Here is a 109,209-nt window from a genome sequence, read left to right as displayed (position 1 = left end):
CAGATACAGGCTGAGGGATGAGTGGATTGAGAGCAGCCCTGAGGAGAGGGACTTGGGAATACTGGTGGATGGAAAACTGATTATGAGCCAGCCATGTGCACTCAGCCCAGAAAGCCAAATGTGCCCTGGGCTGCATCAAGAAGCGTGGCCAGCAGGTCAAGGGAGGGGATTCTCCCCCTCTACTCTGCCCTCATGAGACTCCACCTGCAGTGCTGTGTCCAGCTCTGGGGGTCTCAGTGTAAGAAAGACATGGATGTGCTTGAGCAGGTCCAGAGGAGGCCACGAAAATGATCAGGGGGCTGGAGCACCTTCCCTACCCAGAGACCTTATAGCGGCCTTCCAGTGCTTGAAGGGGCCTACAGGAAAGATGGGGAGGGACTCTATATCAGGGAGTGTAGGGATAGGACGAGGGGTAATGGTTTTAAACTGAAAGAGGGTAGATTTAGATTAGATATAAGGAAAAAATTATTCACTGTGAGGGTGGTGAGACACTGGCACAGGTTGCCCAGAGAAGCTGTGGCTGCCCCCTCCCTGTAAGGGTTCAAGGCCAGGTTGGACGGGCCTTTGGGCAACCTGGTCTAGTGGAAGGTGTCTCTGCCTGTGGCAGAGGGGTTGGAACTGGATGACCTTTAAGGTCCCTTCCAACCCAAAACATTCCATGATTCTGTGTGCACAGGAATATAATCCAAATAGAAGTGAACACATTTTCTGAACAGTTTATTTACACAGAGACTATTAACCATTAGGGCTCTCAGCTTGATTTCTTTCTTTTGCTTCAAACCACAGGAAGAAGCAAGTAAACCTTGAGCTTATGCCTCCCATCATGGCAACTCAAGCTTAGTAATCAACCTTCAGACTTCCTGTGACACCTTCCAGTCCTGTGCTCCAGCACAGCAACAAGCTGGCTGGCGCACGGGCAGCTCACGCCAAGACCCATCTCTGTGCGTGCATGGGGCCTCCCTCAGGGCAGTGGGGGATGCCTACACGAGGGTGCCTTTGGGGGCCTCTGGGGTTGCCGCTCGCTGCATGTCCTCCCGGTAGCCCTTCAGGAGCTGGTTGAGCAGTGTCTTCTCGGTGTTGCGCTGTGGGCGGATGAGCGGCGGGTAGGGGTTCCCCTTGAGCTCGATGACTGCCATCTTGGCGCGGTCAAGGCTATCCCGGTTGGGTATCTGCAGCAGGCGGGTGTAGCTGCCGGGGTGGGGCTGGAACCGGGGTGCCAGTACCTTGAACAGCTTGTGGATGAGGTCCTTCTCCTGCGGGGCGGCACGCTCAGCTCCAGCACCACGGTTGTGGCGGGCAAGGAGGGATTTGGCGGGGGCAGTACTTACTTACCGTCAGCCAGAAATTCGCCATGCGCATGGCGCGCTCGTTGGTGTCCCCCAGCTTGGCGTACTCAATGAGCTGCGGGGAGGAAGGAGGCAGAGCCGTTAGGGTGCCTCCGCCGCCCCTCGCCCCCCTCCCTCCGTCCCCCCGCCCGGTCAGGCCCGGTCAGGCCCGGCCGCTCACCCGCTCGGCGTAGCCCCGCATCTCGTCGGCCCGCGCCCAGGGCGCCTCGATGCGCTCATGCCGCACCAGCGCCGTCACTAGGTTACGCAGCAGGTCGAGGCGCGAGCGCGGGCCCAACCCTAACGGCCGGTACATGCGCCCATGAGAAATAGCGGCCACCACCGACAACCGCATCTTGCCTCCCTCTCGCCCTCTTCCCAGCTGCCGCCGCCGCCGCCGCCGCCGCGGGGCACCTTGGGAGGCACTTCCCGGCAGCCCCCGCGCGCCGCGCAGCACGCCGGGAATTGTAGTTCGCCCCTACCCGCCGGCACGACTTGCAACGGCGGCATAGAGCGGGTCAGAGGGCCGCCGTTGGGCTCGGCGGGACATGAAGCCCGGAGCCGCGTACCGAGAGGTCTGAGCGGGGCTGGGAATCCGGGCGGGGCCCCGGTCTCCCGGGAAGCGGTCGGGGGGGGAGGGGGCTGTTCGTCTCACGTCGGTGACGTTGCAGTGCGCAGGCGCACCGGAGCGCGCCCCCTCTGGGCGAGGACGGGCCGCGCGGCATGCCGGGAGCTGCAGTTCCATGCCCCGCCGTGTCGGCCGTCATCTCCCGCCGCAGCCAGCTGGGCGGTGTAACAGCCCTGCTGATGTCTCTGCGGCATCGGGGCGCCTCTGGGTTGAGGCCGTGGCGGCGCAGGGTGGGCTCTGAAGGGAGGAAGGAGAACAGCCGGCCTCCCTGCTGCCCCTCACCGCAGCTAGGGGGGGTGGGACAGCGCCCTCACAGGATCCCCCTGCGGCTGTGGGGAGGGGCTCAGCCTGCCGGGGCCTGCTAGAGCCCTTCTCTTACTCTCCCTTGTTCCCCAGTACCGGTGGTGGGATGCCAGAAGACCTGTGGGCCCCCGTACCGCATCCTGAGGCAGTGTAGAAGCTGCATGCGCCAGCAGCATGGGGTAAGGCTGGTGGATCCAGCCTCATGTAGCCCTCACGGGGCGCAGGAGCAGCCGTCCTCATAGTGGAGGTGGGTGCACGCCTTATTTCCACAGACAGAAACCCACCCTGTTCTGCAAGACCTCACACCCCCATAGTCCTGGCAGTGCCTACGGTTCAGCTCCCAAGAAAAATGCTAAAAGGTTTCCTTCTACTTGTTTCTTCCAGCCAACATTTCTGTAATTTCAGAGAAAGAATGTGTAACAAAAGCAGCTACCAACTGTGTAAGAAAAAATATCTTTGTTATTATGAATACATCATAAAATCACAATAATTTTATACACATTTTAGTATTTCATATATAAATAAAGTGAACAGTATAGCTATTGGAATGTGTAATAGGTACAGACATACGGATTTTAATGTGAAACGAACAAATGCTTGGACTTCACCCCCAACCTTTTTGCTCCTCTGGGGTTTAGCGTATTAACTCTGAAATACTTCTAGGAAGAAGGTTATTCAAGCTGATGCCAACAATAACTCCAGGCATTACCTTAATTCCATTTACAGTCAATTTTCCTCTTCTTTTCCTGGCTTAGCCTGACTATACAGGAATTCTCCTGTGTCAGTATTCCAGCTTCACAAGTAAGACTATAATCCTGTATGTACTTGGCACAGTGTTGAAAGAAAACTTTTTCCAAGCTTTACGATCTTGTTAAACCCATTAACAATCAGCATTTTCCCATCACTACACACTCTTGCAAATGTTTCCATTAAATATATTTCTAATATTAATAAAATAACAAACTCTTTATTATCCTTCTGCTTATAACTTGATGTCTTAACATCAAAATAATAATTCTTTCTAATAAAATTATACATAGTATTTCTATGAAACAAAGTTGTCATGTGCATGAGCCTGGTAATGAAACTAGGCACGAATGTAGATGTTTCTACATTCTTAATTTGGGTTCTTGGGGGAGTTTGTTATTTTTGGAGCCACAGAGTAATAAATAATTTACAAGGTAATGACTTCCCTGGCTATCCAGTAATGAAGCTTAAGATTGGAAATGATGCTTCTTCTGTGGCTTTATAAAACTTTGGGTATGTTGAAGAAAATGTCACTTTTCTATCCGAGTGTCTTTATGTGTTTATCCCCAAATCTTAATGAAATGTTTCTGATACAGTGTGTTATGAAAGTTATTATACAATTAATCAGAAATAAAATGAGAAAAGTCTATGCAAATATCTTAGCTGGATGCAGACAGAAAGCTGAACCTTCCCAGCCAGCTGTGCTCAGAGGGGCTCTCCCTGCTGGAAGAATTCCTGTCAAGTGGACTTATCTTTACTGTAGTATCCCCTCCTTGCTGCTTGCAGCCAACAGCTTTGGGGCAGGGAGTCTGGAAAGAGGAGGGTGAAGCACAAGGACCAAGAAGCACTTTCCTTCACCGTCTTTTTTTATGGAGGAGGCATGTCAGTTGGAAACCCAGCTCTAGGCTGTGAAAACCAATGGTGCAGACTCCAGAAAGGGAAGTTATTGAGGTTTCCATTCAGAAAGGCATGTAAACACATGCCATATTTTATGTTCATGAGTCTGTAGGACAGCTTTCTGTACTTACAGTGAAGCATGTATTTTATTTTTCTGGTCCAGTCTCAGAATTTCCCTTCTTTGGATACTTATGCACAGCTGGGCAATTGTCACCCGCCCCTGAATTTGATGGTCAAACTGTAAGAACTTTTCATTTGGTATTTGTCTATATTTGCAAAAGCAGAGCTTAGAACTAAAATAAGTGCCTTTTTTAGAACACATCTTCTTGTGGGCAGGGGGCAATAGAATTTAGTTGGTATGTCGGAAGTGATTCATCTAACTCATTATTCACTATCCAATGGTCAAAAAACCCTGCAGCTACTACTTCTCTAGTGGGAATCAACCTGATCCAGCAGGTGATGGGGTGTGTGGTAAACATATGCAAGAGTTACATAATTGGCAAGAGTTACAAATATAACATTTGACATTTAACAAATTTACTTAAAATTGCATATTCACGAATGTGTTATTTATACCTAGTTGTCTGCTTGAAATTAAGAAAATAAGACATAAATGCCCCAGTTCATTCTGTCTTAGAGGTTTCTTTCAGCCTGCTGTGTATAAGACCATCACTCTTTTGGCCACAAGTTCCTTTCCCAAGCCTCACTGATTTCCTTACTACCTGGTTCTCAAGACTACTTGGATCTGCAGCTGCTGGCAGAGCTCCTTCCAGAAGAGAAGCCCAAAGACCACAGGGTGAGAGTGCTATAATTTTTTCCAAGCTATCCCAGTGGTGTAGTCATTGCTTTGTAAATATTGATATACGTATAACATGAAAAGGAATACAGAACGTTAAGGTTCTTAGAGCTAATGCCCTTGCTTGTGGCATAGTGATAGCGAGGAATTGGGAAACAGTTACAGGAATGAACACATCCTCTTAAGATAATACACAAAAGATATGAAAGGTCTAGACAGCCAGCTGTTTGTACAACATGACCTGTACTGGTGGTGTAGGGATTACACCAACTATCTTTTGGCCCAGAGAATATGGAAGGGAATCCAAACCTTTATGGGTTATCTGAAAAGGGCCTGCTTATATTTTTACCTGTATTTATTCTATTAGAACATGCAAGCCCTGATAAACATGGCAGAATAAGAAGTTTTTCTTTGCATTTGTAACAGGGACATGACCCAGCACTAAACATACTGTAGAAGTAGCAGCTACACAAATACAACATTGAAGTTTTGTGCTTAATATACTCCTTTATCTTCTAAGCATGGCAAAGTCCTCAGCAGCTGTGGTAATCCAAAACAAATGGTAATACACATCATCCATGAGGTATGGTCTAACTTGTGCATCCAATTTTCCAGTGTAAAAGAAGGGCACTCCCTTTCATCCCTCTTCACAAATACAGGATCCCATGTACAGTACCTCACCTTAGCCATCCTCGTACTGGTTGAAGTGTTTTGTCGTGTGCACTCGTGCACCTGCTGATACTCCTTGTATACCCAGTCAAACACACTGCAGCTCTGTGTTCCAGTTCCGTGAATGCCATTTAGGTTGCTCTCATGCAGCAGAGGAACAAAACAGATGGGAGCTCTTTGCAAACATGAGGCCTCTCACTGGTCTTGATTTCACTTGGACTTCAGCATTTCACCAAGGAAGACATGAACCTGCAGGAAGTCAGAATCCAACTCATTCTGCAAGGCTGGGATTGATTTTGTGCTCGCCAGTAAGCCTACTTGATTCACTTATGCTTGGTTTTCCTGTTTTATATATCCCCTTTTCTCTTGCTCATCTTTGAGTAATGTATCCAGCATGAATCTGTCGAGGAAGGGAACTGGCCTTCACACTGAACAGTGGGAGAACGGTAAGGGAAAAGTAGTGTTAGTTTAGGACAAACACATCTTTTCAACTGTCTCTGAACGATACTCTAGCCACACAAAGCCAAATAATTTCCAGATCAAGAAGCAGCTCCCTTGTATCACAGCTTCACCATATGTTTTTTGCCTTTTCCTGCCACGGTGGGGCATAATAGATGAAGACATTTCACTTACAGATGACCTCTGCTATGAAACAGGGATCCACTTTTCATGTTCTCCTAAGCCTGGGGACAGGAGCTGGAGACTTGAGTTCAGTGGTATAATACATTTATATGTATAAACTGTGGATTAAGGTTTGCATTATTGATGTCATTCAGGGATGATGTTCAGCTACCACTCTACCCCTGGCAAAATTTGGGTACTGGGTCGTTTGGACATAGAATGCAAGGTAGGCAGATGAAATGCTGTGGTCTGTGCTGTTAGCTAGAGCATGCCTTAATTGTATTATATATTAAGAAGGTTTTCTTGATAGTCTAGGTACAACGCACAGTGCAGGCTTGATGGTATGGAGTTACTGCAAGGAGGCTACCATGAACCAGGAAAGCTACAGTACAGGCAGCATGGTTGGGTAAAAGCAAAGAGAAAACTGGGAAATTATATATATATATTTTACATTGTCAGTGCATTTTTATATTGAAGAACTGTAAAGGGGCTCTATTTTTCAGTAGGTGTAGCTAAGGATGAGCTGCCTTCTGTATCCTGGAGTCTCTGGGTGCTGTCCGTGGTTTGTAGTCTTCTCCAGATCCAAAATCTACTGTGTCATGATAGTTTGTAAATTCCTGAGGTAATGGAAACTCCTCTGTTGATGAATGAGTCCTGTGGCCAAACACTCTCTCTTGCAGCTCAGCAATGTCATTTCTGATGTCTGCCATCATCAGCAATAGGAAATCAAATGAACCTGGTGGGCCCTGCAGTCACAAGGCACAGTCATTAATAATAATCCACTTTCGCTCCTCCAGTTTTCAAACAGGTTGATATAATTACTCTTTCAGGGGTAACTCAGTAAAATACTGCTTCATATCAATTGCCAGAAGTTAACAGTCTGGTTTTGAATCAACTTGCTCAGGAAACAATTTTCAAAAGAAGGCAAATGTTTTTGCAGAGCCTACATTTACAAGGTGCTCAGCCCTTTTGTTACTTAACAATTCCTTTGCTATATCTGCCTCCTAAGAGTATCTTGACATCTCATGGGAACAGAGGAGATAAATCTTGGTTCCCTGTGTGCCTTCTTATTAAACTGGTAGAAATTACATTCTTAGAATGACTAACAAATCAGTAATTATTATTTATTTTAAAAATTTTCTCAAGAATGTTGGTATTTGGAAGGTATCTCTTCAATACGGTAACCTTGCTGCTGTCCATCACTTACTAAATATATTGATAATTACAATGCAGAGAGTATCCATGTGGTTTTACCTAATTTTAGAAAATAATTTCTTTTTAGCTGATTTCACATAGTAAAGTACACTGTTTAATACCGAGGACACCCTGGTGGTCACACTCTTAAAAATCCATTCCACCAATGAGAAAACACCGTAAGAAACAAATCTTTAAACAATTTCACCTGAAAACAGATTGTAAATACTCATCCTTCTCCTGATGACTCGCTCAAAGCCTATAGCTTCCCAAATCCCAGAGAGACGAAGGGCAGGATTTTAAAATGTTCCAGGGGTCAAACTTCCATTAGGAGCGGTGGCTGAACTGTACTAACTAGCACTCTGCACGGGATCTCATGCTACTGCCTTCTGACGATGTCCCACTGCTGTTGTAGGGCAGAGGGGCACTTACTGCCTTCAGTGTCCCACCCAGCAAGGGAAGAGGTGTGTAGGAAAAAACACTTGTATGAAAACAGGTAATCACTTCCTTTCCATTAACATTTTCTGTGCATGTAAAGTATCCTTCACTGTTCTCTTGACTTTTGGCCAACCTGTTGTTAGTAGTCAGCATCACTTTGTTGTGGAAATTCCTTCTGTGAGCAATACTTACAGGTATCCCCTTTGGTCCTGGTGCGCCTCGCTCCCCCTGTAATCAATACCACCTCAGTTAGTTTACTGTGACTAGAGGAAACAAAAGAAAATATAACAGTTTGCCTCTGCAGACTCCCTTACTTACTGTCCCCAGATCAAGAATCATCAGCTTACGCTTGCTCGGAAAAAGAAAAGAAAGTGAAAGAGGAACTCAAGGAAATTGCCGCTGATTCTAGTGGGATCAGAGTTGGGCACTTCTGATATTTCTAGATCGTAGCAAGCAAACTAGTTAACGGGAGAAATTCACAAAAGAGCAGTCTAATGAAATGGGCTAAGGCATCAATGTTTCTTCATGGAAAAGCCAAAATTGCTGCAGAGAAAGGAAAGGACCTTGCCTGACAGATAGCCTGGCAGGGCTATTTGCAAGACTTAAGGAATGGTAAGCATGAAATAGCAGAAGGAAGACATGAAGGAATGGGACAACAGGATGTTTTCAGCTTAGTGAAGGAAGTGAGATGGTAAAAGGGTGTGACTACAAGTGTGTAGAGGGTCTCTCTATCAAGCCTGCACTTCACATGTGCCTGTGCCCACGTTATGGAAAGCAGTACCTCTCCTCACCTTGCTACCGTCTCTCCCTGGGGCTCCCGGTGGGCCCTGCAAGAGAAAAGAAAGTGTTCACAGGGACATGAGAAGTTGTGGAGCTAAGGCCAACTGTGCAATGCATGACGGGAGATGAGAATACTGACCACGGGGCCTCGTCTGCCCTGCTTAATGTGTGATATGTCTGGAGATGGGCCCATAGGTCCCATTGATCCACGAGGGCCTGGCTGTCCGGGAGGTCCAGGTGACCCAGGAACTCCTTGACTCCCTTTTGGTCCTGGAGCCCCTGCAATCAACAGCAATGGTTACCTGCCAGGGAAAGTCTTCAGGACACTTCATCAATGCAAGCAGTGGGGACTGACCAATTTTTGAACCACCCAATGGACTGGTTGCCTTAACACACCCAAATCCACAACAACACAACTAACACATCAGTCATCTGACACAACATTACTCCTTGTCACAGGAGCTACAAGAGATGTTCACAAAACAATTAAACCTTGTGTATACAAAGAAGCCAAGACTGCCACTACCAGGTGGTTAGGGACACAGGCTGGGAATGAAAAGAAAAGCAGAAATGCCTCATTTTCACACAAAGAAGAAAAGAACAAGTCACATTTGAGGAACATCTCATAAAAAGAAAGCCTCAGAAAACTCATGGGAATGTTGGGTCAAAGGCATCTACCTGACTGGCATAGAAGCAAGCCCTTTTCAGTGGTGGGTCGCACCTCTCTTTTGCCCAGTATAGTAGCCAATGTTTTAGGGGAAAAAAGGCTCTGTTCTTGCATTTTGCTTTATAGCCTTTTCAGCTTCTGCTGGTTCAGCAGAGAATGTTAGTTTTTAGGAATTACCCAGGCAACAAAGCATATGTTTAGCTCAAGAGAAACACTATGAAAAGAAAGACAGAAAATCAGGCACCTGAAACAACATTTGCACAAAATAAAGACCAAAGCTGAACTGCTTTATAATTAGAGGGGAAAGTTCTTTTCTTCATACAGAAAGCATGTGAAAGACATGGAAAAGGAAAGGCAGAGAGTAAAAAGGGTTCAGCAGGACAGAATATGTTCAGTTAGGGTTTTCAAAAGGAGTAAAATCAAGTTCAGTGATGAAACTCTGCGACTCCTCCTGAAGACCCAGCTGCACTGTTGCTAATGGCGGGCAGAGGAGGAGGTGGGCAGGGATGGTTTCCAAGCGAACAGATAATTCTACAGTACCTTGGACAGCTCAGTCAAGGGGGGAACCAGATGGAAGACCTGCAGTCAGGCCTACGTTAGAGAGATTGCAAGGCGATGCACTGTACAGTTCAGACTCTGACGCAGAGTCTCTAACCATATTGTCCTTGCACTTATGATATACTGAAGTCTGAAGATACTCGTCGTCCAAGAAAATGAGATAAAGTCTCGAAAACCAAAGTAAGACTGCAAAAGTCGGGATAAGTGAGGGGGCAGCTCAGTAGGGAGTAAATCAAACCTTATAAGGAATATCTGCTAGTTCTCTGTAAGAATCCTCCTGAAATCCAGCACAATGCTGAATTTCTTTGGATTTATTACCAATCCAAAATTAGATCTACATCAGAGTTTGCAAAATTTTTAGCATGACTGGCTGCCAGTTGCAAGGTGTCTGGCTTAAGTTAGAGCTTTAGGAACTCTCTGCTTTTCTCATTGTTGGAAGCTATACCTTAGCAAAGAAGGTGTGAGTAGAGTTTTACTTTTCTTTTCAGATTCCTTTGAATCTGGAACACAACATAAAACCAACAAATGAATCCTTGCAAAACCAGACGAAGACAACTAAAACAGTTGGCACAAACCCCTGCAAACTGAAAGCACATTTTCTGCTCTACTAATGACAGTGAGCTAAAGCAACAGGTATTCTTGAAATGAAATGGAAAGTGTTTTAAGACAGAGTTAAAATACAGGAAATGACAACTGAAGCAGGTGAGATATCCCAGGGAGAGGGAGAAATTTAACACATACAGGACAAACACAGCTTGCATGCCAAGAAACACATGGAGATTAAAACACAATGGATGATGTTAGACAGTTGGCAGAGGCTGATCATAATGACCAGAAAGTTTTCTTTTTAAATTTAGCACAAATGCAAATATTATAATAACAATCAAAATATGAAACACATGAAATCCTATCACACTGAAAGATTGAATCTTACTATTTTTATTCATAGCACTACTGCACATTCACATCCCTCTGGTCTGTATCTTACCTGGAGGGCCCTGTTGGCCAGGCTGGCCTGGGGGGCCAGGAATATATGCATTAGATGCAAGCACTTTTTCACCCGTGATTTGCTTGCTAAGATCAGCAGCATTATTTGGTAGCAAAGCAACCTGCCAAAACCAAAAATCACTGTAAGCCCGTCATCATTCATCTGGATAAATTACAGTCTTGGTTAAGATTTCATGTGGACAAACAGCATATTTAAATCCTTCAGGAAAATATAAATTGTTTATTCATATCCTTCACTGAAATAATAATTAAAAAAATGTTACTGTGTGAGGTTGTTCACTTTTCAAGTCACTGTGGAAATACTGCAAGCCAATCCAAATGGAGGGCAGGAGAAATGCAAAAGAGATACAGCAACAAGTTGTCAAAAACTTAAGTCTCATAACTGCTTGGATCTTCTCAGGAAACCTCTTTTTCCTTATTTGAAGTTTTCTCTATTAATTTACTGCCCTTTCTGAGGGCAACATTTGCTCAGATACTTAAGTTCTCAATTGCTGCACAAGCCGCTAACTTTTCACTGGTTTCAATGAAAGCCCCAAACCCTTTGTGGATCTGGCCCTATAACCGTACTATTTAACCCAACAGAAGTCTGGATCCGCTCTGCATAAAGACACAAAGCTAAAGGAAGTGAGAATGTAAGCAGAATTGCACACTATAGCTTAAAATGTCATTATCCATTATGTCAGATATTTAATTATCCATGAAACATTAATCTGCCCAGATTGAATATATTTAATAATTAAATGTATTTAGAAATATTCTGTAAATGTTTAGTCTCTCCAGAAGCAGCTGAAGGGAGATGACAAGCCAGGAGGCTGGTCTGCAGAGAGGAAAGACGTTTATTAGTGGTGAGTGGCTGCTTATAGAGTTGCGAATTTTGCTCTGCCAAACGGAACTGAAGAGCTATTTCAGCAGTACCAGCGCAGATCTATCCCTGGGTCAGCTTTGTTGCTCCCTAAATGAATTTGGCTCACTGTACAATTTGATGCTGGATTCTGCAACATTTGCGTGGGAGAGATGCATTAAATAAAATACATGATGACTCCTGCTATCTGACAATGCGTTTAATCAGCTATTTGGAATTCCCTGCACTGGCCTGTTCTCAAGACTCATACTTGTTTCTGTAATTATTTGATGTACACCCTCCTGCCCTTAGTGCAAACCTAATGTTTGCAACGCACAGAAAAAAATAATGCTATGCACTTGCAGTACATACTATAACTCGGCAGATTTCTTTTGGCAAACAAGTTATTACTTAAGGAATACACTTCAAGGGCAGCCAGTGCTGTTTGCAGTTTGTGGTTGGATGCATCGAACAGTTCCGAAGGAAGCAAAAGTGAGAAAAAAAAGGTTAGAAATGCTGAGTGGTGTTTCTGAAACACTGGTTTGATTTTTCAGACTGTAATTCAAAATACTATGACAGGAATAAAGGATTAATCAGCCATTTGTGACTCAGGTTTTGGAGAGCACTGCTGTTCCAAAGAAAAGATGACTGCACTAAAGGCACATTAAGCGACATGATGTAAGTCTTACAAGAATTTGATAGATTCACTCCACCCCCACAGAAATCAGTGGCTGGATGAGGTCAGCACTTCACAGAAGCCCCACAGGATGTTTCTTATGTGCTTACTACAATGTATCTGCTCTCATAGAAAATGGGGATCCAGCACACCTACTGCTCTGGGATGGGCATTTGGTTCAGTTTCCAAAGAAAAATTGTTTGTTTACCAATGACCTTGCATCTTTCTCACCCAGCATCCCAGCCATTGCAGCACAGACCAAAGCATGGGACTGCTGAAGATAAAGGGCTACGCCATGGGTCACAGCACCTTACACCTGGGGCTGAAGAGGAAATTCAGTAGCTGTGGACTCTCATCGCCACATTGGTCAGGGACCAGCATGGGGAGGTCTACTGGCTGGCTCTGATCAGCACACTGCAGAGTTCTGTTTCCTGGAGGTGCATCCACCCTGTCCAGAGCGCGGTTCTGGGTGGATAAGAATGGAAGGCTGCAAGGACCATCATGCTGCAAAACTTCTGCTATGTGAAACAAATCAACCAAGGGCTCTGCAGTGCCAATGCTGCCATGCTAAAACTGAGACACAGAGTTAAATCCTGTGACTACCTGAGACCATTATATTTTTTGGGCAGTTTTGGGGGGAATATTTTCAGTGTCATCAGTGAGTGTTTCTCCTTAGGGGTGGCCACAGTTGAGTGACAGATTAATTGATGTCCTCTGTAAAGCTTGTACTTAAATTTCTGACCAGATCCTATTTTGGGGATCTATTGCTATCCCAGCTGATAAATAAACGTCACTTAGTATATAGTCCCTGCCACGAATACTCTTCAGGTTATATTGCAAATGGCCAGGCTGGAGTAAAAAGGTACATTTAGTGGTGAAGACTCATCATGAAGATGATTTGGAAGTGTATTCTTTTCTGTTGCTTAAATATTGACTTGTTCCTGCCAGCAAGGCTGTTGTAACAACTTAGTAAGTTTAAAAAAAAATCACATAGCTGCTGTGAAAGCATCTACACATGCTTCCCCACTGAGTCAGCTGGATTTAAGGCATATACTAGGAGTGCCAAAATACCCAGGCTCTGGTCTAGCTCACTGCTCTTTGATATCTTCTGGCCAGAAAATGGTTGTTATATAAACTGGGGCCAAACCATGTGTTTTTGATGTTGACTCACATCCTCTTAGGGATTGGCTCTACTCACTAGCCTAATTACTATTTCACCTTTTAACTGAATCAGGATCCTGGTCCAGGGTGACCTTGGCTTTCTCCATCCACAGCTCCAAATCTTAATGGCCCTTGGAAAATATTTTTTTTCCATGTGCGTGCAAATATTAGCGAGGGTAAACTTTAAAGAAAGACAGTACTAGAAATAAGACTCCCATATGCTGTGTTGTAAGCTGCATCCGGAGTTTGGGGTAGTTTCTAGGAGATCTGTGGTTTAAATGACTTTGACAGTGCTTGACAGGAGTGATGTGGAACACAGCTTTCTAATTAACTTGTTTAAACACATCTGTGCAATAGGATCCAGCTGACTTGATTTCCTTTAAATTGTTGGTTGTGTGTCAGCATGTCAGATATCTTTCCCCCAGGTTTTCAGCTTTGCACTCTTCTTCCGGCAAGGTCTGAGATCATCCTAGGACTGCCCACAGCCCCCCAGTATATCAGCAGAGTGCATCCCTCTGGATGAGCATGCAAGGTGACTTTCCACTCCTGGTCCTAGAACGACTCGTGTCCTGGATCTGGAATGGATGTTGCAATCCTCCAAAAAGGTATTGGTGCCATCACCAGAGGGAGCAGGACTTGAGTTCACCCCTGTCCTTTCGTAAGGAGACACAAAACCACACCTCCCACTTCCAGAAGCATACCCCAATTCCCAGTTGTAGGGTTTGCTGGATTGGATCCATCACAGACTCCTCTGCTAAACATAATTTTGCATAAAGTTCATAAAATCTGAAAGCCTTAACCACAAGACTGAAGATTCATTCCCATAAACTGTCGCTCTGGCAGACAGAAATGAATTTTTCTGTGCAAAACAGAACTGCTTCAACCACAGATATTAAGAGATGTCTTCCACAGAAAAACCTGGTCATGGGGAGCAGCTGGTGAAACATGAGCGTTCATGTCTCCCTGGGCAGAGAAGCAGCATGAGGCCAGATGTCATCTCAGCATGGACAAAAGCTCTCCTCTCTGTGGTGTAAAAAGTGCTGAGGGTACCAGGGGACCATCTCTTCCAGCTCTGTCAGTGTGAGGCACAACCCAGTGGGCACCCTCTGAGGATGCCAAATGGATCAAGCCCCACCAGGAAGATACTTGGGGAAAATTTATGCTATGGACCATGACAAGACTTAGCTATGAGGCAAGAGTGAGCTGCTTAGTTTGGCCACAGCTACTGTACAAGTACCCACAGTGACAGGTATGAATGGCCTTATTTTTCCAGGAGTGGGTTTTGAACACAGGCACCTAACAGTGGAAGTTAAACACAGAAAATTTCCATTAATTCAGGCCATTGGTTTCCATCAATTCTTGCAGAAAACAACTTGGCCAACAGTGTGACCCCGGATCCCTCCCTGGAGGTCACTGTGAGCCTGCTCAGCATCACTGACTGCAGCTGGACAAATGGCCACTCAAAAGCACAGATCCTTTTTTTAACCTGTCTTCTACCGTTTGTTTGAAAAAAGAATTTCCACCACACATGAAATTCTGTCACTTCCACATTTGTCTTTGTGCTGATTCAGAAGGAACACATGACATTTTGAGATTTTTGAAATAAGAAGAATCTCTAACCTCAGTGTATTTCATTTTAGTGAAGCAGATTTCTTCCTAAGATAAATGACATTGTATGAATAACATTAAATGCAACAAGTGAGTACACCAAATTGTGTTTTGACACAATGATATTAAATGAGCACCCTGGGTGAAATAATTACAGCCTGTCAACATGAATTGCTGAGAATATTCCTGCAGAACATTTCAATTTGAGAGAATCTGAATGTTCAAAGATGTCACCAGAAAAGGCATTACACCTTCATCCCTGCACTTGGACCTCCAAATTCTAGGCTGGATCTCTGGATTATTTTAATCCTACTCAGGTGCAAAGGGAGGCCACATATAGCAATTAAAGTTAAAGGCCAGGGGAAGTTTTTAAGTCCACTTGTGTGGACACAGGTGAAAACAAAAAAGGTTGCGGCTGAGGCTTTTTCTTCTTAAAAAAACCAAAGCTACTGATGTTTTTGTTTACCCATACACCTCTTATTTGACAAGATTCCTGTATCAGCACCCTATTAATGCAAAATCATATTCTCCCATGTTCCCACATCTGCAGAATGTCTCGCACTTGCTTATACTAAAGGTGGATCAAGTCCAAAATCCTGTGCATTCAGAATGAATGAAAAGCTGAGGCCAGCAGAGATTGCCAAGAAACCTGGGCTCAGACCGGGATGGGTGTTTGCCAGATGCTGTTACCATAAGCTTGGTTAGCAATCTGCTTACAAGCAATACAGAAGCATAAGGAAGAGATGCCATTCCTACATGATTTTAAAATATGTTGCCATCATCTTCATGGGCACAAGAGCCACAGGGCAGTGACAGCACCCCTTAAATTTAATCTCAGTTGTCATAAAACATGCAGGTCTGGTAAAGACATGGCTGGTCAGTGTTCATACCTTTTGCTTCAGTTGTAAAACCGTCTGCTTTATTTGATGAAATTCCTTACAAGAGGCACAGCATGTCCCCGGTTTTGCCACACTTTCAGATTTCTCAGGAAGCCCAGCTGAAAGAAAGCAGTTTCCAATACAAATATAAAGATCCAAAGGAAAGAAATTCATAAAGTGATTGCAAAAGCAACTTGAAGGTTGTTACATTTTCCCAGACTGTGAAAAGAGGACAGAATCTTGCCATTATTAATTCTTTGAATGTGAATTGCTATGTAAGGCTGAGAAACTTTGCAGGGACAGCTCTGAGCTCATTTTTAAAGCAGCTGTTTCCAGTTAACAGTCCCCAAAGAATTTATTTTTTTTAATACCTGGAAAAGTTTACACGCCTTCTTTTATCTTTGTGTTTAGGGTAGACTAACCCTATAGATCTGAACTGATTTACAGTCCCCCAAAAGGCAAATTTTCATATGCTATAAATTACAGTAAAATCCCTCACAATATGGTCATTTCATTCACTTTGCACAAAATGCTCTTTATCATCGTTGGTTATTCCTCCATGTGATGAAATCGGCCTGAGCAGAGATGGGGGTTGAGATTAATGACAGGGATTTAAATCCACACAAGAGAAAGGGTCACACCTGCTGATACTATGCATGAGTGGGATCTTTTCAAGAATCCATTAAATTATTCAAACTGTAAGATATATCGCAATCTTATTTTTGTAATTTTTCCAGTCTCATACACAGTGAAACACTTCTGCATCACAAACAAACAAACATCGTTTTAACAGATGTCAGCTTAAAGAGAAATGTGGTTTCCAAAACACAGGGTTACACATACTGGTGAACTCTAGGTGAGCTTTTTTCCTTCCACATGTAGTTGTTGAGAAGCATAAAGTGTATTGAGGCTCTGCATATGATGTGTGGCCTTGGACGATGTTAACTGGAAGGTTTATTGGACACAACTGAACACTGACCTTTCAGACCATGTCCTGTAATGGAAAAAGTCTGCAGGTGCTTCTGGTTAAAGTCAGCAAATCTTCAAAATCTTCAAAAAGGATCAGCTACAATATGCTTAGCTATTGTGTTATACTTCTCACTTGGACACACACTTTTATGTCCTTCATCTTTCAGAAATATATATTGATTTTGAAAACATCTGCATAATTTTAAATAAAAACAGAAGTTTCTAATACTAAAGATATTATGTGGTACTTGACTCCAAATGTTTGCAGGGTCCAGTAAGGAATATTGCATCCATCAGATGGTCACCTATGGACCACCAGTGCACAAATTTCGGAAAAACTGATTTCTAGTACGTTTAGTCCATTGGATATAATGGTACATCAGATATGTTTGCTTTTAGAAGACAAAGATTTATTTCTCTTATCTCCTACTTGGGTAGGAAAGGGCAGTAAGGGCAACATGCTGGAATGGCCAGCAGCATTGAGACTGGTATTAGCACTGAACTGATAAGAAGATTAGGGGGCAAAGGCTTGTGGGTTTTCCCCACTCATCAGCTGCCTGCTCCCACAGCTGCAGTCAAATGGCATTACAATAATACACAATTTATTATAATTATATAATATTATATGTAATAATCTGGTCTTGTGGAAGGTGTCCCTGCCCATGGCAGGGGTGTTGGAACTAGATGATCTTTAAAGTCCCTTCCAAACCCAACCATTCTGTGATTCTATGATTTATTTAATGTTTTTATGGCAGTAAGCACACTGCTGTTTGAGCTTCCCAGCCCTTCCTGATAGCACACGGCTTGGTAATACCTGAACAGCTTTCTGTTCTGTGTTCAGATGGCTCAAAGATTTAAGGCCAAAAGATACTACTTAGGGTTTTCCAATGAACTCTATGTAACTTATAGCAGAATTTCACCAGATTGCAGCTATGCTGGCTCCAAGACTATTTGGTCACAATATCTCCCAGAGGGACTCCAGCCTTTCCGTGAAGATACCTGAATACACACCATCCACTGGTTACCTTCACAGAATCACAGAATCGTCTAGGTTGGAAAAGACCTTGAAGATCATCCAGTCCAACTATTAACCTAGCACTGATAGTTCCCAACTCCACCATATCCCTCAGCGCTATGTCGACCCAACTCTTAAACACCTCCAGGGATGGGGACTCCACCACCTCCCTGGGCAGCCCATTCCAACGCCTAACAACCCGTTCTGTAAAGAAATGCTTCCTAATACCCAGTCTAAACCTTCCCTGGCACAACTTGAGGCCATTCCCTCTTGTCCTATCGCTTGTTACTTGGTTAAAGAGGCTCATCCCCAGCCCTCTGCAACCTCCTTTCAGGTAGTTGTAGAAGTTGATGAGGTCTCCCCTCAGCTTCCTCTTCTCCAGACTAAACAACCCCAGTTCCCTCAGCCGCTCCTCGTACGACCTGTGCTCCAGACCCTTCACCAGCTTCGTTGTCCTTCTTTGGACACGCTCGAGTAATTCAATGTCCTTTTTGTAGTGAGGGGCCCAAAACTGAACACAGGAATCGAGGTGTGGCCTCACCAGTGCTGAGTATAGGGGTAAGATCCCTTCCCTGTCCCTGCTGGCCATGCTATTTCTGATACAAGCCAGGATGCCATTGGCCTTCTTGGCCACCTGGGCACACTGCTGGCTCCTGTTCAGCCGGCTGTCAATCAACACCCCCAGGTCCCTCTCTGACTGGCAGCTCTCCAGCTACTCCTCCCCAAGCCTGTAGCACTGCTGGGGGTTGTTGTATTTATATATATATATATATATATATATATATATATATATATAAAAATAAAAAACACATTCTCATTGATGTATTTCTAATGCTGATCATTTTGCTTTTGACTCCTTCTAAACCCTCTTTGCCCATAAGCCTTTTTCTGACAGATTAAAGAATCTGCACCATGCAGGGTTTTTTCCCCTTAACGAGGAACTGATATGCTATAATCAAGACACCTCTTGATATTTCTATAGGTAAGTTTGCTCTTTACCAGAAGTCAGTACTGTGGCTCCCTCATGGAGTTCTTCCTCCCTCTCCAATTTTTCATCTTTCTTTAAAAAAAATCAGTGTTTTGACATGTCCATTTTTGGACCTGTGTATGATTTATGGCTGCACATATATAGAGCCATTAGAAAAACCACCTTTTTTCTTTCAAACTCAAATAAAGTTTGCATTTTGTACTAGTCTTAACCAAAATTTCTTTTAGTAGCTATCTTACCAAATGAGTTCCCTCATATTGTGTTAAGAAATGTTGCTGAAAGCAACATACAGTCATAGAGAGAAACTGCCAGAGCCTCTGCTATGTGAAACCTAATGCAATCCCACTAGAATCAGTGGAATTATGTGCAGATTAAGAAGCAGTGAATTTGGCCTCGTGTTTCATTATAAAATCCTATTTATCTTCCAGAAGGATGTGGCACAGGGGGCTGACAAATATAGATAAAACAGGGCTGTAACAATCCATGGAGATGAATGCTAGGGGGGTCAGCTAATGTTTGGGAAATATCATACCAGTGAGATTTCTAAAAATCCAGTTGGATTGACTTGTCGGAGGAACAAGTCCAACAGTGTCACATAAGTAAGCGTGAGCTGTGTCCCAGAAGAGAGGTGGAATCCCCCTAACTCATACCAGAGAGAGGTGATGATTTGCCCAGGGAAGGAGTCATCCATCAAACATTCACTCTACCCCCATCCGATCCTGTATCAGGACCAAACTATGAATAAAGCCAGAATAAAGCACGGATGAATCCAGAAGCCACCTAGGACAGGGCAGAGGGGGCAGGAAGCAATTAGATAGAGCCACCCACGTGTGGTGCAGAAACAGAGGTCACCTACCAGGGTCAGCATGGCCAGCACTGAGCAAGGACTTATATAGCCTGTTTCCATTTCGCAGACCTACACCAGGAAACTAAAATTATTTTGGAGAAGGCTTAAACCAGCCCCATTTTATCAAGGCTTTCCAAAGCACAAAGTCTAGCTCATGCATGACGTTGCTGTCCTGACGGGGGTCCTTTCATCTTGGCCAGACACCGGTGAGCCCCGTGGCGCCTATAGATAAGAGATCTGCTTGGGGAAGTGATGTGTTTTCTTTGCATGTGCTCGAAGATTCTGACTTGCTGTTGCTGGAAGAAAAGGAGATGCTGGCGGGGGAGAGCTCTGCGGGGAGCTGTGCCGCAGGCGGTCTTCACATGGAGACTGTTGAGTTGATCATCTGTGTTGTATTATCTAGGCTCAGCCTGCTGAGATGGTTTCATTTGCCTACTTCTGCGCGGGTAGCTATTGTCTCCGTCAAATGCAACACGACTGTGGATGCGGGAAAAACGCTCCCTATTCTTGTGCCCACTAACAAACCCAAAGCTCTTGGTCAAGCCCACTTACAGACCCAAAAAAGTGCTTGGACCGCAGCCTTCAGGCATGGCATGATGAAAACGTGAATAGTATCCCCTGGGAAACCTGCAACACGGTTAGAGCTGGAGAGGGATACATGTGTTTTCATGTCTCTCACACCAAATTTTAAAATAAAATTTAAGTGTTCCAGCTACCATGAAAAGCAAACAATCTGTTTATTCGGAAGTCATTCCAGCACAGATGCGGTGCTCTCCGGGGCGGTGCAGGGCTGCGGCTGACCACGGGGTGGTGCGTCGCTACAGCCGGTTCCTCATGGCTGCCGAAAAACTTGATTTTCTTTAGGATGAGTTACAGACACAAGTCCTGTGAAACAGCGATGGCCAACTGCTCTTTCATTTGCACCAGAGGTCTGGCAATTAGTGACATTAAGTCAGAGTACAGCAGGGTAACAGAAAAGAAGTTGTCCTTCTCTGCTTTGCACAGCTGATTTGGGAGACGTCTTGAGAGATGGTGGGTATTTCATTCCAGATTAACTATTGGAACTGACATTTTTATGTGCTACGTACATTCACTGTAAAATCGGTGTTTTTCAAATATTAGAATTGTTTCCAGATTCTTGAATATTTTGAATGGTTGGTTATCCTGAATACTTTGGACATTGCTCTGTCAGGAAATCTGAACTAGCCAGAGGAAATTTAACTTAAAAAATCTATTTGCAAGGGGATTACATAGGTTATATCTTCTTCCTTTATCACACACACAAACACACACACACGCCCCACTTATTAAGGAAAAAAAAAATCTGAAAACTACTGGAAACAATTAAAAGTTAGTGGAGTGGCTCCAGTTACACATTTTCAGAGGAAAATCAAAATTATAAATTGCTCTGGTCATCCAGTGGGATTTGGAGCACCCAATGATACATGTGTTCAAGCATTAATTGATGAACCTATGGTAAGTCACCATTCATCAAAAGAGGTTGATTTTTTTCACCACAGCACAGGTTGTTCTCTTCCTCCTTTCTTTTTAAATTATCATATCAGTATTTAATCTGCAGTACTCTAAATGCTGTAATTTAATAACTGGGATGAGGTCAAAAACTTTAAAATAATTTATACACAGAACACATATATACTTTGAAACCAACAGTGAAAAGCAAGAACAAGCCCTCACTTTTACCCCTTTCTCATCACATATTATTTTCATAAAAAAAAGAAAAAAAGTCTGACCGCAGTCACGAGACACACAAACTAATTGCAGGTCAGCGGAATTCAGTGTTACTCAATGTAATTTAGCAATTGATTTAAGCAATGCTTGAAAAGTGTGTGAAATTCCCAGGCACACCTTTTCTGAGCCTCTGAGTGCCTAGAGGCACTAACCACCCAACCCAGGACCATTTGCTAATCTCAGATGTAGGCATGTAAATACAAATGAAAGTTACTGAAATTAATTTAATTAACAAATGAAATTAATGAAGGCTTATATGGGTCAGCATCTGGTAATTTTTTTTGCCTATGTCTCCTGAGCTCTGGACCACAAACTAGGTATAATCCAGGTTGGTATGGGGGTAAAATATGGCTTTTAGCAGGAGGATCCAGTAGAAATGATCTAACCGAAGCTGTAACGGCAAGTTTCACCATTCAGCCACTCTGCCTCTCCAGGGGAAGATGCTTCCTACATCCTTCAATGTACTTGTGCTCTTTCTTTATAGATGTGACTACTGATTTACTGCTCTGTGTGTGCAGCTCATAAACCGGGGAGGAGGAGAGTGTGCGCAGGACTGCTCCACAGGCACTCGGGGGCCCAGTGAACAACGCGGCCTCTCCAGGAGCATCAGCTACATCCCAGCTTTGGACACCCATCTCCCAGTTTAGCACAGGGAGCAGTTTCTCTTTATGACAGATCAGCCTTTTAGATGGCCCTTTGGGCCAGGACCTTTAACCTCCACTAGCATATACCTTTATCTCCTTTGGTGCACGTCTTGCCATCCTCCTCACGGGTATAGCCTTCATGACACTCGCACCTGTAGCTTCCCATGGTGTTGACACAGATCTGAGAGCAAAGCGTCCCATTGCTCGTGGCACACTCGTCGATATCTGGAGAGAAGGAAGAGTTCAAAATGTCCTAAAGCTGGAGGTTTCAGACCTCAGTTACAATAAAAGATTTCTTTTAAAGGTATCAGGAGATTTTGTGGTTAAATAAATGAGTAATTGAAGCACGATTGGTGCTCTGGGCTGAAGCTCTGTGCAAACTGCACTATTTTATCACTGAACATCTCTTGACCATTTTTTTTGCATTGAAAAACTCACAAGCAAAGCTTGATCCTGCAAACCTTGTCTCCCTGGCACAGCAAATCACGCAGGGCAGGGCAGGACTAGCCACACAAGGACCACATGTAAATGATCAGTCCTGAATTAGACCTTGGCCATCTGAATCAAACCCCAAGGATTTATTTTCATAATTAGGTCTGACTATAGTGCTTTGAGGGTTACTGTTAGAGTCATGTCCCTCGTCTCAGGCCAAAACCTCCAATATGGCTCAAAACCTGCAGGAGGAATTAATAAAGGGAAAATTACATCAGCTCAACACTTCAAAGTGTTTGGGTGCATATGTCTCATTTTAGGTACTACCTCCTAATAATTTCAGGGGGATTTAGATCTCTTAGTTCTGGGAACCAATCCTTAACATAGTTAAAAAACACATTTCTTCTGTAATAGTAAAGAGAATAAGAAAGGTTTCAGATCTAAACTGACTCCTAAAAGACCTGAGGGAGCAGTTCAACACTTCTACCCACCCAGGCAGTAAGGCTTCTCTCTGTTCCTGTGCCTCTCCCGATCATAGCGGTACCCTGGGTAGCAAGTGCATAGGACGCGCCCGAAGTTATCTGTGCACTGCTGTTCGCAGGGGGCTTCAGCACAGACATCATAGTCTAGAGACAGAAAAATGTGGTTAGGAAAAATACCAATGGCAGTAGCTGGATGATATTTTGACAGCAAGTATTTCACCTCTCTGATAACTAACAAAATTGAGTTACATTGTTTTTAAGGACTGAAGGAACCTAGAAATAAAACATTCACGAGACTTAAGCAAAGAATTCTAGTAAGACTGTGACTGCTAATCACAGCTTTACTAGTTAGACTATTTCTTAAAGTCGGATTTTAAGCAAGGGCCACTTTTCCAGTTTACAAAAATTCAGAATTCTTTTCACAGAAATGTTAAATTACCTAAAAGTTTTTTTCTCTTTTCTTCCACAAATTTTTAAGTGCTGATAGCAACATTTCCTATGCAGAATACTGTGAAACACTGTGAGGCTAACTGCCAAACACAGACAGAAAGTCCATCACAAGGAAAAGTTATTTAAAATCACACAGTAATTGTTCAAAGCCAGATATAACCCTTCTAGCAAAGAACACATTGTTACAAAAGCACCTGTACTCCTAATAATAGCAATGTGCAGATTAGCGCATGGTAAGTCACTGGCCAGGCTTGTCACTGAAATCCAAAAAGACTGAAGTCCATGTTTGAAAGATGAAGGAGGGCAAACCTGTTTCTGGTTTCACTATGCAGAGGCACAGCTGAAGGCCGGGGAATGGACACGAGAGCAAAACAGGGTCTGATCCACATCCCTGCCCTGCCAGGGGCTGGATTTGGCCCTGTCATCAGGCTGGTGTCAGGACTTGGGGGGAGATGGGCAGCCCCCAGCCATGGGTGCAAGGGCTTTGCAGCACCATGGGGAACATTTGTCAGGAGAAGACAGGAGCTGAAGCAGCATCTAGTCTCAAAATCAGCTCAGGCAAATCCTGCCGAAGGTCAGGTTTTATGCCAAAGCAAGTGGGAATTTCTGTGATCATTTCAGAGGAACATCATCCTGCACATGGCATCCAGTGACTGGGTACTTGCGGGCCACAGCAGAAATGTCCTGTCCCTGCTCCAGAACAAATACATCTAAACAAAACCTAAATGTTTCAACTGAGTTCCCAGCAATGCACTGTGTTTCCATATATTCATATGGAAATATAGAAAATAATTAGTTTCTAAATAATTAGAAAGTATAAAATAATTAAAACCCAAACTCAATACTGACTCACACTAAGGACTAGCAGGCATCTCTGGGTACGATGATTTTTCCAAATGATTAAAATGAACTAATAGACAGTAAAACAAGTGAAACCACATTTTCTGTATAAAGTATATAAAGCACACATGTAGCACTGGGGGTAAAAGTGACAGTGTGCCAAGGTACAGAAAAACACCAAATGAGACTTAACAAGCTGCTGTATGTCACACCAGAGCCCCTTAGACCAAAAAATACTATTGTAATGGTGCCAAGCATTTCCTCCCTTGTGCTTGTCACCTTTTGAATTGCAAGCATCCTTTCTTTCTTCTTTCTTCACAACTGTGTTGACTTTAACACTTAAAGTCTGCCCACAGTGCTCTGGCAGTGAATGGCAGTGCCAGGACCCCCAGCAGTAACCAGGGTTGAACAGTGCAGAGCCTTGCACAAGTGTGGAAGAAAAACATGGCCCTTGCCTTCAAACGGTCAGCCTGGGGGTTAGTTTGGGCTTTTTAGGTGATGATGGAGCTGTAAACTCCTGTTACATTTGGCACTACTAAATAGTCCCAAGTATAAAGCACTAGTGGTGTTTTTCCTGGGCATGGTTGCAATTTTCATTTTCCACTGAAATAAAATCAGATGGAGAACAGGCTAGTATGCCCAGCACTGAGGTGAACATGCCTGCTCCTTGGCCAGCATGCCCATGCAGATGCTGGATTTGGCCTGTGCCATGTTCAGCCTATTCAGAGAGGAGGCAAAACGAGCTCTGTCCTCCCTCTGCTTCCATGAATAAAATCATAAAAAACAGCACTGGAATGGATCATCTCCCATCACAAGCAGGATTAGCTATGCAAAACCTTTCTTAATAGACATTCATCTAACCTGTACCGAGAAATCCCTGGGGGATGGATATGCCCCACCATGCAGTCTATTCCCAAGATTAAATATCCTTGTGGATAGAAAGCTTTTTACTCATATCTAATCCAAACTCCCATTATAGCCATTTAAGCCCATTATTTTTGTCCTCTTCTTCTTGGCCATGAAGAACAGTTTACTTTCCCCCTTGCAGCCACATACCTAAAAACTGTTACCATGTCTCCCCTCAGCCTCCTTTTCTCTAGACTAAACAACACCTTTAAGTTCCTTTTAATCATCTCTCTTTTGCCATATTTCATGTCTTTCAATATAGCTTTCACATCCACTTTAGGAGAGCTCTATCAAGACCATTGCTTCATTTACTTTCATACAAAGCTAGGGAAGGGTTCAGGAAGTGGAAATCTCTGTGCTGGTGGTTCCCACACAGTCCACCCAAATCACACAATGGCTGTGGGCAGGTCCCACATCACAGAGCTGTGCATCCCCAGGGCTTTGGTCCCAGGTAGCATGACTCCCTCAGGGGAGTCCTCATAACTGGGGTGAAACTGGGCAAAAGCTGGTGCACCAGCTCCATGTGCTCTGCAGAACTGAGGATGCACATGCCCTCCACATTCAAGCCCCTTGTCTGTTAGCCCAGCATAAGAGATGTCATTTGAGGATTAATCAAAGCCACACAGTAAGGATCAGGCTGCTCCAGGCTTTAGGAAAATACAAAAAACTGAAGCAGCATAACAAATGTGTCTCTACGTATATTTCAATGAACTCAGGAATGTCAACGCAGCATGGAGAGTTGTGCCAAAGAAATTTCTGAAATAGCATTAGTGAGGAAAGAGCAGATCTGATCAGTGGTTGCCTGTCATAGAGTATTTTGCTTTGAATTAATCCACAGCCAAGAAACTCAAGTAACAAACCAGTGGTAAGGAGGGTGCTCTCCAAAATAAGCTGTTTCAGCCTACATCTGTCCCTGCTTTACTATTGGTGACAGGACCTAGCTGGAGCTGTGAGTCTCCAAAACAAAGAAGAAGAAGATCACTCAGGAGAAAAGGGTGACGAGCTCTTTTTTGACCTGCTTCACTGGTCAGGTGAAGCGGGAAGAGACACTACAATGGGAATCAGACACACAAAGCAAACTCCTCTAGATGTTTCCTGAGGATCATTGCTCCCTGCTTCTGTAGCTGACACCCAGAGTGTGAAGGTGAGTCCAAAGCAAATGAAATGCAGAACCCGGGGGCATGGATTCATACTGGACTGCACTGATTTCTGTTACTTTTCCAGGGCAGAGAAGAAATAACAGGACAGAAGCCAAAGATGGACATGGACAAAGACACAACCCTTTGGGAAAGAATCTGTTTAAATAACAGCTGTCCAAGAAGGAGATCGGTGTCTTTCCGAGGCAGTCATAAAAGAGTGGACAAGGGAGGGTCTATCCCTCTCCCAAACCTCCTGCCTGCAGCCACTGCTAAACCAAGGAGAAGACAGGGCTGGAACTACTTCTCATGGCTTTCACTTGCCAGTACTGGATTAAAAGGTGCAGATGTGCTCTAATACTCACATCTGTAATGTATTTATGTGCCTGTGTCAAGATACGCATTTCATACAGCTACTCTGTCAAGATCATGCCAAAACAATGTGTGAAGAGCCAAGTGATGTCTTGTAACAGAGTAAGTGAAATGAATGCTTCACTGAATCATGTTTCTCCTCCCTATACCAACGGCCCAAGATTGTCTCAGATGTTACAGCAATTCCTGTGGCCTCTAAAGTTGAAGACAAAATATAGAGCGAGCTGAAAAAGAGGGAATGGAGATACAAAGGGAGAGAAGCCACAGCCAGCAGAGAAATGAAATTGGTGGCAGAAACTCTCAGGTTACTGAGATGCAGTTAATAGACAGGATTAAGCAAAGTCAGTGGGTACATAATAAAAGTTGCTTTCATAATCACCTAAAACCTCAAGAGATTAAAATTAAAAGCCTAAAATAACATGTTGCTGTAGCTCTCATTTTATTTTTGCTCCTATTACTTCTCCTACTGTATCCATTATATTTAGTGAATAACCAGTGTATAAAATTGTTACAATCCATAGGAAAGCTGGAGGCCAGACTGTAGAGTCCTGGCTTCTTTCCACCACAAAAGGATTCAGGGCTTCTGCCTCCTACACACACAACCACCTTGTACAACACAGCACAACCACTCCTCTAAGTGTCCATCTTGCACGGGAGCTGTCATCTCATGCCACACACACCAAGACAGAACTACAAAACTATGGGACGAGGAACTCCCTGTGAGCATCAATTTCACCCAAATCCTGCTGTGGCTTCCCCCCCCCCCCCCCCTCCCCCCCCAGCAGTCTTCTTGTGTTTCCAGCCAGCAGCAAAGAAGATACATATTTTAAAAAAAAAAAGCAGCAGGATCAGTGTTTGGGTTATAATCCCTGTTGACTGGACACTGTAACTCAAAAACCAGCTCTCTCCAGTATTAATTTGCTACTTTTCTTTTCAAAACATCACCATCCCAAACTGGGAAAACTCCCAGGTCAACTCGAGGCTTTCCATATGTCATCAGATAGAAGGATGTGTTACCATAAACCAACTTTTCAACCTGATTTTTGGAGCAAACAAGGTTATTGGCTTGCAGTCTCTGGCCATTTGCTTCTGCCTGACAGTTCCTATGTTTCTGTAACTTCAGAGCCAATTTCATCCAGATTGGGCAAAGTGGTGGGAGTGATTGAAGAAGTCACATTGCTACTGCTCATGTGAATCCATCAGCTGGGTAGACCCAACAGAGGCCTACCCCAAAGTTAAGGCAGGCAGAGTTCAGTCTTTTCCTAAATGAGGTCTTGCTGCAGCAGCCTCTGAGCATTGGGACCCCTCTACTGTCTTTGCAAGTGTACGGGCAGCTCCCCTCTGCCAGGAGGGGATCATTCCCTTTTCACTACCCCAAGTAATTCTCCCTCTGCCCCTGGTAACAAGGAAGCCATGCCCACGACCAGGAGAGGTGGTGGAAGACAGACACTGTTTGTCAATGCTCTCCCCTTAATGATGTCTTCGGGAAATAGGTAACTAAAGGCAGGACTAACTCTCCTAGTCACCCACTCCCTGTGCACTTACAAGCCAAATTGGCTGTGCCAGATCCAAGCGGTACAAAGGGGAAGCCATCAGCCAGGAAAGGTGTGCTCCTGGGTGCAGAGAGTGCTCCCAGGTACCTAGCCAAGAGCAGAATGCTGAGTTTGCAGCAGGTCACGGTACAAGATCTGTGCAGCCACGTGTACTTCGGGGAGGATCAAGACCTGGCATGCTAAGCAAAACTTGGAAGATGTTGCTCTTTTTATTTTCTCAACAATTTCTTGGGAACAGTTCCCCCACTGACACATTAGATATGGCTGAGCCTGTGGTTATATAAGGATGCTCTTCCAAACTGGCAGTGTGGAGAACAGGGCAAGTGAGGAAAGACAAATGCACAGGGACATTAGGGGTAAGAACAGTGAAATCACATACCTTCAGGGATGCATTGTCCAAGAACAAACTTATAACCCTTACAGCATTTTTTCCTGAAAAACAATAAAATACATAAATGAATAAATAAATATATTCTCTAAAGGTTGGTGCTGCCTTTAAAAACAGTCATGGGTAGATCACAGATGTGATGAACCAAACAAGATGAGGATCCTGAGCTTTGCAGTTGGAAGTAACTCAGCATTAAAGAAAACAACATGGACACCCACCACTCAGTTCACGAGGCATTTTAAATGACATCATGGCCAGCTGCCTCAGGAGCATGGGGCTGGGCACCCCAACACTGACCAAAAACATCCCAAGTAGTTTCTGAAAACCTGCTCCCCTGTGTTGAAAGGATGCAGCACACCTTGGTGCTGTCTATATACACAACTCAGGTCATAATTTTTATGATATGATGAAGGGTGTTTTCAAACATCTGTCATTACAATGTAAACTTGAAAAAAGGGGTAAGTCTCAGCGAGGAGTACACACAAGATAAATGTTATCAGTCATTTCTCATCTTTTAATAAACCTGGAAGGTGGTAAGTGAAATAAATATATTGGGTATTTCAGCTGAGCAACGGAGAGTATCTCCCCCAGGGAGACAAAACTGGAGTGAAGAATTAATAGGATCAGATACTTGTGCCTATGATATGAACAAAGTCTGAGTGCTGAGAAATTAATGTTTCTTACACACTGGCCTGTAATGACATTTAGGCATTCAGCTATACCTGCTTGTTTGCTTTCTAGGCAACAAATCACATCAAGTCACCAGGACTCCCAGCAGCGCTGAGGAGCCTTTACAAACAGCTGTGTCCCATATCACCCGGAGAGCTACTCATTGCAGGGACCTGGTGACCTTCAAAGGGTCCCGTGTTGTGGCTACCAGGAATACTGCAAGAGAAACAAACTGCTGTTCAGTGTGCTATTTCATCAAGTCTGCATGAGACTGAGGGGAAAAAAACCACTACATTTTACAAATTCATAGTTTCTCATACCTTGTGGACATGCTGAAATATCTGCAAAACTGGGAAACCATTCATTTGGTCTTACCCTTTAATTCAATAACTGACACAGAAGAGTGCTAAAGCCATGGCAGTCAATGACACAACACTCCCCTGGACAACACGCATCCATCACAAATCATCATTATGTTGAATTTAAATCAACTATCAGTTGAACTGACCACTTAAAACAAACAATACATTACTCCAAACTATGTAAAAACAAACTTTGGCTCCATATTTTACCCTCTTCCAAAGATTAGCTGGAATATAAATTATGCTTAATGAAGGCTGAACATCTGAAGAGGAAGCCTTGCTTTGTTATGCAAACAGTGGTCCCTCATTAGACTTTTCTCCAAACACTGCTGTGAGGTTTTATCTTCAAGACAAACAAATGCAGGAGGAATGAGTTCAAAGGTGCATCGGGGAGGCTGTTCATATGCTGCAAGCCATGCTGCTGGCTTTCCAAGTGCACATTCATCTCCTCCTGTCTGTGGAAGAAGGAAGGCTGATAAAGGCTTGCTTGTAGCCACTCTTAGAGGAAGATACAGCCTGGCTTGAAAGAGGGCTGGGAGATGGGAAAGGAAGGGAGGGCATCCCTGCCATGAGATGCTGACCCATGAGGTTGTGCCAGCCAGAACTAACCAGAAAGAGGGAGCAGTAGCTTTCATCATTTCTACCCTTCTCCCTGGGAATTCCCACTTGGTTTTCAGGCTTAGGACCCTTAGGACTCCCACTCTTGAAGTGGCTTGTGGCAGCAGATGCAAACTTCAGCCAGCACAGCCTGCTCTTGGGTAAGGGCTCATCTGCTGGGAACCTTGCAGGAGCTGCCTCTCTCCTCTCAACTTGGCCAGCAATGGCTTCTGTCTGGACTTGCTGGCTTTCTTGTGGATAAATTGTGATTTTTTATGGATTCTTCCTGGATTCTCCTGATAGCCAAAGCACTCGCCCTGATCAAACACTTCTCCCACTGCCACACACTGGGAAGCCACCACACACTGAGTTACAGCCATTAAATACTGCCCTGGCACCCTGAAGCAAGCACAGCCTTGTGTAGCCTTGACAGGGGTTGCTCCTGTTAAAGCAACCGGAAAATGGTGTTGCCCTGGCAAGATATCCAAGTCCCTGATGAAATCCGTCTCTTCAACAGCTTCTTGCAGCAGTGAGTTCCACAGGGGGATGAGATGTTTTTGAAAAGTTATTTCCTTGTTTTCAGTCTCCCTTTCAATTTTTGTTGAATTTTCCCAGGGTTGACTGGTAAGGAGATTTGGAAATATTTTCTTTAAATACCTGAAGATTTTTCCATATAATGGAAGCTTCAAATCACACCTGAAGAAGTGGTTTAGAGGAGGGATGCCCTGCTCTGAGGATCACACTCCAGAAACCACCTCCCTGTGATAATCGGTTCCCAATTCAAGATTACAGATCTCTGTATTAGTGCAGCCCATACTCAACAGCAAGCTTCAGCCATCAGCATGATTTTGCCAGGGAAACCGCTACTTTAGGGTTAATGCACAGGAAATACAATACGACAATACGCGTTTCTCTGAACATTACATTGCAACCCTGGGATTTCTGCATGCTTTAGCTTTTTACATTCTTAAAGAGAAATCTGTCAAAATGATGGACATATGAGTTGATCATTAGCAAAGGCATTTTAATAGCAATACTCATTTTCAGACATCCAGCTTCAGGTTGACATGTCTAATCAACGTTGCACAGCAGCGATCTCGTTATACATAATGAGAGGTAAGAGGGGGTCCCCACTGATAATTTTAGCTACTGAATAACTTTCAGGGAGCTGGTTGCTACGCAGCTGTACATGTGAGCATGCATCAAACACAAACTAATACATGGCGGTGTAAGAAGCTCAACCACTAAAATCTGGATCTATGGGGAAATTAAGTTGTTTCGTTAAATTTAAATCTGGTTTCCAAAAGGAGAAACTTCTGGCAGACTTATCTGTTACAGTTTTTAACAGGGTGTTTCAGCTATTAAAAATTTATCAACTTCTGATTCTTGTGCAATCTTCACTCAGGAACATGCACAAGCCAAAATTCACAGAGGGTTTTGGGCACCATTATTTCAGTCACTGCAATGTCTAGCTCTTGTGTTATCTGTAAGAAAATCCATAGGCATGGGGACTCTCTCAAAGCAAAGTCACCTTTTTCTGACAGGTAGCTGTAGGAGAAGCAGGGATATGTTGAGCTACTCCCCTCTGCTCTGGAGGTCAAGGTGCTCCTGGATCACAGAGTGTCAGAAGATGGGATTTAGGGTCAAACCTTTGATACCAATAAACACATCCGTGACTAGTCAAGCAGCGCATCTGCCTCTGTTGCAGGCTTTTGTGGCCCATCACCTTGCAGACTGAAAGGGGAGCTGAGCTTTGCAGGAGCACCCCTAAGTCCCATTGCCCACAGGTCCCCCCTGTGCGGGACGCAGAGCACTCCCCTGCCCTGTCTTACAAAGCGGTAGCTGCTTGATAGCATCGCCCCAGACAGGCAGGACGAAAGGCAAGATGCAAGGAATGTGGCTTAATTAAGCCACCAGTTTATTAAGTTAGCTTATCTGGCAGCTATCAGCAGTAACTCATCCAGTGCAGGCCATGTTTTTTTCCCATAATTGTTTCCACCTGTGCAGGGCTGCCATTGCCCCCAGCCCACCTCCTGTTCTGCACCGGGACACTGCGGCTGGCGGCGGTGCCGGAGTGACCGGGATGTGCTGAACCATGAAAATACTGTGCGAGAGGGAAGGGAATGATTCAGGGTTCCACAGCTGCTGAAATGCTTTGGAAATGCAAACAATAAGAGGATAAATATTTAAAGTGATAATTAACCTGTATCTGTCTGCAGTAACATGGCAGTGACTTGGGCTGTGGCAATGGCTAGCTCGGAGCTGCTTCATGCATTACTGAGGTTTTGGTTAACTTCAGCAAAGAGGCAACTCTAAAGCTCTATCATGACAATTATGTTGAAAAAGATACGTGATGGCCATTTAGTGACTGAAAAAAGGGAAGGCAAAGGTAATGCAAAGGGAAGGGAAAAAGAAAAGTTTTATACTGGCGTCAGATGAACATAATGCGTTAAGGAAACTTCTACTAAAGGTGTCAAAAGTAGAAACAGAAGAGTCCTCTCTAGGAAATATTTGCCTCCTAGCAGAAAAGCAGACATAGAAATCCCTACACTGAGTCAGAAAGTGAGTTCTTAGGCTAAAATATTACTCTTTATCCCTACAACACTGGAGTTCAGACAGACAGTCAGCCTCCAGGATGGCTCCATCCAGACAGAGGCAGCTCAAGCAGAAGCACTTTACCTTCCATTCATCAGGGCTAGGAGCACACACATGGACAGTTTGTAGAGCTCAGCTGATGCCTGAGATCTCTTTGCTGGAAGACATAGCAGCTTCACAGGTGGTCAAGCAGGTCAAATCCCCCCTCTCTGACACGTTACTTCTGACCCATGAATGTCAGAAGAGTCACAGTTTAGGGGCCTAAGAGCTGCTTAACATTTTATGTAGGTTTAGATATATCAACACTGTTCTCCCAGGTTGGTGCTGGTAGAAAGTAATGATAATACAGCGAGCAAATGTATTTAATCAAAAAGCCAATTTCCTATTGGGAAAAGATAGAAAAAAAAAATTTAACCAGATTTCTTCAGACAATGTCATAACATGAACTCAGAAGAACTTGTGCCATATCCTGAAGACCTGAGTCAGCAAAGGCCACAGCACGGCTGTGTTTAATGCACAAAGGGGTCTTTGTTAGACTGACTTCTTATTGTGCCTGCCCAGTGTTTCTTTTTGATCACCCTGACTTTGAGAAATACACAGTGCAGCAAAAATGCAAATATAAACTACAGCAATTAACTTGCAAAAAATAATTAGACAGCTATAAAAGCAAGCCAACAAGGTACATTAAGAAAAACCCAACCCTTGTTTTTCTCATATTCTATATAAAATCCAAGTGAGGGATAGGTCTGTCTGCCAAAGCACGCACAGACAAAGCCCATCTGCAGCGCAAGTGTATTAAGGAAGCAGCGCAGCTCAGTAGCTGTGCACAGTTTTGCTGTAATTCACATGGAGAGAAGATTTATGGCAACATGGTGTAAAACTGAAGCAATGCACTTTATTTTTGTTTGCCTTTCTGTGGGATACATACCGAAATCTTGAGTAAGAGAGGATGGCCTCCCTGCAGACACTTGCTCAGCATACACTTTGCCATGATTTCCAGACTTAGTCCTTTTTCACAGTTTTGTAAAGAGACAATTTATGTTCTCATTGGGTGTAATGCAAGGTCCAAGGCCAGTCTGAGCCCTTCCAGTCACCGTCCCAGCTGAGAGTGAATAACACAAGTATGGTGATGTTTTCCATTGCCTAGGAAGTGCTGCAGCCCCTATGACCACTGCATGTATATGTGCGCTACTTTATTTCTCTTGATTGAATAAAGCAGGATTTTCCTGAACAACCACAGAGACAACACTTCACCAGCAAAGCTGGAACTCAGACCTCTGACAGCAAATCACTGCAACCTATTATTTGATTTTTCTGAAAGTCAGATTTTCAGTGATTAATGCACTGCCTGCGTCTAAGCCATGTTTCTCATCAGCTACTTAAGTCAAATAAATGTATCCACATACAATGGTTTTCTTAGAAAAAAAAAGCCCTGCTATCTGTTCTTTTGCTCAGCTCTGGCTATTAAGACAGACACCAGAAATGAAATCCTGTTCCAGTTAGTGCTAATGGGGAGGTTTTGATAAGGGTCACAGTTCCTGGGCTCCTCTTTCGTGAACACAAGCCAGGGACCAGATCCTCCCCCAGCAAAAGCCACATACCTCTGTTGACTCCAGGGAACCGTGCCAGCGCTTACCCAAAGAGGCTCTGGCCAATGCTCTTGAAAGCTCTCAGACACGCTCCTTGGCTGCTCCTTACTGTAATGTATTGTTAACTGACTTCTCCTCTCCTCAAAGTGCTGTTTCATGTCATCTTTTTTATGGTCAAAGGGAATTTTATGGTGCTGGAGTATGAACTGTGGTTCCTTTTTCTCAGAAGGGACCTTCCAAACTGATACGATGGTTTGCAGCCCCTGCAGAGCACGGTATTTGTGAATGCATGAAGCTCATACCTCTATAAAAGAGCAAGAAAAGGTCAAGTGATGCAAGAAACCCTCCACTCTGCATGGCTATCAGTGGGGCTTGGAGTTACGATAGGTGCTGACCTGCACAAAACTGGAGAACGCACAAAAAAGCAAAACTTCACAGATCTGAGGGATTTAGCCACCAAAAACATCTGTCAATTTTGTATCAGTGCCTGGGCCTCTGTTCTCCACAGACACAGTGCAGGACATCTCGCCATGATGGGGTGTTCAGTGGAGTGTTCAAACAAAATCTGGGCAGGCAGACCGCTTCCCCAACCCATCCCCCTGTGTCAGCAGATCAGCAGTCCCATTGCTTTTAGACTATTTTAGGACTTTTGGGATGCAGAGAAAGGGGTTAGTATGAAAACCCTGCAGGCAGCTCCATAAGAAAAAAAGAGCTTATGACCTTGCTGCAGGAGGAAGTAGCAACTAAAACTCAGCTTTTTGGGTCAACGAATACAGACTTTTAGAAATATTTACTGTGATCCTTCCTTCTGATGTGTAATGAAAGAAAAAGGTCATATTGGGATTTCCACGTGAACCATACAGACTAGGACTTCACATTTTCAGGGGAGCAGTAGCACTGTGCTACAGGGACAGGACTAATGCTGGCCCTTGTCAGTCTCGAGCTCAGCCAGAGCCTTGGTGCTGCAAACACATCGACTAACCACAGACTAATCAGCATCTTTTTCTGTAGTACAGACCAACTGTCGGCACTGGTAAGCATCAGTGCTTGTATCTCACTTACCACAACAATGTCCAAATATGACTAAGTAAAAATCTGCCTGTGAATGTTCTCTAAGCAAAGAAGGAAACTCTCAGAAGGAAAATATTACACAACGTCAAAAAGGTAATTACCCTGCTGCCACTGGAAAAGACATTTTACATGCATGTGAACATCATCCTCAAAAATCACATATGTGATTCCTTCAGTGCTGGACTGTACTTTCTTTCCCTCTTTCTTGGACTTTTTATTTCATTGGTTTTCTTTTTTTTTTTTTTTTAAATGCAAGGGAATGCTCATGTGGTTTATCACTAGACAGCATGTCAAAAATAGCAGAATGATTAAATAAAAGACTTTTGACTGTTCTCATCTGCTTAGACTCAGCTTTATATACACGCTGTCAGCTTTGTCTTGCTCTCTTACAAATTTCTTTTATTTTCTGGCATTGTACCAAGAAAATGATTTTGTTTAGTTTCGCAGGTGAAGTTGGCATGGATCTTGCAGAATCAAATTAATGTTTGACAGGTGTGAAATTTGAGGGGAAGAAAAAAAAAGAATTTTATACAAAGATAGCTCTGTTTGCATTTACGGTGTAGTCTGATGAACTGGCAAAGTATAATGCATCCTCATAAATATATTGTCATTTCTGAGAACAGGTAGCCTTCTAAATCTCAATGAAATGATCCAAGATTGAGCCTGTGTTTTAAAATAACTCACCACTTTGAGATTTAAAGTAGAAAAAGCGAGCAAAAAATCTTTCTTTCCACCACCTCTGACTTCCAATTAGAGGACTGCAAGCCAAATTTCCTTCCCAGTCTGTAAATAGTATGTCTTGATGACTGCACACATTCAATTATTTTTCTAACCCAAGGTGAGCCAGAGTACAGGACTAATCACAGCACATCTGTCCTGTCTCTTGGATTTTTTTAAACTTCCATGACTCTTCATTTTGTAGCTCCAATTTCCTACCAAATATCCATGTGAGATAGAGAGTAATAAATTCCATTTCAGTACGGAAGGCAGAGCCAGAGCAGTGCTGCAAGGAGCTGCGCTCGCTTGCTGGCTGCTGCGCTGGTGCTCGGTCACTGGAGTCAAACAGCAATAAATTGCTGGCAAGCTCTTAGACTTACTGAATCCAGTCCAATCCAACCCCGTTTATATAGCATCTTTCATCAACAAGATCACTAAAATGCTGCTTAAGCAATGCCTAATAAACTCCTTTTGATAAACAAAAAAAGGCAAGCGCCTTTTACACACACATGCACAGAAAAATCACATCACAGAAACTATGCAAGGAAGTCAGAGTTCTAAAGCTAGTTCTCCAAACAGGACATAAATCCCAATTAACCTTCAGAGACAAGCTAGTAACTCGGTCTACGTTCACGTAGGGGTGAGCTGCCATGTAAGGGCCTTATCCTGATTCTGCAGAAATCCCTGGCAAATTTGCCATGAACATGTGTCAGGTAGGGAACAGGCTTGGACCGAGACTCAGGATGATGAGTGAGCACATGCTCAGCTCTGAGGATGTGCTACAACTGGACTTCTCCAAAGAACAGTTTCAGACAATCACTCGTGGCATAAACTTAATTAAGTCTGGCTGACATTTGTCACTGAAAACTGTTGCAAACCTCTTCCTGGTTTTGATGGATTTGCGATTTGACATGTACCCCTGTTCCTGTACTCCCCCTACAGGCACACAATATTTAACAGATACTTTAATTTGTGATGGTTCTTGAAATTCAGCTCTGGGAACAAAGCAAACAAGTAAGTCCCGCCAGGCTAGTGCTTCTGATTTACATAGTCTAGAAGTGGGGAGAGCCAGAGACAAAGCCATCAGCTTTTAGGAAAGTCAAATAGCATGGAAAAATAATTTAAGAAAGATGTAGCTCTGAGCACCTCGTTCTTTATGCTGGCTACCCACAATGTCCAGATGACACCTTGGCTTTCAGCACTGAGCTGGAATCTAACAGACAGCGTGAGGAAGATGTCTGTGTTTGGATACTCTGCCTCTTTGGTGTGGAAAATCTTGCATTGAAAGGACAAGACACCACACTAGGTACGGAGGTTTATGTGAATTGTCCCAGATTAATGCGAAACTGGGCACTCTCTATATACCATCTGCAGACAAGGGGTATGAAATGGCTCCTATTTTTGGAGCACACACTTTACAGGAGTGCAAAAAGCACAGCGATCTAATTTAATACATTATGAATCACATAATGATGCTTAACAGCCACTTATGCCTAAGGATTTTTATCCTTCCAGTATTGGCTTAGAGTTACCAGGGCAGGATCCTGCTTCAGTGCAGTCAAGGGAATTTTTCAAATCAAGGTTTCAGCCATCCTATAAGCAGCAGATATAAATTGTAGGAAAACCCCTCCATAATTTTAGAAAAATAGATTCACAGCAAAATTTTAGTTCCAAGGAACCTTTGGAAACCTTTGATTCAAGCACACCTGACAGCAGGGTTAACTGCTCAGAGACTCCTCCAGATGAGTTTTGAACGTCTTCAGGGATGGAGATTGCCTCACTTCTCTGTGACTCTCTTCCAGTGCTTAACCACTTCACTGCGCATTTCCCCCCTTTACATCTACTTTAAATGTCTCTTCTGCAACTCGTGGCTCCTGTCTCATGTCCTTTTGGAGTGTACCTCTGATGAAGGTCTGGCTTTGTCATCTCTACAACTCCTCATTAGGTAGCTGGAGACACCAATTAAATTTGCCCCTTACTTCCCTCTTCTCCAGGCTGAGCAAATGCAGCTCCCTGGGGCTCTTCTTGAACATAATGTGCTCCAGCCCCTGAGCATCTTAGCTCCAGCTTGTTGATAAGTGTACAAAACTGTAGGTAATCAAATCAAAAATCACTAGCAGATATTATTTAAAAATATTAAAGAAGTGGGAAACAAACAAACAAACAAAAAAACAAACAGAAAAAAAAAGAAGAAAAAATAAGTTATTTGCTAAATTGCAATGGAATTGCAGCTTTGGTCCCCTCCCACTGTTTCCTCTCCCCTCTTCTCTCCATTTTCACAATAAAATTTTAAAAGGAGAAAAACTGAAAAAAAGTAGTAAATCTTGAATGAAATACAAACAATGCTATTTGTCATGAGTATTTTCAAACGAAAGAGTTGGCCAGCTCTGATCACTATCTAAGCACCAAGACCAAGTTAAAATTGTGCTTCTAATATATTTTCAAAATTAATAGCAGCAATGGAATTAACTTCTTAATGTAAGCCCTTGGAAATCTCTATAAAGACACTAAAAAAGATATTAGTTCAAGAGTGTTTCACTGATCCAGATGTTTCTCTCCTTTTTCCCTCTGTTTTATTGTTCCCAGAGAAGACCTTGTAAAAGCTGAAACTGCTTATTAAGTATACAGGCTTAATGAATTGGACAAGGAAAGAAATAATTCTTAACATAACATGTTCACAAGTCAGATCCATGTTTATTGTCCACAGAGTTCATATCAAAATACTCTATATACAGACCAGTCTCTGTTAGGACAGAATCTGTCTTCATGAAGCGCTCCCAGCATACTGAAAAGATTCATTTTTAAAACAATTCAGTACAAATGTTTTTGAATTATGTAGTGATGCTATACCATGGCCCTAATGCCAAGGATTATTTTTAGAGCCACACATCTGCAGGTTATTTGTTGCAGGGTAGGGTGGATGGAGTAAATCCTGAAACAATTCACTAAGCAGACAAGCATTACTGGAACGAGCTGTTATTTATATGGTGTCACTAGAAGGTTTGGTGTCTGGGACGTGGCAGTGGTATCTGGGCTGCCTGTGTAGCTGATGCTACTCTGCTCAGACTGCAGTCAGCAGATGATGGAAAGTTCATGGAGCAGCTTTTTGATGTGGCAATTAGCTCCTCTGTTAAAAATGGCAAGAGCAGGAATGCCATCCGGCCAACGAATGGGTTGCTGTGATTTTAGCACGGAGTGCGCCAGACCCGCAGTGCCCTCTCAAAGTCAGTGCATCCTGCTCTTTAATTTGTGAGCAAATGGGTGGCACGGGATCAGTTTTAAAAATAAGAAGCAAAGCTGTTTTCAGAAACTTCCTTCCATTTCCCACCGCGCCGTGTCCCACACAGGGCTCAGCTTTCAAGCCAGAGCACAAACTTGGTGTCAGTTGCCCGTTAGCCAAGTACTAATTGCAGGAGCGACCGTGCAGTGCCCTAACTGAGCAAACCGCAGCCCCAGGCCTGCAGAGAGGCCATTTCCTATTGCCTAATTTAACGGAGCTGGCGCTGGATGCGGCTCCTCTCTCTCCACCCTGCTGCTGAAAGATGGTTTTAGCTCTGAATGACCTACTGAGGTTGAACACAAGACTTTTATGAGATGGTGAAATACTATCAACTCACCCCCCATTTCACCCTGCATGCTTGTTATTTGCAACCAAACTCCAGATGAAAGAAAGCCTCTCCTCCAACCCCAGCCCCCTCTAACCCACTGCCCCAAAACTAGGGATGGGGTCTGGCACCAGGCATGATGCCTGGGCAGCCTGAGATAGGACCAAGAGGCACTTTTCTATGGCCAGCAATGAAACACCGAGAGTGAAGGGGTGGAAATGAGCCAAAGGAAGAGCAGACCCGCTGTGGGGCAGCCCTTGCTGCTGGGATGGAGACGTGAAGACAAAAACCTCTGAGATGTGCAAGGGACCTGAGGGGGAAGGTCACAAACCCAAACCTGGACCCTCACATCCTCAGGTGGCCAGTAAGATGTGGTCCTGAGCTGGTGGGGATTACTTGTGGCAAATGTATGGGGAGCTTCAAGCGTGATGACTTCTGGGAGAAAACTTGCACAACTTCTCACGCTGCTGTTTGATGCTGGAAAACAACCACCAATCCCCCAATTCTACCCATTTTTAAAAAATTTGCTCATCTAAAACAGATCTTCCTTGAGAAAGGAAAATTGCACCATCAGAATCTGTGACATTGCCAACATTGTGCTGCCTGGGAAGAAAAAAACAGCTTTAGCTGGTTTACCCCCTTAATCAGAGAAACTAAGCCATACGAGTTTGGCTTGGAGCACAGCTAGTAGTGAAGGTATGTGCTTCACTCAGAAAAATTTATTTTTTTATTGCTTGATAAGCTTTATTCTCACTTTCCCTATTAAGAAATAAATATTTCCATGTAAAGAAATGAAGCATATCAATTTTAGACTTTTGGTCTACTGTGTAATTTTTTTTTTTAAATAGGAGGGAAATATTCATAGTTGCAAATGAATTATTCACAAAGGTCAAAATAGACCCAGTATTCTTGCTGTGGTTTGAACTGTGGAGTGTGCTGAGGTGTGCTCCTACCTGCTGCTGTGCTGTCCTGCAGAAGTGCATGTATGTCCTCAGTGAGTAAATACCTGAGAAAATACCCATCGTGTCCATTTGGGATGAAGGTGTTTTACATCTAGAAGTTATTACCAACATGTAACTGGAGGGTTTATGGACAGTTGGGTGGCCCATACAAAAGCACATTTAAAACTCTGCATTACGGTGTGCTTTGTCTCTGGCAACTGCTTTGTTCTGGGCTGTTTCACTTCATCCAAAATGGGAGGTTCCATTCCTCTGTGGTGCTTGTTTTTCTCCTGCAATTTGTCTAATTTTACTGTTCTATTGAGGCCTTTGCAAAATAGTGAGTGATGTTTCTAGGTGTCACTTTGGTATTATTGGTGTAAACCCAAAGATCTCATTCTTTTTCTTTCCTCCCTGTTGGCTTGCAGTATTGTGCAAGTACCCTTGTATTAGCTATGCATCACAATTGAAACAGGGCTATGTCTTCAGATACCAGTGCCTGCAGGCACATATCAGATTTATATTACTACACGCCTTCCTAAAACCAGTGCAAACCAGGGATGACTCTGCTGGAGCTGATGGAGTAGTTCTGGTTACAGGCAGCAATTCAGAGCTGTGATCACTGGAGCAACTCCGGCATTTGAAACATCCAAATGGCTCAAAGTTTGGTCTCAGAAGCAAAAAAAAAAAAAAAAAGTGAGACCAGAGTGAGATCAGAATCAGGGTTCCTGACCAATTCACCCAGAAGACGGGGTAGGATATATACAGGTAGTGCTGTTGTCTAGGGCTAACATCACTCCTTGAAGGCATGTGCAGAGGATTACTGGCTTCAGACCTTTCCAGCCTGCCTTTGCAGGCACTCTGTAAGAGCTCATCTGTACAGGATCGGAGCTTTTGTTTGTGTCAGATGCTGGTTTTCTTTACAAATGTCCCTCAGTTTGTCTCATTTCATCATGTTTCCCCTCCCTGCAGATCATCCTGGACAACTGTCCTGTGCACCAGCCCAGTCATGGCATTCAGTGGTTTCGTCTGCCGCCACAGGGTCTTTTCAACTCACTTGCAAACGTTTGTTTTCTTCTGGTGATTCGATTTTGCTTTGTCTGCCTTATTTCCGTGAGCCGCGATGAAGGCAAGCATCCTGCTGGGTGTCGGTTTTAAGACGTGCTTGCTCCTGGCCATGTGCTTGTTTGCTTGTGGGAACCCAACTCTCCCCATCAGTCTGCCATTGGCTTTTGGCATTTCTCTCACAATGTCACTTTTTTGTAGGCTAATTACGGTGCCTCCTGGGCAAAACCTTTCTGAACAGCTCAGTCTGCTGTTTCTTGACAACGCTCAGCACCATGTTGCTTGTTCTTCCTTTACCATTAGCACATTTACAGTATTGCAGTATAAATGCCTCACTACTGTAATGCCTGCTGATACCTAGGAAATATGGGGAAGGCTGAATCCTCATGAAGGGACCTGAACCTGCCTATGCAGCCCTCACTGGAACCATACCATAAACCTGACAAACCTGGTGTTATCACGAAGGCTGAACAACTGCTAGAACATTAATGTTCATCTCTGCTAGTGTTTTATTCCCTATCAGTACTTAAATAGAATTTTCATGTCACAGCAGCCATGGTTGAGAGGAGAGCATTTTCCTCCAGGACATCCTGACAGGTACAAAGGGCATCTTCTCATGTTGGGGAGAGCAGGATGGATTGTTTGAAAAGGAAAGACCTCTTGCCTTCAGTGCAAGGTGAAGAGAAGACAGGCTAATGCAGGTATGCAGGAGATGAATACTGAAGGTGCACTGCAAAAGAGGTGCCTGACGGTCTCATCTGCCTTGGCCTGATTGAATGTGATATGCCTTGGGCTCTTAAGATCTATTTTCCAAATAAAATGAGTGACAGCACTAAGAGGTTTTTGCAGCAGGGAAGTTATGGCTGTGGCCTTGACCAGTGGCAGGACGGGGTCCCATCACGTGGGAAGCGTTGACAAGCAATGGCAGATGCAGCACTGATCAACTGCCTAGGACGAACCACAACCCTGGTCATAGGCAAGAGTCGTCACCTTCATCTAAAGCAAACAACTGGGGAAAGTTTGGGTGATTTCTTCCTACTAACTTATGGTCCTCTGTTTCATGCTATGACCATCATTACTAAACTTCCAGAAACTTTCAAGTTGATGTTGTACTTAAATAAGGATAATATAGGGTGACTGCTAAGGAAGTCTAGGAGATAAGGGAGTAGCATATTTTTTCTGACTGGCTTATCATGACTGGTGTGACTTGTGGGTGACAGTCACTTTGGCTCTCCCCAAGTTAATTTTAAGTCCCCCTGGAAAGTGCATGTTGTCTCCAAAAAGTGATATCACAGGTAAACACATTGTACACCCAAGGCATTAGTCTGTGCTAGCCTGTAGAGACAATGCTAAATTTAGATCTGAGGCTAAATCACTATCAGTAAAGACAAGATTCTCATTGCAAGATTCATACCTCTTTTCCTCTCAGAACATACATTTTGTGGCAAGTTGGACTGCTTCTACATTCCCACCAGTTTATCTACATGTAATAATTGTGCGTTGATTTTGAGCCCACTCTGCAATTCACACCAGTGCACTTCCATGAAGGTAATATTTTATGCAGAATAAAAGAAACTACTTGTTTTCTTTCCTACTCTGTTCACAAGTTGTTTTTGATTCCCAAAACACTCCAAGGAAGAAAACCCAACATTTTTACAGCCTGAGATATCGATCTGATTCTGCAAAGTTGTTTGAAAGCACTATATTATATCTGGCGCACTCTACAATATTTGGAATAAAGGTTTGGTATGCGGTGTAAAGCAGACTCCCCCTAACCCATGTGTGCAAGCTCCAAACTGAAATTAATATCATCTGCATTCCTTGAGAAATTTCACCTCTTAGTTTGGAATTTTTTTCTGCCTTTTCTACCTAATGAAGTGCTTGTTCATCACTGTTACAACCCGATGGGCACAGTGTGTATTATAATCTCACCATCTGCATCATTTACGTTCCCAAACATGGAATCTCAGCCAGATGTCTGACTTATCTCCAAGGTGCTGACTTCGGGCATATGTTTTTTATTTAAATGAATCACAATACTAACAGAAATCCAGTCTCTATTATCTATTACAACTGCAGATAATAATTCAGAATAAATTTATCTTGGGCTTTTTATTGTTGCCCACACAGACACTCCTGTGGATGAATCTTCTAAAGTGCAACAATAAAAATCAAATGAAAGGTATAACAGGATGTTAAGCAGAGTACTTCATTACAGATGAAGTTTTGCAGATTGCATTACAAGCGGAAGAAAAACAGGCAGGCCTTAGTAACATGGAGATACTGAAGCAATCCATGATATAGTGACACCAAGAAACAATTCAGTGCCAGGGCAGTGGGTTGCCCCAAGCCCATATTTCTGTTAATTCTTTGGAGGATCCAGCAAATTCTACAGCACTGGTGCTCAGCAGTAATGAATGTCATCATGTGTAGCAGGGTCCATAACCTCAAAACACCACCACTCTCTCTTACTTGCACACAGAGCTTGCAGCTTCTACCAAGAGCTTGTGTGGTGTTTGCTGGCAGAAAACCTCCCACTTTTCCTTGAAATAAAAAGTACACCTTCATTTAGAAATGTGTCATATTACAAGTTTTCATCTGACTTGGATTTCTGGACCTTTCCGCACTCTTAATTAGTGGTAGTAGTAATAATATGTTTTTACTTCCATGATGTTAACCACTAGAGTACGAATGCTGCAAATAGAAACTAACTTCAACATAAAGAGATCTCCAAGAAAACCAATAGTTCTTTACTTAGATTTCTTAGACTTCTCACTCAGATAATTCCTTAGACTTACTAACCAAATGAACACCACTCTTCAGCTTTCACAGAAGAAAAGTATTGGTATTTATACTAGACTGACACCAAAGCATCCCTGGCATGGGCCGGAATCCCAAGTCTTTATGTAAACCCTGACCAAAACAATAATCCCTGACCCAATATATTTTCAAGCCACAGCTATGACAGGGCGCAGAAGGCAGATACACATGAACCAGGACAGAGTTCCCCACATTAGTGCATTGAGTGCAGAATGCCGTCACATCCCTTGTTATAACTATGCATGATTTTCTGTGAAGTAGCTGAATTTCCTCAGAAATTCACCCTATCAGTGTGCACAGCAAAGGGCCTGGCTAAGCACAAGGTCCTTCTGTATGCGACAGAAAGGGACGGACACTTCTGGAGAATGGCTCAACCTAGCAATGGCGTGACAAATTTCCTAACTCCGGTGCCTGTGTTAACTGAGAAATATAAGTACAGAAAACCTGTGCTTTAATGTCCCAATTTTCAGCAGGGTTATCCGATTTTTTTAAACTCTTTCAGAGCTTCACTGCTATGGGAGGTGGTCAAAGGACACAAAATGGGGAAATCTGCACCAAAACCAAGAGGAGGAGGTTGCCTCCTTGCTCACTCTGCTGACGGTCTCCAGCCGCAGCCTGCAGCCCTCCTCCTGCGACGGGGAGAGCCTGCGGAGGTACCTCCTCGAAGGAGACAACCCAAGCACCCCCACGCACAAATGCATCACCCTGCGTGGGAGGTTGGGCATGCGCCTGTGGTTTGACAGCCAAGCATTGTGAATTGAGAGCTTCTAGAGAGAGGGGTCAGCCTTGAGGGAGCTCTTAGGGGAACCCTGTTTGCAGAGCTGCAGACAAGAGCAGCCACCCCCTCAGCTGTGCAGCTTTACCGACCCTCCCTGTGGATTAAGCTGTTTTGTAAACCAGGGAGATGTTGCAATACTAGAACTTCATTGCATTTGGACCTCTCGGGAAACCCGAGAGAAATGGAACTATGAAAAAAACTCAGACTACAATCATGTAATTAAATGCTGAATCATAACAGAAAACCACAGAAGTCCACTGAAAATTATGCTGGCATGTGGTTAACACTGGCTTTTCTTAATTTGTAAGCACTGAACCCTTTGCATATTCACAAGGTCACTGTTGTGTGCAACAGTGACTTTATTTGATCACTGTTTCCAACACACCAAATTAATTTTCGGTGCTCCTGGAAGCTGACAGAGATCTTGTCCCCCAGTACTTTTCCAGTTAATGTCCAACTTCATCTGCCAGAATGTTTTAACGATGCAGTCCTGCAGAAGATGTAGTCAAGAGCATCACAGTGTGACACCATGGGCTGCCGCAGTAGCTCAGTGCCAGCCCAGGGACCATACACCCTCCAGAAGTACTGGTAGATGTCTAAGGTGAGACAACTGTAAAACACAGGCTGCGTTGAAAAATCATGGGAATAGGCACTCCAGTCTCTAGGTTGGGATTCTTTCTAGCCCATTGTGCAGTTCATATACCTGTATCAGGGTCCATGAATTAACCTCCTTGAGGAACCAACCCCCCCTGAGGAACCAGTTGAGGGTGACCCACCACTGACCATAGACCCTGGCTTGCCCGATGCTTCTCAGACAGCTTGTGCCTGGGAGCTGAGAGCACTTCCCACGTTCATTACCAGATGGCACAGGTACTGCCCTCACTGGCACACAACTTGAATCTCTGAATTTTAATTAATTCACTTCACTGTTCACACACAATACTGTGCAGTAGCATTCAAAGGTGCCCAAGACAGTTTTGAATGTGCTAGCGTGGGCCTGGCAGTGGGATGGCTGCCTGTATCCACCACCCTGCCCAGGCATTGCTCTGTGTTGATACATTCCCTTGTCCTATGACTGGGGATAAAACAGGGACAAATGGACTTTTATTGCCCACTGGGATGTCACCAAAATTGCAGTAAAGTAGCCACTGTAATCAGTTCTTGTCAGAGGATGATCTTTGAAGTAAATGCTGCTGGTGATTGATAAAAATGACTGATGATTGTGCTTGAGAAGCAAGCTCAGTGGCTTTAGATGATTACTTTTTACCTGTGCAATGCAAAACTAGCAGGGAGTCCAACAGAAGCCTCCTGCTCTTGAACAAATCCACACAACTGTCTAGGCGCTACTTGATCCCACCACCATTGTCCTCTACAGAGGATGTGCAGGACCTGTCTGTCCATCCATGAGCAATGAAGCAGTTAAGAGAACATCTGAGATCTTATAAAAATGTCAAATTCATTTTCCACAGATAAAATCCAGTAAGTTTTATGCTGCTACCTACAAAAACATCAACTGCACAGTTTCTGACTGGGATTTAGCTGTTGTGTTTTGACATCGATGGCAAAGAATAGCAAAATGGTCAAGACTGCTCTTGTTAGAGCCGGGCAGTAAATTACATGCTCTGCTCCATCCACAAAGAAATGTTTATCATCTGTTGCCAAAAACCACAGCGCCCTGGTGTTTCCTCAGGCTTGCTTTCCATTTCTACAGCCACTGAGGAGGCTGTTACCCTTGGGAAGTCTCATTTAGAATAAACAGTTCTTTATGTTCATTATCATAATTCACAGAGAAAGGGCTGGAGATAGCTAATTAGCAATCAAGCATGACCGATCAGGCAGCCTGGAAGCGCCAGGCTGGACCCAGCTGATCTGAGAGTGCATCTTCCAGGCTGAAGAGCTGCAGCAAAACTTGTGACTCTTCCTCTGGCCTTGAGGACACCCGGGATTTGAGCTGGGGAACTTCTTCTTTTTTCAGGGTGACAAACAGTTCACTGTGCGGGCGGGGGGGGGGGGGATGGGGACAGGACACCAACAACAGTGCTGTTTCAGGAAATGACTGATTTTAAGGAAAAAATAAGAAGAACCCGAAGTGAACACCAACGTGTTTCCGTTCCTCACTGTGATGAGGTGATGTTTGCAAATCAGAAGTGACCAACTGCTTCTCAAATGCAAAAAGGAGACTCCAAACTCCCAAGCATGGGATTGTGGGGAGGCTTTGCATTCCTTGATTCTTCTTCCAGTACAGTCTTTGAACCTCATTTCATCCCCGCTTCCACCTCACCCCTGTGATGATGGCACGGCCAGCTAGGCTCAGTGAGCCTGGAGCCGGCCACCAGCACTGCTTGGCCAGGAGTGCCCGGTGATGCTCACAGCCTCCCCAGCTGCACAGACCTAGAGCACCAGAGCAAGACTGAAGCTTGGCTTAGGCTCAGCTGCCAGGGACTCACACCCACTATTGGCTGGCTCGTCCCTCTCCTCCCAGCACAGCGGGGGGTCCTGGACCCAGCGCTACGGTCCATCATTCAACCAGTGAGGGGACAACAAGTCTGATAAGCAACGCTCCTCTGAGCAGGTCTGTTTTAAATCCAAGCAACACAAAACATTTTGCCAGTTAGGGAGTTATGGACTTTGCCAGTGGCACAGATTTTTGGTTCAGCTTAATGTCTTCACCCTAGATTTAGCTCAACTCCTAATAATAGGGGTTAATCTCCTCTCGTTAACATGGCTTACTAAAAGATCTCAGTAATCCCTCTATGGGTTCAAAATCTACAAGTTAAAAATATATTAACATACTCAAAGTGATGGCAGGTTAAAAAAATGATACGGTGTGGCCTATCTCTAAGCTAGAGGTTGGATTTTGTTCTGCTGGTTGTACTACCTAAAATAGCTGTTTGCTAAGATACAGCTTGATTGCTGTCTGATGTTTTGTAACAGGCACAGAGATTGTCTCACTTTTGAAATGTCTAAGATTTCGAAGTCCCACAAAGACAGTCTTCCAATTCCCACTGGCCTGCAGGAAATGCTTGTAACCCATGAGTTTGAATCAAAACAGTGCATTTTTATCAAATCTTGTTCAAGTTATTTTTTCCATTACCAATTTCTCCCCCCAAATCATTATTTACTTATACATTCTTTGCTACTTAGAAACACAGGAGGAGAGAACAAATGCATCAGCCAGCAATGCACTGAGGATCATCTCTGGAAACACTAATGGCTTCTCACTCAGCAAATAGATTTTGATGTAGGCATGTCTAGGAAGCTGAGAGAATGGCACCATTTCACATGAAAACACACAGAGATGGCCAAAACCCTTATGTAACACAATGGGATCATCAGTGCGGTTAAAAACAAAACCATCACTGTGGTGCTGGACTGTACTGTATACACGGTGCCCTAGAGACCCGCCTGTCCTGGGTTCAGTAGGGTGTTCAAATAGTTGGGCTTTTTAAATAGATGAGGAATCACATCCAGATTTCCCCTGCATCCGCAGAGCCTGGGTTAGCCAACGTGCGTTGGATGTGGAAGGAGAGCTTGGCAACTGCACCAAGCAGAGTATGTGCTGGACAGTCCTGTCTGCCTTCCCCACCTCAGCATGCCTGGATTTGTCCCTGTGGACCTGCAGGCAGAAAGAAAAGTGAGGAAATAAGGTCTGGCATGGCATCCCCACAGAAAGGGGGAAATAATAGTAATTAAAAAAAGCAAAATTTTCCTGTTGAATTGAAAGCAGGGGAGCACGTGAAGGGTGAGCTGAAAAGGCAAGTCTTGATCTGCACAGAAATTCAGCATCTACCTGCTGCATGACTGCACAAGGGTCCCGGAAGGCACTAACCTACTTTCTTTGCTCCAGCATTCCCAAAGGACCTAGAAATGCATGGCACTGTCTTGTGAAAGTGGGACAGCAACGAGGCAGCCTTGTAGCTGGGGTGACACTGCGGAGCTACTGCCTTGTTGCAGTGACCTGCTTCCCCGGCCACCGAGGTGTTTGGAGTCAGCAGTCCTGCTCCCAGCCAGCACAGAGGGCTGTTGTATGGGGATGCCCAAAGAGCAGAGCTTGGGTATCCCTTCCTCACTCCTCAGCTGAACGCCACACGCCCAGCACCCAGCACCATGCAGGAACCCCAGCCTCCAGCAGCCCTCCCTCTGCTGCAGCCCCCAAACGCATTATGGGGTCGACTGTTCTGTAACCCACTAACTCATGAGCAGGTGAAAGGGGGTCCCAGGATCTACAGCTCTGGGACAAAATTCCTGAAGACAACTCTAGATCTAAAATGAATTGCATCCCCAGCTCCCAAGGAGCTTGCAAGAGGACACCGTTACAAGCACACGGTGCAGGGAGGATCTTCAGGTGTAAAAGGTCTGGAGAAAAGGGACAGAGATGTTCAAAAGCATGGAACAGTACTGGAAGGGAAACTTGTAAATAAGGTAAGGTCTTTTCAGTGAAAATAAAAAAAGGGACAGTGAAAGGGAGGTGGAACAGAGGGAGGAAACTCAAGAACAGTGGGGAACAGGCAGATATGGAGCAGTCCTGTGCCATGTCTCACTTCGTCAAATCCAGGGAGGACCCAAGGAAATGATGAGGCAGCAGACTTAAACCAGATAACAAGTGCTTTTTCTTGCAACACTAAACTGCAATATTTGGGGTGAGGTGGAGGCTAGAGGATTAAGGAGGTTCACACAGGACTCAGACAAATTCACGAGGGCTGGCTCTGGGTGGGGACCACAGGCACAAGCCTGTCTGTCCCCATTGGTACAGGCAGTTGTAGAGATATTGCTGGCTGTAGACGGGAGGCAGGCAAAGCAGAGGTCCTCCCCAGCACTGCTTTTGTGCTGTCATCTGCTAGCGTTTTATCTGAGCTCACACTAAGTTACCACTGCCACGCTATCTGGACCCCTTAGAAACTGCTATCAGCTGAACGCTGGTGGCCCAAGGCTGCATGGCCTGCTTTGATTTGCTCTGAAGCTCTTGCTCTAAACGGGAATGTTGAGCAAGAGTGACTTGCTCTCAGCCTGCCCAGCTACCTGGGCTTGTTTGAAGGCAAAATAAAGCAGCCCCCTGAGTGTTATGACAAGAAGTCTTTTAGCAAAAATGAAGCAGAGAGACTCTGTTTACAAGAACTGCTTGTAAATGGAAACCAAACCCCAAATCTGAAAGGAAAACCACATGGCCATAATCTCTCTCCCATGAAAGGAGTAGTAATTCCGATGTCACCCTGCAAGCTAAATGGTCTCCTCTAACTGAACGAGGATTACAACTGCATTCCTGGATCATACCTGACCCAGAGAGTGCTCTCAAGTGTGGGGAGTAGAAAAGGCCTCCCCCCTTACTGCGTTGCATGTCCCTGGCACAGCCTGATGAAAGGTTATGGATCAGCTCAGTTAGTTTACAGAACAACCAAATGATTTTCCTGGAATGAAACCTTGACATGAATGTTTGCAGCGGGGATGGATACCAGCCTGCTTCTACTGCTTCATTGTCAACAGGAAACGTGTGAAGTATGCGATGGGATTCACTGCATATCATAATTGAACCTATAGGTGCAAAGTAAATGTGGGTTTAGGAGGCTGTTGCAGTATTTATTTTGCCAGCAGATATTCCATGCAAAGACTGGACATCAGCTTGTTCTTCATCCCACCTGAACGATGAGCTAGGTTTGGATTTGGTCTCAATGACTATGCAACATGGGGCTCACAGGGGTCCAGTATATACCTACGTATGGACAGACAGATACATGAACTGGCACTTCTACAAGCAACAAGCCATCATACCAGGGCTTTTAATGCCTTAGAGCTGCAGCAAGGAGACTTCACCCAGAGGCTTCTGAACCTCCATTCTGGCCACTGCAATGTGAACCAACTCCAGGGCTGACCTCTTCCAAGACCCCATCTATTGTTGTCGTGGCACCCACAGAAAGGTAGGGCTGGCAGAAATCCTAAAAACCATCCAGCAGTGGCAATGCAACTGGAAAAAAATTATGGAGTATTGGCTTTGCTAGCACTGTGTAATGTCAACAGGAAATAAGAGGCACCATGGAAAGACCAAGACCAAAAACAAAGTCCTGGTTAGAAGGTCTTTCTCAGCAGCTCTCAAAAGGAGGCAGTAGTGTGTACTAATACAGACCATTAAGTCAGTGGCATAGATAAATGTATAAGAAAACAGGTAAGTCCTTGTCCTCCTTGAGAAAACTCAGGAGTCAGAGACTCTTGTAACCACATGGTTAAGCATCCTATTGCATAGCCCTGCAACATGATTCTCACAGGTTTTCACAAGGTGGGCATGATGAAAAGGCTCACTGCAAAGCACTCACATCAGCAGGGACCTCCCGTACTCCAGATCACCACACGCAAAAAAAGCAGGCACTTGCATGAAGTCTTCGGTCTCAAACACAGCCATCCTGTCCTGACACCCACGGTCACCAGTCTCGGTACTCAGGGAAACAAAACAGCACAGCAAGTCAGTAACCACACACTGCTGAACACTGCAATGGAGACAGAGGCAGCAGTGCCTGCAATTCACAGCACTCTCTCTGACCAGCACTTTGTGTGGCAAATGCTCACATTAAAGTGCCTGAAAAACCACTTCAATCAGTGCTTGCCCAACCTCAAACCCCAGTCAGCTCAGATCCCCAAGCTACTGCTGTTTTTCCCAACTAATTTGCAACTTTCAGCTTTTGCTTAAGAACACAACACGCTGCAAATTCCAAAACTGCTGATGCTTTCAGCAGTGTCATGCTCAGAAACCAAAGTCAAAGAACGATCCTTAAAGCATCACCCAAAAGCAAATCTTTCAAACATTAGAGGAATTAGTGGCTGTACTGACACCCTTTACTAGCTGAGTGCTGATTATGCCCCAATATACTTCTGCTAATTTAACAAGGCATGTGGCAAGCTTTCCCTACATCATAAATACAGCAGTCATTTTTCAAGAGCTGAAATTTCACCAGTGGCTGCTGGTCACTGTGCTAACCATCGCAACAGGCTGGCTTGTTGCAAAAGGGAGTTGTTTTCTTAGTCAATTATGCCATTATTTCCAAAAACATGCTTTACATGACAGGATATAAATCACAGCAGGCCTCTCCTGAACACTCTGCCCCACATAAGTATCAGCAGTGGAGAACCATTTAACAAAAGCATTTGACCCAAAAGATAAATAGGGCTGGATTGTGGAAGAATGCTGGTGAGAAGCACAGCCCCATGATAGCACAGCAGCCAAAGAAAACAGGGCTGCTCTGGGTCTGTCCTTCATATAGATGAAAAAACAGATAAAAAGTGTTAAACCTGCAGGTAGTGGCCATGCCATGACTAGCACATTTCTAATTCCAGGTGATGTTTATTGTTTCTCTTCTGCCAAGGACTTAGGGTATCTAGATAATTCTAGCAGCTTACAGGAGACACAGCGACATCCACACCACAACATGATGTACGCTGAAAGTGCCGCACGGGACATCATTGCTGGTTTTTTTCTTAAAATTGAAAATATTTTGCAAGATTGTGCTATCGGCCCTGCAGTACGAAAGCAAAACTCAGACACAGGCAAGACAAACAAGATAGGATTGATTTGCAAGAGGAAAGAGGGAGGTAGGAGTGCTGCCAGTCACTGCTGTGTGCTCGGGCAAGCAGCTGCTTCACTGCTGGACCTACGTGACAAAAACAGCTCCAGAAAGGAGATAGGAAGAGCCTGCAAAAAACAACCCTGTCCAGGAGAGTGAACGGAAGAGAAGGACCCCAAAAATGACCAGACAGTGTGTCCACTGAGCTCAAACAATTCATTCACTTCTTCATTTGTATGATCTCCATGGTATTTATAGACCTCTCTGTAGCATTTGACTGGAGATCTGTGCTTTTGCATTTTTGAAAAAGACACTTCACCTTTTGCAATAAATTCTTGACCAATGCAAGCACAATGAGATGCAAAGGAAACACTGGAAGTGATTTTACTGATGGGCTAAGAAAACACTTTAAAACCACATGTCAGCTAAGGACAGATTCATGTGCAGCATGTCCTTATCTATGCTACAGAGTTTTTTGAAAGTATTACTGCTATGAGAGATAAAGAAAATTTACTAGCATACATACATTTCCAGCAACATGCCTACATTTCCAAAAAGCATTTTATAGGATTCAGATTGGAGATCAGCAACCGAAGCCAAGAGGAAAGATTACAGGATTAAAAACACTGCATAGAGGGCAAAAGACAAAACATGACTACCCGGAATCAGGATTTTACCAGTGAGAAAAGAAAGATGAATGAGTTGTCCAAGAGTTGTTTTCTAATGACTAGGTATTTCTTTTTATATAGCTAATTTTATGTAGTGAGCTAGGTACACACACTTCTAGATACACACAAAAATTAAGCAGTTTCTGTGAAGTTAGTGAACAGTTTCCTCCTTTCTTTGCCAGGTAGGAAGGTGAAACACTGGGAGATTAAGATAAAAAAATCTCCACTTACTGTGGAGCAATTTGTGATCACAAGAGACTGAGTTTTCAGAGAATTTGTACCATTCTGTGTTTGTTTGATGCCCACTGACACTGGATGCAGCTGTGAGTGCTCACTACTACTGCAAATGCAAACTAAGTTCCCCAGCCAGGCGTCACCTGAGAAAAGGGCTCAAAACAACAGTTGTACCAGAAGGAGCTCCAGCTCTCCCCAGCCTTCCTTTCTGCAGCCCTTGCTTCATTTTTACATGTCCTCCTCCAGTGTTCCCAAAACCAAAGGGTCGTACAGATAAAAACCTCTCAATCTTGTCCTCGAGAGGAAGGAAGGGGAGGGGGGGGGGGTGAGGAGGAAGGGGGATGCTGGGGGTGCAGATAAAAGAGGATTTCATCTTCCACCCCACCTTCTCCCCAGGGCAGACACCCCTCCTCGGGACACTGGCTGGCAGCAGAGATGTCCTGGCACAGCATCATCCATGAACCACCTCCACAAAGGGTCCTCCCGTGCAATCATCATGTATGGGTACAACAGCACCAGGTGGCTTCTGGTGCACCACACAGGATAAGGGTGCACCCTCTTCCTCACACACTTGCATGTAGAGGACTGACAGACATTGCTCCCCATCTCCTTTATTTTCATGCTGTCGGACACAGGGGAACCATAAGCCATGGGACAATAACTTCTCATGTCAGTGGAGTATTTTGCAAGGAACAGCTGACTGTTTTTCTTTTTGCTTTAAAAGCTCAATAAAATAGCCACTACCCCAAAGTGAATTTAAATAAGGTCCTGCTTTGAAGCCTAGCAGTTGACTCTGTGCTAGAATATTATTTAATTTCATACTTCTTGAACCTTTGGCAGAGCCAGAAAGTCAGCTATACTATTAGGTTTCTCTTTAGTTTTCTTTTTAAACACATCGCCGCAATGCTAAGCAAATCCAGCAATTCTAATGACCTCTGTTTTAAATGCAAAACATGTTTTGTAGCACTTAAAAATCAATCAAACTGCCAGAGATTGCTAAAATAGCTAGTATGAATTCCCTGCCATTTTCTACATGCGAAGGTCAAGCCTTGGAGATGAGCAGGCACTCAGAGTTTGCAGACTGGCTCCATCTGTTACACATAAAGTTTGGTTTTGGCAGTGAAAACACTAGAGGGGGGGGGAAACCCAAGTCTTATTGTCTGTGTTTACTAACTGCAGGGCCTGATCTTGCAAGGAGCTGAGTGTCTCAAGCCCCAGTGGGGTGGAGGGAACATGCTGGTGCTCAGCCATCTCTGAGGACCTGCACAGAGCTCACCCTCTGCTTGTTTTTATTAAGTCACAGTAACCTGTGTCTTCATGGCAAACTCCCTGCTCCAACACTGCAGAGACACACTGAGTGTTAACACCCTTTCTTTTCTCTTTGCAGCTTTTACCTCAGGTTTCCCCTTGCCTGTTCCACTGACTGGGATACCCATGATTGCTCTGGTGTAGGACACATGGCTCCACCTGTGGCACCACCCATGGGGTTGTCCTTTGCACCCACAAACGAGAAACGGGGCTAGTGAAAGTCTGAGGCTCTTTGCACCTCCGGACAGCTGGAGCTGCTGACCACAGCTGTACCCTGTCTGCAGACAGTGATAAAGAGGGAGTCATGTTTTTAGTACCAGAACGTGCGAAGACCTTGTATCAGCAAGGCCATGAGAGAGGGAACTGCGCAACAGCTCCCTCCCCGCCATTCCTCCTGAGTGATGATTAATGAATGCAAACCGTTAGCTGCACGGCTGTAATTGAGGACGACACGCCAGCGAGATCGTGTGTTTGTGTAAGGAAGGAAGCAGTCAACAGCTGCTTCACTGAAGAGGAGCAAAGGGGAGACCTGGGCTGGCAGGAGGGCAGGGTCAACCGCCCGCCCTTTGGATGCTCAGCATTCCCGGCACTGCTGGGCTGCCTGCTTAGATCACTACCTTGGAAATGCGAGATAGAAGCCATCTCCTTTCGTCTTCATTTCTACCTTACTTTCTGATCCAAAGGGTTAGATGTTCCTCTAGCACTGGAGATATTTTTTCTCCTTGTTGTCCTTTATCAATCAAAGCCAAAATACTGATATACCAGGTGAATCCCAAGTCCCAGAGAAGCTGCAGAGTGCTGGCAGCAGAGGGATGCAACGGACAAAAATACACCTTGCAATGCCCTGGCAAGGCTGGAAAGCCACTGCCCATTTGGGGTACAGCTACACTCGGGGCATTCTTCCGAGGTGAGTCACAGCACGGACTGAGAGCGCCAGCCTGCATTACCAACTCAGCAACAACTAAAAACAACCCAATAAAGAGAACAATGTTATTGCATCTTGGAATTGCGCTTGTGGTAAAATGAAAACCTTTGCAAGAAACACAAAAGTCTGCTGGAAGGGAGCAGAGGGAAGGAGGAGGAGGAGGAGGAGGAGAAGGAGGAGGGCTATTAAAATGGAAGCCAGATCTGAGCTTCTTGTCGGGCTGAATTCTTTGCTGTGAATAATAAGCTTTTACCACAAAGAAAAAAGAGTTTGTTCACTAGCTGGGATTTTTCCAAAACCCGTACAACATCTAAAATCCTACAGGCTTTCTTATCCCAGTGAAAAATAACTATTCTAAAGAATATTCTTCAATGAACCCTTAGGGGACAAATTATGATACTTCTCTGAAAACACGCTGTTCTTTTCCCCTTGCAGAAGAATGTTCTTGTGCTTGTTTCCAGGAGGTAGGCAGGCGAGCACCACAGCCAGCAGAAAGGCTCTTTGGTAATCCATTTCATATCACGTGCTTCGTGGCGGCTTTCTTGCACCATTCACTATGGACCTACTTAAATTTTGTAAAATCCAGCAAAGTCAATCAGAAGTCCCATATGGCAGCATCCCTGCAGAAATCCCCAGCAAAGGTATTTTACTATCCAGGCTCAAGCACTACAGCCACTTAATAGATGTCCATGCACATTAATCTGCGTTCGTCAGTATAAATCTTCCTATAAGCACTGGGGAAAGTTGGCTGGCAAATTTGGTTTTAAGTATCCAGGAAATATGGCTTGTACACAACAAAACAACCATTTTAAACAGGATGCAATAAGCTTTTCATGTAGGATATTTATGTTGCTGCAATGTTTTATAAATAACAGAGCAAAAATAGTAAATAAAAAAGGATTGGACTTCTGGTGAACACACAGACTGTTTCAATCATGTTGGCGGTTGCCAAAAATGTTACTCTCTTGTCCTGCTGCAGCTGCCAGCCATCCAGAGTTTCATATACACCTCAGAGACAAAGAAGTGTGATACAGGCCAATGATGCTCTGTATGATCTTTGTTTTTAAAGACAGTAGGGTGCATTTTTAATATCTCTACCTACCTCATCTGATTGACACGGGTGTCAGAACCACAACTGCTTCCAAACATGCAGTATCACTGAAAAAGTGGGAAAAAAAACCCTACACACACTGTGGAAGTTCACAACTCAGCAGGATGTTCAAGGACTGACTAATGCCTCATTTGCTATACAATAATTAAAACAAGAAGTTAAATTCCACAGCTATCCTTGATGTAATTAAATTATTACCAGTGGAATTACAGCAGGGAAGAGGTTACCCCTAATGACTCTATATTATCAATGCCAGCTTTTTGATTGAACAGCTTTGACTAGAAAAGTGCCGGAGTCAGCCCACATGGAGGGAAAAACCCAAACCAGAGTATTTTTAAAACGCAGCATTCCACAGATTGAGTATTTTAAAATAGCTACAATAGGAGTTATTTTATTTACTTTTCCTTTCATTATGTAGAACAATGGTGTGTTCCAAGCTCCCAGGAAAATTATTAATAGCGCTTTGTTGATGCTGAGATTGTGGGGCAGGCAGGGTGCATTCACAGGCTCCTGCCCCGACTGCTTTACAGCAATGCTGTGCAACTTGCTTTATTCTCAACTAGCCTCTCCTACCATCTTGCAGAGCCTCCCCTCACCATCATGTTCATCTCTTACTTGATCCCAACATGGTTATTCCCCACAATATGACTGGTGAGTACTCACTCATGTCATGGGAGGGCTCACAGGCAGTAACTGAGAGGATGGGGTTGCTTGAAGTATTTACTGTAATTGTGCTACACAAAGAAGTGAGACTCTATGCTGCGCTATATTGTGAAACAAATTGACTCAGCTCTATTAATTTTCAAAGTAATCTGGTCCTAGTATCATGTAAACATATTTATGCATGTGTGCATCCATTTAAATGGTTAAATGATTAACTGTGAATCAGATGAATTTTGCCTTCACATACTCACAGATAAACTACAGGATTTGAAAATGAAATCCCACTTTTTTAACTACCTCTCAGGAGCTCCCTGCTAAATGGCTTGTCTCCCAACTTGAACAGGCCAGATGAAAAACTCCAGGCAGACCAATCCAGCACTGGAATGGAAAATGCTGATTAATCATAATTCAAGTGTTTTCTATGACTGTGTCAATTTTGATGACATTTTCAACAGAAAAAATCCCAGGTAATTTGAAGAGCATTTCAAGTTTTCTTACACAGAAATGTCTCAGGCAACAAAATATTTTGCAATTCTTAATTTATACCTTAAATTAGGAGAAAATATGCCCCAAGTATTGTTATTTCCTGATTTTTGACACATTTGTTTGTGAACCCTTTGGTATAATTAGTCTCTGCTCCTGACTTTTGGTACACAACCAACTCCAAATCCTTGGGTTTGCTCCTGACAGCATAAATGACAAGCCTTGCTCTCCAAAGCACCAAGAACATGAAACTTCTCCCCACTGCAGCCAGGCTCGTGGTGCTCCCAGATATCTCAGGTAACCTCAGTGGCAATGGTTAAGAGATGAATTTATGCCTGAATGTCAAATCTTCCCATTTAAAAATTCATTCTATTTGCAAGAAGAACCTGAATAAAGTGTGCATTTGTTTTCTACAAACAATCCATTTAACTCTGTTTTCCTATTACTTGTAGTGCCTGTAAATTAGCCATGAGCTCACCTACTGATTTCAGCAGAGAAACCATCTGTGCGTTCTCCAGCACGGATTTGGCCGGTTTATTTGCTACGATTTACCTTTACATACACTGTAAATAAGTGTCCTGTTTCCATGGGTTATTTTTGACCTAGTGATGCTTCATTCACATACCGCAGTCACCCATTTTTCTTCATGCTCCTACTTCATGTTTAATTTTCAAACATGGCAGAACAGCAACCGTGAATCACCAAAAAGTGCTACTCATTACCGACACCAACTAGCTAAATGGACAGCACCGAAAACATGTCTCCAGCTTTTAATCTATCTTAAGAAAGGACAATTTAATTTTGGTAAGTTCATATGGCAATATCTCAAGCCACCCCATACTTTTGGACATAATGTATAATATGGACAGATACCATGTGTTCAATTTGAGACCTGAAATTAAGTAGTTCTGTGAACATATTTGTATTAAAAAGGCATTAAGCAGCTCAGTGCCCCAAGCTGTTGGTGCAGTTCAGCAGCCAGCTGCCCCACAGTCACTGTGCAGCTAACCATGCCAGCTCCCAGCACACCACAGGGCAGTGCCCAGTTGCCCTCCAAACAGAGGCAGTGACTCACAACACAAATAAATCAATAAATCCCTGGGTAAACAAGCGCAGAATCTGAATATTAGAAAGGGGACTCTGTAACCTAATAATGAATAAAGACATCTGGCAAGCCCTGTCGTGATCTTGTTATAGCTGCAGTTTAACTCTCCAAGCCACGTCAGTCAGTGGTTTGATAGGATGTTGGACAATCTCTTTTCTGAATAAGACAATACCAAAATATCCAGCTGATGTTGGGAGGGGGGTTGTCTTCCTGCCCCCTCTGAAAAAACAGAAGTCCCAAGCACCCTAAATCCTGTAACAAGTCTTCAGCTTGTCCTTTGGAGGGATGGGGTCTGGTGTCCTACAGCCAGGGTTGCTATATTGTTTTCTTCTATTATTTATAAACCACAGACTCCAGTCTGCATGGCAGAGGTTTTACCCACTGTTTGCAAAAGGAGCATTTGGGTCCAAAATTTTATTTGTTTTCTGAAGTTATCATTCATAAAAATAATAGAGCAGGCAAGGCAGAGCTGGTGTGTCTATGTTCAAGATGCTCAGGAGCTCAGGATGGACTTTTCTTCCCTGAATTAAATTTTCTTCTGAAGCCATGTATACTTTATCATCTGTGAACCTACCACCTGATAATTTTATTAGACATCTACTAAAATGCATCTAGATTTTGCCTTACGGAAAGCAGCACATGGTTCACTCCTCACTTCAGAGACCTCTGTTACTCCTCCTCTGTTGCTTCTTTTCCTTAGCTGTTCAATCCCTCCCCGTATGGAAACTGCTCCATACTTCTGATCAGTGCTCTTGTCCCTGTGAGCAGTCCAGCCATGGCAGAAATCCAGGCTGAGGGTTACCTTAGTCTTGCCTGCCTGCAGATGTGGTGGTTTCTGATGCTGATGCAGGACAGCGTTTGGACGCCGGACTATGAACTCCTTAGCAAAATGCAGGAAGAGAAGGTGTCCCCTGTAAGCGGAAGATTGCTCCTCACAAAACCCCTGCAGAAGGAGAATGCCTCCACATGTACAAAGAGAAGAGACAATCATAGTCTTCCCTAAATACACAGTACAAACATCATGAGAGGAAATGAATAGCAAATGCTGAGCTTGAGGAATTGGGTCAGGCAAAGGAAAGAGAAATCATATGCGAGTCATGTTGCAGCCTGGAAAATTATCCTTCAACATCAGCTAAATGGTAGCTGATGCAGAGCATGAACTTTACGGGCTGTGGAAAAGCATGCAACAGTGTGGACATGGCTTGCTGTTTGCAAGTCTTTCACAATGAATCTGAAAATAAAGTCATCAGAGATCATCCTTTTCTGGAGTCACTCTAGGTACCAATGAGTGTGACACAAGGAGTGTGCTGCTCTTATCAACTAGCAAACAAGCAGTGATGAAGCAGACACCTGCCTTAGATCTGGAAGACAGCAGCCAGCGCTTGCCTTTCAATCCAGAGGCTCCAAAGCACGTGGTAAGATCTATGGAACTGAAGTTATGATTGTGATATAAGGATAAAATTCAAGCTTGTCTTATAGTTGCAGCTGTGGTGCAAGGATCGCGACTGTGTGCATGCCCACCATGCTTAGTCATGCATTTCCTGGGTGGTCCAGGATCTCCCCAGTGTGCCTCTGCATGGTGGGGCACGAACCTGGAGTGAGACCTGGGGATTGCTGGCTTCACAGCACAGCATTTGACTCTGCTGCAGAGGGGCTCCAGGTGGGGATTTCAGACAGCCCAGACACTCCCCCAGGCTGTCCCTGCCGTGCAAAGGCCAGCTGATAGATCCTCCTTGTATGCTTCAATATGCTGGTTAACATCAGAATGGAGAATCTGATCGTCCCAGAGGCTCCCCAATGCAGCCAAAGCTGAACGTAGGAAAGATACTTGCAAATGGCCAGTATAAAGAGCTCTTGGACATGCAGAAATGGCCATGAAGGAAAGACTTTTGTATATTTTTAAGGCAGGTAGGAGATGTTTTGTATGTAGTTTTAAGATAATTGGTAGCAATGCGTCATGCATGCATTGGAGCATGGCCAGCAGGACTGTACGAACTGAGCAGCACAGCAGTCTGGGGAGTCTCACCTCATTCCACTGAAAGGCCACTGCAAGATCCCTGCAATGGAGCCTTCTGTCACCATTTAGTCAGTGACTGACTGTCCTGTTTGAGAGGTCTGATTCCCTGTGCAAGCTTTACCCTATGCCAAGATCCCAATAACTCAGCTTTGTGTTTGTTTTTTTTTTTTAAGCAAGCACTCTATCTGTAAGTGTGTGTGTGACAGGTGGAAAAATGGATTAGAGGAGGATAAAAAAACATGTTATAGAGAACTGATCAGAAAATGAAATCCAAGGAACATAAAGAGAAAGCAGAATGCAAAAAATACACAGTATATCAACTGACAAGACTGAAAGCATCCATGTCAAGATGCATGCAGCAATGTTAGATCAGTTCCATTACACGTGGGTGAGACACTGAACACTACAAGAGAGCTGGTGAAATTACTTTCTAGTTAAATGATTTACGGAGATGACAAAAAAGCTGTCATATAGACACTGCATATGTTAGTATTAAACAAGGCGTCATATAGACACCAGTGGCTCTCACAGACAAGACAGCTGATGCTACTCACTAGCAGGAAGACCTTGCACAGTCTTGGTTTAACCCCATGTCTGACCCTTGGGAAGCAGTAACTGCTATATAGTTCCTTGATTGCTTTCTTTGCTGTTGTGTGCATCAAAGCCTTTGAGAGGGTTCGCTGCTGAGGTCCCACCAACACCATCACGTGGCTTCCTTGCACTACCCTAATGTCCTGCATCCGCATCTTGCTGCCTTTCTCAGCATCTTGCTGATCTGGACTCCAAAAAACAAATGCTTTGGCACAGGGGCTGTTCCTCCTGCTCTGTGTTTGTGCAGTAACTAATGCAATAGTGTTCTCCACCAGGGCTGGAAATGCAGGGCTCTGGGGCAGCACAAATAACAGGAATCCAGACCTCACTTTTTATTTCCTTAGCTTGTATAAGCACAGGCATGCACAGGTTAAGGAAGAAAGGATAATAATCAGCCCCAAGTCCCATGGATTTGGACATTTTTCTATTTTTACTGACCTCTGTGTTCATAATCAAAAAGTAACAGAGCATCACTGCATACCAACAAGTCCCTTCCATTGTTGGTTGGTTTTTTTGATTTACAACATTAAATCAGACTCACGATCAGAGAACATTGCTGTGTACAGTACAGCTGAGGCAGTATTATTGTAGCTGTCAAGAATTAGACAGGTTTTAGAAGCTGGAACCAATTGCCAGTTACAATGAAAGAGGAACCTCTACATAAATGGCTCAGGATTTCCTGTTATTGCAGATTGATTTTTGTGATGCAAGGCAAGATTCATTTTTTTCCCCCAATAATTAAACACATGTGAAGTAGCATTCTTTCCAGTCCACAACAATGACTTTCCTGGAGATTGTTTTGACAGCGTTTTCAACTGAAATATTTTTCATTAATATAAATAAGTTTGTTTCTCAAAGTCATGACTCCACAATGATATCACAGCACACCAATCTACTTTTTGAGGAAAGAAAGATGTTATTTTAAAAACGGTCACAACACAGTTCCTTGAAAAAAGTGTATCTTAATCCATTCCATTTGCTTGAAATTTTTTGGGTTTGCTTGCAAACATGAGGCTGGTGCAAAAAGCTTTAGCATAAGGAAAAATATTTTGTAAGATAAGCTTTAAAAGCATGTTACTGTTTTATAAAGAAAATTTAAACATGACTGTGATTCAAGTCCACTGGTGGTTTTTTTCCTATATGGCATTACAAAGGTAAACTTCTCAGCCGGTTTATTACAGTTCATCTGTAAAATAATTGCTTTGATAGAAAAAATGTGCAGTACTTATTACTGCCTGGAAGTGGACTATGGCTGCAGTCCAAAGCTTGTTGATGTTAGTGGGGATTCTTCCACAGACTTTAATATTGTTGTTAGCAGGAAATGCACCATCAAGAAGCTTTTTTTCCAAATACCATGATCTAACCACTGGAGATAACAGTTTCAAATGAGAGTTGAAAATATTAACAGGATAAGCAAAAATTACAACCAGGTTGTATTATTGCTACTCAAAGGGAACAGAAACTCACCCCAGAATAGTTCTGCTCAGGGCTTTTCACTGTAAAGCCTGTGGTCCCCACAGTCCTGCCAAGCATCCCACTTCTGCTGAAAGCTGTGTGTGCTCTGCATCTCACTGAGCCCAGCCTCTGCTTCACCCCGCATCCTCCTTTCTACCTACACCCCAGGGTGAAGTGCTCCCCGGTCTGCCCTGTCCTCAGTGCACATTTGGGGGCTCCTCCAAAAGCGTGTCGCCTGCCCTCTCCCCTCTGCAGAGCCCTCTGCCACTGTAAAGATGAAAGTGGATCATATTAAGCAGATTTAGCCATAAAACAGCGAATGGGCAACTGGCCACAGAGCCCACACTTCAAAGGGCAATACACTTCTTGGGTCTCTGTCCCGGTAGAAAGGGCTGTGTGCAATAAACATCAGATAACTGAAGCCCGAAATGAGCTCTTTGTATTTTCACTGTTGCTTTTTATTAAATGTGGGATAACATATCTTTTATTACCTCCACTGAAGCAATTCATTTGTACCCACAATGGCTTTGGGTAAAGACCCAACTTCGTTTTCACCTTGACTAAGCCTTTCCACCCCTTGTCCCCCCTCTTCACTGTTGCTTTTTGTGCCAAATGAATGAATGCTCACTCAGGCTTCAAAGTACATGGCAGTTTAAAAGGACTTGTTTGTTAAGATCTCCCAGCCGTCTGCTGGGGAATTCATCACAAAAGCAGATCTCCCCTTAGGGATTATTTTGCTACCTTTGAAGACCATTTGCCAGTATGGCTGCTTTTTATTTGAAGAGGTATTTCAGCCTTGTGAAATGACGGAGGGTATTACGTGTTACAGTTTTGTTCAAACAGCTTTACTGGCCAAGTATCTAAATGCTGATTTGCTGGTATCTAGCTTCCATGTAGCTTTTTTCATCCAGCCATGTCCCTTGCAAAGCAGTTGAAGAGAAGAACCAATCTTCTGCTGAAGCTGAGATAAATTTAAGGACTAAACGTGCAAGTCTAGCACTGATTTTGACATTGGCAACCCTGCCGCTTGTCCCCGGGCCCCTAACCCTTCTTCTGGGGCATGCAGCAGAGCACCAGCGTTGTGCTCCTGCCATCACCAAGCCCCTGTGCACCCAGCACCTGAGGCAAACCTCCCACTGTCATGCAGGGCTCATCGCAGGGGTCTCTCTGCGTTTCCCATTAAGAAAAGGTGCCTGCAATGCCTTAAGCACCCAGCTCTAGGAGAGAGCTACTAGCAGGTTGTGCTGCCCTGAGCAACATCTTAACATAATTCCCCACTGGTTTGCTCATGCAGCACCCCCATCCCACGGGCTTTCGCGGTGCTCCCTCTCACAGGCTCTTTGTTTTCCCTGGATGTGTCTGGATGTCTGACTTGGGGATCTGGACTTCATTAGATGGCTGGGTGCCTAGAAGTCAGCCACTGCAATACCAAAATCCCTTTGGGTTTAGCCCAAAGCAACATGCCTAATGACACCCAGCAGCTGTATCTAAGCCAGGAAAGATCCAAAATTGTCAAATGTGATTGAAGGACCCACTCCTGAACCAAACAGTCTGCTTTCTAAAGATGTATGCAGCACCTTCCTGAACAAGACACAGATGCATCCCATCTTCTCAGTGCTGAGAACATGCATCTCCTTCTGACTCCAAACCAGGATTTAGGAGTGCTGAGAAGTTCTGAAAACTGAAATGCAAAGTCTGAAAAAGCTCCCAAGCTGACTGCTTTAAAGCTCATGATCTCATAGCTGGGGGACAGCACAGCATAATCAGGTGAGATAAAAGATCAGGGTACAGCCCAAAGCACGTCCTCTGTGTGCAGTCAGTGCAGGCAACTGATGCCTCCCTTTGTCAAGTTTGTTTAATGTGTTAGAGTGGATAAATGATCTCCGTAACACATATCACATGCTCCTCCAGAAAAAGAGAGGACAGGGAAAGACAGATAAAATATGCAAAAAATCCTATTTTAAAAAGATAAATTTGATTGTAAACATACGAGCTTAACTTTTATTTTTAAATCAGTAAGCTTAAGCATTAGTTCTGGGCAAGTGCTGTAAAATAACATACAAATGTTTTGTTTCTTTTTTAATTCCACAGCTAGGATAATGAAAAAGCTGCACAGAACAGCTTTAACTGGATCAGTGTTCATTAATCATTTGTCTAAACCACTGCCCTAGTTGTCTTAACTTCATTTTTAGAAATTCACCAACTAAACCAGAACGTATTTCTAAGGCCAAACTGGAATGAATCGAAGGACTTCTCCCATGAGGTAATCCTGTAGCGGAAGACTGCTTCATCCCATATGCAGTTCTATTACCCAAATATTGCCAAGCCGAAGTTTCAGCTCAAATTATTTGCGTATGTTCAACTGGAAAAGCATATGAGGAACGGCACGGATTAGCTGTACTTGCTGTTACTCATGGGGCAGTGCAGGCATGTCAGGCCCGTCGCAGTACAGATAACAGATACTCACCTTCAAAAAGCTGTACCTTTAAGTAAAGGGTAGAAACCCAAAACTGACCCAGAGGGACAGCAATATATTTACGCCTGCAAAAAACCACAGGCCTTGGTATAGCAAAGCTGAAAGACTAAGGACCAGCAAACCACCCCCCCTCATTATTTCACATGCACTATGATGTAAAAATTAATGATTCACTGTTTTTACTGGATGTTACGTTACGGGGTGAAAAGTTCAAAACCAGAGAGAAACATTGAGAATGAAAATGCTGGTGGCCTCCAATATGAAGAAAGTGAAATAGTAGGATAAAGACCTGCCTTGGATGTTAGTAACAATTAATGCCTGTTAATTATCAACTGCATAAGGTGGCTGACAAAGCATTCTGGAAAGTTACGTTCACACAAGTCTGAGAGACACCAGAAAGTCAACAGACATCCCAGTGCCCTGGGAAACTCGCTGGGAAGAAATGCAGTACATCCCAGAAGGAGCTTCTACACATTCATAAATTCTAACTGGATGTTAAACATCCAGGAAAGAGACCTCAGAGATGAGAGGAATCCAGTGAAAACATCTGTTTGCTGCACAGGAAGATGGGTTACATAGCCAAGAAAATATTACATTGCCTCAAGAAAGATAAACTAGTAGCATTAATATTCTAGCAACAGGCTTGAACCTCTAGAAATAATAAAAGCTAACTCTCGTTTAGGGGAAAACATGATTCAACTATGTGTACTGTTCTGAACCTCTCAGAAAACCTGGTCTGCAAGAGGGATATGTATCCTTTGTCATCACAAGAGAGGATGGCCACATGAGAGATAGACCCCTGATATCTGAGCACTTGGTGAGACTTGCTCTGCAGGTCCCTGATGGCACACCAGCCTGTGTCTATGGCACTAGGGACAACACGGAATGGGATAACAACCCACTGGCAAGGTCAATATTAGGTACTAGCAAAACTTAAGAGATGCTGTCAAGAGTTTAAACAGTACACAGTTTATGCCCATGATGTCAAATACCTGTAAGAAGGTGAGAGACTCTGTAAGAGCAGAACTGGTTTAAGTCTTAGAAGGGACAAAGAAAAAAAGCTCACTAAGACTGAAAGAGCTTTGGCATACATCACAGGTATCCATCATCTTAAAAAACACCCAGCCTGGCAATACAGCATCTGTGCGGACAGTGGGAAAATAACATCACTCCCAGCAGCTGCTGAACTCATTAGCATCTAGCCTGCGTCTCCTCTCACAGCCACCCGGAGGACATCCCGGAAAGCACAGAAATAAGCCCTTTTCTCAGCCTCCCACATCTCCCACCCAAATGAGGCCCACAGCTTACAGATACTCAAACTAAGTAGTTATCTGAGGAGTCATTTACCAGCAGTTTCGTTAAAAAGCACACAGCTGCTTAGCATGCTTCACGGGCTTTACCTTTGCTTTTCAGGAACAGCCTCTACATTAGTACTTGGTGAAAACTGTAATTTATATCCTGGGTTGCATGCCACATCATGCATAGATAAGAAGCCTTCATTTCACCAGCTCTCCCTTTTCCTACAGTTTATCAGTAAATCCCATGATCCCCATTCTGTGTAAATAAGTCACCTAAGGAAAACGCCTGTGGCAGAGCCATAGCACTCCCTGGCTCACTGCCTCTCTCCAAGTCCCTGTGTGCATCCATCTCACGCAGGGTCACTGCACACCCAGCCCAGTGACCAGCAGCTGCTTTGCTGGGTTCCCACCTCTCCAGGAAGCTGACAAAGGCCAGAAGCCTCCACGTTCCCTGCTCGCCCCAGCATGGTGATACACCAGCCTAAGGAAGGATGAGTGAAGAGTTGCTCCTTGGCATCAGCAATGCTAGGTCCACCAGTGGGTACAAGAATCAGGCAACCTGCAGGTTACCTGTGGGCTACGTTTTGGGTAAAGGGGAGGTGAGGATGAGTTTGTTGCAAGAACCAAGTGGTGAAACAGCTTCCTGGGGTCTCTGAAAAGAGCCTGGCCAGGAGGTACTTGCCTTCAGGGCTAGATTCATGCCGGGAGCTGGCCCCAGCTGTGACCACACAGGCAGCACTGCCCCAGGGCTGGCGATCAAGCCCTGGAGCTGGGCTGTTGGCACGCTAGAGCCTTTCACACACCAACCCAAAGCAGCTGAGGCACTTTGGAGATCGAGGACAGGTTACAGCTCTTGTACAGAAACAACCAGCGGGGCTGGAGAAACAGCTGTAGGAAAGGAGTGCATCATCTCAGTAGTGCAAGGCAGCCAGAGTAAGCCTGGAAGTCTCACAAATCCATAACAATGCCACAGTGGGCAGCTAAGGAGGCTTCAGGAAGTCACAGCAGTGGTCAACTGTCCCTGTGCCGGCCGGGCTGTCCCTCAATAATTTCTTTCCTAATTGACTACAAATGAAAAACTTTTTACTTAATGGAAAATATAAAGAGATGTTTGTTCCAGAAATCAGATTTAAGCAATATGAGAAATTAGAAACAGAGACTTTATAGGAGGACCTTTTGTGCTGGAATAAGTTTTACTAAATAAATGTCCATAAAACATACTGGAGTCTGCCAAGCTGGAAACCCTCAAAATGCGTGACTACACTGTACCATCCGGTATTACATCACTGGCACATTATAAGAAGCAGAGAGCATGAGATGAAGATAGTAAGAATCAGGTACAAATAACATAAATGTAAGTTTTACCCCACAATAGCTATTTGAACTGTGGAGCTACTTGCCAAGGGATGATAAAGTTTTCATCTGTCAAAGGAGAAACTGAACAAACTCGCAGAAGAGAAATCCATTATTTTGACTAAATATATAGAAACTGTCTCCTTCTCAGTGAGTCCCTGAGCTGAAAATGGTTGAAAACTGGGGAAAAACTACAGAAGAGTATTGAGGAGAGTGACTCTGACTACCCATGAAGATGACATATTGGGACTGGTGGATCATCAGCATCACCCAGCAAGATGTTTCTGGTGTTTTTAGGCAGTGCTTTAGGCTGTGGCTTCGCAGCTTAGTGGACAGGAGGTGCCAGAAGAGCTGAGTTAGTAAGCATTATCATTGCGTAGAGCAGCTGCAGCTTGCTCACCCCAGCCCCCCTGAGTAATCACATCACATGCACGTTTACCTAGGAGAGGGAGGATTCACCAGCAAACAGGCACAGACCATTTCTGTGTATAGGAACCAAAGAACCTGCTCCAGTTAAAGGAGTAAAAACGTCTTTACCCAGTATCACAGTTCCCACACATCCCACAACTGAAGCCCATGTCCACACCAAGCGGTTTCTTCTATTCCTGTTGGTGTCACCTCTGCTGCCCTCATCAAGGTGAAACACAGCGAGCCTCCACTGTTGCAACTTGCAGAGGCTTGACTTTCTTGTGGTTTAAGTCACATACTTTTTGGCAGTGGCTTGCACTGCAGTTCTGTTTTGTTTCATCAAATGACTCGTAAAAATCAAATCATCCTCTTAACAGATGACCTGGGAAACAGCATGGAGATAGGACTACAACACTGGCCCTGCCTGGCCAAATTACAGGGAGGTAGTTAAACACAGGACCTAGACTGATCCCAGGGACCAGCTGCAACAGCAGGTATAAAACGATTTTCAGTTGGCACAATGACAATAGCATTGACAAAGAACAGAAATTACATTGCATAGAAAAGAAACATCTATAACGAGTTGACAAGATGCTTGCAGCCAACCAACTGATACTTTTTGCTTTTCTGGACAGATGCTGCTAGGGAGTAACCCATCCCTTTATCACTTCCATACCAATCTGAGCATAGTTCTGAATATTTTCACAATACATATTACAGGGTATCAGCGACCATAACTCTCAAGCTACAGACATTTGGCAAAACCAAGAAGAATGTAGTTAGCTAAAAAAAGGTTAATGGTATAGAAACTCACTAAACTATGAAGTACAATTCTTAGTTGCATAATGTGGGCCAGCTCAATGTTGTTTTAATCTTAAAATAACAGAGCATCTAAGGTCTTGCATTTTTTTCAGCACCACAGGGAGCTTAGGAGGCTATTTGAACGGTGAGCTAAAATGGAGGGGATAGGTGACAAACAACAGTTTCAACAAATCCAAGACGAAATATTGCCTTTTCTTCCCTCCCCACCAGAATGTGGTATTTTGACAGCTGAATGTGTCTTGCTGTCCCAAGAGATACAAAGATACAGAATGGGACTTGACATCACCAATTGCATCAACAAAAAGCAATAAACAGCTGCACACAAAGTCTGCTGCGGCTATTGCAACCAAAGTGCTCCTTCACTGAAAATAGTGAAACTCATAAGTATAGGCTAAAATCAGTGGAAATGGAGGTTGCAGATTTCAGTCTATTCAGAGAGTCGGTTCTGGATTGCACAGCCTGGTGTGCAAGGTCTGCCCTTGGCAGAGCAGCCTGGCATCCCCCTTCCTCCTGAGGTATTGCAATTTTCCTATTATTTCTCAAAAAAAGCTTAATATAGGCTTTCTCCCTGCAGGAGCGCCCACCCCCCGGCAGCCCACGAGCAGAGCTGCGTGCCTTGCCAGCGGCCCCATGAAGACAGCTTTACTAAGCCTGGAAGAGAAGTTGTTGTGGAGAAATCTACTCCCTTGGAGAAGAGGAGGAATTTGCAGATAACACCAGCAGAGGATATAAACAATGGACACCCAGCAGACTCGCACACACAGAGGGAAATGCACTTACACAATAGAAAAATGTATAAGGCACATTAAAATGCCCACCCAGGTTTGACAACACTGCAGACAGTCTCCTATTCTTTATCCTCTGGAGTCGAATACAAAACAAAGGCCTATTTTTTTAAGATTAAGACCAGAGACAGTGGGATTATATCAAAGATTTGACAAAGTGTATAATGGACAGGCTCAGCATGCAAACGGGTTTGGGTGGGTGCCAAAGGCTCAGGTCACAAAAACTACTTTCCTTCTTCTTTTTTCCTCTTTTAAAGTTTTTATAAATAAGCATTGTTGGGCACAAGCTATTTTTCTTCTTATTTTTAGATACTAAAATGATTTTTAAAACTTGGGAAGTACTTTAGACTCAACTTTTGCATGACAATCAGAAGTTTGAAATTAAATATGCTTTTGATTATAAAAATGATTTATTATTTATTTCAATAATTAATATTTATTTATTTATTTATTTAACTTTTTTATTTAAATGCACTTCTGCTATTTGGGGTTAAGGGAGAATACTTCTTGGTATTAAGTTTAGTGACACAAAGAGTAGCGAGTTCATCCAGCTTCCAGAATGCCTTCTGGCATTAGCATACAATATGCTAAATGTATATATACACACATGTCTTCCCTAAATGCCTATTAGTAACCTTGGTCACTCCTGCAATGAGATATACTTGTTGCTTTGTCACCCCAAAGGTAATGTTCACATTTACACTTAGAATTGGAATTAACCCAGTTGCCTCATGCTGTTCACGTGAGGACTGGGATAAGGAGGGTAGAATTGGACATGCATCATTTAGGGGAAAATTCACAGAACTCCAGGAATTTGTTGTAGCCAGCAAGTTTTTGGTGTGCTCCCTGCAACACTCTGATTGCTCGCAAACAAACAACATTGCCCTTGCAGGTTAGGTTGGAAGTATAGGATTGCTTGTGAACATACTAAAAAAAAAAAAAAAATTAGGGATCCTTTCTGAAGGCACAAACATATGACTCAGTGGGTAAATGGCAGCAATGACACTGTGGGCACGGCCTCCCTGGCAGCCCTGGTACTCTCATGGGATTCCCTGAACCCATTACAGCGTTTCCCCAGCCCTGACACAGGCCACTCCATTAGCCACATTAGGGACCTCTCTGATTTAAAAACAAAATAAAGGAAAATAAAGCAGAAAAAGAAGCCAAACCCAGCAATAAAAAGGCAAGATCCATTCCCTGACCCAGTTCTTGGTTGTCAGCACGAAGCTGCCATGCAGGCAGAGCTGAGGCAGTGCGGTGTGGGGATGGCACCAGGGGATGGGGAGGCATGAGAAACTTGTAGTACCACCAAGTACTCTGTATCAAGAAACTGCAGATGAAACTCTGCTTGAAAACACCAATTTGTACAAGCAGAACAAACACGACATTTCCAATGGGATGCTCATGATGATGCCATCCATGATGGAGTAATCTTTTTTCCTAGCAACAAGTGAGGCCATTCTGCATGTCACGTCAAGCAGGTCCAAGAAGAGCTATAGAGAGGGAAGCGATCTTCAACCACAGTTTCCCTTTTGTCCCCTAAAGCTGCAAGGGTTGACCTGGGGTCACAGGGACGTAGTACCACCTGAGCCAGCAGAACCCCACAGGTTTGACATATCTCCAGAAATCCACAAGCACTGAGCAGAGCTTGCAGTCTCTTCTTATGGTTTTAAGTTTCCTCATTGATCTGGGATGAGAGGGGCTCATTCACACCCTCATAGCAGGAACCAGAAAACCACCTCGACTGCCTCAGAGACAGGGCTCTGGGGTGCTGCAGTGTCCCACAGCTAGGGGGTTGCTTCAGTTTTTGTTTTTGGATTTTGGGTTCATCTTGAATGCCTCTGTGTACAACAGCTTAAAAATAACTAATAACAACAAAAAAACATCTATCCTTCCCTCACCAAGCAGAGCTTTTTCACAGGACAGCCAGGTATCAGCAGCTCAGGTGTTGAGGAAAGCCCTGGACACAAGATTCCCAATGAAACCACAAAGTTGAGCAACTCTGCCATAGCAGCCAAGAGTTCCCATTGATATCTGCACAGGTTGAGAGCACTGTGCTGGCCTTTATCCAGCAAACTTGCCAGCTGTTTGATTCAAAGCTTCCCTCATCCTCCAGGAATCCAGATGCAGCTTTCAGCATGATCCCAGCTCAAATTATTTTTAAAACCCCTATGTGCACTTAAAATGACATGATAATTAAGATTAGAAAACAAGAGTCAATCCAGAATTTGATAATAACACTGAAAGCCTAAGAAAGAAAAATAAGATTGGTTTTAATTGTGCAACCCATCTGTAGGATGAATTTGTTAGAGACAATTTGGATAGGAATCTTTTAAGTAAGCCAAGAAGTTTAGGAGAGATAAAAGGAATGTATTAGTGAATCCAAACTGCTGAAGCAAATTTCAGTGTTTTGCCATTTCTCAGTGTAGCATTTTGGCTCTTCAAATCTTTCATGATTTTTTAAGAGGTATATTTTATTTTCAGTTTACTAGGAAACTAAATCAGACCATCACCTCACTAAGTACATGCGTGTGTTCTCCAAATGCCCGGAAAGATGAAATACTGTAAAACAAGACTACTCTGGAAATTAATAGACACAAGAGCAGCATAAATAACCAGTGATGATAAGACCAGAAAACTGCCATAGGTAGGTCAAAACAAAAATCCATCTATCCCAGCCCTGACTCCAGCAATAGCTTAGGGAAAGAGTATTACAAATGGCCAAGCACTGCATGTTTTTTCTTTTGCATCCCTTTCTTCTTCCAGCAATAAGGAGGTGGCGTCCCATGGAGGTGGCATCCACAATGTGGAGTCTAACAGCTACCACCAGAGCTGTCTTCTGCCATATGAGTGTTTCCAGATGACAAAATGTATAGAATTGGGACACCCCAGCGGGCTCTGACCCTGCCTGATATGCAGTCCCTGGACACTGTGCTCAGGGCCAGCATTGCTCCTCAGGGAGTTGCATCCCTGTCTCCCTAAAGCACCCTAAACTGCCCTTATGGCTGATGGAAAGTCAACCCACACGGTCACCAGTAAACGTGCCGTCTCTGCCTGTTCACGCAGCAAAGCTGACCCTCAGAGGGTCTAGCACCTGGCCAGCTCTTCACTGCTCAGGCAAAGAGTTTGGCTGGGGAACTGACACATCTTTGTGTCCTGGCTCCCATGGTTTTCAAAATGTTCCCCACTCCAGCCCAGGAGAGTCAGACTCCTGTCAATGACTACAGATCCAAAAAAATAAGTAAACAGACTTCATTTGCCTTTGAAAATCTTGGCTTCACCAAAGCCAGTGAGACTAATCTCCTTTTACCACCACACACAACTTCAAATGTCCTGTAGCTTTCTTTGGCATAGGATTTATTCAATATTTGAACTGACCAGGACAATGAGGTAGACAGTATCTTTTTTAAAAGCTCTCAATTATGTAAACACCTCAGCTATTTTTGGTAAATGACAGCTGGTTTAAAAATTGTGAAAAAGAAATCACATAGCAATTATCATTATTATTATAATTATTCACAAAATAATGACATTATTATTTTTTTATTAAACAATGCTGCACTTGGGGGATTACAGGAAAAGGTCAAACAAAGGCTTTGGTGCATTAACAAAGCCACTCTGAAATCTTGGAAAAACCTCAAGTTTCTTAACATGTCATCCAGGATTTGGGACTAAACTGCAGCTGCAAAGGCATGCTGTGTCAGGGAGTAAAGTGCCTCTCATCGGATGCCTCTCCTGAGTTGGGAATTTGTATTTTCTGCTACCACTTCCCCTGGCTCTTACACTTCATACTGTCCTCCTTCTTTACAATGTGTCCCTAGTGGTATAATAGGACTATGTCCCTATTCCTCTCCATCCTTCTTTGGAGGCATGTATCTAAATCATATAATCCTGGCCCACATAGAATAGCTGCAGCATGACAGGGATGAGGGGGACACCCTTGACTCAGAGTGCATTAATTCAGGCTGAGTAAGAAACTTCCCCTCTCTGGGGACTAACGACAGCCCAAGGTGCAGAGGAACAAAGGAGATGGTCCACTGAGACAGAGGACCAGAAGGAGCAACATGTTGCCCTGTCCACGCCACTGCTATTGCTCCTCATCTGCGCCAGGGTGGACCTAGCACAACAAGAGGTGCCCTCTGCAGTACTGTGGCTTTTTCTAAACACCGAATGTTTCTTTGAGCATTTTTTTTTTCCTTTTTTTTAAAGCCCTCAAAAAAATCAAATTGTGTTCTAAATTTTAGCATGCTTAAAGCTGTTGTTAGAAAAGCCTATAACAAGCTGTTCTCTGGCAAATTAACCAACATTCTTTATTTCTCAGTGACGTATCTCATCTTCAGGTCTGGCCATACTTTTTGTTGTTTTCGGATTCAACTTCACAGGATATCCACAGGATAACAAAGAGAACCTGAGTAAGGAGAATTTATGTCCACATGCCATTGACTGCTTCAGGTTCAGGACTCAGACTTCCTTATTTCTAAATTTGTTTTTTTTAAATTTATGACTGAGTTTATATCATACCTTCACAGAAAAACATTTTAGCTGCAGAAATGTAGCAAAATAGTACCCCTCTCCTATAGATTGCAACTTAAAAAATATCTTGGTGTATCCCTGTTTTAAGGAAGGGTGAAACTGTGAAGATGCTAGAAGCAGAACATCTGACATCTGCTGTGACCACTTGGGAAATCTCTCTATGCAAAAGTCTGAGAGCACAGACTGATTTTAAGGAAACTTTCCAGTGTTGAATGATTTGGTGTATACTGAATGAGATTTTTGCTGGCAGAGTTTAGTCACCTAGAGGTCAGGAGACTGGGACAGATACATCAGGAGTCGATATCCTGAAAAACAATCAAAGCAGAGCACTGGCCGTGCACACAGCAGCTCTGAATTGCCAAACCACTGCTGCCAGGGGGTCCTTCTGCCCCAGGCTTTACTAATAAGCTTTTCCTTCCTTGGTCCTAACCACAGGGATAACCATCTCATGGGGATTGCTCTTACCCTTGGAGGTTTCGTACAGAGCTGCAGTCATGTCAGGGGCCCCACGTCTGCGTTGACACCAGCTCTGGTGGTGCAACAGACCCCCAAAGGGGTTGATGGAGACAGACATCTCACAATCTCTCATGTGGAGCCTATGCAATATGAAACGAAAACCTGCAGCCTCTATTAAGCACAGCTCGTTAATTCGCCTCTGTAGCCCACACACCGTCAGCAGAGAGGGGCAGACTGCACTGCTGTGTGAGCATGGACTGGACTGAACACCTCGCTTGGGCTTTTGCTTGGCCTCGACAAGCAATCTTATGAAGCAAAATGAAAAAAATGTTGTCCAGTATTAGCTCTGACAACTCAATCCTGCTCCATTCAGCGCTTCTCCCAGCAGCAGGGTTTGGGTTGGTTTTCTAGACAGCTACATTATTTGGTATCTACTTCGGGCATCACAGAATAAAAAAGAAATAAAATAATAAGAAAAAAATCGGTGGGACATGACTGATCAGTGAAATCAAGCATAGTGGAATTAAGACGTAATTGCAAAGCATTGCTCTAATACCTGTATCAAGGTTTACACACCTCCATTCCCAGGCAGTCCAGTCACTCAGCTGAGCCTAAAGTAGGGTGAGAAACAGTCAGATGGGGAGGTTTAAGCCTCCTTTAAAGGAATTTAGCCATAGAAAACGTGGGAGTCTTTCTCCAGAGATCTGGCCTCCAGCTCCAAACCAGTTCTTGGTGCAGAGGAAACAGCGTTTGCACGGTGCAGCCACCCATTAAAGATTTCAGGGAAAACATGCAAGCCATCAGTATGCATGAGAGCTCCTTTATTTCTTTGTTGTTGTTCAACAGAAAGTACTGTGGAAATTCTGTAACTGAGTTTTAAAGGGGAAAAACAAGGGATAACTGTAGCCAAATGAACCTTGACAAATGTTGTTCCCCAGCACTATTAGATGTGAACAGATTACATATCCGCTTACAGGAACATGCAGGTTTGCTATTACACTTCAGAAGGCATCTCCATTAATAATTTCAAGTATTTGGAAAAGTTCATGCACTCTGGCTGAGGAATTTTTGATTAGGTAAAAGATTTGATTTTTTCCTAAGCCAAGTATTTACATTTGGCAGAGTGACACGCACTCAGTACGATACTGAAGCTGTATTAACCTTCAGGCAATATACCCCCAGTTTTTCCTGCTAGAAACCCTGCTCAGAAAAAAAAAGAACAGGAACATAGAAGAGAAAATGGTATTGTTTTGAGGGAAGAAAATAAAAGTTTCAATGAAGAGGATGAAGCATGTCTCTGTCCCAGCAGAGGAGGTCATAGGGCAACAGGTGGAATGAAAGCCTCCAGCTAAAACCTCTTCAGAGGTTTCTTCAGACAGGTTTAAATCATGCTGCTTTCCATCACGCTGGCCTTTGACTCCTGCTGTTGCCTGCCCCAGGGCACTTGGCCACACAAGCTTTCTGAGGCCAGGTTATGAGAAGTCTAAAGCATCTTGCTGAATGGGGAGTATGGCAGCTGGGTTTTGCGGCAGGGAAGGGCTGATGAACTGTCTGGATGAGAAGTCTGATTAGCAAAACACACATCAAAAAGACAACACAGATCAAGCCACACCAGAAGAGTCTTGTGGAAGAGATACAATTTAAATAAGGAATAGAGCTAAATTAGGCTTTTGGAGAATAATAATGGATCATATGACTTACTGAAGAGTGAAATACTTGTCAAATGTAGCTGGGATTTATTTAATCTTTTGTGATTAAATCCCCTTTATAATTCTAAGCTTTGGAATGACTCCCTCAACACCAAAGCACAAATTAAATCCTCTAAATGGAGTTTAATTATATTTTGATGACTGTCCCCACTCTCGCTAAATGTTGATAAATACTACTAAACCATCACCAAAGCAAAGCCTCTGATTTACTATTATTTTGATGTATTTTCTTTTCATTGAGTACAAAACATCAAAAAACCCCACAGCAGCAAGGATGCTGCACCCAGAACTCTCTTCCAAAGGCAGACTGCAACCTCGACACCGACACCACCAAATACACAGTCCTATGGTAAATCAACAGGAAAAAGAGACTAAAGCTCTGCTGAGGTCAAACACACTGTGCTGTCCTACCACACGAGTTAAAGATCTGGTCTGAACTTCATACCGAGCCTTTCTCTCAACATCATATAAATCCTTGAGAAATTAGTTAAACTTGGGGGTGCAAATATGTCCATCTACCATCACTGAGAAGCACCAAAGAATCACAGCACGTGTGATACTTAAGGTCTCTCTTAGAGCTTTGAACTCCCAAGAAGTCAGTAATCAAGTGCCAATCTTGTCCTCAACTGAAGAAGAAAAAATTCCACTGTTGTTGCTGATAAGTCAACCATACTACTGCTGCCTAATTGCAAGAGTGCTGAAAGCAGATGGGTTTTATTTTTGATTTACATGCGCAACTGCCTTCCTGACCAAATTGTCAAAGCTTAAGATAATTATCTCAGAAGATACTGGATCAATTAACTCATAGACCAAAGACAGGGCACAGATGAGAAAAGTATGTAAGAAAATGGCTTGTAGGCATCCCTGCTGGCTCAGGGGAGGCACTGAATGAGTTGTATTCCTCACTACAGTGTCATTTTACCAAGCATCATCAACATTAGAGGCTAAAAATGTCTTTAAATACGTAATCTGAATTTGCATGAGAAATAACACCCAAGAGATCACACTAGTCTGTGAGGATTTGCCTCCCACTGGAAAAGTATTAGCAGACTGTGTAATGGACATAATCTTATCCAAAAATGGAAAGACTAATATCATTCACATACAGCAACATTTAAAAAAGCAGCACTTCTGACAGGAGGATTATGGATCTATTTGTAGCCTCAATTAATTGTGTGGTATTAGCAAGCCCTTTGGGTAACAATACAGCAGCCGAAAGTTGATGTTGCAGCTTCCAGTGTGACCAAAGACCTCACAAAATAGTTTTTTACCCAGTGTTGGCTAACTTTTTCAGGGCAGGGAGTCCTCTTCAGTTTTCAGTTTGTATACTCATCTACTCTACATTCATTAATGACTACTTCATTTCCTGTGGCTATATTTAAAGCCACAAAGTTCTTGCTCACACAAAAATCTCCTAGTCAAGAACTTAACCCTATTAATTCTGCACTACCAGGAAAGATCACTCCTGCTTATGTCCAAGGAGAGGATGTCCTGGCTTGTTTGGGACACGACCATATTTCCTATCGCACATATCTGTCAGGCAGTCATTTATCACCACAAAACCAAAACCAGATGTTACAAAACACCTGCTATACTTTGCCCAGTAATAAATAATCAAATCACACACCCTTTAAACACCTATATTCAAAATACCATGCAGACCTAAAAATACTGGGCTCCCACCTTAAAAAAAATACAATTCCATAGAAAATCTTATGCATAGCAAAGCGTATTTTTAATCTGGAGAAAATGTGGTTGTATTATTAACACTTGAAGCACACACAACCTATTAGACCTGTACTAGCTCTCAGTCTCGTTTTATTTACAGCCTGGAACAGTGCTTGGCTGTCCGGGGATGTCCTGTGGATGTGCACAGTGCAAGTAGAGAAACAGATTTTTCTCCCCATTTCTGGGCATGGCATCCTATGGAAACAGGAAATTACTCTAAACATTTCTTCACTTTAAAATACTTAGAAATTACATAACTTCAAATTATGATTTTAGAAATAAGTAGCCTGTGCTTTCTTATTGATAAAAGATGAAAAAAATGTGTTTAAGAAGAGGCAAATACAAAATGGTTCAAGGATACTAGTCTTGAGCACAATTTTTTCATCATCTTTAATGATTTTGATGTTCAATGACATTTACCTTTCTACAATTTGGGATGGTTTGGGGTTTTTTTTAGTAACTAATGTTTTTGCAGCATTACTGAAAAGAGATTATATAAAATACAAGGTTTAATGCTAGATATTATATCAGTATTATAAGCAATCATGTAGAAAGAGCTCTGTTAGGATTGGTAAAATGCAGACTGCAGTCTGGTGACTGCAGAAGGATCTATTCACACCTTGTTGAAGATAAAAGTCACTTGTAATTTCTGTGACCTAGTTGATGCTCTATTTCTATCTAATTGATATCCCAACATTTTTCACAGTGCAGATGTAAATTAATAGAAACTTTTGACAGAACTTTTGCATTCTCCATCATAGCTACAGGATCGAGCTCCTGTCTCTCTGATGGCTATGTAGACTCCAGACCTAGAGGGTTCGAAAATGGAAAAATAAGTTCTGTGTTTGTGCTCTATGAGAAGGGGAGAACAGTCAGCTCTGAGAAATTTTAATTCAATGAATTGTGACTTCAACAAAACACATTCCTGTTTTGTGTTATTTGGAGCAGAATTTTCCTTTAGTCAGATTTTAAATGGTTGCCCTCAGGTTCATTCATTATCTCGCTTGTTCTTGATAAATTTGCAGTTTAGGAAATCTCTTCCCAAGTGTGGAACTTTGGAACAATTTCTTCTCTGCTGGCCAGTTATTTTCAGTCCCTAAAAAAGAAGCCAGGCACTCTTCAGAGGTAATTATCTCCTGCTGGGCATCTGCCATTAGAACAGAAATTACAAACCAGCCTCTCAACATTACCTGCAGGCTCCTACGGAAACAAACTAAAAAAAAATCTGTAATATATTCCTTCCCTCTATTGTTTAAAATACATTGTAATAATATGAAGTTGCAATACTGGCATCTGTTTTAACTTCTTTTTTTGGACTCTGTTACCCCAAACTACACCTTTTCTTTGGAGAGGATCTCAGAGATATTGGGGATGTGGTAGCAGCAGAAAAATAATGTGGTTATCACCCATCTGTGGGACGTGCTGTTCTCCCAGGGGATGCGGAAATCTTATTAAGCTGTGTAACGAAAGACACTGTACACGGATATTTGTGACTTCTCCAACTGTGGGGCAATTCACGCTGAGCTGCAGATGCACAGTTAGACTGTGGGTATGGAAAATAGCTTAATGCCACCATCGAGCGGGATGGTTTAACACTTTAGGATACATATCGTTTGAAGACCATGACACTGTTAAATGCAAGCAGAGCCATGAAACCGGCTCTAGCTCACAGCTTATCTCACATTTACTTGATTAAATGGTCATTATGATTTCAAAAAGCCACAGCAGATGAGCCAAGCCACTCTCATGAGGCTACGGGCCATTTACAAGAAATGCGTGTTAGGGACATTTTGAGGAATAAATCATCATCTAAGCAGAGAAAATGTGAGTCATGGGTTTTACTGAGAAAATCACCACCTTCGTAGAGCCCAGCTGAGACACCTGGCTGGCAGGAGGAGAGGGTGGCTTTAAGGCTATTCCCCATGCCTCAAACCACCATGACTGCATAAATTTGACATGCTCTGTGCAGACAAGGCATTTGACTCCTCATCACCCTGGGTTTCATGACAAAGTCATTCAAAACATAAGTGATGCCAACAGGCAGATCTGATGCTTGGCAGAAGGCAACAGATGGAAAGGGTCCCCTTGGTCTGTGAGTATTTGTCTCTGCAAAATCGATGTGTGACTGTTCTTGGATTATGGTCACGTGACATACAGCGTTGTTAAAAACCACCAATAATACAGGTGTTAAAGCTGTTAAAAAATGCACCCCAAAACATATCTTTTCTTAAGTGCGTGATCTGCTGTTTACTAAGTGTTTACTGAAACTGCTGATGTGAATTAAGTGCAAGGTCCCAACCACAGCACACTCCCGGGGCTGAGTGAACAAAGACGGGCAAAGTCAGCCAAAAGAAAAAACAGAACAAAACCAATAAAAACAGCGTTCCTAACCCCTCGGCAAACTCCATCTGCACGCAAACAGAAAGCTGCATAAATCTGTCTCAAAGCCACCTCCTGGACAAGCACCTTCCAACTTGGGTTTCCAGAAAAGGCCTTGTAGACATCCCTGCAGTTTCTGGATCAGCAGAATTTACGTTCACAGATGAACGAAGATACAGCAGTAAGGCATTGCTTGTGAAACATTCCCATATTATAGCAGTATGGATAATAATTTTGGCAGTAGTTACCAACAACTTCCTAAGTATCCCTTTACAGATGAGCACTTTAAAGAAAGAACATGTCCCTATTTACCTTATTAGTTTAAAAAAAGAGAAAAAAAATTATTTTTAATTAACATTAACATGTCTTAAAAATAGTATCTAAACAAGAAGGGGTGAAACAGCACAATGCAAAACTTCTTACAAAGTCAATGAAACTTATCTGCAATTTTCAGTTGTAATTGCACTTTTAGCTTCTCCCCTCTTTTCCCATATTCTTCTTCCAGGATGCAGGCATACTGAAATGGAGTAAGCTGGGAAAAATCCTTAACTTCAACCTTAGCCAAAACCTAAAAATAATAAATCTTTCTGAAAGGAAGCTAAAAAAAAAAAATCATTTCATGTTCTATCTTGAGCCAACAAAGATGTAAAAATAAGATACAACTAGAATGCAGAAATCATTGTGTTTCAACTACAGCAAAACAGGTCTTCCAGGTTTTACAGACTAGCACTAAATATCTGGCCTTCGGTCATCCGAGATATGATTATTTCAACTACATACACTGAAATCTGAATTTTAAAACAATTTTCAAAATGCTGCAGACTTCAAACTGTAATCTCACCTAAAGAAACCTTTGCACACTCATACAAATACGGTGCTATAAATGGTGCCTTAGGGAATGATAAAGAGATTTTATTTATAAATATATAAAATAATATATAAAAAAAGAGATGAATATGTAAGATTATATATGTATTATATAAAGTTTATTATATAAATTTTAAAGATCATCCTACATATTTTAGCATATTTTAATATATTTATGCTAAAAGTAAAGCTCATCTTAGGAGCACTTTGCTAAAACCAAACCTTCTCTGGAGTAATTCATAATGCAAGATTTCATATCTGAATGTGTAAAATCCCACTGAGTACAGTGATACTATCAATATTCCTATCAGTTTCTAAGTAAACTCTATTTGTCCAGACATTTATGGGCACCAGCAATGATGAAAAGCCCATTAAAAAATCCTTTGATCATCCTCTCTAAGCAGAGCTTAAAATCATGCATTACCTACATTTTCAACAATATCTGACATATTTTTAATTTCCTTTCTCTTGATGAACTGCATCAACCATTTGGATTTGTTCAGCTGTTTATACTCCACAAGCATGCTAATCACACAAGTGATAAATGCAATCACTTGGGAATTTTGCATTTTCAATTGACTCTCAATAACTCTTACAATTATAAACATTAGGTCATAGTCCCAGAGTCTCTCTTTAAGGAGGCAATATATCCTGGAACACCATTTTCCTTGTGTGGTCTGAGCTCTGAAACACCACTGGCAAAATGTCAGTGAAAACGCAAGCAATTTAGGTTTTTATCCAACAGTAAACATCACTTTGTTCCTCGAAACAGATCACTGTTTCGGCTTCGTGGGCACTTAACGTAACCTCCTACCCATATCTTCCCCACCCAGGCAGTTTTAACGCCAGTTGATGGGAGACGCTGATATTAGCAGAAGCTGGCTGCTATTATCAGGCACAGATATGGTTCAGACTTGTTGCTTGAGAAATAAAAAATAGTGTCCTCAATGAGATGCATCCAGCCCCCACCACGCACCCTTGCTAACAGCCCACGGCACCTTCCCATGGGAAACATGCAGAAGGATGTAAGGATGACGAGTGGGCTCTGCACACCCAGACCAGAGGTTTTATTTAGGGAGGCTCAGGACAGCTTTCCTCAAAATACAGGTTACTGTGTTCACGGTGTCCTCCTTATAGGATTTACAGCTCCTCTGGCTTCCCCTGAACATGAAACACCAGTTGTGTCCTCAGGGTTTCTGTGGCGCTTCCTTTATTTCACCAGTGCTATGTAACAGAAATTAAAAATACCAGCCCAATTTGGGGAAAAAAACCCACCCCAACTCAACAAATGAACAAATGCAGTATGAGTATCTAAACACCTTCTATGTGGACTAGATTGTGAGATGGTAAAAACTAATCTATATTGGAGCAAAAAGCAATTTTTATACCAGCTAACAATGGAGCGATCTCTTTCCCCCAAAATCCTGCATTGCTTGGGGATTTAAGAAAACGTACCCAGTTTCTATTTCGAGCATAGAGTTTCCTGTGCTGATTTCATTCTGCAGTGTGCATTAAGATCACATTCAAGGCAAGTGAAACAGAGATCCTAAAACCCACTAAAATTACAGCTGTTTCCTCACTTTATCTTTTTTTAAAAATTATAGCAAGCTTACAGCTGTCACAGCTTAAAATACTGTATCACATCTTCCTGTAACCCAGGTATAAATTACAGATATCAGGCATTGTCAGATTCTACAAAGTGCTTCCCAAACTTGATTTTATATTCGTTTTTTCATTTCAGTTGATAGATACGGGCGATCATATATTGCCTCAGAAAACCTTACTTCTGATACTTCTCAAGAGATTAGAGATAATTGTGTTCTTCAAATCTCTCCCATAGTATTTGGTCATTTCAGACTTTTCCAAGTCAATGTTTCTTGAGATCTCCACCCATTTTTGCTAAATTGTACCCCTTCTGGAGATCCCTGCCAAAATAACAGCATGAGATACAGTTATTGGCTTTAGAACTGGAACTGTACTTTCAAATCCTGAACTAGACACAGCTCTTAGCCTGTAACAAGTAATTACATCAAAAACATTTGGCTTATTTCTAGCTTCCTTTGTTAGGTGCCACAAAAACATATACTGGGAAAGAAAATGAAAAAAAAAAAAAAAGTGAAATTGGAGGATGAGACAGGATACAACTGTGGGAAGTGTTTCCAGCCACCTAATCCATCTGAAAAGATGGGCTGGCTCCTCAGTGGCACTGAGGTATCCCCACAAGCTCCAGGGACAGTCCCTGTCAAAACTCAGGTAGTTTAGGCATGGGATTTGCTTTAGTTCAATATTGCATTTGGGAACACACTGACCCACAGCAAGTAACTTCATCATGTCAACATCCTAATTTTTTTGAAAAATAAGCATGCAAACAAAAACACCCCATGAGCTAAAATTCACTAGTTTACTTTTCTGTAAAATGTTTCATCTAGCTCATTTTACCTCCTGGCCTTAGACTTGTTAGGTTGTTAAACTGACAAGAGTATTACATTTCACTTGAAAATTTCATCAGGATCTGGAAAAAGTTGTTGGTACTGTTTACTTGTTTTTTTTCCATTCTGTTTGTTTTATATATGAAGTTACAGAACTGTTACAGCACATGCCTAAACCAAGTAGCCATGCAACTGCATTACTCTAAAATTATTTTCCAGTACCCCTGAGCCCACCTCGCAGTTAGTCACCAACTTGTGTTGTGGCTATTTCTAAAGAGGTGTTCATGACCGTATCTAGGACTAAATGTGTCAGTAACTCTCATATATTTGGCAAGCTTGGGCTTCTTCCCATTAAGCATTCAGAATGCCTTTGGAGATGGTCTGCTGCTGTGACTCATGATTGAGCTGTCCTTCACTCATGTCTCAAGGACTTGAAAAATAATAAAAAGGGCAGAATCTGCCTCAAAACCTCTGCTGTTTGTGGTAATGACCCTTAAATACAGAAGGTCGGGAGGAAACAGCTCTGAATATTGGGTTGGAAGTTAAGTGCGTGTTTGCCTTGACTTCATCCTGTAAATCCTCATTCCATAGTAAGATCCTACTCATGGTAATAATCATCTAGGTTGAGCATTTCTACACATGGCAGAAATTACAGGCACAGCCTCTTTTTTTCTGGCCATTGAGTCACTTCAGACTTGGTAGAAATTACTTTTTCAAAGACTCTTCTGTTCTTATTGGCTAAGAAATACATGGAGGAGTTCCACGAAGCAGAGAGCTCATTCTAATAATGCTAATTATCCTGTTTCGAATCCCTGTTTACAGTAGTATAGAAAGGATGTATTTTGTCTTCTCGTGGCCTTAAGCAAACTCGAGGTCTGACCTTGCAGCCTCTGGAACACAGTCACGTCTGTTGGGGAGATAATATCGCTCATGTCGCTGCTGTATCAGCTTTCTGCTGGCATCAGTTCAGTTCTTCTTATAAGCAACAATCTCCCTTTTCTCAGCCCTCAGCTCATTTGAAGATTTTATTGGTGCAACTGCTGCCTTCTCAGTTACTCCAACTTTAAGGGTCACCGAAGAGTCAACCTCCAGGTCAAGTCTTTGCTCTGTTACTATTCACTAACAAGCATCTGTGAAAGTCACCTAAACAAGACAACTCACCTCTTCACTCTCCTAACGAAAGAAAGCAAAGCCAAGATATCCCAACCTGCATACCAGCAGCCTCTGGATTAGATTTAAGCAGGCAGCATGCATGCAAAAAGTTCTCTTTTTACATGTGTCTTGAGACATCTAATCCCAAAACCACCACTTGGATCAATTTCATAAAGAGCAAAAGTTCTGTTTTTTGAACAACACCATCAGCTATTCCCCAAAACTGTATCCCTGGAGATACTACATGATTGATGCTCAGATCTGTGGATCAGGTACTGAGAAAAGCATACTCAAACATTTTTCTCCACCCTCAGAAATGACTACAATAAAATACTGTTAACTAATTAAAAACCTAATTTTTCAAGAATTCATGCACGTTCCTGCCATTAAAGCTTTAACTCAATTTCAACTTCTAAATCATTCTGTACAAGAGACTTATCATGATTTAGGTCCATGAAAGAGACTCTGACATTTAAAAAGCCCTACATTATCCTGCTAGGATTCAGAAGGAAAAGTCAACATTCAGGGCTAGACAAAGCATGCTCTGCTCTAAGCGTAGATTAGTAAGTTCCTTGGGAAGACCTTCAATTTAAACACAATTCTGTTTTATAGCAAGTATCTTCTATATTTCCTTGTTTTGTTTGTTTCCAGGGATATTTGTTCCCTGTTAACAATGACAAAGGAGACATTCATAAAGAGACAGCACCATCACAGGATGTTGAGTACAGCTATGGAAGTCATTCAGACAAGAGATAAGATTTCCCACGTTCACCTCTTTCAATAACAAAGCTAAAAGCCCAGCCAAAATGCCAGAGAGGAAGGAGCACCTGATTCTAGGGCACCAGGCCATGATTTCTAAGACGGAGGATTTCCAGCCTGCAGAAGTCACCAGTGGTAAAACCAGAGGCACTAGTGCAAGTGTGAAGGTTAGAGCTGGTGTCCCTAACACCCCAAACACCTCCAGGCTGGAGTAACCGTGACCACAACATGGGGACTGCTGGTTTGTCAGACATGAGGTTGACACTAGCACTTCCCGCGTGACCTGGGAATACACTGGCTCAGCTTAGCCAACTAGAAAGTTGGTTACATGACATATGTAACACCGTTTCCCGCAGCATTCTCCTGGCAAAACTGGCTGCTCATGGCTTGGATGGGCACACGCTTCGCTGGATAAAAAACTGGCTGGATGGCCGGGCCCAAAGAGTTGTGGTGAACGGAGTTAAATCCGGTTGGCGGCCGGTCACGAGTGGTGTCCCCCAGGGCTCGGTTTTGGGGCCACTCCTGTTTAACATCTTTATTGATGTTCTAGACGAGGGGATCGAGTGCACCCTCAGTAAGTTTGCAGATGACACCAAGTTGGGTGGGAGTGTTGATCTGCTCGAGGGTAGGGAGGCTCTGCAGAGAGACCTGGACAGGCTGGAGCGATGGGCTGAGGCCAACTGTAGGAGTTTCAATAAGGCCAAATGCCGGGTGCTGCACTTGGGCCACAACAACCCCCAGCAGCGCTACAGGCTTGGGGAGGAGTGGCTGGAGAGCTGCCAGTCAGAGAGGGACCTGGGGGTGTTGATTGACAGCCGGCTGAATATGAGCCAGCAGTGTGCCCAGGTGGCCAAGAAGGCCAATGGCATCCTGGCCTGTATCAGAAATAGCGTGGCCAGCAGGGACAGGGAAGTGATCTTACCCCTGTACTCGGCACTGGTGAGGCTGCACCTCGATTCCTGTGTTCAGTTTTGGGCCCCTCACTACAAAAAGGACATTGAATTACTCGAGCGTGTCCAGAGAAGGGCAACGAAGCCGGTGAAGGGTCCGGAGCACGTGTCGTACGGGGAGCGGCTGAGGGAACTGGGGTTGTTTAGTCTGGAGAAGAGGAGGCTGAGGGGAGACCTCATCGCCCTCTACAACTCCCTGAAAGGAGGGTGCAGAGAGCTGGGGATGAGTCTCTTTAACCAAGTAACAAGCGATAGGACAAGAGGGAAGGGCCACAAGTTGTACCAGGGAAGGTTTAGACTGGGTATTAGGAAGCATTTCTTTACAGAACGGGTTGTTAGGCATTGGAATGGGCTGCCCAGGGAGGTGGTGGAGTCCCCATCCCTGGGGGTGTTTAAGAGTCGGGTCGACTTAGCGCTGAGGGATATGGTGGAGTTGGGAACTGTTAATGTTGTGTTGATGGTTGGACTGGATGATCTTCAAGGTCTGTTCCAACCTAGATAATTCTGTGATTCTGTAAGGAAGAAAATTACTCCGCATGCAGTTTTGCAAGCTAGTGAGCGCGTCTGAGCTACGCAGCAGAGGGAAGACAACTTTGCCAAGTTACGACCTTGCATATAGATGCCTGCAAGGCCTCATCACCATGTCCAGACTTCCCAGTGCAAACTAGTTCCAAATCCAGAAGCTGATTTTCACATGAATATGGCACTATGCCTAACAAGACCAATGTCTTAAAGCTTGGTACTCAACATCACTCAAATAGCTATATAACTTTTAAATTAGGACCAGCTTGTACCTTTCCAAGAGGGATGTTGCTTCTTTCCATCTCTAAACCACTTCCCTCTTCCCATCACATGGGTTGTCCCTGTTTCTGAAAGCTCTGTCATAGGTGTGACTCCTTATCCTTGCAAGTTAACAACTAGAATTGCACAGGCTATTCCAGCTGAGGTCTTGCCAAGGGTTTGCACAGTAGTATTAAAAGTTTCTACCACTACTGAAAACACTTCACTGCATATGCTGTGACACCACACTTGCCTTTCTCATTTCCAGTTCCAGGCTGTCCCGTAACCAGACCTTTCCTCTTGTGCCTTGGCCAGCTGATGAGCCTCTCCAGCACCATAGAGACAATTGCCCCAGTACTTCCACAGGGCCAGATAAATTTATTTTACCTACAACAAGCTGCCTCTTTAAATGATACATGGAACAGCAAAGGGTTTAGGCAATCCCTGTTACGGATCAATTCCTGCCAAGTTTTGGCCACTATTTATTTTCTCTTATTCCCAAACATCTAAGTACCAGAGGTGATGATCCACCAAGCAAGAGTGTTAGAAAAGCACAAACATTCCAGCAATTGCATATATCCCTCTAGGAAAACACTGGAGAAAGTCTGACTAGAGTGAACATCTCTAAAGCAGACAGAAAAAGCAGTTTTCTCCCCTGAGATGCACACCCCTTGGCTCTTCTCAGACTGCTGAACAAAGGGCATTTCAGAGCACCTCCTCACAGTTCTGGATGCCCCAGGGGAAACCCTGCCTCAGTTTCTCTCTGAATTCTAGCAAGAAGCCCAGAGTTTTCAAAGACATAATTTTCCCCTTATTTAATTAACAAGGTTTTGCCTCTTTCCCACCGTGGCAGATGGGGTTTCGGGGATGCTCATCCTGCATCTCTGCATTTCCAACTCCACACACCCCAGAATGAAAATGGTCCAGGATTAACTTTCTGTTCAAAATCTGTGCATCTTTGCATTTGTGATCAGATCCATGTCTTTAATTTCCTCTCAGACTCACCCCCATGGTACCATGTCACACAGCACACTGCTAGGGACTGTGGTGAGGACAGAGTAATCCCGCCATGTCCTGGTGCTGGCAGAGGCTTGTCCCTTCTGGGCATATCCAATTCCTGCTTTGGCAGACTTACACATTCTCCCCAGACTCCTGGTAAGGCTGAAGTGTTTTCCATCTCTCTGCTTACTTGCAGCACTGTTTAACAAAGCTAAAATATTTGCAAGCAAATAAAAAAGAAAACTTTGAGGCAACTTTGCAGCTATCTGTACAGAACTGTGTGAGTTAAAGTCATACATCTAGGAAGGAAAAAATGGAGCCCCATAATCAAAACCACTGCTGAGACTCTTGGATAATCAAGAAGGGGAAAGAGAGAGTATGTTCTGCCTTGGCATTTGGAAGCAGTGCACATAACCTTAAAATTAAGCGTCTTTTCTGCTCTCTGCAGTTCAGGAATGTGATAAATGTAGGAGAATTCAGAGAAGAACTAGGAGAGTGCTCTGAGGGTGAGGAAATACAGAGCATCATCCTACCTGGCTTGTCAAAGATATTGAACACAGACTTGATCATATTTTAAAATTAGATTTGTAATCTGTTTTTTTAAAATTATTTTTCATGTCAGTAAGTTACAAAGTGCTAGCATATACAGGAATTAACCATCCTTACTAATCTTTTATTCCATACACCTTTACTTGAGCACAGGTCCTCAGATAATACGTAGGCATTCGACTCCTACCAAAACTGATGGAGTGAAGCATCTGAATGGATATCCCTTGGGGCATCACAGGGCTGAGAATAAACTTATGCTGATCTTGACAAGACAGGACTATAAATACAAAGGCCTGCTTATACTTTCTAGTGAAGATACACCAGTCCATTGACAATTTCCAACATTTTTAAAAATGACACATCTTTATTTACAAGCAGCCCAGAACTGCTGACTATCCAAACTATGCAAGAAACAAGCTTTGGTTTGTTGGTTTTTGTTGGTTGGTGGGTTGGCTTTTTTTTTTTTTAAATTCTGTATTACCCACAACCAAAAATAACTTTAAAAATCTATGGTGAGACAGAAAAGTGCTAAAAAACCCAGAACTTAAATGCTTATAGGCAACAACTGCTGAGTTAGACAATTTCTTGTAAAATACAATCAAATTACGTCATCCTGAAGGGAACTGGGAGACATTTCAGAAAGCTGAATTCCAGGGGCTGAATCTCATTTTCACCATCACTTAAAGCAGCATAAATCTAGAGAAGCTCAATCAAAGCCAATGGAGCTACATCCAATTTGCACTGGTGCTACAAAACAGGTTTTGACTCTGTTTTGTTCAGACACTAGAAAACAAACACGGGGTATTCCTGCTGTCTTGGATGAGACAGTAATTTATATAGCATTTTTATGTGTATATGCTGTCATATCTGCACCTAAACCTCTTCCAACGGAATTCATGCCCTGACATTACAGACAGCTAAGACAATGCCAGAACCTTCCTAACTTCAACAGCTGAGGTGCTAAGTTTATAAATAACTTCCTTTTGATTTTCAGCTATATGCTATAAAAGGAAAAATTAAGGGCTCCAAGGCTAATCCTCCATTTAAACACTGACTTTACAAAGGGAATGACTGACAATCCAACTGTAACATATGAACTACCTTGGAGCATTTAACACAAAGGTACATTGTGGAAAACTTACTTTTTAAGATGGACATAAAAAAAAATATTTGTAAACAGAAACAATAATGGCTTACTATAAACCATGCAAGCAAAAAGCAGTAGGTGTCTGTGCCTCTCAAAGTCTTTTAAAATAGTGCATCTAGTCTGAGTGAAGCAGGCAAATAAGCTGCCATGCTCTATGTGTCTTGTCACTTTTACAGCTGCTACCAAATAATAAAAAAAATTCTTTCATTTACTTGTAAAACTCATACTTCAGTAAGAAGGGTACAAAAAAATTATTCTCTCCAAGAAACTAACAGTTACACTTCATAAAGATATCACGAAAGGTTTCAGGGAGTCTTCTGAATGGGGAATGTCTTCCTGCTATGGGGCAAAAAGTGGAAAAGTATCTTCAAAAAACTTCATTTTGTCTCCAGTAACAAAGAAAAGCTTGAACTTATGTAAAGCCAGCAGTTTAGCCATTTCTGTATTTATCAAGAACCTGCTCCTCCAAAGAAGCCTTCCTCAAAAACAGATTTTTTCATGTTATATAAATGGGCTTAGGAACTACAGTTTTAAGGAACAAAGTAGCTTTTCATTCAGATATTGATACCCAGCTGTAGAACATCCATTTGACACTTGACTTCCAAACACAAATTTTGGAAGCCTCTGGTTTTCTCTGCCATTATCACCAGGCAGCTTGGGATGATGTAAGGATTCATGGTCCAAGTCTTCTCCACAGCATCCCTGTTTAGCTAACAGGGCAATCAGGGACAGTAGCATTTGATTAGACCCACTTCTGAAACTCATGTTCTCAAGCATTTCCCACATCCCACCAATCGCATGCCTTGGGAGTGAGACATTACATGGACTTCTCAAGTTCTCCAATGTTGCTCTGCAGTTTTTTTCCATGTGCATCCCACTGTAGCAAGCAGGATATTGAATCTTTTGAAACAGTTAATTTCTCACAACTGAGACTGGATTTCAGTAATAAACACTTGCTGTAATTTTTCATCCTCTGGGCCATTATATTTCCAAGAAGCAAGGTCAAGATGCCATTTAATAAAATGATTGTTATATTTGTTTGGTTCTTTCATCTAAAAGAGAAGCCCTACAGAGAAAAGCAACAAGTTGGACAATATGGAATACAGCCAGGGTCTTCAGCCCTAATACACAGTTAAGCAGAATCTGAACACAGGAAAGTTTCTTCTCTATTTCATCCTGAAAATATATTTGTCCTGCATTAAATCTTTGTCAACTCCTTAAGGAAAATTTCTTGGAACAATTTTCTTTTCATTGGAACAACTTATAACTGTAATGGCTGTAAGGTCAATGAAAATGTCTGAAGACTCTTCTTCCTGGTACTTAAAAATATCCAGCAGCCCATATTGCAAACAAGGATGTGTAAATAAATATATATGTACATGTTAGCCATTCTTACTCCTGACTACTTGTTTTCTGCAGTTCTTTTCACTCCACCACAGCTATTTTCACTGGAGATGTTCCAGTGATGTACCATTAGCTTACTCCCACTGTGGAAATATTCTGGATATTTTTGCAACATAAGAAAACATCACAAAAGTCTAATTTGTCTCTCAGTGGATATGAAAAAATATATTTTAAAAAAGGACCATTTTTTCTTATCTCAAACAGTAGCATTTTGTTGAACTGGAATGAGAGCAAATCACCATAAGTAAACAAACTCTAACAAGTTCTTTGAAGATTCAATTTATGGTGGTCTTCTTTGCTATAACAGGAACATTACATCTTCAGTGTAAGCTATCAAGTTCTTTTTTCTGTGAGGCATAAATTAGGCTTTTTTCTCAATTTTATAGCTGGAGAAGTAGCTAATAATGACATCCCATAGTAAACCTTAGTGGGTAACTGAAGGCAGAATTTCGCATGATTTGGCTGCTTGAGGAGCACAGAAATTTAGCCCAGGATCTAGAACTACAACTCAACTCCTGGCAAGTCTATCCTAAGCTTAAACAACGTCCTCCCAGGATCAGAGTGCTCCCACTGATGTAAATTTGGAGGGGCACCGTCAAGGAGCCTTCCAGGCCCACTCAGTAAAACTGCAACTCAAATATGGGTCAGTGAGAGGACCACAAACAGCACAAACAAGACTCCAGCCAATAAATTCTGCTTGAAAAGTCAAGCAGAGAACTTGCTTCGTTGGTAAAATGCATTCAATCTGCTTTAACAACTTTTTGCGTTCTTTTTTTTTCATGGAATCCAAAGAAGAATTATCAAGAAGAATTCCCAAGCTGACGCACTTTGGTATGGAGGCAGGGCAGTCAGTAGAGCTATGGAAATGCAACCCTCTGCAAATCTTTTCATACAGCATCTTTGATGTCTGTGCAGGGGACCAAGAGCCATTCTTTAACACAGGTGAGCTTCTAAGAATAATCAAGAAGGGACCAGTCTTACAAACACATTTGTGCATGACAAGTAGTTTTCTTGAGCTTCGGTGCCACACAGATAAATTTCTGCAGGAAAAGGACCTAATTTAAGATCAGATACAAGGAGAAGATTTGAATGCACTCTGAATCTACTTTGAACTCAGAGATGCCAGGAACACAGGTCTGTCTTCATAAAACTTCTGTGGGTAAAGCTCTTCACTGAGGTTGGATCACACTGAACTTTTAATTTCTCTTTAAGAAGTTTTAAAACTAAGAGGAAATAGGACATGTTAACTTGGCCTGAAGGATAACTCTTTCCCTTTCCCCCATTGGTCATATACAGAGAGAACAGACTGAGCCTGGACTCCTAAAGCGGACTCTTAACAGAAAGGTCTGAAAACTGGGAAGTGTCAGGTTGTCCCCTGTCTCCCTCACTCATCTCTAATTTACTGGGTTTTGTCTGGAAGAAAGAAATGTAGGGAACTGAAGGGTGAGAGTGGGCAGGAAAACACACTCAGAGGTAACATCTTAGCATCTTCTGTTTTGCCATTAGGCAAGCTAGAGGGCAAGCAGGTCAAGGTAGAATAAAAATGTATCCCATGTTCTCCATTTTTAATCACATTCCATTTTGTGTTTCTGCATTTATAAAATCAGAAAAGCTTGAAATGAGAATTTTTCCATGAAAATTCCAAAAAAGAAAACAATGACCCATTTCCTATAGGCTCCTCATCTCTCAGTTTTGAAACTTAAAGCAGTTTCACTAACTGCTCTCTGGATATGCATTTGTAGCCTCCTGGGAGCAGGAAGTCCGGTGGAGTACACATACACTTTCTTCAGGAAAAACAAAACAAACACAAAAAACCTAATGAGTTTTTAAAATTCAAACACACATCAAAACAATCTTTCCGCATCTGCCTAAGCAAATATACTGTTTTCCATATAAGCAGCATATTATGTAACATATCAAGAAGCCAACATCTGAGGCACCACAAGAGTCACAGTCTGAGGCAACGCCTGCCTGTAGACTGACTGGGCCATCATGCAGATCAGCAGACCAACCACGGATGGGTTCATCATGTTACTGATTTTCAAGCAGTGGGCAGAGACCAGCCCAGACTGCCAGCATCTCTGTCTGCCACTGCTCCTTGCTCCTGCCTTAGGCAGCTGCAGTTAAAAGCACATATCCCCAGGAGGATCAAGCATTTACCAAACAGTAGCTCTAGTGACCCCCGGTCCCTCAACTGTCTCTCTCACTCTCTACTTCTCAACCACTAAGATCTACCAAAGACCCTCAACCCCATTTTCACTCGTTTTTTCTCTTCCCACAGATGCTATTACAAAGATTAAATAATTTTCCCTTTGGCTATTTTTGTTTGAATTATAACTCATTTCAACTCTCAAAGGCAATAATCTCTAAACTAAGGGGTTTTGTCAGAATTCCAGAGATCAATGTTTAGGAAATGACACCGCTTTTTTGGTGCAGCTATGATAATAAACTCTAGAATGAAAATTGAGTATGATAATAACATCTTGTTGAATAGGCAAGATGTCAGATTTACAACATATATTAAATGTGTTGAATGTGATCATAGAGATATTAACATTCCACTGAGACATTGGGCAGGAAGTTATTTACAAGGAAATAACGCATTCAATAAAGTTATTTGTTCTCTCTTACAAAAAGAATTCTGAGCATACTTTTTTCGGTGTGTTTTCACAGATTTCTAAACTGTCAGCATTACCCATTACTCGTAAAATATTATGATAATACTTCATGTATTTCTTCATCCATTTTGCAGACTGTATAATCTAACTTCTTGGATTTACATGTCTTGTTACAGAGAACTAGGTGGTCAACCTTCCCCCTCAAGGGAGGGTAATGAGACTATAAAACCAACATGAATACTGCTGTTTTACATCAAAAGCTATGCACCACTAATTTCTCCATAGAAAGACTATTGTTTGTCACACACTTGCTAGCCCGTATGAATATTGTCCTATATTTCTCCAAACTCTCTCTCTAGTGTAACTTGCCTTTGATTTCTAATAAGCCTATTCTTTCTCCAAGAACAATCCAATTAAAAACTCAGATTATAGCTTTGATTTTGCCTCTCTTTCCCACTTAAAACATTGCGTATGCACACTTTAGCTCCCAGCTCATTTGAAAAGGAAGGAGAAAAATTCTATTTGATTTGCATTTACTACTGAATGGCTGGTAATATTAATACAGTGAATACAATCACTGTGTATGTCACCTTATTTAAATTCCAGCACAGATCATCAATTAAAATGGATGTGGTTAGAACTTAAGTTTAACAAAAAATCCAGAAGTACATGTTTTTAATAGCTGGACGTACACTAAATGCTTTACAGTCTCATACTTCATTTTTTGAACCACGATCAACAATGAAATCGACACAACATGATGGAAAACACTCTTCAAGTGAGAAGGATTTTCCAAACAAAACTAAGCTCTGAGATTACTGTCTGCAAGCGAAATTGTTTTTCTTTTCGACTGTTAAACAGAGCTACCCTCAAGGAGATGCAAACAAATCGCTTGCTTTTCCAAGGCCAAGAAGAAAACGAGTCAGCACTGTATGGATTCAGCTCTCCATTGTTTCTGCTTACAATTGGAACAACATACAAGAAACAGCAAAGTAGAGCAGCAGAGTGACATTTGCTACTGTTAGTTTACAGAAGAAGCCATCATTAGTTTGAAAACTGAAACCAAGCAAACAGAAAATGGACAACAGAGAGAAAAAAATTCTGAGCAGAATTTGGGGAAAGTTTTTTTTACTGTAAATCAAAGTCAGTTCTGCTTATTTGGATGGTAGGCACATGTCTCAGCCTCTTAGTAAGCATGAATTTTAAAGAGAGGAGCCCTGGAGTGACCCATATGGGTCTGTAGGAGACATAAGCAACACAAGCAAAGGTGTCCAGAGCAGATCTTCTCCCTGTCACTGACTTAGCACAAAGCAAGCCCTCTGCCATCCCCAACAGCTCCAGCTGAAGTGACACTGATATTGAACACTCAGCAATGACTCACACATTGAGAGAAAAGTCATCTCAGGACTCAGGGCACTGCGGTGGAGACACAAACAAAAGATTAAACTCAAGGTTGTGAGAATTCAGCACAATCTCAATGAAACGCAAAATCGCACATGCCACAAATGACCAGCATTGCACAAGAGCAAGCACAATCTGAAATGTGATATATTCCAGGTACAGTGTCTCTGCAGATCTGTCAATCAGTGGTACGGGCCACACCAGGTATCTCACACATACCTGCTTTGTGTGACCTAGTTGCACACACACAGTAAGTGCTCTGCTGAGCATGCAATGACAGAAAAACAGGTAAGCATAGCAGAAGTCTCACAAGAAGTCAGAGAAAACCTGTCGCCCACATGCTCTTCATACAGGGCAGTGGCTTTCACAGCAGAATACGGGTAGTCCCATCTCATCTGTGATGTCTGGCAAACCTGATCTATTTTTCCGAGCGCTTTAAATATTTCATGTTCAACTGCTTCCCAGTAATTCTGTGCTATGACAATGAACGAAGGCAATCTGAACTGAGCAAAGACTGAATGGGCAATTTAAATATCCATCTGTAAGGTGTTCCTCTTGCCCCCACATAGGCCTGCACCAACAGAGGGGGAGGGAGATTTTCCAAACTGAGGAAGGAAGGAAGGGGAGAGGCTGTCAAGGGAAGATGCATCAGCTCCTGTAGCTTAGCTCCAAGTCTAGTTGGGAGAACTGGCATCCTCCCTGGGGTGCATGCGTGTGTGTTTTTGTTTGGTTTTGGCTGATGTTTTGTTTTCCTGGGTTCTACTTAAATAGAAGCCTGGAAGCATTTAAATTATACTTCTTTGGGGAGTGATTACCTCCCTTCTATCACACACGTATCTGTCACACAAACCACCAGCAAGTTGCAATTTTTCCCTTTTTATGTCTACATTCTTTTTTTTTTCTGCCTGCTCCATGCCTGTTTTATTTTCTCCTTTCTCCTCCTTGCTGCTCTGTATCTTAATCCTTCCATTCCTGCCTTTTCTGTCTTGCCTGCAATCTGTCTTGACTGCCATCAGTACAGAACAACCCAGCTCAATGGGTCTCTATCACAATGGGAGCAGTAATACAAGTATTAATAACGTCCTGCTGTTAGAAAGAGAGACTGCAATCACTTTTTTAAGGACAAAGCAGCTTGACCTTAGGGAGCATATACAATACTTAGGATAATTACAAAAGTCATATTCCCTTTGGCGGCCTATTTTTATTACGTATTTCGTATCAGCCACGGGAGGCCCTGAGGCTACTATTTTGTTTGTCTGGAGTCTCTGAGCTAGACGACATGCCCAGCAAAGTCAGTTCATATTTAACCCTATATTCTGTAGATGAAAACCATAATGAAATGCACCTGGACTTCATTATTGATCAAACCACCAAGGAGGGCACTTATCATAAAGCTCTTGGCTTGCCAGTTTTAAAATTCTCCAAACTGCTTTGATGTGAACATCAAAAACTTCTGGACTCCTGAACAACCATTTGCCAGACCTCATCCTTTGCTTGTAACACGTCCTACCTCAGTGCACCTCTCACAGTAATTATGCAACGTTCTGGAAGATCACTAATTATATTGGTTCATTTTGGAGTGAACTGGCTGTACAGAGGAGACACTGCACAGTAAACCCACAGCAGCACTGTGTTTTGCTGCAGGATGCCAGCAGCATCCACATCTGCTGAGATCTCAAGTGTCCCTATCGAAACCTTATCGAAATTCAGTCAGAATTAAGATCCTTAGCCTTAGCATCTGAGACAGCAAAGTAACCCAGAAAATCACGGCCACCCAAATACGGTATGGAAACCTACAGACACGTGTGTGGCACTGGTGTTACTCCCAACCAGCAGATATTCACAATGTGTCTCAGTAACTGCAAGCAATCTGTTCCCTTGGCAATCACAGCAAAGGAAATTGAATCAAACAAAAATCTGACTGCAGTCAGAACTATGACACTTAAAAGTGCTACTTTCAAAGCAACAGTGAGAAAAAATTCTAGGAAAGCTGGGAAAAATGTCAGCATCATTGTAGCACACACTGTTTTGTAAAACAGTAGTGTACTAAAGCAAAATTTTATTTATTCGTATGTACAAAAACCTACCTGTGATGACAATTTTCAGGAAGATTTTTTTAAAGATGCATATATAAAACAGACAACAAAAACTTTTGAACTAGGGGAACGCTTACATTTCTTACATCTCTTCATAAACACCGTGCTAGTCAACAAATTAGTAGAGTTAGTACTAGTGAGGCTTGGAGAGCAGCACTCCTTCCACAGATGTACCACATCACAGAGATGCTGAACACATCATTTTCATGATGAGGGTTTGATACGGAGTTCAAAAGGCCCAACACTATGTGCTTGTTCACAGGCTTCTTCATAGGGTGAATAATTAAAAAGTTCTGACACTCCTCATTTTCAATCCAATCACCAAGTAGCATTGCTGCAGCTCTTTACAGTAGCGCTCACAGCCTGCATAGGCACGTTTCAGATGTTGATGCTACCCTGAGTGATCACAGATTTAGCAGCTCGTGGCTCTTCACCACTGAACTATGTGTAAAAGAAGACTTGTTAGTTTACTGAAATGTAAAGAAACTCTTTTGGCAAAGGTGGCATTACAGCTGTTGTGTATGTTTGGTTTTCTAAAATCAAAATTCAAAATCATATCCTCTCTTAAATTTTCAGCAGATTCCAGCATGGAGTGCATTTCTCTGCAAGACAACTGGAGATTAAGCAGTACTTTAATCAGATAAATTTCTTGCATTTACTGTTATATCAGTTGGAGCTCTTTCAATTCTATTAAAACTGAAATGGTCAGCAAAACTTCAGAGGGAAAACACAATGGCAACAATAAAAAAGAAATCTCTAAAAACAAAAGTCAGAAGATAAAACAACAAAATGTCATCCTTGCTTACTCCAGCTGAAAGCTTCAAAACTGTATACAGCAATTTTTTTCCTGTTGGAAAGCTCTGCAACTGCTCGTCAAGTATCTGGGAACCAGGAATTGCATATGGTCCCCAAGGGCATATTAGTGAAAGTGCTGCTCTTTGTGAAACAGCCACAATCCAACTTACTTGCAATTACTTTTATCTTTTAAGAATGTGCAAAATGATACAGTCTATAAAAATACTAGGCTCCACCAGCAATATCAGCATTCAAAAGAGTAAAAAGAAATGCTTTTTGAGGCATGTGATCTCTGGTTAGCATCAGAATTAAGTAGGGTGTAAGTATACACGCATTCTCTTCCGCAATACATTTGAATTGTCTTTTTGTTATGAAGCGTAGAGCAATCTTTCACAGCAAAATTTAAAACCTGAAATGTAGGGAGGGCCTCTGCAAAATACTTGTAGCTGCTAATTATCAGATGAAGAAGCTGACAGCCTACACTGAAATATGTTCATCCTATCTAAAAGACCATTTGCTTGCAAAATACTACAAAAACGTTACTGATTTAAGTTCTATGCCAAGATTTAAGCCCCACAACATGGGGCTTGTTTGCAGATATAACTTGTAAAGATTTGCCTCATCTTTAAAAAGATTTTACCCTCATTAGCTAGACTATTCTGCCAAGCACTCTTATTCTAAACCTCCTACTCCCTGCTGGTCCTGCAGAAGGAAGGAGCAGGAGTGGCCTCCATCACTACACACACAGAATTAGGGTATAATATGTTCTTCGAGGAACATGCACACTTCATTTTCAGCAAAAAATGCAAGAAATAGAGAGTGCTTCCCATGATGTCAGAGAAAGATGGATAATTTCTCTCACCAGGTCAATAGTCTATTTGTTTAAAACCATCAGTTTAATCAACTAATTTAGTCAATTTTATTTGCAAGTTGAGAGGGAATAACACTGATAGTTTCAGCTGAATAAAAGAAAAAAAGACAAACTCCCTTTGCCCATGAAGGCAATGGCTAAACTGTTTTTCCAGGCTATGCAGATCCAGGTTCAAGTTTTCATCTGTCTGATTCACTCATGCTGGTTTCCTTAATTCAGCCCTTTATTTTTATCAAAAATTTCTGAAAAGGGGCAAAACTATTTCTTTCAAGTCAATTTACAATATTATTTAAGTGTCTAGTAGACAAAGAGATTTGCACAGTCAGGGGATACAAATATTCTTGAGGCTTGAGTCTTCCTCCAACTGGTGACTGGCAAACAGCTTCCCATTAGCAAATGTTTCTGTTAAGTCTCTATATTGTCTTTCTGAATCATTTTCACTACAGTCTCTGAATTGTAACTGAATATAGTATTTCGCTCTTCTAACATATAGCAGTTAATTAGGTGATCAAGTTTTGCTGGTTTTTAAAAAGGGAGTAACTCCAGTTAATAAATTGTACCAGACTAGACACTGAGCGCCCTGAACATGCAAGTGACATAATCACTACCATCCTCTTAACGGGAACACAACTACACGATCAGGATAAAGCAAGATGCTGATGTTCCTTCTGGACCACAGAAACAATGTATGGTAGTACTGTTTAAAATGAAAATGAATGAAGGACTGTAATTAAAAGAACTGCTGCTAAAATGTACAAACTGAATTGTCACATGCAAGTGACACACACATGGAAGCACTGAAGAAAACTGCAGTAACGTTCATGCAATTTACCATGCCAACAAATTGTTTAAAAGAGTATCTGAGAGTGAAACAGGTTAACAGCACATTCAAATAGCTGGAGAAGACAGTAACATGTGATTGGGGCCTCATATTCTCACGCTGCCCAAATTTCATCAAATCTGATGAATTTTGCATACAGTAGGAACTCAAAGGCTTACTGGACCGTTACATTATCAACAGATCTGCAGAACTTATTCTCTGTACCTACACGATGGGGCCATTAGTACCAGGTACTCTATGCAGTTACATACAAGAGTTTAAATGAGATTTGCACTGAAAAGACATTGTACAAGCTCCCCACTGCTTTTTGCATCTGTTCCTCTGTACTCTTATGAAAATAAATACAGAGAACATCTAAAAAAATAAAATCAAACTAAGCCAAGGGCCAGACTGCACACATTCAAAAAGAAAAAATACATCTAATTATGTACAAGGTTGCTATGACCACAGGGAAAAATGCCAATATATTCTCAGTACTTGGCCCCACTTTTGGCTTGGCCCTCCATTTGGCTCATCTTTATTCATGAGTAAATCTGGTTAAAAAAAAAATTCAAGAAATATTTTTTGTGATGAAAAGATGATATTTTTATTGAAGTGCTCTGCAAACATGCCGATTTTCCTGAAAAATTCCAGCAAGAGGAATAAAAGAATGAAATTGCTTTCAGTCAAGAATTTATGCTTTGGGAAACTAATTTTGGTCAGGAATTTTGACATCTGACTTCAAATGTATTTAGTTTTTTTACTTAATTAATTGTACAGCAGGTCATTAGCAGTGGTGCATGTTGCCTCGTGCCTGATGTGTTATGACATGAGGTAAATTTTTTGTCAGTTTAATTTCTACACAAAAGGTACTTTGACCTAGAAAAGAAATTAGGTATGTATGCTAATAGTAACTAGCAGCTGACATTAACTATCCTTTTAAACTATCTCTAACAATGTATATAAATTATTGTATTATTCATAATTATTGCCATTATGAAATACTGTGAAAAGACTGTCTAGGAAGATAAAAAATGAAATTTTGTAATAAAAATTAGAACACCAAAATCAAGTTTCTCAGAAACCTGGAGTGAAAGTTCCCTAAAGCCACAGCTGAGTTTCTGTCCAGCTGAAGTTTTTCAAATGTTCACTGTCATTCCAAACATGAAAACTGAATCCTACAATACCTGAATGTCCCATGAAACAAAACCCACCTCAAGGCACCACAGGATTAGTTGACACTTGCAAAGTTTCCTGTCATCTTGTTAACAGCCACCTCAACCTCAAAATATTAATGAATCTTATATTAAAACGTGTTCTGCCAAGGTTAATCCCATGTGCTTGCTGGAAGCACACCTCGCTACCAGGAGCGACGGGGATGCTGCTCTTCCCCAAAGGTTCACCATCACGGGTGGGTGATGCTGCTGGTCCGCATCAGAGCGTGGCAAACCTCCAAGAGGCAGGACCAGCAGCTCACCGCAGCACAGGCATGTCCTCCCTGCATAGCTGCTCTGCTGAGCCACATGCCTCTGTTTTGGAGATGCTGCCCTGCTCTCATGTACACGGACATCATGAAAGAGAGCTCGCGGGGTGGGAGATGGAGCCCTCCTCATCCAACCTTAAAGGTTAGAACTTGAAAACACATGATTACGTGGAAACTGACTTTTTAATTTTTTAAAGCAAGGCAGATCTAGCAGTCATAGATACAGAAAAGGTTTGAGAACATGAACCAGAACAACTGAGGGTGCAATGCAGCTCTTTGGAAATGCTCATTCACAGTCTGTGCTGGTTTGGGATGGTGAATACCGCTTGGGATTGTGCAGGGGGGGAGCTGGGGAGGGAGGCAGGGCTCTGCACAACCAGAGCCCAAAGGTCAGAAATACCTCAGAAAGGATGAAAGAAAGTACAAGTGGGACTTGGCAGCCGGACAGAGTCATGCTTTCTTTGCACAGTGGCCCGCAGCAGCCGGTGGAGCCTGTGAAGTCCTCATCCATTACATACAAAGCAGACCCACTTTGCTCAGACAGATTTTGGGACATGCAGTAACCAGCAGGACAGTCGTGTGTGTGTTGCTTTATGCAGCTCCTACCCTGGCTTTTTTCTTTCAGTAACTTCCCCACTAGCATAACCTTGTTCACCCCTGTGCTCTGCTCCCAAACCACAGATGCGCTGCAGGTCCAACCAAGTACTCTCCTTCCCTGCAAAACCTACACCCTGCCTCTCTCCAAAAAGTGCTGCATGCTACAGAGCTGCTTATAAGTGGGCTCTGCCTCACCTTCACAGGGAGAGGAGAGAGAAGATAAGGGAAGCAGGGAAGGGCGGTCTCCAATCCCTGCAGAGCCCTTCCCAGGGTCCGTAAGGATGCTAATGCTGCTGCTGAGAACTGGGCAGTGGTGTGACACCTTTCCAGGTGGCTGTGGCTGCCAGAGGGCATGAACCAGCCCCACGTGCCTGAACAAGGGACAACGCTGCTGCACTGTGCGTCTGCAGCTCTCTAGTATTTGTGCCAAACAGAAAACACTCTGGGAAGAAATGGACGATCTCTGTAACACTTTTCAGAAGCATTAATGTGCCTTATCATTTTTCTGGTATACATAAGTGGCTCCCTGACACACACAAGCATACACACACAGGCAGAGCACAGTTGCCTCCACAAAGTAACCTCTCACAAGAAACATAGATAAAGCATCTCATCAGTGGGGATGGGACTAATCAGAGGACGTCAGTAAAGGACTACATGTGTGCTCACACTTTGTGTATATTTCTCCAAAAGCACATCTACTGTCAACTGTTCTGGACATTTGTCATCATTAAAACAGCTTTAAAATTCTTCTGAAAAACAGATGATGTTTCTCAAATACACAGCTAAAAAATGAAAACTCAGGGTTGGATTCATCTGACTTAATTTGAGAGGCCTCTGATGAAGTCTCCCACAGAGCTGGTTGCTGAGAAGTTACTCATTCTGAGAGTATGATTCATATACCTAAACGTAAACGTCTTTTGGGTGGCATGAATCCAGTTGATCTCACTGATTATCTTACAACTGATGCAGCTATAGCTCCAATGCACTCCTAGACATCCAGGTCAGAGGAAGCCTCTCTCGCAGCGTCTGATGGCCAGGTTACAGCAATCACACACCCTCTCCAGCGATACCTCTGAGGTGGCATTTGCAGTGGGTTACTAAAACCTTTCACTGGGGCAACAGCAGCATTTGCCAATGGAGATGCAGAACACGAGAGGGATGTGACCAACTTATCTGTTCCCCTGTGCGTGGGGTGGCAGAAACGCCGGGGTGGGATACCACAGAGCAGGGGGGAGGCAAACAGATGTCACAGCTGCTGTCCCCGCGCCTGACATCAGCACGCGTGTGTCCCTCGCACACACCCTCCCGCGGGCTGCGAGCCCCGAGCCGCGGCCACGCGTGTGTCCCGCAGCTCCGCGCACCCCCCCGCGTCCCCGCTCTCCGCGGCGCTCACCTGAAGCAGGTGGTGAGCTCGCCCGTGGGCTTCAGGCAGGGGTAGCGAGTGGTGGCGATTTTGTTCTCGGAGCAAACCTCCCTGCAAGGCGGGGAGTCGGATTATTTAAAAAAAAAAAAAAAAATTAAAAAAGAAGGTGGCGGTGGTGGGATGGGGGGGTGGAAACGCAGAGAAATGCGCGGGGGTCCGCGGCGGGGGGGGGGGGGGGACACCCACCTGTCGCCGTCCTGTGGCTCCTCCCGGTAGGTCCAGGCGTGTCCCAGCGCCAGGAGCAGCAGCAGCCGGAGCGGGGCCAGGCTGCCGGCCGGCCGCCCCATCGGGCCGCCTCTCCCCGCCGCGCTGCGCCGGCTCTGCCCGCCCCGGCCGGCGGCGGGGCTGCGCCGACCCGCCGCTCCTCCCGCCCGGGCGGAGGGCCGCCCCCCGCGGCCGCCAGATGTGCCCGCGGGGAGGGGCCGCGCTCGCCCAGATGTGCCGGCAGATGCGGCCCCGCGGCGGGGCGGGGCAAGGCGGGGCGGCGGCCAGATGTGGCGGGGTCGCGGCAGCTGTGCGGTGGGGGGTGAGGGGACACCAAACACACGCCCAGCATTCCCCCCCGCCCCGTCCCCCCGGTCCCCTCCCGGCCCCCCGGACCGCGGCGAGCACGGAGGAAGGGGGGGTGCCCGCCCCAGGGTGAGCGGGGCAGGAAGGAATGGAAAGGTACGAAACTTGGGGGGGGGGGGGGGGGGGGGGCGGGGGTGAGCAGCGGCTCTCGGTGCACCATCACTGATGCTTTCCAGATTGGGCTTTATCTTAAATCTCTTTCCCAAAAGAGCAGAGCAGTTCAAAGCATCTCTGCTGCGACGACTGTTTATCCTTGCATACGGCCGCCACTTCCCCACCATTCATAAAAAGCAGATTAACAACAACAGACTTTGATAAAGTAGTGCATCAGGTCTGGCCCACTGTACCATAGCCTGTTTTTATGGTTAAACTGCCAGGGACCAGGGGAGCAAACCTGCAAAATGATGATACTCTCGCGAAGTGTTTGGCCGATGCATTGGCTCTGATCACCACATAACTTCCTGCAAGTATGAAAGAATTCAGGGAAATGAGGGTGTGAAATCAACCTTACTAGCACTTTCACCTGTAGTATAAATAACTTCGTTTTACAGCCAGAAAAATCAGGGAAATGTGAGCAACAGATTGTACTCATATATTATTACAGCCTGAAAAGTCAGGGATATGCAAATAACAAACCGTAACTCCTCTGTTAAGCCAGCACAGAAGTAATAAAGGGGTGTAAGAAGACCTGAGCAACTCCCCTTCTATCTTCTGTCCTGTCACAGGCAACATTTGAACAAGTCATTTCACTGCTCCGTGCCTCAGTTTCCCCTATCTGTAACAGGAAGAACCTGATAGCTAAATAAATAAATAATGCAGATCCCCGTCTATGAATCAGCTACAATTAAGCTGTTAATCCTTTTGGTATGTTGTCCAGTACTCAGAAGAAGACTAACGATAGATGGGCTCCTAGTTGGGAAACTCTGGGACTTGTCAGAAGTTTTCCCTGACTTGCACAGCATCTGCTGTCACCAGAAACTGCTGCGTGTGCTGTGAATCGCCAACTTCAAGGTATTTCTCCACGCCAGGTGCCACTGCATATCCTCTCTATTCCTGTGCACGGTTAAGCAAAGGAGTTCTGCAAGGCAGATTTTTTCCCCCTTTGTTTTTGCTTTTGCTATCGAGAGAATGTTTTAGATGTTTATTTCGTTGTAATCACTTCTTTTCCTTTACACAAATAATGAGTAAGCAGACAGGACTTGCTGTCTTGAAGCCAGAGAAAACTGTGGGTGTGTCTCACAGGACTAAACCCTCATCTCTCTGACAGCCCCTCCTGATTTGGAGATAACAGGAACAAAAGCAGGGCCTGGGTGCTTGGACCCAAGTGCTCAAGAGACACCTGTCTCCACATCGTGTTCTTTATCCACCCGCCCCAAGTGGAAAGTATCCAGTGACAAGGTCTGAAATGAAGAGTGGTTTGCACTGCTGCAACCCCTGTGATGTCTGTCTACGGATAACAAAGGATTTAATTTACCACATTCTGGAAGTGGCCACAGTCCTTCCAAAAACCTCAGTTTTTTAAAGAAATTGAATCATACCTGAGCTGAAATCCTTTGGATGATTTCCAGCCCAGACCCGAGTGTCATGACACCAGAAGGATTCTGATTTTAAAGGGATCCCTATATAGGCCTGGCATAAGTACGCTTACAAAAAGGGGGGTTTTTCCACAACTTTTGCCATTTGATGCAGATCTGATTCATTACCTGAATTGTTTAACTCGGCTATCTGCCTTTTCTTTAATGCCTGCCACCCACATAGCACTGTATCAACACAGTGTACTATCTTTTTAATTAAAAGTATTATATCAGCTTACATATGTATTTATTTAACTCATGCAAACAGCCTTGTTAATTTAAACAAGGTAACTTGCAGGTGAAGCTAATCCTGTACTCACCTCTTTGCCAAAGCAGGGCCTAAAGTTTGATATACAAAAGGATTTAAGTGTGGTCAATATTTGATAGAAGAGAGAGGTTAAACAGCACCATACTTTGCAGTTGGTAACCCTATTACAGCTGAATACATTAAAGTTGAGGCTTTCATCATTTTGCTTCATCAGCTTCATCTCAGCTTTAATGACCATGCAGCCAGGGCCATCCCGAGAACAAGGCTTGCTTCCTGGAAAGTGTTGAAGGGTGGCAGTGGTTAAGGAAACACTGAAAATGTTCCTGTTGCCTTAGGGAAGGAATGATCTGGGACTGTTTTCGTATATAGTAAATAAGCAGAATGTGATTTCTCGTGCGAGGGATGCTTTTCCTTGTGCAGGGTCATGTTAGTTTTGACTTGCCCAGCTGAAGCACGTATGAAGTTGATTAAGCTGCACACTAAATTTTGGAATGCTCTCAAAGAAAAGCATGAGCAATTCAATGTAGTAAAATGCTTATCAGAAGTTTTATTTATACTGTTTATGTAGGAAGATACACTGTTTCCTGCTGTTCATTCATAATGATGTTGTTAAATTAATAATACAAATTCAAGTTTCTTTTCTGGATTTTGCTGGTAACTGAAATAGCTCAGAAGCAAACTTTGATCCCTGTCTCCAAAGAGGCTCTGTCAGAAGCCCGTTTCCATAGTGGAAAGGCACAATCTCTGCACATTGCAGAACAGGAGGAGAAGGGTGTGCAGGGCACCCCTGGCTCTTAAGAAATACACTGATGTCATTTGCATCTATGAGGAGCTCACAAGATCTTGGGCAGTTACTGTATTATCCTGCTATTCGCAGACCTCCATCACAGCTGTTTTATTAGTCTCAGTACAAATGCACAGGGAGGTTTGAAAGTTTAATGGTGATCCTGAACATAAAAGATTATTTTTCCCTCCTTCCTTTAAAAGTACTATGACCATCATGTTTGAGGGGGGTGGGCTGTTGGTTTTTTTTTGTTGTTGTTGTTTGGGTTTTTTTAGATGTTTCACTGGAGTCTTCAGAGGTACGCACTGTGATTTTTCTTAATGTGTTTACAACCAACACTTTCATCAGTGCATTTTCCATCTGCTTCAATTAAAAAGCAAGTAACCAGTTTTGTAAATAGTCTTAATCCCACTACAGCATTGTGTTTGCATCGAGTGCCTTGGTGGCAACACCACCAGATCTCCAGCTGTCGGCACTGACATGTTTGGGAAGATCAGAGCAGGACTGAAGGTGTAAACAAACAGAAAACAGAGGTCTTTAACATCTTGGGCCTAGGATACTTTACAGATTTGAAAGGCCTCATGTTGGTCAGTTGTGAACTACGTTCCCTTTCAGGTGAATGCCCAGACTGAACCTGACTAGATCCAGACTTGTACATCCAAGGACTATTGTAGAATTCAAGCTCAGCTGTTAAACACTCACCCAGGCTTTGGCAATGTGGGGATTTCCCACACCATTTCAACTCCAGGAGACATCTAGAGCAGTGCCCCATCTCAGAAAAAAGCCAGAACCAGATAGTAGAGAGAGAAAAAAAAAAAAGTCCTGAATAATTACATCTAGCTCCCTAGAGAGGTGGAATTTCTTCCTAACTCCTCTGTGATTAACAGAGTTGCCTGGTCTGTAAAGGGCTGCATGAAGAAAGGAATAAATAAGTAGAACAAAGGCAAAGAGTGAAAGCAAAAGCTGTTGGAGATGATCCACAGGTCCATAGGGAGCAGGTCTGGGACACTAAGGATGAGAGAGAAGGGACAGGAAGAAAAGAAACAGGAAGAAGTAAAGGAGAGAAAAGAGCTGAAGAAATGTCCGGGAACATTGCAGCAGGGGCTGATGTCTGTCCAGCTCTAAACAGGTATTACATCCTGAAAGAGGATGGTAGAGCAGCCAGCAGAGCATCTGAAAGAGCAGGAAAAAGGTAGGAAAGAATGCTGAGAAGACAGTGGTATGGTCACAGCGGCACCCATTGTGTTTGGGTGGCAAAGAGCAGAGGATGAACAGAAGAAGGGCTACAAAGCTGGGGGAAGGCAGTTACGCTTCTTTACCTCTTTGTTCCAGCCATCCTGTGTCGTATCTTGAAAAGGTGAGAAACTGTGACTGTTAAAATATTTTATTTATTTTGTCTAGTAGGTACAAGTATTATGTTATCTCTGGAGTCCAACATGTGAAA

General features: G+C 43.2%; 2 protein-coding genes across 2 annotated transcripts; both read right to left on the bottom strand.

The window, feature by feature from the left end:
* Window positions 1-700: 700 nt before the first annotated feature.
* On the bottom strand, window positions 701-1,746 carry MRPL17 (mitochondrial ribosomal protein L17). Its single transcript, XM_074855497.1, has 3 exons — window positions 1,507-1,746; window positions 1,333-1,401; window positions 701-1,253 (listed from the first exon to the last, which is right to left on the bottom strand). Exons 1-3 carry the CDS (start codon window positions 1,678-1,680, stop codon window positions 981-983), a joined length of 516 nt encoding a protein of 171 aa, XP_074711598.1. The 5' UTR covers window positions 1,681-1,746; the 3' UTR covers window positions 701-980.
* A 947-nt stretch (window positions 1,747-2,693) lies between these two features.
* CCBE1 (collagen and calcium binding EGF domains 1) lies at window positions 2,694-104,863 on the bottom strand. Its single transcript, XM_074856613.1, has 11 exons — window positions 104,756-104,863; window positions 104,540-104,620; window positions 28,558-28,610; window positions 22,931-23,065; window positions 22,095-22,232; window positions 15,808-15,914; window positions 10,612-10,732; window positions 8,538-8,677; window positions 8,410-8,445; window positions 7,811-7,846; window positions 2,694-6,732 (listed from the first exon to the last, which is right to left on the bottom strand). The coding sequence occupies exons 1-11, from the start codon at window positions 104,854-104,856 to the stop codon at window positions 6,499-6,501; spliced, it is 1,182 nt and encodes a 393-aa protein (XP_074712714.1). The 5' UTR covers window positions 104,857-104,863; the 3' UTR covers window positions 2,694-6,498.
* Window positions 104,864-109,209: the final 4,346 nt, after the last annotated feature.

The sequence above is a fragment of the Strix uralensis genome, chromosome Z (genome assembly GCF_047716275.1).
Source record: "Strix uralensis isolate ZFMK-TIS-50842 chromosome Z, bStrUra1, whole genome shotgun sequence".
Taxonomy (NCBI): Eukaryota; Metazoa; Chordata; class Aves; order Strigiformes; family Strigidae; genus Strix; species Strix uralensis.
Note: the sequence above shows the minus strand (reverse complement) of the source record. Positions and strands in the feature narration are given on the sequence as shown.

Bases quoted from the DNA above. Each gene is read 5' to 3' on its own strand.
- MRPL17 (XM_074855497.1), bottom strand. From the start codon at position 1,680: ATGCGGTTGTCGGTGGTGGCCGCTATTTCTCATGGGCGCATGTACCGG. The intron at 1,402-1,506 runs GTGAGCGGCCGG...TCCTCCCCGCAG, and splicing joins TGCGGGGCTACGCCGAGCGG to CTCATTGAGTACGCCAAGCT. The intron at 1,254-1,332 runs GTAAGTAAGTAC...GCCGCCCCGCAG, and splicing joins TGGCGAATTTCTGGCTGACG to GAGAAGGACCTCATCCACAA.
- CCBE1 (XM_074856613.1), bottom strand. From the start codon at position 104,856: ATGGGGCGGCCGGCCGGCAGCCTGGCCCCGCTCCGGCTGCTGCTGCTC. The intron at 10,733-15,807 runs GTATGAACACTG...TGGTTTTGGCAG, and splicing joins TTTTACAACTGAAGCAAAAG to GTTGCTTTGCTACCAAATAA. The intron at 7,847-8,409 runs GTGAGGAGAGGT...TATTGATTACAG, and splicing joins CAGGGAGAGACGGTAGCAAG to GGGGAGCGAGGCGCACCAGG.